We start from the raw sequence: 136129 nt of genomic DNA, 5'->3' as shown, positions 1-136129 counted from the left end.
CCTCACTCACTTGTACTAACTTTAGTAGCTTCTATGTAACATATGGAATAGAAAAAGTGTTATCATACCCATGCAATGAGACTATAGTATCTGGTTTTTCCCCAAATACAGAGGAGAATTATTTATTGAACAATTCTGCCTTACGATTGATAATTCTGCCATTTCCAGCTAGTAATGGACCAATCTCATAGTCAAAATTCTAGTTTCCTAATATATTGAAAGAACTCCTTATTGTCCTTAACTCTGCTGGCCATAGATTTCTCTATGTGTCTCTCTGCTTCTCTTCTCAATTTTCTACAATTCCTAATGTCTGATTTATATTCATTAGTATCAGCTTCCCCTTTCTTCTATGTGTTGGATATTATCTTTTTAATTTTCACAGCTGTCTCCTTCACTTCCATAATTTGGGAGTGAACGGATCCAAACTGGGTGGTTAAGATGAAAACGGGGAATGTTTGAATTTTAAAGATTGCTTTTGGAGTCTTGCTTGCTTGTTTTGGGTGGAAGGGAGTATCGATTGGTAGCTAAGGCCAGGTGTAGGCTTCAATGTTAAATTGCCACAGTTATCTCAGTTAGAGATGTGGAAAAAGCCACACACCTGACTGCCACATCTGTGTGACCTAGCCCCTAGGGTAGCTGTAGTTATGTGAATGGAAAGACGCTATTGTTAATTTCACTTCTGATCTTTGGGCAGGTGATGTTCCTCCACTGCTGGAGCAACGCCATTTGCTGCTGCAGGCTGTACTGACATGATGAGCTGACATAGCCAGGCCTGTATACAGACGTGAAAGTAATCCAGTCCAGTCGGTCCGGCATACCGGCAAGAGTCAGTATGCAGTGCCGGACCGCACCGGCTTCCGCAGCGGGGATTTAAAGGGGAGCCCAGATTAATTATTTTCCAAAGGGACCTGTTCTTTGCCATGGCATTGAGCCTGCTCTTCCTCGACGTTGTGTTCCCCTGGCCAAAGAGTGACAGCTGCTGTCATGGTCTGGCTCAGGGGATCAGAGGATAGTGGGGGATTCCCTTACCCGGTCCTGGCGAACTCCGCAGTCCATTGCATCATCGTGCGGCTCAGCACTTCCTCAGCCTCTGTGTGTGTAGAGTTGGCTCCTGCCAGGGACCACAGAGTTCCGAACTGGTAGGGGAGCTCAGAGCCATGTGGCACCCCTGTCCATTCTGCTGTAGACAATCCACTGGGGCGCTGGTCAAAGCTGTAGGCAAACACGGGATTGCCGGCCTCTGTTTCTCGCCTAGCCACCTCGGCTACTGGGCACACAACGATGTAGTCACCAACAATTTGTTCCATGGCCCATCGATACTGTGCCTCGCCCTGCTTCTCCCCCTCCTGGCTGTACCACCGAGCCACAGCCTGGACGGCCTCTTCTGGTGCCCCTGGCACCATCAGCTTCAACACCTGCAGCAGCTCCTCCATACCGACGTTGCTGGCGTTCTGCAGCTGTAAGGTGGGGGCAGGAAAGAGTAGCAGGTAGGAGCCTTCGTTGGCAGTGAAACCAGCTGCGATGGGTATAGGCTGGCTCTGCTTAGCCTGCAGGAGTCTTGATGGTGAATCAGGCAGGAAATCCCCATCTGTTGTTGGAACAAAGGGCAGCCCCAGCAGCTCCCTGTGGCGCAAGACGGAGAACTCGTGGTTGGGGAACTCCCCTGCTTCCTTCCCCTGCAGGCAGCCCACCAAGGCCGTGTCATCGCTATCGGTGCAGCCCAGCAGCTGGCCCAGCCTCTGGCCTCTCTCCTTGGCCTCCTCAAGCGAACTCGAACCCAAGGGTCCTGTGGGGGATCCGCTCTGCAGCACGGCGCGGGTGAAGAGGGGCCGGCTCCCCGGGGAGAGGAGGTGGAAGCCGACTGACGCAGCCCCAGAGCCATGGCCGGAAAGCATCACGTGGGCTGGATCCCCACCAAAGGCGGCTGCATTATCCCGCAGCCAGCGCAGTGCCAGGCGCTGGTCCCACAGGCCGGCGTTCCCCGGGGCGGCCGGGGGCAGGGACAGGAAGCCCAGCGCCCCCAGCCGGTAGTTCATGGAGGCCACGATAATTTTCCCGGTTGCAGCTAAAAAGCGCCCATCATAGATCTCAAGGGAGGCTGCCCCGGTGAAGAACCCCCCGCCATGGATCCAGATGAGGATGGGGGCTGGTGCAGGGGGCCGGGGATGGGGCACCCAGACATTGAGGAAGAGACAGTCCTCAGACTGCGGCGTTGTGGGTGTCAATAATTTGGCCTCAGGGTAAGTAGGAAGCGGAGGCTGGTGGCAGACATTGCCGAAGATGGTGGTTTCCAGGATTTGGCTCCAGGGCTGGTGGGGAAGCGGTTTCTGGAAGCGCAAGGCCCCCACGGGGGGCTGGGCATAGGGGATGCCCAGGAAGGCCGTCACTGTGCTGGAGCCAGCCTGGAGGCGCTTGCCCCGGATGGGGCCACTGGTGGTGAGCACCACAGTGCCGTCGTCATCGGAGCCAGAGTTGAAGCCCGGCAGGGAGAGGAGGAGCAGGCAGGGGAGCGCAGGGAGGAGTCCCAGCATTGCAGCAGCTGGAAGGGAAACCCCCCCCCCCAGGAGGGAGTTATAGGAAACGGGATCTGGGGTTTTTCCCTTCTAGAGGGCACTGGCTCCCTTCCAGTCAGAACCACCTAAATCCAGACAGCAGGAGGTAGCTCCCTACATCAGCTTAGATCCCCGTTAAGAAATACAGCCCCCTGCTCTTTTCTGTTCATGCTCCAGCTCCCTGCTGAGCTCCCTGATCAGCATCAACCATAAGAACATAAGAACAGCCACACTAGGTCAGACCAAAGGTCCATCTGGCCCAGTGTCCTGTCTTCCCACAGTGGCCAATGCCAGGTGCCCCAGAGGGAATGAACAGAACAGGTGATCATCAAGTGATCTATCCCCTGTCGCCCACTCCCAGATTCTAGCAAACAGAGCCTAGGGACACCGTCCCTGCCCATCCTGGCTAATAGTCATTGGTGGATCTGTCTTCCATGAACTTATCTAGTTCTTTTTTGATCCTTGTTATAGTGTTGGCCTTCACAACGTCCTCTGGCAAAGAGTTCCACCAGCTGACACTATCTCTAAGAGGGCAGTGGGGTCTAGTGGACTAGAGCGGGGGAGTAGAGGGGGGCTGGGAGTCTGTACTCCTGGTTTCCCTCCCCAGCTGTAAGAGTGGGGTCTGTGGAAATGGTAGTAGATGGGTAATGATTTAGATTGATCCCAATTCCCGCTGTTCTTCCACTTCATTCACTCTCTGGACCCCTCTGTCCCTAGCTCTGAGGCAGTGGGGCCCTGGGTAGCACAGACTCACCTGCCCTTCTCCTGGGCACACTCACAGTCGTGTCTCTCGGTTCAGCACGAAGGTGAACGGGGGATGCTGGAGCAAACGGGAAGCCTCCAATGCTAAGAATAACAGCCAGGGAGCAACCACTGGGGCTTATTTATCCTCAAATCTGTGTCCTCATGAGGCTGTGCACACACAGGGGTAGGGGGATCTGGGCCGGCCGGGTGGGACTGTTGGGGAGGAGCCAAGGTGTTTGGAAACAGACACCCAGTTGGGTAAACAGCATAAGAGCTTTAGGGACAGAACGGGCGTGATTGCTCAACTGCAGCCACCTCTGGGGTGGGGCAGGTGGGTACCAGGAAGTGAATCAGGAATCCTGTGTCCAAAGAAAATATAAGTGGATTTTAGATGATGGGGCAGAATGGAATAACTGAAGAGAGTGTTTGCCCAGGTGACTCGGGAAACATACCCCAGTGATGAGAGAAAGTGCTTGGGGATGTTTAGTGAGAAGCAGAGCCAATGAGTTGGTTGTTTCTAATGTGAAATCCAGGATCCATTGCAGCACAGCACTGTGCTGGGGCATTTGGGTCAGCCCCGACTCCAAGGGGTACTCCTGGGGAATTCTGTGCCACTGTAACATGCAGAATTCATGTGCCACGCAGAATTTTTTTCCCCACAGAAAATACATTCTGCTGGGGTATTTGGGTCAGCATTGACTGCAAGGGGACTGTGCCCTCTAGTAAGTTCCCACCTTGCTCCTTGTAGCTCAGCGCTCCCCAACACCATGGTAGAGCAGCACCACTCCTTCTGCACAGCACCCCTTAGTGCCACACTGGGACATTGGGGACAGCACTGACTGTATGGGAAAAGCATCCCTCCTTAACCCCTGTAGCATCTGCAGAATTTTGGTAGTTGCTTTTTGAAATCCTGCCCATGCTGCAGCCCTCTTAGCTTGTGAGAGCCACTCCAGGTGAGATCCTGGTTCTGACAACATATGGTTGGGTCATGAACATTATTGACACTCGGGGCATGTTTGTTCCTCCTGAAATTGCCTATGGTCCCTGGGTTGCTTCTCACAGTCACTTACCAATGGGCCTTTTGTTGTTTCTAGTTGCCAGCATTGGTCACAGGTTGGTCACTATTTACCTAAGTTGGGTGAGTGACTGCAGAACACTGAGCGCCTATTACTTAGGCGTGTCAGAACTCAATGTTTATGCTTTATAATTTTGATGGATATGTAGGGCGGTTCGGCTGGAGCTCGTACCCCTCCGGGGTGGCGGGGAGCCAGACCGCGTCGCTACTTTGGTCAGGGGTGTCGGGGAATTAGCCTGGCTTGTGGCGAACGGTCAGTAGCTCAGGCCCTCAGGGAGGAGTTCAGCAAACAGGTTAAGTATTAGCAGGCCCAGGCCCTGGGTCAGGGCAGGTCAGCAAACAGTGAGTGGCTCAGGCCCTCAGGCAGGAGATGAGCAAACAGGTTCAATATTAGCAGGCCCAGGCCCTGGGTCAGGGCGGGGCAACAAACAGTCAGTAGCTCAGGCCCTCAGGCAGGGGCTTAGCAAACGGTTGAACAGCAAACCCCAGGTTCCTGGCTCTGAGCAGCCGAGGAGACGGGGAGACTGCCAGCTGCCAGGTGGGTGGCAGGGGGACACAGGCCCACCCACTCCATTGCGTCCCAGCCCGGGGCCCTAGCAGTGGCAGAAGGCCCGCTGCTGTGTCAGTGGGGATCCTGACTGCCCCCGGGCTACTTCCTACCTCCCTCTTTAGAGGTACTTGGATCCGGATGGCATCCTACACGGAGTCACACACCATGGGCTCCTCGGGGTAGCTGGCGAGCGGTTGGTTTGGCAGCGTCTATGGGCTCGGGGCAGCATCACGCGTTGGCTGGTCTGGCCAGTCCTCGGGTTGCCCGCCGATCGCCGTGGTCTCCCCACTGGGAGCTACGCCACAGACATCTGGTCTCTCCGGTGGCAGAGTTTCAAGTGAGCTCTGGGTTCGGGCTTTTATACTTCCTGTCCTGCGCCTTGACCTCTGAGGGGTGGGTGCAGGGTTTGCTGGCTCTGTCCACTTTGGTGTCCAGAGAGGCTCATCCCCTCTGGGGGTGGCGGGGAGCCATACCCCCCTTAAGTCTGGCTTCCTCTCCTCGTGGCTGGACTCTTCCATACCTCCCAGGAATGACAGGAAGTCAGCATTAGCGTGGTCCTTGCCTGCCCTATGGTGAATTGTAAAGGCATAGAGCTGGAATGCCAGGTACCATTGCTGTATTCTCATATTATTGTCTTTCATTTTATTCATCCACTGAAGTGGGGCGTGGTCTGTGACTAGGGTGAACGGGGCTCCAAGCACGTAGTAATGTAGGGCATCACAAGCCCATTTCACTGCCAGGGCCGCCTTCTCCATCACCGCGTAGTTCTTCTCCTGCGGAAACAATTTCCAGCTAATATATAAAACCGGATGGTCTTCCCCATCTATCTCTTGGGACAGGACGGCGCCCAGTCCTATCTCTGAGGCGTCCGTTCGGAGGACGAAGTCCCAGTTGAAATTTGGGCTTTAGAGGACCAGTTCACAGCAGAGCCTTGTTTTGAGTTCCTGAAAGGCGTCTTCGCATTCCTGGGTCCAAATCACACATCGAGGGCTGTCCTTGGTTAAAAGGCTGGTCAAGGGCGCGGCGACAGACGCGAAATGGTGAATAAAATGCCAATAATAGCCGGCGAGCCCCAAGTATTGTCGCACCTGATGCTTTGTGGTGGGAGGGGGGCAGGCTGCCAGGGCCTGGACCTTTCCCACGACGGGCTTCACTTGTCCGTTCCCTATAGTGTAGCCCAGATAAGTAGCCTCTTGCCATCCAATGCGGCATTTTTTTGGGGTGGGCTGTCAACCCGTCCACCCGCAGGGATCTCAGGACTGCAGCTACCCGTACCAAATGATCCTCCCAGTGGCGGCTGTAGACGATCATATTGTCCAAGTAGGCAGCCGCATAGTCTCGCTGGGGTTGGAGGACACGGTCCATCAGCCGCTGAAACCTGGAAGAGGCTCCATGGAGGCCGAAGGGCCTCCGGGTGAATTGGTTCAGACCTCTTGGGGTGGCAAACGTGGTCTTCTCCATCCAAGCGGGGTCAAGGGGGATCTGCCAGTAGCCCTTGCTGAGGTCAAGTGTGGTGAGGAAGCGAGCTTCCCCTAGTCGGACAAGCAGATCATCTACGCGCGGCATAGGATATGCGTCAAATTCGGAAATGGCGTTGACGCGTCGGAAGTCCATTCGGGCTTGGGTACTAGCACTGTCGGACTACGCCATTCACTCTGTGAAGATTCAATTATGCCCAGCTCTAGCATGGCTTGTACCTCTTCCTCAACGACCTACTGCATGCGGTCCGGCAAGGGTCTGGTCGTTTCTCGGATCACTACCCCAAGTACTGTCTGAATGGAATGATAGACCAGGGTTGTGTAGCCTGGCTGGCCGGTGAAGGTTCACGGGAACACCTGCAGGAGGCACCAGGTTTACTTGAGTTGTTCGTCCCTGAGGGTCTCCGCAAGCACGGGCCCCTCGGTGTTCTGGGTCAGGGTGGCATGGGGGCCCAGTTCTGGCTCCGGCGGGTAGGGGTTAATTCATAAGCCCTCACGCTCCCATCAGGGCTTCAGGAGGTTGACATGGTACCACTGGGTTTTCTTATGTCGGTCCGGTTGGTTGACATCATAGGTGACGGGCCCCACCTTCCGGACCACGTCGTAGGGGCCCTGCCAGCGGGACAGTAGCTTGGACCCGCTCGAGGGCAGGAGAAGCAGGACCCATTCCCCAGTGTTAGTCGTGGCTCTGCCTGTCTCGGTTATAGGTTGGGGCTTGAGCCCTGATCCATGAAAATCTCCCGGGGCAGGCCTACACGAGCAAACACATACTGAAATCGCACGGTGCTTTTCAGGAGGGGCCCCACCAGGTCCATGGTCACGTGTTCGAAGGGCGTTTCGACGATGGGCATGGGAACCAACAGGGCCTTGGGTGTCCGCGGGGGTGCGGCTAGCTGGCACTCTGAGCAGGAGTTACAATAGTTCCTTACTTCCTGATGCACGCTGGGCCAGAAGAAGCGTGTCAGTATCCGGGCGAGAGTCTTCTCGTGGCCCAAGTGCCCAGCAGCCAGGATGTCGTGGGCAAGATTCATTACTGCCCGCCGGTGACCTGAGTAGTTGGCTCTGGGGTTCTCCAGTGTGCGGGTCCCGTTCTACCCGATAGAACCGATCCTGTCGCAGTTCGAAGTGTGGCCACTGCTTCGCCCGGTGCGGGTCAATGTCGGCCCCATCGACCGTGGCTAGTCGCTCGTAAGTGTGACTGAGGCTGGGATCTGCCCTTTGGTTACGACAAAAGTCAGTGTGAAGCAGGGGTTCAGCAGCAGCTTCTGGAGGGGAGTCCTCTGGTTCTTCTTCCGGTCTGTTGGGGTCTGGTGCCTCCTCCCCCTCTGACTGGGTCTCAGGGAGGCTCCCTTCCAGTACTGGGGTAGTTGCGGACCTCTCGTCGGCATTGGAGCGGAGGATTTCCAGGAAAATTGGCCAGTCCCACCCCAGGATCACCGGGTAGGCGAGCCAAGGAACCAGGTCGACCATCAATCGTGTGACCCCATCCACGGTCAGTCGGACTTGCGCACTGGGGTAGGGTCGTAGGTTGCCATGAATGCATTGTAGACGGATCGCCCCCAGGCGTGGGTCAGCCTGGAGGCCTAGGCTTTGGCAAACCAGTGTCTGGCCACAGCCTGAGTCAATTAGGGCCACTGTTAGGCAATCCTCGACAACCACTTGCACAGTAATCTTGGCGCCTTGTGAGAGTCGGGCGCGGGCTTCTCCCGTGCAGAACTGTCTGAAGATAACAAGGAGTCTGGTGCCACCTTAAAGACTAACAGATTTAGTGTGCCACCAGACTCCTTGTTGTTTTTGTAGATACAGACTAACATGGCTACCCCCTGATACTTGTCCAAAGATACAATCCATCTCGGTGCAGTCTTGCTGCAAATGGCCATATTTCCCACAGGAAAAACAGGGTCCGATATCCGAGAGCCCAGGCCGGGACACTGTTCCCGCCTGGCCCCTGGGGGGGCTTCGGTTGGTCCCTCGGGCATCTGGTTGAGGTGCCGGGGCTTGTCAAACCTGGACCTCGGCAGGTCGGAGTTGGGGCTCTGGGCCCCGTGACGGATTTCATGGTTTGCTCCTGGTGGCCCCCCTTTTCTTTGGGTTAGGGCGCTCTGGTCCTGGCAGGGCAGCTCGAGTGATTGGTCCCACTGGTGCTTCGGTGGCGAGGAAATCCTCCGTCAGTGTGGTGGCAGCAGTTAAGGTCGTAGGCCGATGGCGGAGGACCCAGGCCCTTCCTCACAATGGGAGTATATGGACAAATTGCTCCAGAATAATTTGTTCAATGAGCTCATCCAGGGTTCGCCCTTCAAGTTGTAGCCACCACTTCCAGGCTTCCCTCAACTCTTGGGCTGCCATCCAGGGTCGGGCCCTGTAGGGTAGACCAAGCTCCGGAACCACTGTTGGAAGGTCTCTGGGTTAACGTCCAGGGCATCTAAGATTGCCGCCTTTACCCAAGTGTAATCCCATGCCACGTCCGTAGACATGCCCCGATATACGGTTTGGGCGGTTCTGGTCAGATATGGGGCCAAAATGTAGCCCATTGGTCTTTGGCCCAGCCTGCGACGAACGCCACCCTTTCAAAAGTTACCAGAAAATCTTGTGGGTCGTCGTTGGGGCCCATCTTTGTCAACCGGATGGGAGGGGCCAGGCTGGGGGGTCCAGTGGCACCCGCAGGCTGGGGCTCCGCAGGATGGGGCAGCAAGGTCACCAACTGCTGCAGGCATTGCTGCTGGTGGTCTCAGTTCAGGCGTCCCAGCTCCAAAATCAGCTGTTGCTGTTGGGTCCCGAGCTGCTGGACCAGCTGCTGCTGCTGCTGCTGGAGCTGGGCGGCCTGCTGCTGTTGTTGGCTTTCCGCTAAAAACTTAATAAGCTTGACCATATCCATGGTTGCTCGGGCACATTCCACCGCAGATCCCTTCTCACAAGGATCAGGGGATTGCTGCCCACAATCTCCACCACGTGTAGGGCGGTTCGGCCGGGGCTTCTCCCTCTCCGGGGCGGTGGGGAGCCAGACAGCCTCGCTACTGTAAGCAGAGTCAGGATGAGCTCTACCCTGACATCTGGTGGTGAATTGTGGCGAGTTGTGGAAAAGAACTTCAGGGGCTGATCTTGTTTGCATGGGCACACCCACCCCACCTAGCATGAGCCCACAGCAGCCCAAATGGTCACTTTGGCTGCTGTGGGATTCCCAGTTTCTCTGTTATTGGGGCAGGAAGAATAAAGTGTTGTTACCCTGATTATGTGAATCAAGGACAATGAAACTGTTTTATTGCAGAGGGACTCGCCATCAACTAAGTAGCACTCTCTAGACAAAGGACATGGGTTCCAAAACCTAGTGAATTGTGTGTGTGTGTGTGTGTGTGTGTGGGGACAGGTATTTGTATGTGATGGACCTGAAATACCAAGTGCACCTTCTTCTCTCTCTACTGTGGAATATCAGTAGGAGTCTAGTTACAGCCTGCTGAGCTGAATTCATATTGGGCCAATGGTGTACTAGCACTGAGGCTCCCCTACTATAAGTTGAATTCACTAAGAGCTGAAATTACTGAGTGTTGTGGGGGGTCCTGAAGCTATATTACTGAGCGGTTGGAGGAGTGGAGCAGTTTGCGGGATGACTGGAACGGCTCAAGGGACAGGTGGTGGAGCGGATCAGTTCATGGAACGGCTCGAGCGGCTCGCGGGATGGCTGGTGGAGGGGAGCGGCTGGTGGAGTGGCTTGTGGTGAAGGCTGCAGCAGAAGGCCATGGAGAGACGGGGCAGTCGGCCTTGGATGACGTAAGGTGCCCCTTAACACCGCTATATCCCCCCCCCCCCCCCGGGCTGGGAGGTAAAACTCTGCAGATAAACTTTTGAACTCTGGGGCTGCACTGACCAGGGACAGAGACTTTTGGGTTGTTGGACTTTTGGGTGATCTTTTGGGTTGCTGGACTTAAGACCCTGAGGGGAAAAGGACACTGCCAAACTTCCTTGGGGGTGGGTCTTTTGCTCATGGTTTGTGTTAGGAATCCTGTTTCTGGTGTTTCCCCAACATAATGCCGCATTGTTTCCCTCCTTCATTAAAAGGATTTTGCTACACTCAGACTCCGTGCTTGTAAGAGGGGAAGTATTGCCTCTTAGATGCACCCGGCGGGTGGTATGTAATTGTCCCACTGGGTGGGGGCTCGAGCCGCTGTTGCATTGTGTTATTGAAATGGAACCCCTAGTTACTGAACTCGGCCCTCGTTGCTGCCAACTCAGACTGGCAGAAGGGTTACACTACTTTGGTCAGTTGTGTCAGGGAACTAGCTTGGCTGGGCGGCAAACAGTCAGCAGCTCTGGCCCTCTGGCGGGGGCTGAGCAAACAGGTTCAATATTAGCAGGCCCAGGCCCTGGGTCAGGGCGGGTCAACAAACAGTCAGTAGCTCAGGCCCTCAGGCAGGGGCTGAGCAAACAGTTGAACAGCAAACCCTAGGCTCCTGGGGAGAGGGGGAGACTGCCACCTACCAGGTGGGTGGCATGGGGGACGCAGGCCCACCCACTCTACTGTGTCCCAGCTTGGGGCCCTAGCAGCACCAGAAGACCCGCCGCTGTGTCAGTGGGGATCCTGACCGCAGCACACTGACATAGGCTCTGGCAGTGTTGCAGCCAGACTAGGGTCGGCTGCCCCCGGGCTACTTCCTACCTCCCGCTCTAGAGGTATCTGGGTCTGGACGGTGTCCTCCATGGGGTCACACACCAAGGGCGGTAGCTGGGAGCGGTTGGTTTGGCAGATCCTCGGGGTAACTGGCAAACGGCAGGCCTGGCAGTTCCTCAGGTTAATGGGCGAGCGATAGGAATGGCAGCGTCTCTGGGCTCGTGCTAGCATCAGGCGTTGGCTGGTCTGGCCAGTCCTTGGGTCGGCCGTCGATCGCCGTGGTCTCCCCACTGGGAGCAACGCCACAGGAGTGTGATCTCTCCAGTGGCTGAGTTTCAAGTGAGCTCTGGGGTCGGGCTTTTATACTTCCTGTCCTGCGCCTTGACCTCTGAGGGGCGGGTGCAGGGTTTGCTGGCGCTGCCCACTTTGGTGTTCAGAGAGGCTCGTCCTCCTCCGGGGCGTTGGGAGACAGACCACATCACTACAGGATAATATCGATGTTTAGTTTGAAGCCTTTTTCCAATTTTTATTAATTTCAACTTTCAGGAAATTGTGGGGCAGGGTCAGACAATTATTTAAGGACAGTTTAGACTGAAAAAGATAGCATTGAGCTGTGGTTCAGGAGTGAGTAAGGACATAAGAAGATAAGAACAGCCATACTGGGTCAGACCAAAGGTCCAACTAGCCCAGAATCCTGTCTTCCAACAGAGGCCAATACCAAGTGCCCCAGAGGGAATGAACAGAACAGGGAATCATCAAGTGATCCATCCCATCGCCCGCTCCCAGCTTTTGGCAAACAGAAGCTAGGGACTCCATCCCTGCCCATCCTGGCTAATAGCCATTGATGGACCTACCCTCCTTGAATTTATCTAGTGCTTTTTTGAACCCTGTTATAGTCTTGGCCTTCACAATATCCCCTGGAAAAGAATTCCACAGGTTTACTGTGCGTTGTGTGAAGCAATACATCCTTTTCTTTGTTTTAAACCTGCTGCCTATTAATTTCATTGGGTGACCCAAGATAAGTAGATGTCAGCTGAGGTTTTCCCTGTGGCTAATTTCATTTATCCCCATCTTCTTTGTTCTCCTGTTGATAGGGTGACCAGATGGGATGAAGAAAATATCGGGACACATGGGGCGGGGAGTTCCGCCGGCAGAGCAAAAAGAAAAACAGAGGAGTCCCAGTCGGGATGCAGGACAAACGCCTAAATATCTTGACAGTCCTGATTTTATCGGGACATCTGGTCACCCTACCTGTTGATCCAAACAAGCTGCTGGCGCTTTCCTTATTGACCGTGGAAAAGTTTGAATGAGCCAGAGTGGCATTTTAACCAATAAAATTGGTGCAAAACCCAGCATCTACTGATAGAGACACTCCTGAAGAATAGTTGACAAATGAGAACAGACGTATAACATGCTGTCCGTGACCCGTTCTGGGCCAGAACCATTTTAACTCCAAAAAGACCCAGAGCACTTGGTTCTGAAGCCGCTCAGGAGATCAAAATGACACACACAGCACAACTAACTGAGAACAACGCTACGCTACAGAAAACCTCTTCTAAACACCTTCACTTGCTGACGCCAGGCTATAAATAGCTTTATTGATAATACCGACATGGATACTAGGTTCCGAAAAGGCTCCAGTGACTAAAATGATGGGCATGATACAACTATCTGAGAAGAACTCTATACTACAAAAAACTCTGCAGAATTCACCTTCAGGTGCCTGCTCCAGTCAGTAAATAGCCTTATTAATAAAAGCACCTCAATGCTTGGTTCTGAAGCTTTATTTATAAAGCTGTTCTAGGTCTAATATGGGCACTTGTAGGTGGATTTGGAAGTGATTTTCTGTAGGATTGTGTCATTCTTAATTAGTGTGTTATGTGTATCATTTTTATCCTCTGTACCACTTCAGAACAGAGTGCCCTTGGCGATTTTATCAATAAAGCTGTTTATTGACGAGGCTGGCAATTGATGGTAGGTTTCGAAGCAGTTTTCTATGGCATAGAGTTATTCTCAGTTTGTTGTATTATGTGAATCATTTTGGTCCCCTGTGCCTGTTTGGAACCGAGCATTCTGTGCCCTTCTATCAACAAAGGTGCTTATTGCCCAGAACGGGAACTTGAAGTTGGGTTTGGAAGCGATTTTCTGTGGCATAGTGTTATTCTATGTTGGTTGTCTTATGTGGATCCTTGAGGTCCCCAGTACGTCTTTGGAACCGATTGTTCTGGGTCCTTATTGGTGTTAATAATGGTTCTGGTCCAGAATGGGTTAATCATAGACTTATAGAAATGTGAGGCTGGAAGGGACCTTGAGAAGTCATCAAGTGCAGGCCCCTGCACTGTGGCAGGACCAAGTGAACCTAGACCATCCCTGACTGGGGTTTGTCCAACTTGTTTTTAAAAGCTTCCAATGATGGGGACTCCATGACCTCACTTGGAAGCTTAACTACTCCTAGAGTTGGAAAGTTTTTCCTAATATCTAACCTAAATCACTCTTGCTGAAGATTAATCCCATTACTGCTTGTCCTACCTTCAGTGGGCATGGAGAATAATTGGTCACTGTCCTCTTTATAACAGCCCTGAACATATTGGAAGACGGTTATCAGGTCCCCCCTTGGTCTTCACTTCTGAAGACTAAACATTTTTTTAACCTTTCCTCATAGGTCAAGTTTTCTAAACCTTTTATCATCTTTGTTGCTGTCCTCTGGCCTCTCTCCAGTTTGTGCACATCTTTCCTAAAGTGCAGACCCCAGAACTGGACAGAGTACTCCAGCGGGGGCCTCACCAGTGCTGAGTGGAGCAGTACGATTGTCTCCTGTGTCTTACATTCAGCTCTCCTGTCAATACGCCCCAGAATCATATTATTCTTGTTTGCAGCTGCATCACATTGACGACTCATATTCAGTTCGTGGTCCGCTATAACCCCCAGATTCTTTTCGACCATACTATCACCTAGCCAGTTATTCCCCATTTTGTAGTTGTGCGTTTGACTTTTCCTTTCTAAGTGAAATCCTCTGCACTTGTCTTTATTTAATTTCGTCTTGTTGCATTCAGACCAGTTCTCCAGTTTGTCAAGGTCATTTTGAATTTTAAACCTGTCCTCTAAAGTGCTTGCAACCCCTCCCAGCTTGGTGTTATCTGTAAAGTTTACAAGCATACTCTCTACTCCATTACGCCATAAATGAAAATATTGAATAACGCCAGATCCGGGACTGACTCTTGCAGGACCCCACTAGATACATCCTGCTAATATGACAGCAAGCCATTGTTAACTACTCTTTGAATATGGTCTTTCAACCAATTGTTTTGCCACCTTATAATAATTTCATCTAGACCACATTTCCCTAGTTTTCTTACAGAATGTCATGCAGAACTGTGTCAAAGCCTTACTAAAATTGAGGTATATCACTTCTACTGCTTCCCCCACCCCATCCACAAAGTCAGTAACCCTATCAAAGAAGAAAATTAAGTTGGTTTGTCATGATTTGTTCTTGACAAATTAATGGTGGCTATTCCTTATAACCTTTTTATCCTCCAGGTGCTTACAAATTGATTGTTTAATGATGTGTTCCAGTATCTTTCCAGATGTTGAAGTTAGGCTGATGGGTCTGTAATTCCCCAGGTCCCCCTTCCCCTTTTGAAAGATATGTTCTATGTTTGCCCACCTCCAGTGTTCTGGGACCTCCTCCAAGAGTTCTCAAAGATAATTGCTAACTGCTCAGATATTGCTTCAGCTAGGTTCTTAAGTACTTTTGCCAACTTGAATACATCTTTTAAAATATTCTTTAACCTGTTCTTTCCCTATTTTGGCTTGCACTCCTTTCCCTGGTTGTTAATATTAATTGTGTCCAGTATCTGGTCATCATTAACCTTTTTAGTGAAGACTGAAGCAAAATAGGCATTAAACACCTCAGCCTTCTTGGTATCTTCGGTTATTGGTTCTCCTTCCCCGTTAAGTAGAGGACCTACATGTTCCTTTGTCTTTCTTTTGCTCCTAATATATTTAAAGAACCTCTTCTTATTGCCTTGGATGTCACTTGCTAAGTGTAACTCATTTTGTCCCTTAGCCTTTCTGATTTTATCCCTACATGCTTGTGTTGTTCTTGTGTAGTCCCCCTTAGCAATTCATCCATGTTTTCACTTTTCGTAGGTTTCCCTTTTGATTTTCAGGTCATTAACGAGTTCCTGATTGAGCCAAATTGGCCTCCTAGTATTCTTCCTCTCCTTTTCATCAGAATAGTTTGCAGTTGTGCCATTAATGTTGTCTCCTTGAGGAGCTGCCAGCTCTCCTGGACTCCTTTTTCCCTGGTTGTTGTTAATAACCGCACGTTATAGGTCTGTTCTCCTTAGTAAGTCATTGTTCTTGAGCGTCTCTAACAGACTTCATGGGGTTTTGCAACAATTTTATTGATCAAAGGCTGTTGCCAGGGCCGACTTTAAGCCGATTCGGCTGATTTCCCGGAATGGGGCCCCGCGCCTAAGAGGGCCCCGCAACGTCCAGGGCTGCCGGCGGAGCGGGAAAAAAAAACAACGAATCCTGCTTCTCCCCCCTCCCTCCAGCGCTTGCGCCGCCATACAGCTGATCAGCGCAAACCTGGGAGGGAAGGGGGAGGGGACATTGCTATCATCTGCCAAAATTATAAAGAAATCACTAGTGAGTTCTGTCAAGCCTAACTAATATGCGCTCGGCGTTCTGCTGTAACTCTCCCAACGTAGGTCAATTGTGATCAACTTGTGACCAATGCAGGCAACTAGAAATAACAAAACCTGTATTGGCAAGTGAGTATGAGAAGTAACCCGGGGAACTTAGGGCAATTTCAAGGCCACCCCCCCAGGAGGAACAAACATGCCCAGAGGTGTCAATAATGATCTTGGCCCGACCACATGTTCTGAGAGCCAGGATCTCCCCTGGAGCGGTTCTCACAAGCGCAGCTGGTTCCAGCAAGGGCAGGATGTCTAAATGAGACCTCAGAAAGTCAGCAGATGCTTCAGGGAGCAGGGTAGGGGGGATCACTCCTGACAGTCAGTGCTGATCCAATGAGGAACAAGGGGCCGCTCTGATGCAGGGAGCAGGTGGGAAGTTCAGTAGAGGGTGCTCTTCCCTGGCTGTGAGTGTTGGCTCCAATGCCCCAGTGTGGCGCTAGAGGGTGCTGTGATGTGGGAAGGGAGGTGGGAGTACAATAGGGGGATCTCCGTCTCAATCAGGGCTGACCCCAATACCCCAGCACGGCGCTGTGCTGCAGTGAGTGCCGGCTTGCATATGAGAAATAGCCAAATCACTGGCTCTGCTCTGAAATCCCTTAGCACTTTCTCCCCTAGTTGGGGTTTGAACCCTGGTTTCCTGGCTGAATATCTCCTTTAGATGTTCCATTCATTTCCTGGTACCCAGCTGCCCCACCCCAAAGGTGGCTGCCTCTCAGTGCGGGGCAAATGAATCGGAACGGCCAGTATATGGTTGTTATCGGCTGCCCCACGCCAGATGTTCAACGACTGCAGCCCTTCTGTTCCCAGACATCTCAGGCTATTTACCTAACTGATGTCTGTTTCCAAAGCCCTTGGCTCCTATCCAACAGTCCCACCTGTGTGGTCCAGATCCCCCTCCACCTGTGTGTGCAGAGCCCCGTGAGGTCACAGATTTGAGGATAAATAAGCCCCCGGTGGCTGCTCCCTGGCTGTTATTCTCAGCATCTGAGGCATCCACCTCGACTCCCGCAACAACTGGTCCCTGTTATGAGGCACAGCGAGACCCACAAAGCTGCAAGTGTGCCAAGGCGAAGGGCAGGTGAGTCTGGGCTACCCGAGGCCCCACTGGCTCCGAGACTTGGACAGAGGGGGGCGGAAGGGAGAGAAGGAAGTGGAATAACAATTAGAATTGGAATCACTCTTGGTAATTACCCACTTAATACCCTCTCCACAGATCCCATTCTCAGAGCTGGGCATAGAATCCAGGAGTCCTGTTCCCTGTCCCCTGCTCTAACCCACTAGACCCCACTCCCCTTCCAGAGTTGGGGATCAAACCCAAGAGTCCTGGTCCCCGGCCCCCCTGCTCTAACCCACTAGATCCCTCTCCTGTCCCAGAGCCAGGGACAGCAAGGGAAGGAGCATTTGATCTACCTTCTCTACCTGCGGTTGTTTCCTCCTGGCTATGCTGTGGATTCTCACTACTGAGCTCATTGCCTGCCTCTTCCCAGCACCCAACAGGCCCAAACCGACAGGGATCCCCGAGAGAGTATCTGCCCAAGGAGATCCCGGGGTCACAGCTGCTGGGCTCAGAGATACAATTCTGGCAGATGCTGTGAAAGGCAACCTCAAGCACTAGGACACCTGGGTTCTATTCCCAGCTCTGGGAGGGGAGTGGGGTCCAGTGGTTAGAGTGGTGGGTACTGGGAGTCAGGACTCCTGGGCTCTATCCCTGGTTCTTGGAGGAGCGCGGGATCTAGTGGGTTAGAACAAAGGGAGTCAGGACATTGGGCTTCCCTCTAGCTCTAGGATGGGAGTGGGTGGTTAGAGCAGTTGGGACTGGGAGACAGGATTTCCAGGTTAGAGCGGGGTGGGAGCTGGCTTCTATCCCCAGTTGTGGGAAAGGATGTTATGGTCACCCCACAACCTCTTCCACTCCGTTCCCCAAGAACTCAGTTCCACTCCAGCCTGGTTGCTCTGGTCCCTGTATTTGGCACACAGCAAAGCTACGCTCAGTTGATCAGACTCAAGCGTAGAGGGCAGGTGGAGGGCGTACCCCACACCCACAGTTACACAGCAAACCTCTTCCTTTGTAGACATTTACATGTTACATTCATTACACATTGCATCACCCGTTTTGGGATTGGCTTGGTTGCTTCGTAGGAACCAATCCCTGTACAGCATGCTCAATCCATGCACTGTTATTGGATGACTTACTCTTTACCTCATCTTATGATCCAGGCATCTCTTACCCATCGTTATTGTGTCCATTGTAGATGGTTCCCTGGGGGTTCCCCCTTATTTTAGCTCAGACAGACATTCTGCTTCCAGCCTGCTGATTTATTTACCTCCCTAATCCTGTCTCCCAAGAGATGAGGCTTCACCCATGTCCAATTATTCATGACAAGCCAGGCCTACAGGGGAGTGGCGTCTAGCAGTTAGAGCAAGGGGCTGGGAGGCAGGACTCCTGGGTTTTATCCCCAGCTCTGGGAGGGGAGTGAGGCCTAGTGGGTTAGAGCAGGAGGCCTGGGAGTCAGGGCTGACACAGATCTGGGACTGAGAGGACAGGGGGTGACTGACCCGATGCTGTATTTTCTAAAGGGGATCAAGGCTGATATAGGGAGCTCCCACCTGCTGTCTGGATTTAGGTGGCTGGGACTGAATGGGAGCCAGCGCCCCCTAGAGGGGAAAGACCCCGTATCCCGTTCCCTGTAACTCCCTCTGAGGGGGTTTCCCTTCCAGCTGCCGTGATGCTGGGACTCCTCCCCGCGCTCCCCTGCCTGCTCCTCCTCTCCCTGCCGGGCTTCAGCTCTGGCTCCGATGATGACGGTACTGAGGTGCTCACCACCAGTGGCCCCATCTGGGGCAAGCGCCTCCCAGCCGGCTCCAGCACAGTGACGGCCTTCCTGGGCATCCCCTAGGCCGAGCCCCCCGTGGGGGCCTTGCGCTTCCAGAAACCGCTTCCCCACCAGCCCTGGAGCCACGTCCTGGAGACCACCAGCTTTGGCAACACCTGCCACCAGCCTCCACTTCCTAGTTACCCTGATGCCTATGTAACCCTTCTGCCCATCTAAGTTGGCAGCAACAAGGGCCGGGTTCTGTATCTAGGGGTTCCGTTTCAATAACGCAATGCAAAACCGGCTCGAGCCCCCACCCAGTGACCTGGGACAATTACATACCACCCCCTGGGCGCCTCTAAGAGGCAATACTTCCCCTCTCGCAAGCACGGAGTCTGAGTGTAGCAGAAAATGTTTAATAACATGAGGTAAACAACGTCAGCATTAAATTGGAAAAACACCACAAACAGGATTCATAACAAACCATGAGCAAAAAAACCCACCCCAGCAAATTGGGCTGTGTCCTTTCCCTTTGATTCTTGAATCCAGCAACCCAAAAATCACCCAGAGTCCCCAAAGTCCAACACACCCCAAAGTCTCTTGGGACCAGCAACCACCCAAAGTCCCAAAAGTCCAACAACCCCCAAAGTCTCTGTCCCTGGTCAGTGCAGCCCCAGAGTAAAAGGGGGGCACACAGGGTGTCAAGGGGCACCTTACGTGATCTGAGGCCAGCCGTCTCTCCATGGGGTTCCGCCGCAGCCTTCACTACGAAGCTGCTCCGCTCTGTGACCTGCTCCAGCCGTCCCCACAAACAGCTCTGCTCGCCATTCCTTGGGCTGCTCGCTGCTCCTCCAGCCGTCCCCACAAACAGCTCTGCTCGCCATTCCTTGGGCCGCTCGCTGCTCCTCCAGCCATCCCCACAAACAGCTCTGCTCGCCATTCCTTGGGCCGCTCGCTGCTCCTCCAGCCGTCCCCACAAACAGCTCTGCTCGCCATTCCTTGGGCTGCTCGCTGCTCCTCCAGTTGTCCCCACAAATTGCTCCGCCAGCTGCTTAGCTTCAGGCTTCCCCACTAGTTAACACAGCACTTAATAACTTTAACTCTTTTGTGATTTCAGCTCAGAGTAGGGGAGCCCCAGTGCTGGTGCACCATTGGCCCACAATGAATTCAACTCAGCAACCTGTAACTAGAGTCCTAATAGGATCAAAGTTAGCTCTGACATTCAACAGTGGAGAGAGAAGATAGTGCAATTGGTGTTTCACACCCTCATAGGGCACCCATACCATCAAACACAAATACTTACCCCCATCCTCTCTCAATTCACTGGGTTTTGTAACCCATGCCCCTTGTCAAGCAACGGGTAATGGTGAAGGACTCACTCAGTCCTTCTGTCATACAACAGTTCCACTGACCTTGATTCACAGAATCAGGGTAACAAAACTTTATTCTTCCTGCCCCAATAACAGAGAAACTGGGGATCCCACACCAGCCAAAGTAACCACTTTGAGTTGCTGTTGTCTCATGCCAGGTGAGTGGGTGTGCCTATGCAAACAAGATCAGCCCGTGGAGTTCTTTTCCACACTCGCCATAATTCACCACCAGATGTCAGGGTAGAGCTCATCCTGACTCTGCTTACATCTATATGTGGAAATCCAAAATACCACAGTCCGAGAACTGCCTCTTCCTCTACGTTTGGGTGCCCCATCCCCGGCCCCGTGAGCCGGCCGCCATTCTCGTCTGGATCCATGGCATGGTTTTTGTCTCTGGTTCAGCCTCCCTTGATGTCTATGATGGGCGCTTCTTAGCCGCCACTGAGAATGTGATCGTGGCCTCCATGAACTACCGGCTGGGGGCGCTGGGCTTACTGTCCCTGCCCCCGGCCGCCCAGGGGAACGCTGGCCTGTGGGACCAGCGCCTGGCGCTGCACTGGCTGCGGGACAACATGGCCGCCTTCGGTGGGGACCCAGCTCGTTTGATGCTCTTCGGCCAGATCGCCGGCGGTTCCTCAGTCGGCTTCCACCTCCTCTCCCCAGGGAGCCGGCCCCTCTTCACCCGCGCCGCACTGCAAAGCGGAGCCCCGACAGCACTGTGGGTTTGGAGTTCCCTCGAGGAGGCCCAGGAGAGAGGCCGGAGGCTGGGCCAGCTGCTGGGCTGCACCAATAGCGATGACACGGCCCTGGTGGGCTGCCTGCAGGGGAAGGAACCCGGGGAGTTCCACAAACACAAGTTCTCCGTCTTGCGCCACAAGAAGCAGCTGGGGTTTCCCTTTGTGCCGACACCAGATGAGGATTTTCTCCCTGATACACCACCAAGACTCCTGCAGGCTAAGCAGAGCCAGCTATGCCCGTCCTGATCGGCATCAACGCCAACAAAGGCTCCTACATATTATACTTTGCTGCCTCTAGCCTCAACCTGGAGAATGCCAGCTCCATCGGCTGGGAGCAGCTGCTGCAGGTGGTGAGGCTGATAGTGCCAGAGGCACTGGAAGAGTCTGTCTTGGCCGTGGAGGGGCAGGGGCAGGGTGAAGCGCGGTACCGATGGGCCATGGATCAAATCCTTGGTGACTACTTCGTTGTGTGTCCGGTAGCTGAGATGGCTGGGCGAGAGGTGGAGACCGGCAGTCCTGTGTATGCCTACGACTTCACCCACCGCAGCAGCGGCTTGTCTATGCCCGAATGGACGGGGGTGCCGCACGGCTCTGAGCTGCCCTACCTGTTCGGGACCCTGGCATCTGTGGGAGGAGCCAACTACACGCACACGGAGGCCGAGGCGGGGCTGAGCCGCAGGGTGATGCGGTACTGGGCGGAGTTCATAGATTCATAGATTCATAGATTATAGGACTGGAAGGGACCTCGAGAGGTCATTGAGTCCAGTCCCCTGCCCGCATGGCAGGACCAAATACTGCCTAGACCATCCCTAATAGACATTTATCTAACCTACTCTTAAATATCTCCAGAGACGGAGATTCCACAACCTCCCTAGGCAATTTGTTCCAGTGTTTAACCACCCTGACAGTTAGGAACTTTTTCCTAATGTCCAATCTAGACCTCCCTTGCTGCAGTTTAAACCCATTGTTTCTGGTTCTATCCTTAGAGGCTAAGGTGAACAAGTTCTCTCCCTCCTCCTTATGACACCCTTTTATATACCTGAAAACTGCTATCATGTCCCCTCTCAGTCTTCTCTTTTCCAAACTAAACAAACCCAATTCTTTCAGCCTTCCTTCATAGGTCATGTTCTCAAGACCTTTAATCATTCTTGTTGCTCTTCTTTGGACCCTTTCCAGTTTCTCCACATCTTTTTTAAAATGCGGCGCCCAGAACTGGACACAATACTCCAGCTGAGGCCTAACCAGAGCAGAGTAGAGCGGAAGAATGACTTCTCGTGTCTTGCTCACAACACACCTGTTAATGCATCCCAGAATCATGTTTGCTTTTTTTGCAACAGCATCACACTGTTGACTCATATTTAGCTTGTGGTCCACTATAACCCCTAGATCCCTTTCTGCCGTACTCCTTCCTAGACAGTCTTTTCCCATTCTGTATGTGTGAAATTGATTTTTCCTTCCTAAGTGGAGCACTTTGCATTTGTCTTTGTTAAACTTCATCCTGTTTAACTCAGACCATTTCTCCAATTTGTCCAGATCATTTTGAATTATGACCCTGTTCTCCAAAGTAGTTGCAATCCCTCCCAGTTTGGTATCATCCGCAAACTTAATAAGCGTACTTTCTATGCCAATATCTAAGTCGTTGATGAAGATATTGAACAGAGCCGGTCCCAAAACAGACCCCTGCGGTACCCCACTCGTTACGCCTTTCCAGCAGGATTGGGAACCATTAATAACAACTCTCTGAGTACGATTATCCAGCCAGTTCACCAGAAGCGGGTAAGGGAATCCCCCAGAATCCTCTTGTGCCCCTGAGCCAGACCATGAGAGCAGCTGTAAGTCTTTGGCCAGGTGTCCACAACATGCAGGAAGACCTGGCTCAATGCCATGGCGAAGGAAGGTCCCTTTGAAAAATAGATAATCTCTTTGGTTGAAGCCCCTGACCTAGAGCTGAGTTTACTTCAGGGAGGTAAAATCTGAGCCCCTTGGTTCTAGGTTAGGGATAATTCCCTTCTTCCCTCACCAGGATGTCGGTGATCCCATGAACACACCCATCCTCATTCAAGGAAACATGTTTTTTAGCTAGTAGCCAATAATCTCAAAGCTCTGCCTGCCCTTGCCCGGTCACACAAACTCAGGGGATGTCTGTGCTACAAACACTGTACAGGCCTGGCTACGTCAGCTCATCATATCAGTACAGCCTGCAGCAGCAAAAGGGGTTGCTCCATCACCTGCCCAAAAATCAGGAGCTACGTTGACAAAAAGCATCTTTCCATCAACATAACTACAGCTACCCTAGGGGTTAGATCAGATCAGCAATGGCAGTCAGGTGTGTGGTTTTTTCACATCTCTGACTGAGATAACTGCGGCACTGTAACTTTTAAGCATACACCGTGGGATAGATAAGAAGACATACTCCCTTGCACTAAAAATAAGCGAGCAAAACCTCAAACAAATGTCTTCAACGTTCCCCATTGTAGTCCTAACTATGCCGCTTGGAACCATTGATTCTCAGATTAGGGAAGTGAAGGCAGTTGGGAACATTTAAAAAATAATATCCAATACATGGCAAAAAGGGAAGGTTGATAGTAATGAATATAAATCAGACATGAGGAATTGTAAAAATCTGATAAGGGAAGCAAAGAGACACATGGAGAAATCTATGGCCAGCAGAGTTGGGGACAATAAGGAGTTATTTGAATATATTAGGAACAAAAAGAATCCAGACAATGGGATTGGTCCATTCATTATTAGGTGGAAACAGCAGAATTATCAATAGTAATATAGAAAAGGTAGACGTGTTCAATAAATAATTCTGTTCTGTATTTGGGGAAAAAACAGATGATATAATCTTATTGCATGGGGATGATAACACTCTTTCTATTCCACTAGAGTCTTGGGAGGATGTTAAACAGAGGCCACTAAACTTAGACATTTCTAAATCAGCAGGGCCAGATAACTTACACCCAAGTGTGTTAAAAGAGCTGGTGAGGAGCTTGCTGGCCTGTCTACGTTGATTTTCAGTACATCTTGGAGCAGCGGGAAAGTTCCAGAAGATTGGATGATAGCAAATGTTGGGCCCATTTATAAAAAGGGTAAATGGGATGAACTGGGTAAGCATAGGGCTGTAGTAAAATGGCAGCCAACTCAGGGCAGCTTGTGGCAACAATTTCATTGAGCGCAGTGGGAGATGGTGGCCATTTTTGGTTAGGGCAGCATGTGACATCATCCTATTTAAAAGGACAAGTGAGAGGAGCCATCTTAAGTGAGGGCAAATGGTGGCTTCAGACTGCTTTCCAGTTTAGACCCTCCTATCTGTGCTCCCATGATCACTAACATGCCGTGTCCTTCTCTGTCACCCTGACCCATATTTTTCAAATCACCACACTGTCCCTTCCTATGTCTGTCAGCCCATGTTCCCTGAGGGAAACCTGGTTTCAGTCCTGTTGGAAACAGTGGGAAACAGTGGCCGTCTTTCCTAGGGGCAGTCTTTCTTTAGAAAGGGCTGTAGGCCAATGGCAGCCATCATGACTCCTGGCAGCCTGTGGCTTCAATGTCATCAAGATCAATGGGAGGTAGCCGCCATCTTTATAAAGGGCAACCTGTAGCGTCACCCCATATAAGGAGAACAAGTGGAAGCAACCATCTTAACTGAGGGCAGCCTCTGGCTTCACTCTCATTGGGAACAATAGGGGACGGCAGCCATTTTGGAAAGGGGCCAAACTTTGCAAATTGGCTCCTAATGACCCCTGCCTACAGGAGACAGACTCTGGCCAGAGCACATTCCCGTCCCTGCCAAGCCCGGGTACCAACTGTGTGTGCTCCATTGAATTTCTCCCTAGGATCCCCACAGGGGTGGGGAGCAAGAGAGAGCAGTGGCCCCTCTACAACCCCATAAAACAGAACTTCTTCCGCATCGGACTAGAGTCATCTGAGGTTGCGGAGATGCCCCCCAAGCAACGCTGCAGCATCTTGGCATCACTGCTGGCAGAGAAGCCGAGCCCCACAGATGAGCATCAGTGGGGTGAGAGACAGCAACCCTAGAGTGGAAAGGCCCCATGTCCCCTTCCCTCTGAGCCAGGCAATCCCCCCACCCCTGGGCTGGATAGGAGCTGGGGGTACCACTAGGACCCCGGAACACATTCCCATCTCCATGGGATTTTCTGGCCTCCTAGAGATGCCCCATTTTCCTGCCTGGGGTAGATCTCTCATCCCCTGGGAACTCCAGAACCCATCTGCTGTGGGAAGCCACAGGTTCTGACCCATCTTCACTTGCTCGGCCCCTGCGGGAGGACAATGTCACCAGTGTTTCCTGTATCAGCCCAACCCCATGTGTCCCCGTTCCAGGGGAGAAGGCTTGAGCTCAGAGGGGGATTCCCAGCAGGGTGAGTGGTGGTGGAGGGATGGATCCAATGACAAAGGGGGCTGAGGGCAGGTGGACCGTAATGGCATGGAAGAGAAAGGCAGCAATGAAGCAGAGAAACACAGCTGGCTCTGGGGAGGGGTGTGGCCGCTGTGTAACTGTGTAGCACAGGGAGTGAAGGAGAATCCAATATCCACTGGGACTCCTGTGTGCCAGGGGCCTCTTCTGGGAGGCAGAACAGACCCTTGCACATTGGACACCGGGGTTCACAGTTGCTGGGAGACACGGGAACTCCACAGCATCCCCTACTGCTACAATGTAGCACTGGGGGGGGGAGCACTGACTGTGTGGGGACAGCCCCCTTCTGAGCCCCCCATGCCACTCTCTGCAGCATAGCGCTCCTAGGGCAGGGGGATTAGCACTGACTGTAGGGGGTGAGTGTCCCATACAGAGCCCATGCAGCACCTCTCCCCTCCCATTTGCAAGTAGACCAAACCCTGCATAGTCTGAGCTCATCCCCGCGGCTGTTAACCCCACTCACTGTGTGTCCTGCAGGAGCAGACCCAGGACGTGCCCAGCCCAGGGGGCTGTGAATTCAGAGCTGAGCAATTACAATCCCCTGACGGGGGGAACCCTCCTTGCAGACAAGAGCATCCAGTTCCTGTTAACGCCTGTCGATTCATTAACGAGGATCCGGCTAATAACCCACCTGGGAACCCACGGATTGACCCTCCCTCAGCAACTCCTCCACCTCCAGTGCATTAAAGCATATTCAGGGGATGGCTCACTTGCTGATTCCCTGTTCTGTTTATTCCCTCTGGGGCACCTGGCATTGGCCAGTGTCAGAAGACAGGACACTGGGCTAGATGGACCTTTGGTCTGACCCAGTGTGGCCGTTCTTCTGTTCTTATGTTTAATCTGGAGACAGAACCTGGTGTGTGAGGTTGATTAGCTGCTCCTGAGCAGGGACGACAGTGTGTGTGTATGTGTGTAAGAGCTCTGTGTGTGCTTTGTATATATATGCAGGGGCGGAAGTTGTGAAGCTTTGTGCTGGGGAACTCACCCACGAGGCTCTATCCCTGGGACCTGAGGCAGAGATCCCCTCCCTCTGCCCCATCCTGGGAGTTAACAGGGACCTGTGCAATGCAGGTGCTGTTAACGTGTGGTACTCCTTGCTGCAAGATATTGCCCTTAAGGCTCATGCTCCTGCCCTCTCACACACGCTGTGGCTGATTCATGCTTTCCACCCAGCTCCCCTCTGCCACTAATTCTCTCCCCCACCGCACTCCCAGGTGAGCCCCCAGTCCCACTCTGTGCCCTTGGTTGGCCTGGCCTGCTCCCAGCTGTTCCTGGCTTTGCTGAGGGTAGTGCTGCTGAATGGGATGTACTGAGGCTGAGGGAGGGCATCTGGAATGTACTTGCCCCAGGCAAGGGGATGGGAGAGATCTGGGGTACTATCCCCTCCAGGGCACCGCTGACCCCAATGGCACCAGGGGGCGCTGTGCTGCAGGGAGTGGGGTGGGAGGCTCAGTAGGGGGCACTCTCCCATTGCAGTCAGTACTGACCCCAATGGCACCAGGGGGCGCTGTGCTGCAGGGACTCAGTAGGGGGCACTCTCTCATTGCAGTTTGTACTGACCCCAATGGCACCAGGGGGCGCTGTGCTGCAGGGACTCAGTAGGGGGCACTCTCCCATTGCAGTTTGTACTGACCCCAATGCCACAAGGGGGCGCTGGGATGCAGGGAGCGCTACAGTAAACATCACCAAGAAGCAATGGCCAGATTCAAGCCCCCTGAGGGCCTTTATTCAGCACAGAGAGGCGAGCAGTTGATGGGTGGACTGATCCCCTCCCCTCTTAGGGTGTGGAGACCTGAACCTCCTTCTTGTGGGGGTCGTACCACACCAGCAGGATCGGGTGGGTGTTTCCCATCCTGAACTCCACCCAGCACCCGTCGCTCTGCAAGATAAGCCTGCCGCCCTGCCACATCCAGACACTCTGACCGCTCTCCAGCAGCTCCATGGCCCGGCTGAAGCAGGCAGCCAGCCCCTCCGTCACCAGCCCCTTCTCCTCCAGCTGGTTCTTCTTCCTCAGCACATCGGTCTGGCTCAGGCCTTCGCTGCATTCAACCACGTCTTCCATGGGGCGCTCTCCCCGGGGGCTGCGGCGTCTCGGGCGGGGGCCGTGCGTCCTCTGCTGAGTTCGGCTCTGGTGATCAATTTGCTCCCAGGTTCTGGGGCCAGATCAGCTGTTTGATCCCCTCCCCCTAGGTGACAAGGTGGGAAATATATGGGTTTTGGCTCCCATAGGCCCATCTAGCCCGGTATCCTGCCTCCCACATCATACCCATTAGCCCATCTAGCCCGGTATTCCCCCACCTCCTTTTTGCCCCGATCAGAACCAGGGGGACATCCACCCCCACCCCCCTCACACCACCCTGATATCCTCCCCCATCACCATCCTGGGTCAGATCCATAGGCCCATCTAGCCCGGTATCCCGCCTCCCTAGATCAGCCCAATTGACCCATCTAGCAAGCGACGGAAAGCCAAGCTCCCAAGAGAGCCGATGCCTGCTAGCCAGAGGGTGATGCTAGACGTGCAGGGCCAGTTTGCTGCCTTGTGTACATTGCCGCCTCCCTCTGCAGCCTCAGGGGCGGGTCCCTCGCAGGTTTAAACTAGGGTTACCATACGTCCGGATTTTCCCGGACATGTCCGGCTTTTGGGGGCTCAAATCCCCGTCCGGGGGGAAATCCCCAAAAGCCGGGCATGTCCGGGAAAATCGGGAGGCTCGGCCGGGGCCTCTTTGTGCGGGGCCGGGGGCATGGTGCCCGGCCGGGAGCCGGGCCGGGGGCCAGGCCGGGCCAGGGTCGCAGTGCCGGGCCGGTCCGGGCCCACGGGGCCGGGCCCGGGGGGCTGGGAGCCGGGAGCCGGGCCCGCGGGGCTGGGAGCCGGGAGCCGGGCCGGGGTCGGGGAGCCGGGAGCCGGGCCGGGGTCGGGGAGCCGGGCCGCGGGGCTGGGAGCCGGGCCGGGGTCGGGGAGCCGGGAGCCGGGCCGCGGGGCTGGGAGCCGGGCCGGGGTTGGGGAGCCGGGCCGGGAGCCGGGAGCCGGGCCGGGGTCGGGGAGCCGGGCCGCGGGGCTGGGAGCCGGGCCGGGGTCGGGGAGCCGGGCCGGGGTCGGGGAGCCGGGCCCGCGGGGCTGGGAGCCGGGCCGGGGTCGGGGAGCCGGGCCCGCGGGGCTGGGAGCCGGGAGCCGGGCCGGGGTCGGGGAGCCGGGCCGCGGGGCTGGGAGCCGGGAGCCGGGAGCCGGGTCGGGGAGCCGGGAGCCGGGCCGCGGGGCTGGGAGCCGGGAGCCGGGCCGCGGGACTGGGAGCCGGGAGCCGGGCCGGGGTCGGGGAGCCGGGAGCCGGGCCGGGGTCGGGGAGCCGGGCCGCGGGGCTGGGAGCCGGGCCGGGGTCGGGGAGCCGGGAGCCGGGCCGCGGGGCTGGGAGCCGGGCCGGGGTTGGGGAGCCGGGCCGGGAGCCGGGAGCCGGGCCGGGGTCGGGGAGCCGGGCCGCGGGGCTGGGAGCCGGGCCGGGGTCGGGGAGCCGGGCCGGGGTCGGGGAGCCGGGCCCGCGGGGCTGGGAGCCGGGCCGGGGTCGGGGAGCCGGGCCCGCGGGGCTGGGAGCCGGGAGCCGGGCCGGGGTCGGGGAGCCGGGAGCCGGGCCGGGGTCGGGGAGCCGGGCCGCGGGGCTGGGAGCCGGGAGCCGGGAGCCGGGTCGGGGAGCCGGGAGCCGGGCCGCGGGGCTGGGAGCCGGGAGCCGGGCCGCGGGACTGGGAGCCGGGAGCCGGGCCGGGGTCGGGGAGCCGGGAGCCGGGCCGCGGGGCTGGGAGCCGGGCCGGGGTCGGGGAGCCGGGCCGGGGCTGGGAGCTGGGAGCCGGGCCGCGGGGCTGGGAGCCGGGGGGTGCGCCGGGGGTGGTCGGCCAGGGCCCGAGCCGACCCAGGCTGGAGCCGCCGGGGGCCAGCCTGGGCCGCGCCGCGCCTCCTTCTCCCTCCCCCGCCCCTTACCTTACCTTACCTGCTTCAGGCTTCAAGCAGGGGAGGGGGCGGAGACTTTGGGAGGGGGCGGAGTTGGGGCGGGGGCGTGGGCGGGGCTGGGGGCGGGGCCGGCCCCCCCGGGAGTGTCCTCCATTAGGAGGCACAAAATATGGTAACCCTATTTAAACCCGTGTCAGTGGTGGATTCTCTGCCACTTGAAGCCTGTCAGTCATGATTTGAGGATGCCAGGAACTGAGCCAAAGATTAGAGTCTATCACAGGAGTGGGTGGGGGAGGTTCTGTGGCCTGCGACGGGCAGGCGGTCCGACTAGATGATCAGGACCCAGGCTGTGGCCCCGCCCCTGCTCCATGCTTGGGCCTGTGTCCTGGAGTTTGGGCCGGTGCTCAGACTGGCCTGTAGCCCGGGGGTCAGAGCGGCTGGGGCCTCAGGTGGAAGGGACAGGGACAGGGCCTAGCCTCCCCAAAATGGGGGTTCACATGCCGCCCGTGCCTTCTGACCTTAAAGTCTATGAGTCCAAGGTCAGTGGGTCCGGGGCAATTTACTCCCATGGGGGATCTGTCCCGTAGCCTTTACGCGGTCGGTGATAGAGAAATTGAGAGGAGTCAGGCGGGAGGCAGCTGAAGAGGTGCAAAGTCAGATGATGCGTCCCATTCCCCCAACAGCTCTGGTCCCTCTGTGACGCTCAGCAGGGCTCCTCGCCCGTGGATGCCAGCTCCTCCCCCCATACCCTAGTCCAGTCTCCCCAAGGCTGGGACGCCAGCTTATCTGCCTCACGTACACAGCTCCCAGCTACTATTAACTTTCAGCTCCCAAGGACTTTGTCCTTGGCTCCAGCGCAAGCAGGATGGAGCAACACCCCCTCCACACACACACACACACACACACATATATCTTTAGTATCAGAGGGGTAGCCATGTTAGTCTGGATCTGTAAAAAGCAACAGAGGGTCCTGTGGCACCTTTAAGACTAACCAATACATCTGTTAGTCTTAAAGGTTGCTTTACACAGGTCTGTGTCGCTTTCCCTTGAAACTGTCAACTGAGCATGAGAAACTGTGTTTCTCTCTCTCTCTCTCTCTCTCACACACACACACACAGTGGATAAACAGGATTGTTTCCATGCTCCAGAAGGGGAAACTGAGGCACAGAGCAGGGAGAAGAACCCTGTACCCCTCCCAGAGCTGGGGCTAGAACCCAGGAGTCCTAGCTCTCAACCCCCACTGCTCTAACCCACTCGCCTTCCAGAGCTGGAGACAGAACCCAGGAGTCCTGGCTTCCAGTCCCCTCCCGCTCTAACCACTAGACCCCACTCCCCTCCCAGAGCTGGGCACAGAAGGCAGGAGTCCTGGTTCCCAGCCCTCACTAGTCCAACCCAGGAGAGAATATTTACTCCTTCTCATTATTTACTCCTTCTCCTAACACAAGAACATGGGGTCACCCAATGAAATTAATAGGCAGCAGGCTTAAAACAAACAAAAGGCAGTATTTCTTCGCACAACGCACAGTCAACCTGTGGAACTCCTTGCCAGGGGATGTTGTGAAGGACAAGACTATAACAGGGTTCAAAAAAGAGCAAGATAAATTCATGGAGGATAGATCCATCAATGGCTATTAGCCAGGATGGGCAGGGATGGTGTCCCTAGCCTCTGTTTGCCAGAAGCTGGGAATGGGCGACGGGATGGATCACTGGATGATTCCCTGTTCTGTTCATTCCCTCGGGGGCACCTGGCATTGGCCACTGTTGGAAGACAGGATACTGGGCTAGATGGACCTTTGGTCTAACCCAGTCTTGCTGTTCTTATCTTCTTATGTTCTTCCTCACTCCTGAACCACAGCTCAATGCTATCCCAGTGCTAACATCCCCCCACTCTCCACAGCTCTATTAATGCTGTTCTATCCTGATCAACAGCCCACTGCTATCCCTGCCCTGGGCTCCCCACACAGCTCTTCTGGTGCTAATTAATAAATAACTTTTATGGTTAAGCTGGTTGCTTCCCTCTCTCTCTCTTGCTGAACTTTACTCTTTTGTGTTTTTAGCTTCCCCATTTACTCTGTTGCAACGCTTCTTTTACCTAAGCTAAAGATCCCTGCAGCACCCAAAAATACTGTGGGGTTTGCTCATCGAGTGGGTTAATACCAGTCCAATTGGGCTGTGAGAGTGGGGATAGGGACGTGCTGAACCTGTGGCATATGAGAGTGGCAGCTTGAAAGTGCTGCTTGGCCCAACCCACTGAGTCCAGGGGCATATATGGGAGCGGGGGCGGCTTGACAGTGCTGATTGACCCGGTGCACTCAGACTTGCTCTGTTTTGTGTGTGTGTGTGTGTGTGTCTGTCTCATCTGATTCTGGGGCTGGAGGAACCCAGCCCTGGGGAATGTAGGTCCTGCAGGATAGCTCTATTGGGACGGGACTTGCAGAAGGGAGAAGTAGAGCTCCATATGAACACACAAGTCTCACAAGCAGTACATTGATAGAATTCCGTGCTTTAACTAACCAGTATCCTCTGCTTCCCCGGCTCTCTCCTCACCTGGGATTTCTGGTTTTTAATGTCTGGGATGGTTTCCCCTCCCTCCAGGATTGCTGTGGCACAAATTTCAGAGGCACCTATCGGCTGCAACCAATATCAGCACGAGATGATCCCTGCCCTGAAAACCCTACAGTCTAAATGGACGCAGGCAGGTTCATTCTCCCCATTTTACAGACACATACCGACTTGGGCAAGGTCACCCCAGTGGTGGATTACTGCATGGGCCCACGGGGCCGCAGCCAATTCGGGGCCCCGGGAAAAATCTCTCCCCTAGCCGGCCCGTGGCTGGAGGAGCTCATTCCGCACTGCGGCCCCAGGGCCATGGTGGGGGCACAGAGCTTCTTCAGTGTGGAAGCTGCGAGGGGGCACGGGGGGGACGGCGGAAAGGAGCGAGTGGAAGAGGGAAGAGGCAGAATGGGGTGTGGCCATGGACGGGGCCACAGGTGGAAGGAGCAGAATGGGGTGGGCCCTGCAGGTAGAAGGGGCAAGACTGTGGGTGGGGCTGCAAGCAGAAGGAACGGAATAGGGGCGTGACCACAGGTGGAAGGGAAGGAGCCATACTTCTGGCCTTCTGCCGCAGGGCCGCCCTCCAAGTGCGTCTCTGCAGTGGAGCCTGATTCTTCGCCCTGGGAGGGGAAGGTAGCGGATCTGAAATGCTCGGCAGAACAAGGAGAAAGGAGCGAGATCTGGGTTGCAGGGTGTTTATTCTGCCATGGTGCTAGGAGGCGCAGGTCAGAAGCCTCAGCGCGAGGCTCCCATGCGGTGTTTCCGCACAGTGCTGGTGTGGGGGTCATACCAGACCAGCATTGTCTGCTTGATCTGGCCAGCGCGGAGCTCCAGCCACTTCCCGTCACTCTGCAGGATGAGCCGGATGTTGGTCCAGGGCTCCACAGGCCGCTTCTGTACCATTTCCATCGTCTGGCTGAAGCAGGCGGCCAGCCCCTCTGTCATGTGCCATAGCCTCTCGGCCTTGTTCTTCAGTTGCAGCAGCTCCAGCGCGTTCAGGCCCTTGGTGCACACCCTGGCCACTGTGCCGCTCCCCTCTGGGAGAGCTTCCTCGTGCTGCATGAGTGGGTGTGGTGGGGGCAGCGCCTCCTGCAGGGAGAGAGCGTGAAGAGCAGGAGCTGAGGACATGCCGAGGGTCTGACCCCCACCCAGCATGGGATCAACCACACATGACCTGGCCTCTGTGATTGCACACAGCGCCCCCAGCTGGTGCTCCTCACTCTGCGCCTGCAATGGATTTGCCCTCCAGGGGGCAGAGGTGAGTTTAGTCTCCAGGGTCTGTCCAGTCCCAAATCCCGCCCCACCTGCACTGGGCTCCCATGAATGGTGGCTCCACTCCTGGCAGCATCTGGGGCTGTTCTCCCCGGGGATCAGGTCACCGTGTTGTTCTCCAGTACACGAACCAGAGAGAGAAAGAGAGATGCAGAAACAGAGAATGTACCAGAGACCCCGTCCCCTATGCCCCCCTGCCAGACCTGGGGATTGCCCCCAAGAGTCCTGACTTCCAACCTCTCTCCCGCAATTTTAAGTACTAGACCCCACTCCTCTCCCAGAGCTGGGGCTAGAACCCAGGTGTCCTGGCTCCCAGCCCCTCCCCCCTGCTCTGACCTCTAGCCTCCAGTCCTAGGGGCACCCACCTGCAGCACTCAGCTAACTTGGGGTTGGCTCATGCATGTGGATGCCAGCTCCTTCCCCAGGGCCTGGGGAGAGCCCACATCGGTCACCCTACCCCAGCCCCCAGGGGCTGGAACACCAATGTATCTAGCTCAATTTCATCCAGCTCGGACACCTCTCCCCAGCTGCGGTTGACGTGGGACTCACAGCTGGCTGACTCTGGGGCCTTCAGCTGAGCAGAGTAGGGGAGATGGTTACAAGGTTCTGTGACTCAGTTTTGTTTAAGGGAAGGGAAAGGCGCGGCTGTCTCTGTAAACAGAAGTTGGGGCTGGAGCTGTGGGGAGAGGTCAGAAGGTCACTCCTCTAATCTAAGGGTTGGCCCTAGTGGTTGGCTTATGAGGCTGGGAGTCCAGACTCCTGGGTTGTATCCCTAGCTCTGGGAGGGAAGTGGGGTCTAGTGGGTTAAAGCGGTGGAGCTAAGAGCCAGAACTCCTGGGTTCTATCCCTAGCTCTGGGGGGGAAAGTGGGGTATAGTGGGTTAAAGAGGTGGAGCTAAGAGCCAGAACTCCTGGGTTCTATCCCTAGCTCTGGGAGGGAAGTGGGGTCTAGGGGGTTAAAGCGGTGGCGCTAAGAGCCAGAACTCCTGGGTTCTATCCCTAGCTCTGGGAGGGAAGTGGGGTCTAGTGGGTTAAAGCGGGGGGTTAAACCATTGCTATTGGTTCTTTCACAATAGCACATTTCCTCTCACACCCATTTTTCTTCGCAGCACGCGCGCCTCTCTTCCAATCTCTCCCCTTCCTTACTGCCCCTCCCTGCCTCCCATCTCAAGCGGTAATGGAAAAGCTAGAAGCTGATTGGATGACTGGGAACCAATGGGATCCCCCTTTTCGGGCTGCTCAAGCACCCAGGCCCGCATATGACATCTCAAATATCACCTAAAGCTTGGGAATGGAGACCTCACTCAGGCTCTGTGGAACTGTCCACGACAAGAGGACATCTGCTCCAAGTAGGAAATGGGGCTTCCTCGGGGGGCTGGTCCCAGACTGTGGAACGGGCTCTCCCAGGAAGTAAGGTCCATCCCAAACCACACCCCCTTCTGCGCCAGGGGCCAGGTGCCTTTCTTTGACCTGTCTTCTCTGCAAGATGTGTATTTAAAGGGAGTGTGCGCCCCTCTTAGTCAGTGATGACTCCAATGCCCCAAGGCACTGCTGGGGCACTGTGCTGCAGGGAATGGGGTGGGATGCGCAGTAAGGGGCACTTGCGCCTCAAAGTCAGTGCTAACCCCAATTCCCTAGAACAGTGCTGGGGGCACTGAGCTGCAGGTGGTAGGAGGCTCAGTAGGGGGCACTCTCCCCTCACACTCAGTGCTGACCACAAAACCCTAGAACAGTGCTAGGGGATGGTGGGCTGCGTGGAGAAGGGGCCCTCTCCCCTTGTGACAGACTGTACCCCTGTATTCACCCCATGCACACTATTATAATAATCTTTGTACAAAGTATGCTTTGTGAGGTATCATTTGAAAACTCATAATTTGCTGGACATTATTGTTGTGGTAAAATAGACGTGGCAACACCATATAAGAACCTAAGAATGGCATACTGGGTCAGACTAACGGTCCATCTAGCCCAGTATCCTGTCTTCCAACAGTGGCCAATGCCAGGTGCCCCAGAGGGAATGAACAGAACAGAGAATCATCCAGTGATCCATCCACTATCTCCCATTCCCAGCTTCTGGCAAACAGAGGCTAGGGACACCATCCCTGCCCATCCTGGCTAATAGCGATTGATGGACTCATCCTCCATGAACTTATCTAGTTCTTTTTTGAACTCTGTTATAGTCTTGTCCTTCACAACATCCTCTGGCAAAGAGTTCCACAGGTTGACTGTGCATTGTGTGAAAAAAATACTTCCTTTTGTTTGTTTTAAACTTGCTACCTATTCATTTCATTTGGTGACTCCTGGTTCTTTTGTTATGAGGAGTAAATAACACTTCCTAATTTACTTCCTCTACACCAGTCCTGATTTTATAGACCCCAATCATATCCCCCCTTAGTCGTCTCTTATATATGAAATTATAAGACGCCCCTGTATGGTTTTGTTAACACATGTTCCAAACCATGGCCCTGCCAAGACAGAAGTTGGAAAACAGGTCTGCCCTAAACAAAGGGAGGTGTGAGCTGCTTAATTTGCATTTAAACAGCAAACAGAGTTATGAAGCAGGAATGGGTAGAAAAGGAACCACAAGCAGATGAGAAAGAACAGCAGAAAACATCCTTTCTTGGTCACTCTCTGTCTCCTATATCTCACCTGGAAATGTTTTCTAAGAGGGGGCCGACGCTATGAAAATGAGGGACAAACACCCCAAGGCGCCCCTCCTCCTTCCTCTCTCTCTCTCTCTCTCTCTCTCTCTCTGTCCATTGATTCACTACACCGGAAGGAACAAAGGAAGCACCCATAGAACATAGACCTAAGAAGTTTGGCCAATAAGACTGTTGAGAGCAGGTGGTGAGAAAAACTTTGCTTCAAATTTAACAACGTTTGTTAAGTGAGGCATTTAGTTGAGTTTTAGCTGCATTTTTCTTGTAACCCTTTCTGACTTCTATGCCTCATGACTTCTACTCACTTAAAATCTCTCTCTTTGTAGTTAATAAACTTGTTGTATTGTTTTATCTAATCCAGCTTGGTGGAATTCATGGACTTTATGTAAACTTGTATTGTCCAGGAGAGAGCTGGGAAGTACCGGACATACATTTCTGGGGGGAAATCTAAGGCTAAGGGTGTGTTGGGGTCACCCTGCAGTACAACCCAGGCTGGTCAGAGCCACAATGTAACCCGAGTGTGTCTGGCAGGCTGCAGTTACACACACACATTCAGGGTGTGGCTTGTTTGTGAGCAGCCTAGGTGGGAGCTCCTTCTGTAAGGCATTGTACGGCACCCAAGGGTTCAGAGCAAGGGTGCCACAGCTGCTCATTAGTCTGGATTGTACCCTGGGTATGTCACACCCATCACTGTCGATGCTGACTCCAGGGGGGCTAGGGGGCGCTGTGCTGCAGGGAGCCCTACAATAAATACCACCCAGAAGCCGATTCCAGTTGGGAGGTGCCACAGGCATTTATTTAGGGCCAGCAAGGAGAGGGACCATCCAGCGTGATTGCTTCCCAACCTAGGACGGGAAGGAGACTTCAACCTCCTTTTTGTGCCGGTTGTACCACACCAACAGGTGCTGGCTGGCGTCTCCTGTGCGGAACTCCAGCCAGCGCCCGTCTCCCTGGACGATGACCCTGGCGTCATTCCAGAGCCAGTACTTCTTGGGGTCCTGCTGGGCCACCAGATCTATAGCTTGGCTGAGGCAGGCAGCTAAACCCTCTGTCATTAGCCCCTTCTCCTCCAGCTCATTCTTCTTCCTGAGGACGTCTAGGGGGGTCACTTCCTCTCCACATTCAACGGTGAATTCCATGTTGAGGTCAAAGGTTCCTTTACAGCCGGCACAGATATTCCCCGACCGCCCGGTTGGAGGCTGCCAAGAACTGAAATAAACCGATGCATTGTGTGTGGGGAAATCACCATGGATTAAGGGTGGGGGTGGGGGTGGAGTCCTACTTTGCTTTAGCATCTCAGCTTTCATGCAAAAGAAAAAAGTTCGTTTCTAGCCTTCGCGGCAGCCAAGAAAACATCCCAAACGTGGAGTCGGTGTAACTGACGCAGTGATGCCTGAGTCTGCAGACAGCCTGGGTCAGTCGCTCCGAGAGGCTGCCGCCTTCACCACGGTGGAATGTTGACTCTAAACCCTAGTGACCACCCTTCAAACGTCAGCTTTGCCGGTGGTGATCAAAGCATGTAAGAACAGAGAGGAACTAGCGTTGTCTGACGATCCACACTTCCCTCTGCAAGCAGCAGTTTGTGCTGGTGTTGTGCGTGGGTGGGGTTTTGGTTGTGGGTGGAGCCTGGGAAATACCACTATCCATTTGTGGGGAGAAAGGGTGTGAAGGGACAGCACTTTGATAAGGAATCCTATTATCCTCCTATTTCTTGTATTCTCTATACCTGCAACACTGCCTACAGACCCCATCCCACTTATTTGACTAAGCACTGTACATGCATAGAGTGTATATCTCTAACTATTAGAACCCAATCCAGTCCCTGAGCTGGAGATAGAACCCAGGAATCCGGACTCCCAGCTCCCACCCCCCACGCTCTAACCAATGGATACCACTCCCCTCCCAGAGCTGGGGATAAAACCCAGGAGTCCTGACTCCCAGTCCCCCCTGCTTTAACCAATAGACCTCACTCCCCTCCCAGAGCCAGGAAGAAAACACACACACACACACACACACACACACACACACACACACACACAACCTTTCCCCAGCCTCACAGCTCAGTGTTGCCTGGTGTTATCTGTACCCAGTTACTGGGGCGGGAAGCAGGGTGACTCTTGGAAATCCCACAGTTGGGGTGGGAAGATCGTACAGCAGAGGAAGAGAGAAAGGCTGTGGGGTGGAGGGCAGACAGGGGATGGGAGCGTGGAAATTCTCACATTTGGGGGTGAAGGAGGAAAGGTAACTTTCTCAGGGGAGTTGGGAGGGGGCCGGAGAGATGCGGGATGGGGGGAGGGACAGGGTACAAGCCCCACCTACCAGCTCCTTCGCTGCCGGGAAACCTCCGCACGAAGCCACGAAGAAATGGCGTCTGTTGCTCTGTCTGCTTAGCCTGTGGTTTTCTGCCAGTGACGCAGCACCTGTGACAGGCCGGGGCAGGCCCTGGAACATGTGGATGGGGTGATGTTTAGCCAGACGCCATTGAGTAACTGGGCAGGGTGCGGAGCCAGACGATAAGGGTACAACTGATCTGGGCGTGAGCCCGAACTTTTCTCGGGGCCCCCAGAAATGAAAGGCCAGCCCAGCCCCCTGTTGTCCGCTCCATGTGCCAGGGGCATTCGTTGACCTGCCTTCTCTAATAATAGCACAGTGCAATATGTAGATCAGTGGGAAGGGGGTGTGTGCTCCTGGAGCTCCATTCCTCCACCGTCCCCCAACTCTATCTATTTCCCTGCTGCTCACCAGATCTTCCCCCAGTGTCACCCTTGTCATAACTATAGAGGGAAGGGTAACAGCTGTCCTGTGTACAGTACTATAAAATCCCTCCTGGCCAGAGACTCCAAAATCCTTTTACCTGTAAAGGGTTAAGAAGCTCAGGTAACCTGGCTGACACCTGACCCAAAGGACCAATAAGGGGACAAGATACTTTCAAATCTTGGAGGGGGGGAGGGTTTTGTTTGTGCTCTTTGTTTGGGAGTTCGTTCGCTCTCGGGACTGAGAGGGACCAGACATCAATCCAGGTTCTCCACATCTTTCTAAACAAGTCTCTCCTATTTCAACCTTGTAAGTAAACAGCCAGGCAAAGCGTGTTAGTTTTCCTTTGTTTTCTCAACATGTAAATGTACCTTTTACTAGAGTGTTTATCTTTGTTTGCTGTACTTTGAACCTGAGACTAGAGGGGGGTCCTCTAAGCTCTTTAAGTTTGATTACCCTGTAAAGTTATTTTCCATACTGATTTTACAGAGATGATTTTTACCTTTTTCTTTAATTAAAAGCCTTCTTTTTAAGAACCTGATTGATTTTTCCTTGTTTTTAGATCCAAGGGGGTTGGATCTGTATTCACCAGGGAATTGGTGAAAGGTTTCTCAAGGCTTCCCAGGGAAGGGAATCCATTTGGGAATGGTGGCAGCGGACCAGAACTAAGCTGGTAGTTAAGCTTAGAAGTTTTCATGCAGGCCCCCACATTTGTACCCTAAAGTTCAAAGTGGGGATACAGCCTTGACAACCTTTATTCCCCCCTCCCTGTTTTCCAGCATCCCCCCTGCTCACCCCAATGCTAGGGGCTCATTGTTCCCCATCCCCCCTCGCGCCCCATGCCACAGGCTCCGTCTGCCCCCATCCCCCCTCACCTCCATGCCACGGGGTCTGTGTGCCCTGCCATCGCCCCTCCCCCCAATGCCCAGGGATCTGTCTGCCCTGCATGCTTCATACCAGAGTCCCCCATTTTCCCCCCACCAGGGGTGCTGTGTACTGCACTCCCCCTCATCCCATAGCAGGGTACCCCATTATCCCCTGCATGCCAGAGGCTGAGTGACCTCCTGCTTTGCTGCCACACCCATGATTTGTCTGGATGATAAATCATTCAGGGTGCCAACATGTTTATCTCCACTGGGAGGCTGGGCAAGGGTGTGTTTAAGCTGGACGGCGTCGGCTGTTTGCTCTGGCACAGGTGCGTGATGCTGGGGCTGTGTTAAACCCGGGCGTGGCAGAATTCGATGTTTCATTTTTACATTTTTGAATTTTGATAGGGAAAGAAAAAGGGTTTTATTTTTTAACCCACTCTTCCCAATTTTGATGGATTTTAATTTAAGTTCCTGCAGGGAGTCAGTGGCCAGGACAACCCCTCCCCCAAACGCGGGGGAGGCCACCCCGCTGCTGAGTTGCCCCCCTCCTCGCAGGCCTGGCCCGGGGGGGGTGGGGGTGGCACTCTGTACCTCAAAGCAGCACCCTGGAACCCCCATATTCACTCCTGTCATAGAATTCTGTCCTATTTCATACAAAGCATGTCATGTAAGATAGTGATTCTCAACCAGGGGCTCTTCCAGGGGTTACAGCAACTCATCTGGATATTTGCTGAGTTTTACAAGCGGCTAAATATAACGCACCGGCAAAGTCAGTACAAATGAACATTTCGGACAGACCATGACTTGTTTATACGGCTCTATATGCTACACACTGAAAGGGGAGTACAATATTTACCTTCCAATTGCAGGATTTTATAAATATATGGGAACAATGAGAAGCTCAGGTAACCTGGCTGACACCAGGGCCAGTGGGAAGGATGCTGGGAATGACCCTGGGGCTGGAGCAGGGAGAGTCCTGCAGTGGGGGAAGAGAGACAGAAGGGGGCACAGGAAGAGGAGACAGGGACAGAGGGGGCAGGATCCAGACCGGGGAGGAGGTGGGACAGGGGAAATCCCCACATCTGGGGGAGAAGGAGGAAAGGTATTTTTCTTAGTGGGAGGAGAGTATAGGAGAGAAGCAGGATGGTGGGGGGGGGTTAGGGGGTACGAACTCCCAGACCTACCAGCTCCGCCGCTGCTCCTGGGTCCCTGCTCTGCAGCCTAGCAGCAAGGAGAGAAGAGGTTGGCTTTTCCCTCTGCTTAGCTTTCGATTTCCTTTCCTCCTTGTGACATGCCGCCCAAATGGGAAAGGGAGGGGCAGAGATGCAGCCAGACTTTCTAAGCATGACAAACCAATTAGCCAGGGTGAGTCAGACCCCCTTAGGAGACTCACCTCCTCTTCTAAAGGGACTCCTGGGTTCTCTCCCCAGCTCTGGGAGGGGAGTGGTGTGGGTCTGGTGTTTAGAAGCAGGGGAGGGCTGGGATTCAGGACTCCTGGGTTCTATCCCCAGAGCTGGGAAAGGAGTGGGGTCTAGTGATTAGAGCGGAGGGGAGCCAGGACTCCTGGGTTCTATTCCTATTTCTGGGAGGCTGTTTATCCCACACTGGGGGAGGATGTGTTGGGGATGGGGACCAGATCTGAATGGGTGGGGGGGGGGTGTGAGTGTGACTCAGTGGCTGGGTTGACACTGGGTTTGTGGGGTGTGTGGCCCCAGTTGTTAATTGGGTAGCTGCATCTCCCTCCGGCACTGCCCAGCCCCCTGGGTTGGTGGTTGAGAGCAGACCTGGCCCCAGAGCCCCAGCTCCCTTCGGACCCCTAGAGGGGATCCCTGCAGGTGCAAGGCTGAAGTCCATGTGTGTATGAGCCTGTGTGTCTAGGGTCAGCCCCCAGTGTGGGGGCAGCTGGGCAAGTTCCTCTTGGCCAAACAGCGCCCACTGCTGGTACGCCTCAGCCCTGCACCTGCAGCAACTCCCCGGCCTACCGTCAGACCTCCCCTTACTGTGAGAGTGGGGCCCACAACTGGCTCTTAAAAAGAATCAGTCTCTAGCGAAATGTGGTGGGAGCCAAATCTTAACAACTGCCTCTGCATCTCAGTTTGGGATGTGACCCCCCCTCTCTCCCCCCACACTGTTTCTGTCCCATGGGTCTCTTCTCCGCATGTCTTAGCAGACAGCACAGTTAGACAAGCAAACAACTCACCGTTCCTAACAACTACTTTATTATTAAAGAAATGAAAAATATATGAAACAAAACCCAAACAGTAAACAACAGTCCCGATCTCCGCTCTCCGATTCTCCCCGGGGGAGCGTTTTCAACAGATTGCGTAACCTGGAGACACTCCGAAAAAAACAAATCCAAAACCACATTTCAAATGGATTAGCTGAACCTCATTAAATCCCTGTGTGGACGCTCTTATTCAGAATTAAAGTGAATCTTAATCCACTTCGGAAGCGAATTAAACTAATCTGAAGTAATTGAAATGAGATGAACGTGAGGGCAGGGATCACTAGCAGGAGGGTCTCTGCCGATTGAAGTTACTAAAACACAGGATTGGGGACTTCAATGGCAGAGTCCTGGGAAGGGTTTTGTGGCCTGCAGCATGCAGGGGGTCAGACCAGATGATCATAATGGTCCCTTCTGACCTTAAAGTCTATGAGTCTATGACAAGGTTTGGACCAACTCCTGCAGAAGAGTTCTGTGTGGTTTTAAAGCGTGTCTCTTTCACCAACAGAAGTTGGTCCAATAAAAGATATCCCCTCCCCCACCTGGTCTCTCTAACATCCTAGGACCCACACGGCTACAACAACCTTGCAAAGGATGAAACAAATGTCTCATTCCACCCCTATATTTTATACTATGATCCACATGCCTACTGCATTATTTCCCATGTATTTGTTGTTAACGTTTTCCTGAAGACTTAAGAGGGGGAAAAAAATTCAACCTCATTTTGGAAAAAATCCCACGCTTTTAAATACTGTTTGCCCAGCACTGTCGACCCTAAAAAGACAATAATTACAGGGGGAGTTTTTAAAAACCAATGTAGCAAATGCAGAAATATAATTTTAATGACGAATTGATAGCACAATGGTTCATTGTCCCTGGCGTTCCATTTTGGAGCTAAGAAATATTAATATAAATATTTCTGTACTCAATTGGCGTCTCGTATTAGTAACCAGTAACAACCTAATGCCCTGGCTAGAGTTGTACATAAAATGTCTCCCTAGTCACATAACAAGGGTGTCAGGCAGCTACCAGATGAGGGTAGCTTTGATTTGAGATCCAAACATTTTAAAATGTACATCTCAAAAGGAGTTTATACCATTTTAAGCATTTGATGGTCTGGGCATTAGTTCATAGCTCTGATCCTACATCTTGAGCTCAGGGCTGGATTAACCTTGGGTGGGCGTGGTGCCCTGTCCGTGGCTCCGCCTCCTGCTCCACCCACATTCTGCCCCGAGGCCACGCCCCCACTCGGCCTCTTCCCCCTGAGGCCTGCCCACCGCTCGCACAAGTGGGAGGGGGCGCAGAGGAGCAAGTGGCAGGTGGGGCCTCAGGAGGAAGAAGCCAAATGGGTGCAGGGCCTCGGGGTGGAGTGTGGGTGGAACAGGATGCGGGGCCACAGTCTGGGTGCCGGGGCCCCTTCTGAGTATGGGCCTGGCGCCATTGTAAAGCCGGTACTGCTAGAGCGTCCCTCTTCTTTGGAATATCCCAAATAAAGATAACCTCAAAATCCTGTCTACACTCAACTGGTGTCTTCTTTGAGAAAATTCTCTTCCTGGTTGTTGGCCTTGTGACCAAATGGTCCCTGGAGTTACAACTAGGGTGACCAGATGTCCTGATTTTATAGGGACAGTCCCGATTTTTGGGTCTTTTTCTTATATAGGCTCCTATTACCTCCCACCCCCGTCCCAATTTTTCACATTTGCTGTCTGGTCACCCTAGTTACAACCTACCATGCGCTGTGCATTTACAATGTGCAATTGGAGACCCCTCTCAAATATTCTATCCAAAGCATGAATCACAATCACGGTCACATATAGACATCTTTCAAAACATAGCCTCAAAGAAAACAGTATGGAAGGTTAAAACAAAAGAGAAGTTACAAAGATGGTGGAATTGATTATGGGATGAAGAAAATTGCACGGCTGGAACTTGACCCCTAAACTCCTAGAAATCCGTTGGCGAGTCATTTCTATCCCCCAACACATTGCGAAAACTTCCCAGCAGGCACTGCACCGGACCATAGGCGCCAACTTCTCCTGGCGCTGGTGGGTGCTGGTGCCTCCCCGCCCCGGCCCTGCCCCCATTCCAACCCCTTCCCCAAAGTCCCCGCCCCAACTCCGCCCCCTCCCTGCCCGATTGGACGCCTTCCCCAAATCCCCGCCCCAGCCCCTCCTCTTCCCCTGAGCGTGCCACATTCCCGCTCCTCTCCCCCCCCACAGCTTGTTACGCCACGAAACAGCTGTTTCACGGTGGCAAGCGCTGGGAGGAGAAGCGGGGATGGTGCGCTCAGGGGAGGAGGCAGAGGGCAGAGGCGAGCTAGGGCGGGGGGCCGGGCTGGGGAGCTGCTGGTGGGGGCAGAGAACGCACCAATTTTCCCCTGAGCACCCCGCATTCCCCCTCCTGCCCCCCGGCTGCTGCTGTGCTGGGGAAGTTGCTTCGGCCCCCGCCGCGGTGGAGAGCGGCGGGAGCCAGGAAAGTTGGAGCCCGGGGAGGAGGCGGCTGCGCGCTCGGATGCCGCCCGCCGTCTCTGTGCCCCTGCAGCTCGGGGGAGTTGTTAGTTTTGCTGCAGCCACTCCACTCGCACTCGGGGTCCCCCGAGCGTCTTTTGCCTGAGTGCGAGTGGAGTGGCTACAGCAAAACTAACAACTCCCCCGATCTGCAGGGGCACAGAGGCGGCGGGCGGCATCTGAGTGTACAGCCGCCTCCTCCCCGGGCTCCAGCTGCCGCAGCGCTGGAGAAGTTGCTTCGGCCCCAGCACCCGGTGGAGAGCGGCGGGAGCCGGGAAAGTTGGAGCCTGGGGAGGAGGCGGTCCCCTTACCATGCCTCCCTATTTTCCCGGCCATGTCCGGCTTTTTGGAAATTCCTCCAGGACGGGGATTTGAGGACCAAAAAGCCGGACATGTCCGGGAAAATCCGGATGTATGGTAACCCTACATTTATCACACTCCCTTCTAGAACTGGGACTAGAACACAACGGGGGTGGCAGAAACTTCCTAAAGGTGTGAGGGGGCCACTGGTGGTGCCCGAACCATGGCCCTGCCTCCGCCCCTTCCCCTTGAGGCCCTGCCCCTTCCCCCTGAGGCCCCACCCCGGGATACCCCTTCTCCCTGAGGTCCCGCCCACACACCACCCCTTCCCATGAGGCCTCCCCACACCACCCCTTATCCCTGACCCCCCCAGCCTCGCATCACCCCTTCCTCCGAGGCCCTGCTCCCATCCCCCTTCTTGCCCCCCAAAACCCTGCCCCCTGCTCACTCTGCCCCTCCCCGGACGGTAAAAAGTGGGAGGGCCATGGCCCCCTGTTCTGGTGCCCCTGGAACCCAGGTGTCCTGCTACCAGAGCTCTAGCTGCTGGAGCATGCTGCCCCCTAGTGGTACACACACCACATGCGGACACTCACATCCCACGCCGCTGAGCCAGGGAGCTGAGTTAAGGAAGTTCTTCCAACTTGGATGCATACAGTGGTGGTCCGATTAGTGCAACCAGATAGCAAAGTGTGAAAAATCAGGACACTTTTTTCCCCCCAAGGGATGGGGTACAGGTGCATATATAAGACAAAGCCCCGAATATCAGGATGTCTGGTTACCCTAGATCCGATTGTGTTACAGTTTATTCATATGACACCAATACAGCAGCTGCTACTTATTAAAAGAAATCAATAGAATCCCCCATAAACAAACCTCAGTAGACAGATTTCCACCCTCCCCGTATACACCCATTGTTTTAAAACCCTTACAACTAGAGCCCATTGCTGCTCAGGGACCCCCCCACCCCTCAGCAGAAATCCAGCTCTTCAGAGTGGCTGGAGAAAGCACAGACCAGTGGAGAGAGACAGACTGGGATCCAGTGTAGACAGAATTACAGGCGGTGGGGAGTCTATGACCTCACTTCTAACGGCTGGGGTTCTGGGCACACGATGGAATATTGTAGGACCAACCTGTGCTGGATGAACCCACAGCCTCTGCCCCAAGGAGCTCACAGTCTAAACAGACAAAGGGAGAGAGGGGAAACTGAGGCATAGGGCAGTGTACGTGTCTTGTCCGGGTCTCCTGATTTACAGGCCAGTCCCTGACGTGCTAGGCCGCACCGTTCTCTAATAGGCAACAATTCAAATGCCCAGAGAAAGCGGAGTTCAGTGATCCAATTGCTAGTGGGACCGGATAGGGCAGTGTTAACCCCTTCTCTGCCAGCCCAGCTGAGGCTTTTATCCCCCTGGGCATGTTTGTGGGACTGAATGGGACACAGACAGTCTCTGACATCCCTACCCAGGACAGGTGACCAGCTGTGTTCAGTGACGGGACCCAGCCTGGATTCGGGTCCCACTAAGGGGCGTCATCTCCCCCCCACTTTAAACGCTGTTATAGTCCTAGCTTTCACAACCTCCTGAGGCAAGGAGTTCCACAGGTTGACTGTGCACTGCGTGAAGAAGAACTTCCTTTTATTTGTTTTAAACCTGCTGCCTATTAATTTCATTTGGTGACCCCTAGTTCTTCTATTATGGGAATAAGTCAATAACTTTTCTTTATCTACTTTCTCCACATCACTCATGATTTTATATACCTCTAGCATATCCCCCCTTAGTCTCCTCTTTTCTAAGCTGAAGAGTCCTAGCCTCTTTAATCTCGCCTCATATGGGACCCGTTCCAAACCCCTAATCATTTTAGTTGCCCTTCTCCGAACCTTTTCTAGTGCCAGTGTATCTTTTTTGGGATGAGGAGACCCCATCTGTACGCGGTATTCCAGTATTCCATGGGGACAGAGCCAGACTCAAAGCTTTAAATCAAGAGGTAGCAGCTACTCATGCTTTTAACTCTGGCTGTCTCTGGTTCAAACCCAGCATTTCGACCAGCTCCCGCCTCCCTCCTCCTGCCCCCTTTCCTCCTGACTGCAGCAGGAACCATTAAAGGGATCAGGGTCTCGCTTCCTTCTCCCCATTTCAGCCTCTTGTCTCCCAGACTCGACTCCCAACGTCGGCACCGGTGAAAATCCTGGATCCTGCTTTGAAACGTGCCCTGACACAGCAGGTCTAAGAATCGCTCAGCTAATGGGGAACGTGTTCTGGCTAACAGGGAATGGTATAAACGCGACACTCCGGCTAATGGGGGACGATGTAAATGTGGCACCAAGGCCCGAATGCTCCTGGGACTTCGAGCCCTTTGCCTGTGAGCCCTTGCAGGAAGCCATCCCGAAATGCGCCCTTATCCTGCAGCAGTGAGTCCCACAGGTCCGTTCTGCCTCCCATTTCCAGGGTTCTCCATTTCAACCTTTGCAGCCTGGTCTCCTCTCCTCCGGAGAGCCTGAGTGCTGGGTGCTGCCTGCTGAGAAGCGGCACCTCTGCCTTTCCCCACCTTCTGTCCAGTGCCTCCTTTGAAACAACCACTGGGTCATGGATTGTTCTGTGCGACAAGTTTCTCTCTCGAGCCTTTATTTCATCCACGGACGAGCGGGAGGCGGCCCTGACACCTGCCCGGTGGAGGGGAGATAGAGACAGGGGAGAGGGCCTGCGTGAGGGTGGACGTCAGGGGTCGATGTGGGGTAGGGAAAGTGACAGCACATCCCCTGTCTCCCTCCCTCCCCCTGCTGCTGCCCATCCAACTCGGATGAGAGGAGGAGATCCCGCTTCATGGCGTGCCGGCCGCCAGGGGGTCGCTGATAAGCGGCAGGGGGCAGCCGAACACGTGTGATGGAGGAGTGTTATCCCCGGTTAGCGCGTGGATTGGATCTCTTAGCCCTAATACGGATTGAATTCAAAGGGGTTCCTCTCCTAGGCGGACTCCTTGTTATCTCGTCCCTGGCAGACACCTTCCCCCTTAGTTGCACCTTTGGCAGGAGGGTTCCTGGGGTTGGTTTCCCTGTTGTCTCATTAGGGTCCCTTCCTGGTGGTCGTGTTCCCCCTTACTCAGCCCCTTGGGAGGAGGGTTTCTCTCCGGGGTGGTTCCTCTGATGCCGGTAGAGATGGGAGCTACGGCCAAAGCATTTCCCACAGTCGGCGCACTGGAAAGGCTTTTCACCGGTGTGGACGCGCCGGTGCCGCTCCCAGTGGGAGCTCCAGGCGAAGCCCTTCCCACAGTCAGCACAGCGGAAGGGTTTCCCCCCAGCGGCGTGGAGCCGCCGGTGCCTGGCCAGCGCCGGTGCCTGGCTGAAGCTTTTCCCACAGTCCCCGCACCGGTAGGGTTTCTCCGCCGCATGGGAAGGCTGGTGCCGGTCGAGGTCTGTGATGCAGCTGAAACTTTTCCCGCAGTCGCCGCAGCGGTGGGAGGCGTCCTCTTTGCCGGCCCGGTGCTTGGCCGGCGCCGAGCTGTCCCCAAAGCTCTTCCGCTGGCCTGCGTGCACCCGCCTGTGTTTCACCAGGTGGGCGCTCTGGCTGAAGGCCTCCCCGCACTCCCCGCAGGTGTGGGGCCGCTCGCCGGTGTGCACGTGCCGGTGCCGCTCCAGGTGCGAGCTCCAGGTGAAGGCTTTCCCGCAGTCGCCGCACCGGAAGGGTCTGTCGCCCCGGCGATGCTTGGCCAGCGCTGCGCTCTGTGGGCACCGGTGGGGCTGACCCGCCGTGTGGAGGAGGCGCCGGTGTCTGTCCAGCTGGGAGGCTCGAGGGAAGTTTTTCCCGCAGTCGGGGCAGGGATGGGAGGAGTTCTCCCTCAGGGGGCTCGTCTGGGCTGAGCTCTCCCCACCACTGGGTTGCCTCTCCGTGTGGCTTTTCCGGTGCCTCACCAGCGCCGCGCTCCGAGCAAAACTTTTCCCGCAGTCGCCGCACCGATGGGGTCTCTCTGCCGCCGGGCGTTTCACAGCCAGGCGGCGTCTCCCCCCGCTGGCATGGCACCCCCGGTGTTTGGCCAGCGCCGAGCTGTCCCCAAAGCTCTTCCCGCAGTCCGGGCACCCATAGGGCCTCTCGCCTGTGTGCACCCGCTTGTGTTTCACCAGGTGGGCACTTTGGCTGAAAGCCTCCCCGCACTCCCCGCAGGTGTGGGGCCGCTCGCCGGTGTGGACGCGCCGGTGCCGCTCCAGGTGGGAGCTCCAGGCAAAGCCTTTCCCGCAGTCCCCGCACCGGAAGGGTTTGTCGCCCCGGTGGCTCCGGCGGTGCCGGGCCAGAGCAGCGCTGCGGGGGAAGCTCTCCCCACACTCGGGGCAGCGGTGGGGCTGGCGGGGGGCGGCGTGGGCCCGCTGGTGCTTGTGGAAGAAGGCGCTGCTGTTGAAGGCCTTGCCGCAGTCCGGGCACTCCAGGGGCTTCCCGCCGGCGTGGGCCCGCTGGTGCCGGTAGAGGTGGGAGCTGCGCCCGAAACATTTACCACAGTCGGCGCACTGGAAGGGCCGCTCGCCGGTGTGCAGCCGCCGGTGCCGAGCGTAGTGCGAGCCCCAGTCGAAGCCCTTCCCACAGTCGGCGCATTGGAAGGGCTTGATCCCAGTGTGGAGGCGCAGGTGGGTGGCCAGGTGGGAGCTCACCCGGAAGCGCTCCCCGCACTCCGAGCAGCGGTAACGCTTCCCGCCGGGGGCCTGGGGCCGGCGTCGCGGGCCGGGCTCCTGCCCCTGCCCCGCGTGGGACTGCTGGTGCGTAAGGAGGGCGGAGCTCTCGATGAAGCTCTCCCCACACTCCGGGCACGGGTAGGAGCCCTGCCCCGTGTGGGATCTCTGGTGGGTAAGGAGGGCGGAGCTCTCCGTAAAGCTCTCCCCACACTCTGGGCACAGGGAGGGCTCCTCTCCCGCAGGACGTTGCCTGCTACCGTCCACGCTGAGCCTGGCTTCGGGGCTCTCCCCCGATCGGCCTCTCCGCGGGGCTGCCCCATCCCGGACTTTCTTGAAGCCTCCGTTGCACGGAGCTTCTCTGCCCCGTCTCTTCCCCGGCGGCTTTCCCTGCTGGCCTCCGGACCTGCCAGCTTTGCCCCCTTTGGGATTGCGGGCCACCTTCCCCCGGCTGCTTTCCGATGATGCCGTCTCGGGGCCTCCTGGCCGCGGAGCCTCCCTCTCGGTCTCGCTCGCGGTCCCTGGGATAAGGAGAGAGTCCAGACGTAAGCCATGCTGTGTGCCGGGGGAAAGAGGCGGGCAAGTGGACACTGGGGTGAACCAAACCCACAGAGGGCCCGGGCTGGACGTCTCTGGCCTGGGCTACGCGGGAGGCCAGACGAGAGGGTCAGGATGGTCCCTTCTGAACTCCCCTCTGCCCTGCCCACCGAGCCCTTCCCCAGGGAGGAGAGAAGAGGGGACCCTTCGTGCTTCTCTCTCCTGCCTGAGCCGCCAGAGGGCAGGCAGAGGGAGGGGGCGGCCAGGCAGGAGCGGCCCCGTCCTCCAGGAGGAGACGACTGGAGGGTCGCAGGCTTTGCTGCTCCTGTCGGCCGGGCTCCCTGCACGCCCAAGGGGCTCCTGGCCTCTCTCTACCTCCATTGCAGGGACTCCCCATCCCCTGTCCTCACTCCTCCCTTTCCCCCATACTCCGTTTCCACTATGCCAGAGATTGGCAAACTACCGCCTGCGGGACCCTCCTGCCCGGCCCCTGAGCTCCTGGTGCAGTAGGGCTAGCCCCCGGCCCCTCCCCTGCTGTTCCCCTTCCCCGCAGCCTCGGCTTGCTCGCCCCGCCACCGGCGCAACGCTCTGGGTGGCACGGCTGTGAGCTCCTGGGGCAGCACAGCTGCAGAGCCCGGCCTGATCCGGTCTCTGTGCTGCGTGGCTGGCTCCAGCCGGGCGGCACGGCTGTAGCACCGCCAGCCACCGATGCTCCAGGCAGTGCGGTAAGGGGGCAGGGAGAAGGGGGGGTTGGATAGAGGGCAGAGGAGTTCGGAGTGGTGGTCAGGGGGCCGGGGCGTGGATAGGGGTCGGAGGGGGAACAGGGGGTCGAATGGGGGCAGGGATCCCGGGGGGGGGGGGCACTCAGGAAGGAGAGGGGGTCTTGGATGGGGCAGCAGGGGGCAGTCAGGGGCAGGTTCCCAGCAGGGGAATCCGGGCAGGGGTCCCGGGGAGGCTGCCAGTGAACGGGGGAGTTGGATGGGGCAGGAGTCCCGGGGTGGGGGGCAGAAAGAAGGTTAGGGGCCGGGCCATGACCCCCTCCCCTAACCAGCCCTCCATTCGATTTATGAAACCCGATGCGGCCCTCAGGTCAAAAAGTTTGCCCGCCCCTGCACTATGCCAAGGGCTCTGTGTGCACCCCCAATCTCGCTGTGCCCCCTTTTCTAGGGGCTGTGAATGCCCCTCTCCTTTCTGTCTGGGAAAGAAGTCATCCTGGGGGCCACTGGGAGGATGGGCAGAGAGGAGACCAGGCAGTAAGTTAGGCTAGAAAGTGCCCACGGCACCATCAACCAGCGGCTTGATCTACAGACAACTGCAGAGGTGCTGGAATCTGTGGCTGGGCTCCACAGCTGGCAGGGGCTCCGTGTGCGTGCCCTTTCCCCCTCCCCCCCCCGGTGCTCCCCCCATTTTCGGTTGTCTGATTTTCCCCAAAGTCGATCGAGTTCTGACCGCTCGTGCCGAGAACATGCCCTGAAACTTTGGAATTGAGCGGACGTGGCGTCCCAAAGTTGTTGCAAACGCCATCGTGTTGAGTGGAAGGGCCCCAAAAAGCTTGGCCCTCAAGCCAAGGTGCTGAGCCGGAACTGGGAGAGCTCCCGGGGGGCTTCCTCAGGAAAGCCAGCTCCTGACTTTGCTCCCAGATGGTTTCTGAAGTGGTCCAACGGGTTTCCTCACCTGGGCTGGCGCCTCTTGGGAGGTCCCTTCCCCCAGAGCCCTGGAGATCCGGGGAGACCCACGGCTCTTCCCCTTGCTCCAGCCGGGAGATCACATCCGGTTTAGGGATGGGATATTCTGCGCACGGGTAGGGGGATAAAAGAGGGAAGAGATTAGGGTTTGTCAAGCCATTGGCCTGGCAGCCTCCTCTCACCCAGCGTGGGCTTTCCCAGTCCCACCCCACCCCTGGCCTGTCTCTCCTGCCTTCTCACCAGCTGGGCCTGGGGCAGTGTGTGAGCATGTCTCCCCCTATTGGCTGGCCCCGGTACTACTACTGGGTTGATCGCTCGGGATTTCCTGAGGCAAGCTGTGTTCCTTAGATGGGTGAGCAGGGCACCTATGGCCCCTGCCGCACGCAGCTGCCCTATCTGTGAAGCACGCTGGGTATGGCTCCATGGCCCATATGCAGCACCCCGGGGTCAGCCAGCGTTAAGGAGGGGGGAATCCTGAGCGCAGGGCTTTAAGGACACAAGTTGTCCAGTTAATATGAAGGGGTGAATTGTCCTCGGTACTCAGGAGGCACAGGGCAAATCACCTGCTGGTGGCCGCATTTGAAGATGGCAGAGTTCAAGATGCTCAGCAGTTCTGCTATATAGCACCTGTTACTATTATGTGTGTTACAGGGCCCCGTTGTGCCGGCCGCTGCACAGACACGGAGAGAGACAGTCCCTGTCCCAGCTGAGATCAGAGCCCCATTGTGCCGGGCGCTGCACAGACACTGAGGGAGAGACAGTCCCTGCCCCAGCTGAGATCAGGGCCCTGTTGGGCCGGGCGCTGCACAGACACCGAGAGAGACAGTCCCTGTCCCAGCTAAGATCAGGACCCCGCTGTGCCGGGCGCTGCACAGACACACAGCGAGAGACAGTCCCTGCCCAAGCTGAGATCAGGGCCCCGTTGTGCCAGGCGCTGCACAGACACAAACCGAGTCAGTTACTTCCCACAAGAGTTTACAAACTAAATAGACAAGCAAGGATCATTATACCTGTTTTACAGACAGGAAAATGGAGGCCCAGAGAGATGCAGTGACTTGGCCATGGTCACACAGGAAGGTGGTGGCAGAGTTGGAAATGAACCCAACACTCTTAAATCCCAACCCATAGCCCTAGCCACCAATTCACCCCCTTTCTCTAATTGGTGAGCTCTATTTGCAGTTCTGTGCAAGCCGGCTGAGCCGGGCAGCCTTGGTAATCGAACCTGCTTCTCCTTAAAACCAAACCACAACCTCGGAAATGACACGAAAACAAAAAACTTTGTGAATCCAGCACTAAAGCTGCGCCATGACGCGCTCACAAGCCAGGCCGGGGCAGAGCCGCGGTTTTGCTTTATTCTATTCAAGGCTTTATGGAACCTCCATGGCCCTGGTGCTTGAGCGCCCGGTTGAAGCCAGCCCTTAACTCCACCCCTTTGTGCCCATGAATGAAGCTACAAGTCTTGAATGAACTGAGCTGGTCGAAACATTTTCATTGGAAAAGGGGTTCTGTCAAAATTGACATTTTCCCCATTGGATTTCAATGGAATTTTTCCAAAATGTCCTACGAGGTAGAGCTGGATTCTGATCTGTTACCCCCGAGGTGACACAAAAGCAAATATTATTACTAATTAATCCTTGCAGTATTCACCCAACATAAGCATGGCCAAACCGGGGCACTGCAATGGTCCATCTAGCCCATATCTATCTCGGACGGTGGCCAGTACCAGAGTTGCAGGGGGACAAGACAAAACTCCTACTGATTTCAAAGGTGCTTTGTGAGAACTGTGGGACTCCGGTCACTAGGGCCAGGGCCGGCTTCAGGCCGATTCAGCCGATTCGGCTGAATTGGGCCCCGCGCTAAGAGGGCCCCGTGCCACAGCTCTCCACCCCACCCCCAGCTCACTTCCCCGTCCTCCCATCCCCTGAACGCTCCGCCCCCTGCTCCTCCCCCGCCCCTGCTTCCCGCAAATCAGAGGTTCGCGGGAAGTCTGAAAAGAAGCAGGGGTGGGCAGGCAGCACCTGGTAAGCGGAGTCAGGGGTGTGGGACGGGGACGTGAGAAGCGCTCCGGGGAGGCGCGGCCCAGTCCGGCCCTGGTCGAACACCTCCGGCCCCGGGGCGCCGGCCCCAGTTCTGGCCAAGCGCACCGGCCCGGCCCGCTTGGCTCGGCTCCGGCCTGGCCCCCCAGCCTGGCCCGGCTCGGGTCCGGCCCCCCGGCCCGGCTTGGGTCTGGTCCGGCTCAGGTTCGGCTCGGGCCCGGCCCCCCGGCTCAGCTCCAGCCCGGCCCCAGCTGAGCGGCTCCAGGCCAGACCCAAGCCCCACGACCCCGGCTGGAGCTCCGGCCGGAGCGCAGCCTGATTCCCGGGGGCGGGGCTTGCAGCAAGCCACGCCCCCAGGAATCGGGCCCCGCTCTTGCTAAAGCCGGCCCTTACTAGGGCAGAGCTGTGCTTTGCATCCCAGGAGCACAGAGGTCCATGAGAAGCAAAGAGTAACTTAGAGCCGCCTAGGAGCTGCTCTTCCTCACGCTGACCAGCACTGTGCACAGCCCCAGGGTATGGGCAACTTCCCATAACCGAAGGCAGACAGTTCCTTACTGAGGGACATCAGGGTCTCGTAGCTCTCCTGCATGACATCTCTGTACAGGGCCCTCTGCCGAGGATCTAGGAAGAGCCACTTCTCCATCGGGAACACGCAGCCGGCTCCTTTAAAGCACCTGAAAGAACAAGAGAGCCCCGCTCAGCACCTGCTGTTCCTGGGGCGATCCCAGCCTTCCCCAAAACCCCCTACGCCGTTCCCAGGAGTGCTGATTGCAGGCCTCTTGTGTCCCAGGTTAGACTCCCCCTCCTGAACGGAACTGGGTGCTTTGGGGAGCTGCTCCCCCGTGCCACAGATGCGGAAATTTCCGCCTCCTCCAGTTTTTGTCTCTTCCTGATAATAAGGTCTCAGATGAGCCGAGTCCCAGAAAGTTTGTACCCAAAAGAGTGGGAGGAGCGGGGTGACTGGAGAGCAGAACTGGTTTAAGTCCATGTCACACCCCGATCTCTTCCCTGCCCCCCAACCCCCGCTCTCTCCCTGCGAACAGATGGACTGGGCCAGGCTGGGAAAACGCAGGGTTGCTTTATCCCAGCGCAGACCCGGCCCCTCCCAACAGCACTAAACCCACCCAGTGACAGAGTCTCGGAACCAAATGCTAGCAAAGAGCAGAGTCAATGGGGCCGCTTTGGGGGACACCCCCACACACACACACTGTCCCCCAGGACTCAGGCGAGACAGGACCTGGCTTTTCCTCTCCTGGCTCCGCACCTGGGTGGGTCCCAGGAAAGTCAGCTCTGCCCAGGGATGGATTTGGCCAAGGCTGGGAGCCCGGAACCTCCTTCCCCACTTATTGCTCCTGTTGCCCCTCCCGCTCTCCCCCACCCCTTTTCTGTCTCCTTCCCCCTCTGCCTGGGAGACTGTCCTGTTCCCGGGGGGGTTCGCTCTCCAAGCGCTGGATCAGCTGCTGAGAGCCGGGGGGAGGCTTCAGGGACGGCAGCAGCTCTGGGACTCGCAGACCCCCGCCCCTCCGGGAGCCGAGCTGGGGCGAGCAGGGGCCCTGGGTGCAGAGTCACTTTCCTGCCCGGCCCCGACCCTTTCCCCCGGGTCCCCCCCATCACCTGCAGGCTCCGGCTCGGGGGCTGGGGCGGGCAGAGCCCGGGGCTGGTTGCAGCCGCCGCAGACGGTCCCCACCCGGGCTGGGCTCAGCGCTACGGAAGCAGCAGCCGCTAACCTGGGAAGTTCAGCCCCCTGATCTGCTGATCACAGGAAACACACGGCCGGGGGAGGGGGAGAGCGCTGCCGCCTCCCGTCCCTGAGCCATACCCAGAGCCCTCTAGCGGGGACAGCGCCGAGCACCCCCTTCCCAAGCTCCCATCGGTGCTGGACTAGGGGGCGGCTGCCGCCTCCCCCCGCTTGAAGCGGTTCCCAGCATCTGCAGGGTTTGCAGTTTGGTTCAATGGCTCTCAGCCCCCCCCCCCCATCCCATGCAAACTGTTCCTGCTCCCCTGTAGGACTGAAAGTCTCTATCCAGGGAAAATAGGGCCCGGCTGGGGCCAACCCTCGGCCCAGCAACCCCATGGGGAGGAGAGACACCCCCCGCACCCCATGCTCTGTCACAAGTTGCTACCCTGCCTCCAGCTGCTTGACCCCCCCCTTCCCCGGCCAGTCAACTTCCGCCCCCTGGCCACTCGCCTCCTCCACTTTGCCCCCTTTTAGCCCCTGTAAAAAGCGGTCCGAAGAATCTGATGCCAAGTAAGGGCAGGGTGAGGGCAGCGGCTTCAGCAGATGTTACTGAGCATGCGCAGTTCGTGTGAGCATGCTCAGTACACACCCTAAGTAGCAAATGATGTCAGATAGCAATTTGGGACACTACATCCCGAGTAGCTAATTCTCTTTTCGACCGAGCGCCGGCCAGGCTGGGGCTTAGGTCGGTTTAACGACGTCGCTCAGGGGAGTGGATTTTTCACACCCCTAAGTTATATCGACCAATTTCCTAGCGTAGATCAGCCCTATGTCTACCCTCCACATTAACCCCAGGCTCTGACCCAGGGTTAAGTCCAAGCCCCCTTTTCTGTCCACACACAAATTAGTCTGACTCGGCTTAGCAAGCACTCTGGACCCAGGTCCTAGGACCTCGCTGTGGGGGTGGGTGAGAGCCGAAGTACCACTGTGACGCAGCTCCAAGCTCTGTCATTTTGCAGTGTGGACGCGGCTCAAGCCGCAAATCTGAGTCAGAAGGCCTGCGTGTTGCCATTAGCAGGGCAGGGAGACCCGGGTCTGGCAATTGTAAGGCCAGGTTTACAATGCAGTGCGGACGCTCCAAGCCTGGGTGCCACCAGTCCACAAGCAAGTCCATAAACACCAAGTCCACAAGCCCAGGCTTAATGCGCCGTGTAGACGTAACCCAGCCTACTGCTGTCAACACCGGGGGCTAGGTCAGGAGAACTGCGTTGCTCAGGGAGGTGGATTTTTCACACCCTTGAGCGAAGTATCTGGGTCAACCAGGCCTAAAGCTAATGAGCGGCAAAGGGTTACACTGAGACTGAGCATGTGCAGACAGAGGAGCCTACAGGACGTAGGAGTTTTAATTGCAGCTGCAAGAGGGTTTCAAGTGTAGACAAGCCCTAGGTGTCCCCAAAATCCATGTGCCTACCCAGATTGTCCTGCAATTTGCTGTGCCTTCTGGGGGCCCCTGGAGAGGGTTGGTGACTCAAATTTCAGGTCATTTGAGCATGAGATTACTGAGATACTGCCCCCCCCAATCAAAACAAATCCACTTTTCTTCAAGGTCACAGATTCTACCAACACACCTGTGCATACCTGGCTTCTTGAACTGCTACTGGCTTAATGGGACAGGAAGTGGAGGGTGAGCTGGAAATGGAGGCAGAGGGGGCTATATGTTGTGGGGGGAAAGGGGAGGAGAAAGACGCAGCACAGCACTCTTCACTCACATGCTTAGTGATCAGTGACAGGAGCGGCGGAAGTGCCCTAAAAATGGGGGGCCACATGCATCCGAACCATGGCCCCATGTGCTTCACCGTCCCCCCCTGAGGCCCCACCCCCGCACTGCCTCTTCTCCCTGGTCCCCAACCCTCACATGGCCCATTCCTCTCCCAGGCCCCCTGCCTTTGCACCACCCCTTCTGCCCCAGACCATGCCCCTGCACTGCCTCTTCCCCTGAGGCGCCCCCACGTCACTCGCCCTTATGGACAGTAAAAAGTGGGAGGGCCATGGCCTCCTAGCCCCCCACCCCCCGTTCCAGTGCCCTGGTTAGTGATCCAAATGTGGGGTCATTTGAGCAAGAGATTGAGGTGGGCTTGGAAGGATTAGAGGTTCGTCTGTAAATATCAGTGAATGTCGATTTCACGGCCCATGCACAAACTAGGGTGACCAGATGTCCCGATTTTATAGGGACAGTCCTGATTTTTGGGTCTTTTTCTTATATAGGCTCCTCTTATCCCCCACCCCCGTGCCGATTTTTCACATTTGCTGTCTGGTCACCCTAGCACAAACCCATGAACCAACCTTCCCATGGATAACAACCGAAACGTACCGCAAGGCAAAGTAAGAAACATGCCGCTTGGCAGCTTAGTCGAGTTTGATTTAGGGTCATTTATTTGGCATATTACAACGTGGGATGGTGACGGCTGGTCCTAAAACTTGAACTTTTTGAATCTTGGTGTCATTCCACAATGAAAACCTGCCCCCTCTCCATTGTCTGATCCTCTGCAACCGTGAAAATTTAAAGAGAGGAAACTGCTTAAAAATAAACACGGGGAATTATCCGTTGAAATTGTAAACCAATAAAAACCCAGTGCTGCCAAGCCTGGATTAAGAAGTGTGGTGCACTTCCGTGCTGAATAATTACACAGCACCCAGATCTGTCTATTGGTCCACTGATCCCCTAGACGAGTCTAGCCCCGCATGCAGGCCCGGCTCCAGGCACCAGCTTACCAAGAGAGAGGTGGTACGTCCAGCTGTTCGGTGGCAATTCGGTGGACGGTCCCTCACTCCTGCTCGGAGCGAAGGACCTTCCGCCGAATTGCCGCCGCAGATCACGATCGCGGCTTTTTTTGTTTTTTTTTTGTTTGGCTGATGGGGGCGGCCAAAACCCTGGAGCCGGCCCTGCCCGCATGTCCCCAGCCATCCATTGCCACTCATATATACCTGAGCTAATTATAACGCTGCCTGATCATTACCTATCTCCCTGTGCGCCCGCTGTCCCTCTCATGTAGGCCAGCGGGTCTCAAACTTCATTGCACCGTGACCCCACTGCTGACAACAAAAATTACTACATGAACCCAGGAGGGGGGATCAAAGCCCGAGCCCATCCCAGCCCCGCTGCGCCGGCTGGCGGGAGTGGGGGGGGCAAAGCTGAAGTCTGCCCTGGGGGATGGGGCTCAGGCTTTGGCCCTAGGCCCTAACAAGTCTAACACCAGCCTTGGCGACCTCATTTAAAGGGTCTTTTAATGTTTGAGAGCCCCTGATCTAGGCCAATGTGACGCTCTGCGTAGCTCCCCAGCCGGGACGCAGGGCTCTGGGTAAGCTGGGAAGCCTGTCTCTCTCCCCAACAGCAGGTGGTCCAGCCAAAGCTCTCTCCTCCCGCACCTGGGCTACCATCCAGCCATGGCATCTCTAGGGCCCACCCAAGGGGGAGGTCCCTGGGGGTGCTTTCCCGACAGACAGAGCCGCTGGCTTTGCCCCTGTTGGCGGCGATCTTGGGGCGAGGTTTCCGCAGCTGTCCCCACTAGAGGGCTCTGGTGAATGGCTCAGGGCTGGGAGCCTCTCTCGGTCTCTCTCTCTCCCCGGGTTTCCTGTGAGCTGCGGCGGAACTTCCCGGGCTAGAAGGGAGCTGCGGGAGCCGGAGAAACCCCTCCGCAAAGCCCGGGTGGGGACTCTCCCTGCAGGGGATTGAGACGGGAGAGACGCTGGAAGTGGCAGCGGGAGCAAGCAGTGGGGAGGGAGGTTCCCAGCTCCCAGCCCTGCCCGGATCCCCATCGCTGCAGCGTCCCTGGGCAGACTGACTCTCCTGGGCTCAAGGTAAGGAGCAGAGAGAGGAGAAGCCAGTTGCTGCCCCTGCTACTGAGTCCCCGGGGAGTCTGGGGGGCAGGGGACAATGTCAGGGGGCTTCCCCCATAGGCGCTGGAAATAGGGGTGCTGCTGCCGCACCCCCTGACTTGAAGGGGTTCCCATCATCTGAAGGTTTGGTGTTTGCTTCAATGACTTTCAGCTCCCCCCCTCCCCCCCCACACACACTGTACAAATTGGTCCCGCACCCCTGTAGGGCTGAAAGTCGCTATCCAGGGAAAATAGGGCCCAGCTGGGGCCAGCCCTTGGCCCAGCAACCCCATGTGGAGGAGAGACACCCCTTGCCCCCCATACTCGGGGGCACAAGGCTGCAGGCCACATGAGCGGCAGGTAGGGGCCACCTAGTTGCCAGCCTCTTGGGGAGGTGGAATTATTATACGGACATGGGATTACCACCTTTGAAATGCCCCCCCCCCAAAGAATCCAGCACGCAGCCCCCACGAGGCAACTCCACAACCCCCACCCCCCTTCAACGGTCACTTATGTGACTCATGCCTCGGGCCCTACCAAATTCATGGTCCATTTTGGTCAATTTCACGGTCATAGGGTTTTGAACATCGTAAATGTAGTGATTTCAGCTATTTCAATCTGAAATTTCACGGTGGTGGAATTGTAGGGGTCCTGACCCAAAAAGGAGCTGTATGTGTGTGGGGGGGGTGTCACAAGGTTATTGGAGGGGGGGTGTGGTACTGCTACCCTTACTTTGGGGCAGCTGCTGGCAGGGTGCTGCCTTAAGAGCTAGGTGCCCAGCCAGCAGCCGCCGCTTCCTGGCCACCCAGCTCTGAAAGCAGCAGTGCAAAAGTAAGTGTGGCAATACCGCAACCCCCCTAAAATAACCTTGCGACACCCCTCCCCCCCCCCGCAACTCCCTTTTGGGTCAGGACCCCCAGTTTGAAAAATGCCGATCTCCGCCGTGAAATCTGTATCGTATAGGGTAAAAGCACACAAGAGACCAGATTTCACAGTTTGTGATGCGTTTTTCATGGCCGTGAATTTAGTAGGGCCCTACTCATACCCTCTCGCACACACCTCTGCGGTGCGCTTGTGTATGGATGGGCAGACACCTGCTGTATTTTCCACAGTTTGGATCTGTTATTGCTTAAACTGCGGAAAATACAGATGGGAACATTGCAGCACCTTTGGGCTAGCCACTGTGAAAAGTTTCTGTGTCCTGCTAGTGTATTGTGAGACTAAAATGAAAATCTTTAGCCCCATGTAAAAAAAACCCCAAACCTGGCAGATTAAATTATTTTTTTGGCAACTATCAAATCCATAAAAAAACTGGCCAGGCCAGTCAAAATTGAGCCTGGTGATAACTCTATACCAACAGAAGAGTTCTCTCTCCCGTCGGCACAGAGTGCCTTCACCGGACTAGCCCTCCGAGAACTTTCTACAGCTGCAGTTGGACTTTCTCTGCCCTATGCTGGCTGGCTGGCTGTTTGCTCCAATCCTCCCACTTCCCTCCCGCCTGATCTACACTTAAAAAATGTCACTCCCTCTGCACCATAGTGAGGTTGACCTAACTCCCGGTGCGGACGCGGCTAGGTCGACGGAAGGATTCATCTGCCGACCTAGCTACCGCCTCTCGGAGAGATGGAGGGACGACAGTGATGGGGAAAAAAACAAAACAAAAACAATGTTCCAGCAATGTAGGAAGCGGCAGCCTAGCTACAATGCCATAGCTGGATGCAGTGTAGCCGTACTAGGGACGTAAATATTGGTTTAAAAAGTTAACCAGTTAAACTATTAAAATTATATCATTTAACCGGTTAACCGTTAACTGAGGTAGCTCTGGGGGGAGGCCTAGCATGGGGGGGGCTGGGGGCTCGCTCCGACCTGGCCGGGGCTGGGGTCCTGCCAGTGCGACTGGGGCTGGGGCCCCGCCAGTGCGGCCGATGCCGGGGCTGCTCCAGCCAGCGCGGCCGGGGCTGTGATCCCTCCCGCCAGCCTGGCGTGGGGCCGCCGGGGTTAACGGTGAAGGTTGGTTAACCGGTAAGCCTAATGCTTACTGGTTAACCTTTTATATACCCAAGCCATGCACACAGTCTCTTCATCTCCGCATCGCTCCACGTCTCTCTATTCCTCGCCACCTCCCCTCCCCTTCCCTTTCCATTGAGACGATCCCCGTCTAACTGACCCCTCCTCTGCAAAAAAAAAAAACCCAGCAACCCACCATGGCACTAGCGTTCAATTTGCCACCACCACGTTGTTCGCTCCGCTTGTGTGTTGTACCCCTTCTGCACACTGTGTCTGTCTGGTCTTTTTAGACAGGAAGGTTTATGGGGTAGTGAGTAGCTTTTGGTTCTGTGGTTGGACAGCACCTAACACGGGGGTCGGGGGGGCGGTCCATGTCTGGAGTTCCCAGGTGCTATGATAATAATAATAAATAACAGGTGGATTTATTTCAGAGCATTTGAAGCTAAACCTCTTGGCCTTTGTTTTGAGCAGGGACTGTGGAGATGGGGAGAACCACTTTTGCCATTTTAAAAATGTTGTCAGAGTTTGATCAATTCAAATTTTACATTTGACAGAGAGAATTTTTAGGTCAGGCGCTTTCCTCTTCGTCGTCTGGTGAAAATCTGTTTGGACGCAGATTTGTTATGAGAGTTAAGTGAATGTCTCTTGTGCGGGAACACAGATTATTTCCCCCTTTGATAAGGTTTGTTTCCTCGCGGAAGAGCTGAGCCCGGTAATGCGCACACATTTGTTTGGGACTATGTGAACGGTCCCATTAATGTTTAATTTAATGAGAGAGTTTGAAAATATCGTAGTCCTGGTGTGGGAGCGGCGTTGTGCTGGAATAAAAAGACAAAGGCCGGGATGTTTAAATTCGGGAGCCTAAATTTAGGCTCCTGAATCCATATTCAGGCACCTGGGTAAGTGGCCTATTATCAAAAGTTCTGGGCACTCAGAACTGAAATCCAGCAACGCCCGCTCGGGACCTGTAAAAACCAGGATTCTTATTCAGGATATGACTTGAGGAGGCGAACTTTAGGATGGTATTTTTAAAAATCACGTCTTGCGCGTTACATCCGAGTCTTGAGGTTCCGCCTGGAGGGAGCGCGCAAAGGGGAAATCGGTGCAAAATGGACTACAGCTGCTGCTGAAATGTCCCCATTTGCGCTTCTCGCCTGACAGGCTGCAGGATAACGTCCGTGTTTTGCTCCAGGTTGTTCCATTCTCCCAGAGGGCAGGAAAAGGGAATGGCTGCAGCAAAGGCAGTGACCTTCGAGGAGGTGGCTGTGTATTTCACCGCGGAAGAGTGGGCTCTGCTGGACCCCGCTCAGAGAGCCCTCTACAGGGACGTCATGCGGGAGAATTATGAGAATGTGACCTGGCTGGGTAAGTCACCATGGGCATTTCCCATCTACTGCAGGTCCTCGCTGGCGAACATAGGGCTGGGATCTTCCCAGCATCCTCTGTGTAACGAGGAAACCGGGAATCCGTAACCAGCCCTGATCTCTCCTGTTCTCTCTTCCCCGGGGCAGGATTTCCCATCCCTAAACCTGACCTGATCTCCCACATGGAGCGAGGGGAACAGCTGTGGATGCACCAAGCAGGTATTCCTCCCTTCCCCCATCCTCTGTACTGTGGTATCGATGCTGAAGCTCGCGAGTTTCCAGCTGTGGGGAGGAGTTTGGGGAAGATTCAGCTACTGACTGTTCAGATGATGCAAAAGCTTCTGCCTGTGTGACAAACCCAGCGCAGGGAGTGACTCATGCTGGGTTCTCTCCTTCCCCCAGCAGGTGATGGGACGGCCAGTGAGAACGAGGAGGAGAATCCCCAGCAGAGAGGCCCTGAGTTGGCAGAACCACACGGGATGTTCTCAGGAAGGTCCCAGGGGAACGTTTGCCAGGGAGAGGCTAGCGAGCGTCAGGGCAGGTCGGAGGAGCAGTGGGGAAACCTGCCCGTGCAGAGAGAGGGTAAATCCTCTCCTGAAGAGGGATGTTTCAAGAAACTCAAACAGCTCCTGGACCTTAAGGGGAAGCAGAACAGAGGGACGGGAAATGCAGGCGCTGAATGTGGGCAGGGCTCACGGGAGATGCTCTGTGCGGGAACCCCCCGGGAAGACGCATGCCACAGATGTGGGGGAAGCCTCCAGCAGAGCTCGGTGCCTCCAGAACATCCGAGCAGGACCGCCCATCGATGTCTCCACTGTGGGAAAAGCTTCCGCTGGAGATCACATCTTCTGAGACATCAGACGGTGCACAAGGGTGGGAAAAGCTCCAGCCCCAGCGCAGCCCGCGCCATCCAGCAGAGAATCCTCTCGGGGCAGAAACCCTGCCAGTGCCCCAACTGCGGGAGACGCTTTGAGCGGAGGTCGACCCTCATGGCACATCAGAGGCTCCACACAGGAGAGAGACCCTACAAATGCCCCGAATGCGGGAAAGGCTTCATGCAGCAGTCACATCTGACGCGGCACCGGGGGATCCACGCTGGGGTCAAGCCCTGTGTCTGTGCTGACTGCGGGAAGAGCTTCGTCAAGACCTGGAACCTGACCAAACACCAGCCCTGCCACTTGGGGCAGAGACCCCGTCAAAGTGTTGAGGGTAGGGGAAGCGTCCGTCTGCGCTCACACCTGTCTCACCAGGAGGGAGCTGACGGCACAGCCCTGCTAGAGCACGTCACAGCAGAGAGACCCTACCGCTGCCTCGACTGCGGCAGGATGTTTAGCCAGAGCACGGACCTGCTGGTCCACCAGAGTAACCACATGGGTGAGCAACCCTACCTGTGTCCCGACTGCGGGAAGGGCTTCAGCCGGCGCTCCAGCCTCACGGCTCACCGGAGAGTCCACACGGGCGAGCGTCCCTACCCGTGTCCTGACTGCGGGAAGGGCTTCAGACGGCGCTCCAGCCTCACGGCTCACCGGAGAGTCCACACGGGCGAGCGTCCCTACCCGTGTCCCGACTGCGGGAAGGGCTTCACAACCAAAACGGCCCTGAGCACTCACCACCGGAGCCACACGGGCGAGAGACCCTACAAATGCGCCGAGTGTGGGAAGAGCTTCAGCCAGAAGGTGCATCTGGTGCAGCATGAGAGGACCCACCTGCAAGGCAGACCCTACAAATGCACTAAGTGTGGGAAAAACTTCAGCCAGAATGCCTACCTGGCCAAGCACAGCCGGATCCACTGCGGGGAACGGCCCTGCGTCTGCATGTACTGCGGGAAGGACTTCGGCGATGCCTCTGCCCTGCTCCAACACCAGCGCACGCACACGGGGGAGAGGCCCTACCAGTGCACCGAGTGCGGGAAAAGCTTCAGACGGCGGGCGCACCTGATTCAGCACCAGAGGACGCACTCTGGGGAAAAGCCCTACGTCTGTGCTGACTGCGGGAGACGATTCACAGAGAGCTCCACCTTGATCAAGCACCGGCGGATCCACACCGGGGAGAGACCCTACAAATGCGAGGCGTGTGGGAAAAGCTTCCGCCAGCACTCCAATCTGGCCCAGCATGCCTGGGTCCACTCAGGAGAGAGACCCAGCCTAGACCACAGGGGCAGCCTTATGGATGGCATGGCCCCGCTGGAGTGCCACGCAGCAGAGAGACCCTACCGCTGCCTTGACTGTGGAAGGACTTTCAGCCGGAGCACGGACCTGCTGGCCCACCAGAGTAACCAAACGGGTGAGCAGCCTTACAAGTGCCCGGTCTGCGGGAAGGGCTTCTGTGTTCGCTTCAACCTGATGGTGCACCGGAGAGTCCACACGGGCGAGCGACCCTACACATGCCCCGACTGCGGGAAGGGCTTCAGCCAGAACTCCAGCCTCACGGCTCACCAGAGAGTCCACACGGGCGAGCGACCCTACCCATGTCCTGACTGCGGGAAGCGCTTCAGCTGGAGCTCCCACCTCAAATCGCACCGGAGAGTCCACACGGGCAAGCGACCCTACCCATGTCCCGACTGCGGGAAGGGCTTCAGCCGGAGCTCCCACCTCAAATCGCACCGGAGAGTCCACACGGGCGAGCGACCCTACCCGTGTCCCGACTGCGGGAAGGGCTTCAGCCGGAGGTCCAATCTCACAGCTCACCAGAGAGTCCACACTGGGCCAGCTGATTAAGGGCTGGGCAATACCCTTGGATACAGGTGAGACAATTACGGCGACGACCTATGAAATCCCGGACAAACCTTCCTGAATTTCGGTTTAACACCTCCGGGGTTCATGCAAATGGAGTTAAAAATGCAAATGTTTCTGTGCTACAGTGGATTGTTTGGAATCCATTGTCAAGGAGACAGGATTAATACAACTGCTGGGACGTACGCGGCACTTGGAAGGAACTTTTTGCAATGGGTGTAAAGTGGATTTTCTAGGAAATCCCTGTGGGTGAGGGGAATGCACGCCACCCTTTGGATGGTAAGCCCTGGGGAGAGAAACCAGTTGTCTGCTAATTACCTGCACCTGGAAACTCCCGCTCAGCAACCCCTGGACTGCATAAAGGGTGAGCTAAACATGTCAGAAGGGAGCTGAAGCTATGATGAGCTTGAAGGCACGAGACCCCTTTGGTGGGGCTCTGAAGGCCTTCTCCTACCAGAGCCCACATGAGGGTCGGGGTCAAATCTGGAGAGCTTATTCGCAAGCGTGTAGGCTCTGTGATTGGTTTGACTGTTTCCTCTGCAGTGGAATAAAATAGGCTTACACAGGAAGTGCTGTGTGGTACCTTTATAACTGGGCAATTCCATTGGGTACAATCCCGGAGGGGGAAAGCAAGCGGGCCCGTTTAGGCAACATGGGTGGCGGGTGGAGCCCCCCTCTGCTCCTTCCGCCCACGGCCCGAGTGTTCCCACCCCCCCGCCTGGAGGAGCCAAGTCCCCTCCCTGCTCAGAGGAGCCCCGGGCCAGCCAGAGCCCCCGCAGCTGCGCCGCACCTCCCTGGACCCCAAGCTGCCCTGTGGGAAAAGCTCTTGTCTCTTCTCTTCTGGAAGAAGAACCTGAGCTTTTGATATGCGCCATGTAGGTTCCTGGGGCAGCTGAGGCGGTATGTGTTACTCAGCTTCTGGGGTTCATCAGTAATCTCTCTTGAGTCAGGGAGATGACTGATGAATCCAGGAAGCTGAATAGCACATACCTGCGCCTCCTTGGGCCACCCCATAACCTGCATGGGGCATAATAATAAGCAAAACCTTCCCCTGCCAAAGCCTGTACCTGGTGTTCGGCGGCAGCAGCCTCCCCTGACGTATTATACGCACTGCCCATGTTAGGCCATCTGTCTATTCTGGGAATTACACAGTGAAGGCAGGGAAGTGTTTGGCCTGGGAACCCAGGCTCGGACTTTTGGTTTTGCCGGTGAGTGCTTCTCTCTGCCACTCCCAGCCCGTGTGAGCAGTGGGCGGGGCCTGCAGGGGAAGAGGCTGAGCGGGGCGGGGCCTCAGGGGAAGGGATGGGGCAGGGCAGGACCTTGGGACGGAGCCTCGGGGGAAGGGGCAGAGCAGGGGCGGGGCCTCAGGAGAAGGGGGCAGAACAGGGGCGGAGCGCCAGGGCCCACAAAAGATTAATCCGGCCCTGTGGGTGCTGAGGCACCCCCTATTTTTTTTTGGGGGGGGGGGTGCTTGAGTCTTGGAGCACCCACAGAGTCAGCACCTATGCCTGGGAACATCCCAGTCAGAAGGGAGAGAGACGCGGACCCAACACAGGTGCTGGCCACAGAGGGGATGGGGGCGGAAGGTTGAAAGCGGGTGCCCTCGCCAAACTGCTAAGGGGCAAGAGAGGTGCAGTTCATAGAATATCAGGGTCGGAAGGGACCTCAGGAGGTCATCTAGTCCAATCCCCTGCTCAAAGCAGAACCAATCCCCAGACAGATTTTTACCCCAGTTCTCTAAATGGCCCTCTCAAGGATTGAACTCACAATCCTGGGTTTAGCAGGCCAATGCTCAAACCACTGAGCTATCCCTACCCCTGAGCTGTGACCACTGGCTCTTTGACTGCTGTCCCTTTGGGAGTGGGGGCTGTTTGTGCCTGTACAGCACCTAGCGCACTAGGGTGCTACTCCATCAGAGGGGCTCCTCGGTGCTCTAATTAACTTCTCTGGGAGGTGGCGGGCGGCAGTAAGGATCAGGGAGGGGATGGATAACCAAGCGGGGAAGATGGGACATCACACTGAGGACTAAGCAGCAGGGTCCGGCGGTCAGGGCGTTGGGTTGGGCCCAGGACAGCTGGGCTCTGTTCCTGTTCTGTTGCTGACCTCCATGATGTCCAGGTGGGCCATTAATTAGCTGAGCACAGCGTGGTCTAACGTTTGACTGGATGGCATTTGTCTGTCTATGGGAATGGCAGGGGGGTGGGGAGCTACAGAGACCCGGGATAGGGGGGTGTATACAGATTTCCTGGCACGGGGGAATGAGGGTACACAAACCACTGAGCATGAGGAGGATGGGAGCTCATGGGGGAGCTTGGAGCTATGCAAGGAGCCTGCAGTGGGTGCTTTTCACTTGGCCTAGAGGAGCAACGAAACATGCAACCAAATGGATCCCTAGTGCCGACCCCCCTTCCGTCTACACACACATATCTGGGGCTCAGACCTTGGGTCCTAGGGCCCTGCAGGGCTGGAAGGGCCAAACCCAGCCAGGATCCAGGGTTCAAGACTCCGATCCCAGAGAGACTTTCCCAGAGGCCCTGTTTCAGCCCAATCCGGGCCCATTGGGGTGACCCCTCTTCCTTCAGGGCACACGACTCCGGGAGTGTGAGGACCCCAATGACCCATCGCCCCCCGCAACTCGCAGCCCAGAGCCCGGCCTGTTTCAGGCAGAACCAAGCCCATGGGGCCACCCCAGCCACCCGCCATTCTAAGAGGATGGAAAAGCATGGCCCCACGGGGGAGGTGGGAGACACTGCGACCCCACTACTCAAGGAAATCCCGGGATCAGAGTTTAGCGGGAGTTAATAAATCAGCTGTTGTGGTTACAGGGTGTCATCATGTTAACCCCTTCTCTGCTAGGGTGAACAGATGTCCCGATTTTATAGGGACAGTCCCTATATTTGGGGCTTTTTTTTATATGGGCTCCTATTACCCCCTACCCCCATCCCGATTTGTCACACTTGCTGTCTGGTCACCCTATTCTCTGCTGGCAGCCGCTCCCCCAGGAAAAGGCTGGTTTCTGCAGGGTCGGGGCTGATCCCAGCTGAGACTAATTATCCTCTGGGGGGGGGGGTGCATGGTGGAGGGGGGCAGTCTGTCATCCCCATGCAGGGCAAGGCAGGTAAGGGGATGTCCAGTGGGGTGACAGCGTCCTCTTCACACTCTGGCTTCAGTGCTGCTGTCTGGGGCGGGACATCTGGATTCCCAGCCCTTCGGGTGGGACTTGTCTCATGCAGGTTCCTTCCTGGGTATGGTTAGTTGAGGGGGCCGATTCAAATGTAACTGTGCAGTCAATCCAACCCATCCCACCCAGGAGCGAGCCGGGTGAGGTTCCACCTCGTGACACACAAGCCCGGGTAGTCCCCATCCCTGCTGGGCTAGGCCCCTGCTTACGGTGGCTGTATCAGTCAGTGGAACCCCCTGGGGGGGTCATTGGCAACCAGCCCCCTGAATTTCTCCCTGGAGGGGAGAAAATTCTCTTAATTGTGCTTGGTCTCCTGCCACCCCTCGCAAGTGTGGGAAAGTTCCCAGGGTTGATCTGCAAAGCTTCCGGCTCGCCCTGGCTCACGCCTCTCCTCTGCCGTGGTGGAGACAGGTGAATGCAGCCTTGCAGCTGTGAGCTCTGCTGAGGACCGTGCACATCCCATTAGATTTCCCCACCTCCCATCCAACCTGGTTTGCCTCATCCATCTGTTACCCCTTGTCTTTGACCTGTAAGCTCTTTGACTGTCAGCCACTAAGGACCTCAAGATACAGATTGTGGCGCATCAAGGACTGCGTTGGGAGGGCAAGCTAGCACTTCAGGTGGGGTGGGGGCTCTAGGGAAGCTTGCAGTCAGAGTCAGGCCAGAGAAAGCCAGCTTAGCGCAAGGGTGAGTTGTTCCTCGCTGTCTCAGAGAGCAGCCTGCTTTGTCTCTCTCTGGTTTTGGTTTGTTGTGTGTGAGCCATACTGAATTCTTCGAAATGAAGTTGTGTTACATGGCAACCTTCCACTGAGAGGATTTATGCTTTTATTGAACGTCTCGGCGTGTATGCCCAGAATATAACACAGAGAAGTGCCTAAGTCCCATTGAAATCAAGAGGGGAGACCGTGGTGTATCATGGGCGAGGCAGGCTGACCAGGGAGACAGGCCTAGAAAGGAGAATGGGAGCATGATGAGGCACCGCAGCAAAGATTTCCATTGTTGGCCAAAATGTTTTGGCATTAGAAATTTCCCTGAAAAGTTAAAAGTTTCCATGGAGGGGGAAAAAACCCCCAAAAGAAAACCCCATTTTCCAACCTGCTCTTCTGAAGACTGATTGACGTGGAGTCTCCAGTGCACCACGAGGTCAGTTCTCTGGTTGAAGCCGCTGCCTCAGTTGGGGCATGTATTGCGTCCAGGGCCGGCTCTAGGCACCAGCCCTCCAAGCACGTGCTTGGGGCGGCACTTTCTAAGAGGCGGCATTCCGGCCTCCCTTTTTTATTTTTATTTTTTTTGCTTGGGGCGGCATTGCTGGGAGCTGGCCCTGGCCCAGCCACTCGCCCTGCCAGCGGGAGCTGGGATCCGCGCCCCCTGCCCAGCCCGGCGGCGCCCTGTACAGCGCTGCCCTGGGGAGACTCGGCGCGGCAGCAGGACCCCATCTCCCTCCCTGCATCCCGGGCGCCGCTTCCCTTCCTCCCCCCCGACTCCGGGAGCCCCTCTCTCAGCTGCTGCAGCCCGGGCTGCGGCGGTGGCTAGAGGGGCTCCCGGAGTGTGTGAGGAGCGCGGAGGGAGAGAAGCGGCGCCCCCTGGAGCCGAGCCCGGGCTGCGGTGGAGGCGAGAGGGGCTCCCAGAGTCAGGGCCGCCGGGGGGGGGGGGCACGTGGGGCAATTTGCCCCAGGCCCCGGGTATGTCCAAGGCTTCCCCCGCCTCCGTCTTCCCCCATCCCCCGGCATCTCAGCCAGTAAGTGGGCGGGGCTGCAAGCTGCGGCCGAGCGGCGGGAACTCAGGCCCCGCTGGAGACACTAGGCGGCTGCAGCGATGTTTGGGAGAGGGGTAAGGGGCCGGGGCACCCTCGACCCCATCCCCCACAGCCCTGACCCCCAGCGCCGAGCCCAGCCTCTCTGAGCCGGTCACCCCCCGACCCCATCTCCCCACAGCTCTGAGCCCAGCCCCTGTGAGCCGGGTCCCCCCAACCCAGAGCCCAGCTCCCCCCGCAGCCCTGGGCAACAGCAGCACCACCCCCAGGCAGCGACAGCCCATTGGCACCACCCATCACCATCACCCAGCAACAGCCCATTATGTAATTGCAAATGAATACATCCCATTAAAGCATTTCATGTTTTCAAATGCTGGATTTAGCGTATTTTCAAATTATTACAAATTAATTTTTGAATCTATTTCACTGGTTATTTTTTACATTTCCAAATACATGTTACTATAGTATTGCAACTTTTTTTTATGGAAAGGGCCCCCGAAATTGCTTTGCCCCAGGCCCCCTGAATTCTCTGGGCAGCCCTGCCCAGAGTGTGTGAGGAGCCGGGGAGGGAGGGAAGTGGGGTCCCCTGGAGCCGAGCCCGGGCTGTCGTGGCGGTGAGAGGGGCTCCTGGAGTGTGTGAAGAGGTGAGTGGCCGCTGGGCTCGTCGGTGCTGAGCAGGTAGCCCCCCATCCGGAGATCCTCGCCTTCCCGCCTGCCGGGGCTGGGCCAGGGCGCGGTGAGGCTGAAGAGCAGCAGGTCCGGGGGGCTCTCCAGGTCCTCGGCTGCCAGCATGTCAGGGGTGAGGGCGGTGAGCACAAACTGATCCACCTTGGCCACCAGCAGCGCCGCAAAGCCCAGGGAGGGGCCGTGTTCTCCGCGCCGCCCGGCAGCCGCACTGCCACCTGGAAGTACTCCCACTCCATGCCGCCTACAGCTCCACCCGCATGGGGACAGAGTCATGGCTGGGCCAGGGCTTGGCCGCCGTGTGCTGGTAGCGGATCCCACGTTTGGCGGGGAGCCCAGTGCTGGGGTGGCAGGAGGTGCAGGGGGGGAAGAGAGAGCCCAGTGCTGGGGCGGCAGGGGGTGTGGGTGGGGGGGGCCACTGGTGGGCTGGGGGGGCAGCCAAAAATTTTTTTGCTTGGGGCAGCAAAAAACCTAGAGCCGGCCCTGATTGCGTCGCTTGCCAGCATGGACTCTCCTATGCATCGCAAGGTTGAAACGTAGGCTGAAGCTCTTCCCGCAGTACGAGCACCCGTAGGGCTGCTCGTCCATGTGGCCACACTGGTGGGAGAGCAGGTTGGCGCGTCTGCTGAAGGTCCTGCCGCAGTCGAGGCAGCGGTAGGGTCTCTCTGCCGCCCGGTGTTTTGGCAGGGCTGTGCCTTTGCAGCGCGGCCCCTCCTCTGGGGCCGGAGAGCGCTGGGCCAGGTCGGAGTGTTTCCCGCCCTTGTGGTGTTTGTCGGGCCTCTCTCCCGTGTGGCCCCTCTGGTGCTCGATCAGGGCCAAGGCGTCGCTGAATCTTTTCCCAGAGCTGGTGCAGACACGCGGCTTTTCCCCGCAATGGGCTCTCCCGGGCTGCTCCAGGGGTGCCTGCCAGCCGAAGCTTTTCCCGCAGTCGGGTCGCTCCCCCTCATGGGCCCTCTGATGCACAGTGAGTTTGGCTCTCCGGTTGAAGCCCATTCCACAGTCAGGACACAAAAAGGGGCGCTTGCCCGTGTGGACCCTCCGGTGCAATGCAAGGTTAAAACGTAGGCTGAATCCTTTCCCGCAGTCCGGGCACGCATAGGGACTCTCTCCCGGGTGGAATTGCCGGTGCTTCGTCCGGGCCGAGCTCTCGGCAAAGCGTTTCCTGGATTCTGGACGCGGGAAAGGTTTCCTCTGCAGGTCAGGGCATTTGTAGGGCCTCTCTCCCGTGTGGAGCCTCTGATGTGCCATGGGGGTCGACCTCCGAACAAAGCTTCTCCTGCAGTCGGGGCACTGGCAGGGTTTCTGCTCTGAGCGGATTCTCTGCTGGATGGTGAGGGCTGCGCTCTGATGTTGTGGAGGCACCGAGTTCTGCTGGGGGCTTTCCCCGCATCTATGGGATGCCTCTTCCAGGTGGGTTCCCAGACGGAGCATCTCTCCTGAGCCCTGCCCACATTCAGCGCCTGCTTTTCCCGTCCCTCTCTTCTGCTTCCCCTTAAGGTCCAGGAGCTGTTTGAGTTTCTTGAAACATCCCTCTTCAGGAGAGGATTTACCCTCTCTCTGCACGGGCAGGTTTCCCCACTGCTCCTCCGACCTGCCCTGACGCTCGCTAGCCTCTCCCTGGCAAACGTTCCCCTGGGACCTTCCTGAGAACGTCCAGTGTGGTTCTGCCAACTCAGGGCCCCCCTGCTGAGGATTCTCCTCCTCGTTCTCACTGGCCGTCCCATCACCTGCTGGGGGAAGGAGAGAACCCAGCATGAGTCACTCCCTGCGCTGGGTTTGTCACACAGGCAGAAGCTTTTGCATCATCTGAACAGTCAGTAGCTGAATCTTCCCCAAACTCCTCCCCACAGCTGGAAACTCGTGAGCTTCAGCATCGATACCACAGTACAGAGGATGGGGGAAGGGAGGGAATACCTGCTTGGTGCATCCACAGCTGTTCCCCTCGCTCCATGTGGGAGATCAGGTCAGGTTTAGGGATGGGAAATCCTGCCCCGGGGAAGAGAGAACAGGAGAGATCAGGGCTGGTTACGGATTCCCGGTTTCCTTGTTACACAGAGGATGCTGGGAAGATCCCAGCCCTATGTTCGCCAGCGAGGACCTGCGACCCGAGTAGATGGGAAATGCCCATGGTGACTTACCCAGCCAGGTCACATTCTCATAATTCTCCCGCATGACGTCCCTGTAGAGGGCTCTCTGAGCGGGGTCCAGCAGAGCCCACTCTTCCGCGGTGAAATACACAGCCACCTCCTCGAAGGTCACTGCCTTTGCTGCAGCCGTTCCCTTTTCCTGCCCTCTGGGAGGACGGAACAACCTGGAGCAAAACACGGACGTTCTCCTGCAGCCTGTCAGGCGAAAAGTGCAAATGGGGATGTTTCAGCAGCAGCTCTAGTCCATTTTGCACCGATTTCCCCTTTGTGCGCTCCCTCCAGGCAGAACCTCAAGACTCCTTTGTTTGGATGTAATGCACGAGACGTGATTTTTTAAAATACCATCCTAAAGTTTACCTCCTTGAGCCATATCCTGAATAAGAATCCTGGTTTGTACAAGTCCCGAGCGGGCGTCGCTGGATTTCAGTTCTGAGTGCCCAGAACTTTTGATAATAGGCCACTTACCCAGGTGCCTGAATATGGATTCAGGAGCCTAAATTTAGGCTCCCGAATTTAAACATCCCGGCCTTTGTCTTTTTATTCCAGCACAACGCCGCTTCCACACCAGGACTGCGATATTTTCAAACTCTCTCATTAAATTAAACATTAATGGGACCGTTCACACAGTCCCAAACAAATGTGTGCGCGTTACCGGGCTCAGCTCCTCCGCGAGGAAACAAACCTTATCAAAGGGGGAAATAATCCGTGTTCCCGCACAAGAGACATTCACTCAACTCTCATAACAAATCTGCGTCCAAACAGATTTTCACCAGACGACGAAGAGGAAAGCGCCTGACCTAGGAATTCTCTCTCCGTCAAATGTAAAATTTCCAGCCCCAAAGGTGCTGGAATTGGTCAAACTCTGACAACACTTTTTAAATGGCAAAACGTGATTCTCCCCATCTCCACGGCCCCTGCTCAAAACAAAGGCCAAGAGGTTTCGCCTGCATGTGGGACCCTTGACACGCTTAGAATCAGTCTGTATGTGAGTGTTCACGGAACTGACCCCTAAGTAAGGAAACAATTCTGATCAAAGGGGGAAAAAATTTCAGTGTGTCTGCCCAACAATCTTTTATTCAGTTCTGACAGCAAAGCTACAGCAGAACAGGTGTTTATGAGCCTACAAAGAGAAGGTGTCTGACTTGGTAATTCTCTTCCTGCCAACCGTAAAATTTTTTGTCCCAAGGTGACGGAAGTGTTGAAAAACTGACACAGGTTATAACTTGACCCGCCACCCCGGCCGCTTCTCAGGAAAAGGCTCAGAGGTTTTATCCTCAAACTTTGCCAAACTAAATTCACCCCCTGGGCAGAGACTTTCAGCCCGAAACATGAACCTAAGCAGTAGCACTGTGTGGGGCGTAAAACAGTGGCTCTCAACCTTTCCAGACGACTGTCCCCCTTTCAGGAGTCTGATTTGCCTTGTGCACCCTAAGTTTCACCTCACTGAAAAATGACTTGCTTACAAAATCAGACATAAAAATACAAATGTGTCAGCATGCTAGTACTGAAAACAATGCTTTCTCATTTCTACCATGTCATTATAAAATGAATTGATTGGAATATAAATATTGTTCTTACATTTCAGTGTATAGTCTATAGAGCAGGATAAACAAGTACATTGTCTGTCGGCAATTTTAGTTTGCACTGACTTTGCTAGTGCTTTTGATGTAGCCTGTTGTAAAACTAGGCAAATCTCTAGAGGAGTTGATGTCCCCCCTGGAAGATCTGAGTACCCCCACGGCAGGGGAGGCACGTACCCCGGTTGAGAGCCACTGTTGTAAGCAACTGGACAATTGGCTTCACAATTTCAGCCCAACCCTACCTGTCGGTGCCGCTGTGCACTCCAGCTAACGCAGATTCCAAGGAGTGGCTGTGGAGGAATTCCTTTCCCTGAGACCCGTCTGTGACTAATGAGAGGCAGAACTGGTTTGTCCTCTCTCTGCACCGACACCTTGTCCCCAGGAAAGCCAATCAGGCCAGGGATGACGCAGGGAGCAGATCTGGGCGGGCCGGGCAGCTGGGAACCACGCTCTCCACTTATTTATTACTTCTGCTGCCAGGTCCGCTCTCTCTCCCTTTCCCCTCTGGCTGGGAGATATGATCCCTGGCTTATGCCCATGGGGCGTTTGCTCTCCTGTAGCCAAGACCCAGAGTGGGTCAGGGAGGGCAGCAGCTCTGGGACTTGCAGAGGGGGGAGCAGAGATGGGGCTGTTGGTGCAGAGTCACTTTCCTGCCTGGCCCCAGCCCTTCCCCCCGGGTCTCCCTCTCACCTGCAGGAGTTGTTCCAGGGCTGCCCTAGGAGGCCAATTCCCCACTCTTGGCTGGGCCCGGAGGTAGCGCTCCTTCAGCCTCTCCCTAGCTGTACCAGCCCTGTCCAACCCAGGAAGTTCCGTCATCTCTTGATCAGATCACAGCAGGAAACTCGTGGCCAAGGGAGAGAGAGAGGAAGTAGCCCAGCCTTGCTTTGAGCTGTAACCCAGAGCCCTCTAGTGGGGGCAGATCTGGAAACCCTCTTCCCTGGCTCCTCCTAGGGGTGACCAGATGTCCTGGTTTTATAGGGAAAGTCCCAATCATAGGCGTGCGCAGCACATTTCATTAGGGTGTGCACCCAGGGAGTCCTGCCCTAGCCCCGCCTCCATCCATTCCCTCCTACTTCCCACCCCCTGACTGCCCCCCTCAGAGCCCCCAACCCCCCCTGCTCCTTGTCCCCTGACAACCACCTCCTGGGACCCCTGCCCCCCAGAACCCCACCCCCTATGTAAGCCTCCCTGTTCCTTGTCCCCTGACTGCCCCCTAGGATCCTACCCCCTACCTGTCCCCTGACTGCCCCGACCCTTATCCACACTCCTGCCCCCAGACAGGCCCCCGGGACTCCCATGCTTATCCAACCGCTCCCTGCCCCCTGACAGGACCCCCAGAACTCCCAACCCATACAACCCCCCGCGCTCCCTGCCTGCCCCAATCCATCTCCACACCCCTGCCTCCTGACAGCCCCCCCAGAACTCCTGACTCATCCAACCCTCCTCCCAGCTCCTTGTCCCCTGACCACCTCATCCAGAGACACCCCCCCCCCCAGGACCCTCCTTGCTCCCTGCCCGCCCTGACCCCTATCCATCCCCCACCCCGACAGACCCCGGGACTCCCATGCCCCATCCAACCCCCCCTGCTCCCTGACTGCCCTCTCCAGAGACCGCCCACTCCTAACCACCACCACCCCGGGATCCCACCCCCTATCCAACCCACCCTGCTCCCTGTCCCCTGACTGCCCCCACCCCTTATCCAACCAGGGCCGGCTCCAGGTTTTCTGCCGCCCCAAGCGGCAAAAAAAAAAAAAAGCCACGGCGGCATAATTGCGCCGCTCCACTCTTCAGTGGCAATTCGGCAGCAGGTCCTTCGCTCCGAGAGGGACTTGCTGCCGAATTGCCACTGAAGACCCAGACATGCCACCCCAATAGCGGCCGGAGTGCCGCCCCTTAGTATCTGCCCCCTACCTGCCTAAGGCTCTGGGATGGAGTTTGGGTGGGGGAGGGGGTCTGAGGTGCAGGCTCTGGGATGGAGTTTGGGTGCTGGGTGCAGGCTCTGGGCTGGGGCAGGAGATCGGTGTGCAGGAGGGGGTGAGGGCTGCAGGCTCTGGGCTGGGGGTGGAGGCGTAGGAGGGGGTGAGGGGTGCAGGCTCTGGGACGGAGTTTGGGTGCAGGTTCTGGGCTAGGGGTGGAGGCGTAGGAGGGGGTGAGGGGTGCAGGCTCTGGGAGGGAGTTTGAAAGTGGGAGGGGTGCAGAGGGAGGGGGTGCAGGCTCTGGGAGGGAGTTTGGGGGGCAAGAGGGGGTGTGTGGGAAGGGGGAGGGGGTGCATGCTCTGGGAGGGAGTTTGGGGGATGCAGGGGTGAGGGCTGTGGTGCTGAGGATGAGGGGTTCATGATGCAGGAGGGGGGCTCAGGGCTGGGACAGAGGATTAGGGTGCATGAGGGCTGGGGCTGGGGTTGAGGGGTTTGGGGCGTTGGAGAGGCTCAGGGCTAAGGCGGATGGGCAGGGTAAGGGCAGCCTGTCCTGCCACTGGGAATGGGGGGCACTAGGACCCTGGGCCTGTCCTGCCATTGGGAATGGGGGGCACTAGGACCCTGGGGCAGTTGAGCAGGAATGTGCTACACCAGTAGCACAGGCAGGCACTGGAGAGGCCTCACACTGCTTTCTTTCAGGCAGGGACGCTCAGGGGTTTGGGAGGGAGACCCGTGGGGGGGAGAGGGGGGGGGGCAGCCGGGGGCCGGCGGCTTGCTGCTGCAGGGAGAGTGGAGCCATTTGCCCACCCCTGCGTTAGGGTGTGCCCAGGGCTGCCCAGAGGATTCAGGAGGCCTGGGGCAAAGCAATTTCGGGGGCCCCTTCCATAAAAAAAAGTTGCAATACTATAGAATTCTATATTCTCGTGGGGGCCCTGTGGGGCCTGGGGCAAACTGCCCCACTTGCCCCCCCCCCACAGGTGGCCCTGGGTGTTCCTGTGCACACCCAGCACTTCCCGTGCGCACGCCCATGGTCCCAATATTTGGGGCTTTGTCTTATACAGGTGCCTATTACCCCACCCCGTCCCCATTTTTCACACTTGCTATCTGCTCACCCCATCCCCTCCCCGGGACAGACCCACGACCCAGAAGGGATCCGTCCATGAGCATTAACAGCTCCGTGCCCCCGGTGTTGAAAGTTGACTTCCTTTCAACACAGATGTGGTCCCAGCCCCTGCCCCGGAGCCAGCCTGCAGGTGCAAACTCTCAGATTGCTGCAACTCCTGACTCGGGGAGGCCCATGTGGTGCAGGTGTCGTCACCCACCTGTTCCATTCGCAAATCATCTCCTGGGTTAGTGCGTTCACCCTGTTAACACCCACGGAGCCACCGCCGTAGCCTCCTGCAAAACCCTCCTTAAGCCTCTCATGTGCCCTGGGACCTGCGAAATGCTTGACAGCAATGAGGCTGCAGGTGTGCGGAGACCACAGCCTATCGTGCTAAGCAGCGGCATTCCCGTGGGCTCCCTGGTCTGCCTGTCACGGATACGGATACAGAGATCAAGAGTAGCCAGTGTTAGGATGGTTCTGGCTAAGAAATAGGGTGACCATATTTTCCCAAAGGGAAAACTGGACACCCCCTGGGGTCTGTCCGAGGGCCCTCTCCCCCCTGTGTGCAGGGCTGGTCTGAGCACCCTGTCAACCCCTGCATGTGGGGCTGGCCCGAGGCCCCCTCTCCCTCTCCCCACGTGCAGGGCCAGCCTGAGACCCCCCTGTCGCCTGCCAGCACGTGGGGCCATCCCATCTCAAGCCGCTTTCCTTAGCCCTCCCTGCCACATGAGGGTGGTGCTGCCGCTTGCCCCCCCCCCCCCGCCATGTTCCTCCGCACCCCGCTAGGGCTTGCACCCCATTTTTTTTGGCCAAACTGTGCATTTGTCCCGTTCGTTCTTGTCAACTGATGACAAGTGCCAAGTTTTGCCCCCCCAAAAGTGTCAAGATGGCTGGGACAGGGCCTCTATTAGAGACCGAGCTGACAGGCAATGGAAAAGAGCAGTTTATTCTTGGTATTACCTCACATCTGCTACTGCAGGTTTCTGAGTCCTTCCTCTGACCCATCTGGGACCGGCCACTAGCAGAGACTGAACTAGGACCTCAAGGCTGAGCCCATCTGGCGATGCCTGTGCCCCTCATAGAAAAAGCATCACCTGTTGGCTCATACTGGCCGTGTCATTCAGAGGTGGCTTCAATACAGTCCCTACTTCCACAGCATTAGGGTTTTTTTGTCTGCAGCTCCAAAGCTGTCCCCACCAGAGGGCTCTGGCTGTGCTAAGGGCAGGCGGCTCCCTCGCTCCTTGTCTCTCTTTCTCCTCGGTTCAGCACAAGTTTCCTGGCTGAGACGGATGCAGCTGCGGCTGAGTAGCTGCTGCCCCCTCAGTGGGGTGTGGACCAGGGGGAGACCTTCATCCAAGCCCCCTCTGTGCCCACCCCAGGTGGGGACTTTCTCCGGTGGCTGGAACCAGCCCCCTGGGGCTCCCTGGACTCTGCCGACACCAGCTTCTGAGCCGGCGCCTGCAGGTGATGGGGAGACCTGGGGGAAAGGGCCGGGGCTGGGCAGGAAAGTGATGCCCCATCTCACCCCCCCCCCATTTCTGCTTTCCATGTCTCTGCCAGTCCCAGAGCTACGGCCGTCACCGACAGACATTCCCGGTCCCGCCAGCGAAGAGCCATAGGAATGGGTCAGCTGGTGCTTAATTTGTGCCAGGGCTGAGCCCTGGCACCTCTGGGCCTGGCAGTTCAGAGCCCCGACACCTCCAGTCCTGGCAGTTCAGAGCCCTGACACGGCACCTCCGGGCCTGGCAGTTCAGAGCCCTGACACCTCTGGGCCTGGCAGTTCAGAGCCCCGACACCTCCAGTCCTGGCAGTTCAGAGCCCTGACATGGCACCTCTGGGCCTGGTGGTTCAGAGCCCCGGCACCTCTGGGCCTGGCAGTTCAGAGCGCCGGCACCTCTGGGCCTGGCAGTTCAGAGCCCCGACACCTCCAGTCCTGGCAGTTCAGAGCCCTGACACGGCACCTCCGGGCCTGGCAGTTCAGAGCCCTGACACCTCTGGGCCTGGCAGTTCAGAGCCCCGACACCTCCAGTCCTGGCAGTTCAGAGCCCTGACACGGCACCTCTGGGCCTGGCAGTTCAGAGCGCCGGCACCTCTGGGCAGGGCCGGCTTTAGGCCAATTCCACCAATTCCCCCGAATCGGGCCCCGCGCTTAAGAGGGCCCCGCATCCAGTGGCAGGGCCGCCCAGAGTGGGGGGCAAGTGGCAGAGAATCCCTTCCCTGGCTAGAGGCACCTTTTTAATTTTTACTCACCCGGCGGCGCTCCAGGTCTTTGGCAGCGGGTCCTTCACTCGCTCCGTGTCTTTGGCGGCGGGTCCTTCAGTGCCGCCGAAGACTCGGAGCGAGTGAAGGACCCGCCGCCAAAGACTAGGAGCGCGGCCCGGTGAGTACAAGCCCCATGTGTTTTTTTTACGTGTTTGTTTTTTTTTTTTTTTTTTAGTCATCCCCGTTGGGGCCCCATCGAAACTGTTCGAATCGGGCCCCGCACTTCCTAAAGCTGGCCCTGCCTCTGGGCCTGGCAGTTCACAGCCCTGACACGGCATCTCTGGGCCTGGCAGTTCAGAGCCCCGGTACCTCTGGGCCTGGCAGTTCAGAGCGCCGGCACCTCTGGGCCTGGCAGTTCAGAGCCCTGACACGGCATCTCTGGGCCTGGCAGTTCAGAGCCCCGACACCTCCAGTCCTGGCAGTTCAGAGCCCCGGCACCTCTGGGCCTGGCAGTTCAGAGCCCCGGCGCCTCTGGGCCTGGCAGTTCATAGCCCCGACACCTCCAGTCCTGGCAGTTCAGAGCCCCGGCGCCTCTGGGCCTGGCAGTTCAGAGCCCCGGCACCTCTGGGCTTGCCACGGCAGTTATGCATGTAAAAAAATTGTTTGAGCCCCGACACCTCTTTCATTACAAATTAGCCTCTCAGGCCAAGGGGGAGGAGAGACCAGAGCAGAGCCATAAATGGGGAGAGAGGTTCCCAACTCCTAGATCCATTCACTTGGTTCTTTCTCTTTCTCTAAATCCTTATTGATCCATGATGCCGGATCCATCGCTCTAATTATTTTCCATAGATTCTAGTCCACTAATTTATCAATGTACCATCCCTCTAGAGCAGTGGATCTCAACCTGTTTACCATTGTGGGCTGCATATACAGCTGTCTGTATGTTACGTTAAGTGGGCCCCATCCACACAATAGATATACTACCTGTATGGCCCTGAGGATGGCACATGGGCCAAAGCTGTGTGCTGATTGGCTGCCAGCAGCCCACAGGTTGAGACCCACTGCTCTTGAGGGATTATCTCCTCAGTGTCTAAGCACTGCACATCAGGTGACCAGCTAGAAAGTGTGAAGAATTGGGACGGGAATGTGTGGGTAATAGATGCCTGTATAAGAGAAAAAAAAAACCCAAATTGGGACTGTCCCTATAAAATCGGGACATCTGGTTACCCTACCTGCACAGATGCATAAAGCATCAATGAGAAAATGTGTCCTTTTTTTCTCTCCTCCTAATGCCCAGTGGCGAGGGAGATAGTAAGCCACTGTCTGAATTATTTGTGCTACAGTAAATAAGGTTCTGTTGTGGGAGGCACTGCACAAACTCCAACCGTACTCCCGCGAAGACTCTAGCCCCAGCATCTGTTAACTCAGGCGAGGTGTGAGCATTGAAATCTATGGAAATCTGCTGAGTTTATTTACACGAGTCTTTCCAGGATCAGGGCCAGAGTTTGTACAGTGCCTGGCGTACGGGCCCCTCCGATGTTGTGTGGCGCAAATCGTTGCCCCAGTGAGTTTGCAATCGGAGAGGAAGGCAGGCAGGAGACAGATGAATGGAGGCCGTGGAGCAGGCCGGGTCACAGGTACAGGCAGAGAGTTGTGTCACATGTGGCTAGATGGTTTTGTCAAAGAGATGATTTTTCAAAGAGCTCTAAAATCCACACGGGTGCTCAGGCTGTCTTGAAAATTGCTGTGCATCATGAGGGCTGAGGGTAGGGTTAGCGGTGAGAATTTGGGGACATTTGATCCAGCGGTTCCTGAGATTAGGGGGAGCAGAGAGAGGAGGAGAATTAGGACACAAGAGGAAGGGTGGCCCAGTGGTTACAGCACCAGTTTGGGGCTCAGGAGTTCCCTGCTCCGTCATAGGCTGCATGTGACTTTGGGAATTAGATGGTAAATTCCTTTACAAATCTTGCCCACCTCCCAGGGATGTAGCAATGATAAATACACAGGGCTTAAATTCTCCCTGAGTATTTCCCAGAGCCCCAGGGCTTCGGCTCCATGGAAGGTACTGGGACTCCCATGGGTTTGAAAATAATTACCAGAGCTCTGTTCCAGTCAGCTCCAGCTGAATTTAAGTCCTGACAATGCATTAACAGTTGTGAAGTGCTTATATACTAGGCTCATGGGACACTATTAATAGCTAAGAGTCACTCCGAATGCTGGGGGAAGAAGGGAAGTTGCAGAGGAGTGGAATCAAATCACTATAACTTTTGTGCAGCCCCTGATTTTTCAACCTGATTTCTCCAAACTTTTCCTCAGATGCAGGGATCAATTCTGCGTCGCCACTGATAGAAAAGAAGGGGGGGATAGATACATGGCCAGGTGGCAACTTGTACTAGGAATGCACCTGCCTTGGAACATCATCTTGTCATTGCAGGTGTTGTCCTTTGAGGGTTCTTGTCAAGAAAACTCTTGGTCCAATGCATGATCTGGAGAGATCCCTCAGCAGGGAGTACCCTGCCCCAAGCTCCCCTAAGCTTGTCTTAGGGCACGGTTAGAACATGATCTTGGACTATTTTGTAGTCAGTGCAGACAGGGACAAGATGTGATCAGTATCAGGTCAGCAGGCTGTGGTTAAGGGTTTGTCTACATGAGGAATTTGACCAGAATAAATACCCCAGAATAGCTTCCTGTGTGGACATGCTTATCCTGGAAGAATTAGCTGGTATACTTCTTCCAGTGTAGACTAGGCCTACGTATAAGACGAGAGACAGACGAACACAAGGAAACAATGAGGCAAAAGCAGTCAGCATGATAGGTGGTGTTCTCAGCACACCAGCAGCCTAAACCATGTCAAGTTTGTAGCCTGGGAAGTGCCCATAAGGGACAGCCTTTACAACCATGTTAATAATGTTGTGCTAATTAGCAATCAATTAACTAACTAATATAGACAAGTCCTTTACACAGGTTGGGCCTGTGTAGCAGTAGGGGCCTGATTCTGATCTCAACTGCACTGATGTAAATTGGGGATATGTCTAGACTACGTCGTCGTAGCTACCCAGGCATAACCCTGTAGCGTAGACGCAGCTTGTAACAACGGAAGGGGGTTTTCTGTCAGTGTAGGAACCCCCCACCTGATGCATTCTTCCAATGATAGCTGTGTCTACACAGGGCCTTAGGTTGGCATGGGTTTTTTTTTCCACACCCCTGACCGGCATAGCTACACCAAACTAACTCTTAAGTGTAGCCCAGACCTTGGAGTGGTTCCATTGAAGTTGGCGTAAAGAGAGAAGCAAATCGTGGCATTCGAGTATTGGGGGTGGGGGGCAAATCCTTTTTAATAACCTGAGGCAATGTCTCCAATGCAAAAGAGTTGTGTTCTTAATTTGGATTCACTCCTAATTTCACATGACCTTGAAAATTCAGTTAGAACCCAACCACCTCTCTCTGTCTGTGATACTTTTGGGTTAACTGGGTAGCTATATGCTGTTCTACACTTCGAGAACACAAAAGGGAAACCAGTTTTCCAGCATGACCCTAATCAAACATAGCTTGTTTACCATTCCTAGGGGTAACAGCAACGGAGAACATCCTGTTCCTAAAGCCTGGGGTGCAACTTGAACTGCTAACCACAGTCAAAAGCCGAGTTGCTGTGTTTGCACTGCTGTTTTAACCTGAGTTAAGAACACATCTCCTGCTTTGTTCTGAGGACACACCCAGGGAGAGCAGTAGGCCAGGCTTCTAGGGCTCTCTGGTCAGTCTCAGGGGGGTTAGAAATGGCCAAGAGATTTAATCCTTGTGCTAGGCTGAATCACTAACTCCCGACTGTGTGTGGAGATCGCTGAATCCCTTACATGGACCATTGCACATCAGCTTCCACATGCTGGGCTTTGCGAAAGGGCATCTCCATGGGTGTTTCCTATTTGCTTCATGTTACATATCCTCTCTGGCAAACATAGGGGCAAGGTTTAAAATCCCAGCACCTGTGTAACAGGGACTCCAGGAATCTGTAACCAACCCTGATCTCGCCTGTTCTCTCTCCCCTGAGCAGGATTCCCCATCCTTAAACCTGACCTGCATGGCGTCAGGGGAAGAGCTGTGGGCACTGGATCTCCAGGGGAGGCACCAGCCCAGGTGAAGAACCAGTTAAACCAGCTCAGAGACCATCTGGGAGAGAAGCCCAGCGCTGGGATTCGCATTGAGCCCTTGTGAGCTTTTCCAGGTCTGCCCTTCTCAGGTAGCTCATCACCGAACTGGAAGGGACCTCGAGAGGTCATCTAGTCCAATCCCCTGCACTCACAGCAGGACTAAGTATTATCTAGACCATCCCTGAGAGGTGTTGCGAACACCTGTCCTAGTTTCAGGGCAAATGTTGCCTGGGGCTTTTTACCCTTTCTGCCTGAAAGCAGCTACCAACCCTCGCTCTGCCTATTGAGATAGGAAGGGAAGCAAAGCAGGATGGGTCCCCTCTGGTGAAGGACTGGGGGATGGTTTTGTCCAGGTTCCCCACTACATTATCTTGGTATAATAGATTCTAAAGCCAGAAGGGATCATCTAACCTGACCTGCATAGCACGGGGCAGAGAATTCCACATAGGAATTGTTTTTTTTTCGCCCTCTTCCTCCCCTGGTTGGGGGGGGAATGTCTTATGTGTGGATTTTCTCCATAAACCAGGGATGGCAACATGTGCGAATGAGAAGGCAAATCTACCGTGGGGAAGCCCTGAGTCCGCAGAAGCCGAGAAAGCAGAGGGGCACATTTGCCCAAGAGAAGCCAGTGAGAGTCAGGGTGGGTGGGAGAAAGAGGAGGAAGGAAATCTTCCAGGGGGGAGAGAGGATAAATCTTTTCCCCAAGGAGGAGACGTAAGGCAACTCTGGGTGCAGCAGAGAGAAGGGGAAGGTGATGGGTCCAGGGAAGGATTCACGGAGAGTGCCCAACCTGATGCCCAGTGGAGCACCCACAAGGGAGAGAAATGCCACCAGTGCCCTGACTGTGGGAAAAGCTTCAACCGCAGCTCGACCCTTAGTGCCCACCAGAGGATCCACACCGGGGAGCGTCCCTACATATGCCCGGACTGTGGGAGAGGCTTCACGCAACTGGCTCACCTGACCCAGCATCGGGGGACACACTCGGGAGAGGAACCCTATCGCTGCGCCGACTGTGGGAAGGGCTTTGGGGTCAGCTCCCGCCTGGTGGCGCATCAGAGGAGCCACACGGGCGAGCGCCCCTACAAATGTCCCGAATGCGGGAAGAGCTTCCGGGTCAGCTCAGTCCTGGTGGTGCATCAGCGGATCCACTCCGGCGAGAGACCCTATAAATGCACTGATTGCGGGAAGAGCTTTAATGTCAGCTCCAACCTCATTAAACATCGGAGGATCCACACGGGGCAGAAGCCCTACAAATGCACCGAGTGCGAGAGGAGCTTCAATGAGAGCTCAGCCCTGATTGCCCACCAGCGGCTGCACAAAGGGGAGCGACCCTACAAATGCCCTGACTGCGGGAAGAGCTTCAACGTCAGCTCCAACCTCCTGGAGCATCAGGGCACCCACAGGGGCCAGAAACCCTACAAATGCCCCGACTGTGGGAAAGGATTTGCCCGCAGCGCCCACCTCTCACAGCACAGCCGGACTCACACGGGTGAGCGACCCTACAAATGCGCCGAATGTGGGAAAGGATTTGCTGTGAGGTCCCATCTGGCCCAGCACTGCCGGGTCCACACTGGGGAGAGACCCTACAAGTGTGCTGACTGCGGGAAGGGCTTCACGGCCCGTTCGTCCCTGACCACCCATTCCCGGACTCATACAGGAGAGCGACCCTATAAATGCCCTGAGTGTGGGAAAAGCTTCAATCAGAACTCGCACTTGGCTCAGCACTGGAGAACCCACTCAGGAGAACGACCCTATCACTGCCCTGACTGCGGGAGAAGCTTTGGGGACAGCTCTGCCCTCATTAAACATCAGAGAATCCACCTGCAAAAGAAACCTTGTTAATGCCACCCCGCAGTTACTGGAAGAGCTTTGCTTGGAACTCAGCGCTTATTACTAGAACGGGGCAGGTAAGGGCTTTTTCAGGGAGCTGGGAATTCAAAAAGAAAAAAAAAAAAATCATGTTGAGTTGATCCCAAGAAGTGTTCCAACATTTGTTGGGGGGGATGGAAAAGTTGAAAATAAAAAGCATTTCAAGTTGAACTCTTGTGCTACATGAAACATTTCATTAGGATTTTGAGTGGCTTTACCATCTCTTTTAAAATTAAATTGAAACATTTCAAACCCCAAAATAATTGATTTGAAAAGGTTGAATATTCTGGCTTTCAGATTTTTTTTTTTTTTTGACAGGAGCAGCTGAAACAATTCAATGAAACAAACATTTGCAAAACATTTTGAAGTTAGTGGAGCTGCATTTTTCCCCCACACAGAAAAGAAGTTTCCAACACAATTTTTTGCTCAGGTCAGCTTATTCCACTTCAGAGCATCCATACGGGGATAACCCGGACTGAGGGGAGTAATATCGGTGACATTCAGCTCCTCCCACTGGGAGCAGACCACCTCTAGCTGATCCGTGACTCTGGTCTGGCCGCTGAGACCTTGCTGCAGGCCTGTAGGCTGAGCATAGGACAGGGAAGAGGAAACACCTGCAACCTTGGTTGTTCCCTCCTCTGGGACTCAAGATCCCTCTCCTCCCCAGGCGAGATTCATTCCCTGGGCTGCCCACACTGGTATCAGAGAGATGGGTAAGAAATTAGGTCCAATTCCATCCCCAGCACTGCCTCCCCACTGCAGAAATTTCCAGGTCTCATTCTTCCTTCAGGCAACCTTAAAACTGAAGGTGCCCTAGGCTCCCTCCCTTAGCAGGAGCCATTTCTTGGGGTGAGGGACTCACCTGCTTTACTAATCGCACCCACCATCACCACCAGCTAGCCCTAGCTCTTCCCCCATCCCGGGTCTTCTCAGGGCACGTCTACACAGCCGCTAAACACCCAACTCAGGCTCATGGGACTGGTTCACTGCTGTGTAGCCTCCTGGGCTCAGGCTGGGGTGTGAGCTCTGGGACCCTCCCACTCATCAGGGTCCTAGAGCCCAGGCTCCATCCTGGGCCCAGAAGTCTACACAGCAATGAAACAGCCCCGCAGTCCAAACCAGCTGGCACAGGCCAGCCATGGGTGTTAAGCTGCTGTGTAGAAGTACCCGCAGAAGTCTGGACCTCTAGTTTGACCTGTCACTTTGCTGCATGGGGGGGCGGGGTGCGAAATGGTGAAGGGGGGGCTGGCTAATACAGAGTGTAGCATGATTAATTTGTGATTGGCCTCAGCAGTAGAAATACAGAACTGGGGTTTCCACCTGTCCAGAATCTTTTGCTGGGGGAAAGGACAAGTGAAATGAAGTGGAAGGCACTCTACTCCTACATTTATGATACAAGAACCTGAATAGGGGTACATCTACACTACAGTGGGGAGTCGATTTAAGATACGCAAATTCAGCTACGTGAATAGCGTAGCTGAATTCGACGTATTGCAGCCGACTTACCCCGTTGTGAGGACGGCGGCAAAATCGACTTCTGCCGCTTTTTGTCGGCGGCGCTTACTACCACCTCCGCTGGTGGAGTTAGAGCGCCGATTCGGGGATCGATTGTCGCGTCCCATAAATTGATCCCCGAGAGGTCGATTTCTACCCGCCGATTCAGGCGGGTAGTATAGACCAGACCTTTGATAGAATTGAAAGCCAGAATTTGACAGAGATTGAAGATTGGGATGGCTCAGTGTATGGCTTTTCTACAGCTGGAGTTATTCCAGAACAGCTATGCTTGAATTACTTCGTGTGTGGACATGCTGAATCTGGAATAAGAGCACCTTGTTCTGGTTTAGTTTAATCCACTTTCAAGGGGGATTTGAATTAGCTTAATCCATGTTGGAAGTAGATTAAACTAAACCCAAAAAAGGTACTCGTCTTCTGGAATAAGTGTCCACACAGAGCTATTCGGGATCAGCTATTACATTTTAAAATCCACTTACCTTATGCCAGAGTAACTATCACATGTAGACAAAATCTTCGGGTAGGTCTATACTTACCTCCGGGTCTGGCGGTAAGCAATCGATCTTCTGGTATCGATTCATCACGTCTTGTCTAGACACGATAAATCGATCCCAGAAGTGCTCGCCGTCGACGCCGGTACTCCTGCTCTGCGAGAGGAGTACGCGGAGTCGACGGGGGAGCCTGCCTGCCGCGTCTGGACCCACGGTAAGTTCGAATTAAGGTACTTCGACTTCAACTACGTTATTCACGTAGCTGAAGTTGCGTATCTTAGTTCGAAGTGGGGGGGTTAGTGTGGACCAGGCCTTAGAGGCAAAGAATAAGAGGGAACGTGATAAGAATCTATAGAAATATGACTAAAATAGAGAAGGGAGAGAGCAGGTGAGCAAGGGGACACGGAGGGCAGGTCTACATTTAAAACATTGCACGCATGCAGCTGTAGCGTTCAGTGAAGCTGCTCCAACGCCAATAGGAGAGTGAGCTGCTGTTGATATAGTTAACTCACCTCCCTAAGAGGTGGTAGCTATGTGAATGGGAGACGCTCTTCCATCGATAATAGCACTGTCCATACACGGGGTTAGGTCAGTATAACTATGTTACTCAGCATGGATTTTTCATACCCCTGAGCAATGTCGTTGTACTGATATAGGTCTGTAGAGTAGACTAGATGTCAGGGCTGGTCTACATGAACCAGTTAATTCACAGTCAGGGGTGTGTATGAATGTACCCCACACTAACCTGCTAGGAACTCTCTCCATGTAGACCTTGCTGATGTGCATTAAGTTTGTTAATGGATTTTCAACTAGTCCTCTTTGAAACAGGACTAATCAAAGCCCATTAACTACTAATTTACATCAGCAGGGTCCACATAGACACAGTCCATGGCAGGTTAGCATGGGGTAGATTCACACACACCCCTTACTGTGCACTAAATATTAATGCTCTCAGTAAAATTAAAATGTAGGAAATCCAAAACTGATCAAAGGAAATACTTCTAATCATATGTGAAAAACTGTGGAACTCATTGTCACAGGAAGTAATTCAGGCCAAAACTTAGCAAGAGTCCCATCTCATCCTTTAGGTTAGGGGTCAGCATACATTGCCTGTGAATTACAGCCAAGAGCTTTCGTTCCAGTGTCCCTATTCCCATATTACAGAACGGGGGTGACTTGTCCAAGGTTATGCAGCAAGTCACTGGAAGACCTGGCTCTGCCAGTCCTGGATCATATCTACTGGACAATTCTGTTTTCATGAAGCTTCTTAACTCTTCACTGGCTACACACAAAAAATTATGCACCAGGGCTCAGTGCTTAGACTACAGAACTTAAAAAAAAAAAAAAAAAACACGCAGTTTTCAGCAGTTATGTTTAGCTGGACTTTTTGCCTTTAGGGTTTGTCTGGACAGGAAGTTACACTGGTATCACTGCCAGTATGGACACTTATTCTGGTATAACAGTGTCCACACAGGGATTTATACCAATTTAACTATACTGGTTTAAATTCACACCTTACCTTATAGTGCCATAGCTTCCCAAGCAAGCAAATCTTGAGTGTCACATACCCCAACTGATGCCACGACTACATTTACCCAGACTCTCCCCCGTCAGTGGCAGTGGGGTTACCTCCTGTTTATAGGAATTGCAGAACAGCAGGGGCTGTTGCACCCCAAGAATCTACTTTGCTTGCTATGAAGCACAAGAGAGAAATCACAAATGACTCAATTCCCCCCCTAATCAGCTGAACGTTTACTAAGGTGCAGTGAACATGATCATAGTCCAATTTAGTTATGCAAATGTAAAACAAAGACCACTTTCTGTCCAAAAGCATCAGAACAGCAGAAAGGGAATAAATACATTCAGATAAATAGAAGAGTGCAGACTTTCCTGCCAGGCAACCCTCCTCCTCCCTCCCCTCAGACCCACCCATCCCAAACTTTCTCTTGGAGAAACCAGAGACTTGGGGCTTCTCTGAAACAAGCCTTTTTTTTTTTTTATAAAAACAGGTGTTCTTAAGACACTGGGGCAGATCTTCAGCTAGTACAGGCTATCAGAGCTACATTAAGCCATGAAAATTTACACCAGCTGATCTGTACCACTAGACCTCATTAAATATGGTTTACTAATAAAGCAATCAATTTATCTCATACATTTTATTGTTCTAAATTCATCACCTACTTCTATCCCTGGCCTAATATCAATGGACGAGCAGGTTTTACAAATTCCCAAAACATCAGTTATTGGCCAAGGAATTTTAAGTAGTATTTGACCTGCTATAAACAGTTCAGGTTACCAGGAGCAGAGTAGGTATTAGTGGAAATACAGACTAAAACATGTAGTAGCAGTGAAATTCAGTGTTACACTGGTGTATGCCAAAACTGCTTGAACTGATTTATTGTCAAACAAAAAGAAAGAATCCATCCTTCCAATCCAGAATAGTTGAATATTCCAACTCCATAAGCATTTCAGGTGCATCTACATTCCACGCCTGAATGCTAAAAAACTGAACAGAGCCCCAAATCAAATTAAGATTAACGGCCAATGCTGTCTTTTCAGTTATGCATCTGTAGAGATCTTTACGCGAATATGAAAGTGGTGGATAGAACTGGAATGTGCACAAATCCCTAGTGTTATTTGTTCTTAATAGGAGACTAAAAGTTTCCTTTATTATAAATACAACCACAATCTGCAGAAGTTCATGAGACGATAAATATATTTGTTCCTTTAATGCAGCCCATTGTTTCTTCACTGCGCATCAGGATATTTAGACAGAAGCAGCATTCCAAGAGACCAGATCAGTTGATGCCAATGTGAGGGGGAAGAATAATCTACCCAGTTAGGGAATGGTTTTGTTTTGGGGACAACAAGCTTTGTTAGGGAACCCATCAATAGCTTGGCAACTAGGGAAAAGGAGACGCGACTGACTCCGAAGCACTACAACTTAGAGGCTTCCAAGTCTACCAATGCAGAGAATGGAGATTTCAGCATTTCTGAGACCTGCACATGGCTTAAAAAGGAACCGATTAATCTGTTAAGGTAAGTGCTTTTGCAAAATCATTACATCTTAGCTGCCTCACTCCCATAAGAACTAAATGGGAGTTGGATGGTTAACTTCTCTAGATGTTTCACAAAATCTCAACCCTCACACACAGATTGAAAAGTCCATAAAGAACTATGATACCCCAGATCAATGGCCATGGGGGCTGCAGTGAAATGTGGAACAGGGCAGTTAGTTTTGTACCTGACCCGGGGCAAGTCAGGAGCGCCTTCAAGTCCACTTGTCTTCACCCAATTCATTTAGCTCTTGGGTGAATCTAGTGATCAGCCCCATCTCTTGCTCTATATTACGGATCCTCTGCTCCACAGCGCCCATGCTTTGCACCAGCTCAGCCATCAGCGACCTCATTGCCTCCTGGTTTTTCACAATAGTTTCTAAACAAAAAAGAAGAACACTCCTATCGAATAGAACACAAGTTTCCCCTTCGCTAAAGAAAATAACAGTAACATATTGTACTCTCAGCGAAAGAAACACATACACCTTGTAGAGCTCATTGGAAAATAGGCTCCTCCCTCCTTCAAAATGTTGACAAATACAGTCAAGAACCAAACTATTTTGATTTAGAAATGCTGCTAGTGCCTCACGGGAGTTGAACTTCAGTTTCCTCATATCCCCATTCTCCTTTATCAGCCAAGCTAATTTTCCCATTATGCACTACAGCACGGGACTCCTATGATGGAAGACTAGTGCATCATGGGGAAAAAGTAGTTTGGCCAGAGATCCTGGCCCACGCTGATCATAATCCTCTCAGCTGGTAGTCACTTATTTCCATTCCTTTTTGCCCCACCACCAATCGTATCTTCTACTTAATTTGAAAGCACCTAGAGGCAGGAACCATCTTTTTGTTGTTTGTATAGCAACTAGCAAATAATCGTAGGGTCATAATCAGTGCCTCTAGTCTAGGGACTACAGACAGAGAGTGAGTTCTCACTTTGCTTTCAGCAGACAGGAGTAGCTGCACTTCCTCTCCCTCCTTCCATTAACCTGAACCCCTTTAAACAGCGCAAATTCAGTTTTTGTGCAGCTCACCTAGTGCCAACATGCCCATCTCTTGGTTCATGTCCTGCTGGATGGTAGAGGGAGCCTCCAACGCAAACACCTCCTCCCATTGCTGGGGTGCAGGAGTGGTTGCTTGGGTAAGTTCCTCTTGGGACTTGCTTTTATCATCTTCCTGTTTAGCAGATCTGTGGGCTGCAAGGACACCCAAGCAGAGACACTTGTTAGAGAATCCACAGCAGTCAAAACAAGATTCCTACAGCAGCCAAAACTGTTTTTTGAAGGAGCAACTACTACAGAGCAAATCACATACTGAAGAGTATTGTACCTTTGAGTGCCCCAGACTCTCCATTGTTAAGATGCTGAGCTGTTAATTCCTCCCAGTTCTCCCGGGCTGCAACATAAACTCAGATTTTTCTCCCACACAAAAAATTCTATATTCTATCTAGGTAGGATCCCTCATGGACCATTTTAATCAAAAGTGCAACTTCCAGCACTATATGCTTCTAGTACAAACAGAAACCTCTGCAAAGCAAAAATAGGAGACAGAAATAAGGTACTAAACTCCTAAGCACCAGCCATACCAAGCCACAGAGCTGGAACAGCTCTTGTTCCCCAATCTCCATCCCACAGCTCAGAACCTACAGTCCCCGATTGTCTACCTCAGTGGTTCTTAAACTTTGGGTCATGACTCCATTTTAAGGGGGGTCACCAGAGCTGACTTAGGCTTGCTGGGGCACAGGGGCAAAGCCCAATCCCCACCACTAGGGTTGCCAATTTTGGTTGGATATATTCCTGGAGATTTCATCACATGACAATCTTTAATTAAAGATTCATCTTTAATTCCTGGAGACTCCAGGCCAATCCTAGTGGATTAGCAACCCTACCCACTGCCCCAGGCCAAAGCAGAAGCCTGAGGGTTTCAGCCCTAGGCAGTAGGGTTCAGTTTATAGGCACCCTGGGGCTGAAGCCCTGGGACTTTGTCCCATCCCCCACGGCAGCAGAGCTCAGGTGGGCTCAGGCTTCAGTCCCCTCTCTTGGGGGGGTCACAGAAATGTTTGTTGTCAGAAAAGGGTTGTGGTGCAATGAAGTTCAAGAACCCCTGGTCTACCATCAATACGTTTGTATTTAGTACCTGGAAAGTACTATAATGAAATCCCACCTAGGCCATAAATCCCTAGGAACAGAAAGATTAGGATTTTTCTTTACAAAACAATGTTAAAGAACAGAAAAAAAACTTTTCTAGTAAAAAAAAAAAGTAAACCAAGAGAAACAGAATTAAGATCATTGGTGTCTGGTGAAGGGCAGATCCTAACTGCAAACAAATAAAAGGCCAGAAAGAACCAAAGAAAGATTAAAGAAGCTAAACCTGAGAGGACAATCTATTTAGAGTTGTATTGAAGAGCAGAATAAAGAGGACGCCTTTTACATGCAGGAAGTAGTAACGCTTACCAAACTACGTTTTCTTTAAGACTCCCATAGCAATCTAGACAGCCCTACCCTACTAAACTACCTCGATTGCGGACTTCATTGTACCTTAATCCCCAGGAGAAAAGAACCGTAATTTATCCCGACCCCCTTTAAGTACCTGGGCACCGCTCTGCACCCCCACTCCTCAGCGGTTTCAGCCTGAGCTCACCCAGCCTAACCAATAGGGACGAGCTCGCCCCAATCTTCTCCGGCTGCAGCGCCTGGTCGCCTTCGGGCTCTGCCGTTAATTCTTCCTGCAACGCGGCTCGCAGCTCGACACCCGCAGCCACCGCGCTGCGGGCAATAGCCGCCAGCCACTCCCCTACCGCGGCCAAGCGACCCCGCTGCTCCCCGCTCATCCTAATTACTGCGCTCACTACCCCCGCCACCGGGGCTTTATATAAAGCGGAGCCGGACGCCACCGAATCAACCTGCTCTTCGCCAGACCTCAGCGGAGCAGTTTTCACACAGGTCCGCTCCAACTAACATTCTAACCTCCCCATGTTAATAGCAGCGTCTAGTCCACCTTCATCAGTTCTGTTCTCATCCACCTGTTTCCCCCCCAGTGCGTTTTTAGCCTAGCCGGATTAGTTCCCTTTTCAGTCACGTCATCTGCTCACAAACTTCTCTAGCTCTGCTCCCAGACCAAACAAACCTGGGCCTCTTCAGTTTCCCCTTGCCACCCAGCAAACCCCCTGGAAATTCAGGTAACCTTATTTGCTGCTTTTACAGATCCAGACTAACAGGGCTACCCCTCTGATACTTATTTGCGGAGTGGCTTCATGTTTATTGGGGGTATTGGTAGGAAAGAAATGTGAGCTACCCAAAATTAATCCCCTAAATTATTCTACCAAATATGCTTTAGGAATTATTCTAGAAGAATACTCTGGCCTATGGTATACAGGATGTCAGATTGGATTGTCACAATGGTCCCTTCTGGCCAGAGAAGCTATGGATCTGTATTTATTTGTAGGGGAATACACACAGGTATAGCTTTGCACACCTCACATCTGTACTTGATGTCATAGTTTGATACCCTACGATGGCATCTTATTCTCATCCGGAATCAAAAATCTGAGCTAACATCAAGTTAAAGTTGTTCCATGTTAAAAAAAAACCTCGGCAGCCAATTAAAACCCTAGAGATTTAAAACAATGGCATGGAAGGATGAAAAGAAAAGCAGCTAAACAATGAAATATCCAAATGGCTCAGAGTCACTCAAATCAAATATCGCATATTGGATGTTGAAACTAGGAAGCCACCTTAACCCTGACCTCAGCAGGAGAAAAATTGACTCTGATCTTAGTAATTCAAAGGGGAGAAAAGAAAAACAATCTTAGCTCTGGCCTCAGAATGTCCAAGAGGAGATAAAAAACAGAACCTTTACTCAAATGAGTTAAGGATTTGTTTTTCCTTATGAAACTTTTCTCATTCTCTAATTGAAATCAAATGAATACTATCATTGATTATTTATATTATTCTAGTGCCTGTGAACCTCAGTCACAGACCATGACCAGCTGTGCCAGGCACCATACAAAACACAGACCAGACAATGCCTGCCTCAAGGAGTTTACAATCTAAGTCTGAAGTCTTGACTTTTTGGGAGACTCCTACACCCCATCTAAGGCCCATTGTGACTTGTGTTTTTTCAGAACAGAGGACTCCGGACTCTGGGAATGTTGGAAACTTAAGCGCTACTTTATTACAGCTAGTGAAAAGCAAGGAACAAAATGAAAGAACCCTTCTGCCCACCCCGAATGCACTGATCCCAATCCAGGCGGCTGCATTTACAGGGGAAAGATATCAGAGTCCATGGCTGATTCTAGGTCCCGTCACGCCAAACAATAAAGAATCTTAAATTACAAGCAAACAGAACAATGAATCCAGTTCTAAAAGTAAATGACCCAGCCCCAGGAAATTCCAGGATCGGGGTTTAATGGGAGGTAAGGAATCAGTTGTTACAGGATATTGTAATGTTAACTCCTTCTCTGCTGGCAGCCGATCTCCCAGGCAGGGGACGGGTTCCAGCAGGGCCTCTGTCTCCAATTCCAGTTCTGTCCCCTTGGTGCTAGTGTACCTGTGGGGGTGAGTGTGAGTGGACAACAGCTGGGCTGTCAGGCCTTTCTGCCTGTGGCTTGAGTGGAGGGGATTGGCCTGGATTCTGATGCGACCTGGACTATTATCTCTCCCGGCTTCCTTCTCAGGTCAGATTCGCCCTCTTGAGGAACTGGGGGGAGACACCCCCCTTTACTCCTTCTGCAGCGTCATTTGTAGCCACAGAGATCAGCACCTGCCGCCCCAGATATTTCTGGCTTCTCACCCATGCAGCGAGTTCTCAGACACGGCTTCCCAAGACCAAACCCGGCCGTGTCCCAAATCCAGCCTCTCCCTCTCTCCTCCTTTCACTCCTATCTCATGTTGCTAATGGGATCGGGGTCTCACTTCCTTCCCCCGTGTGGGTCTCTGCCTCCCATGCTCGATTGTCAGTGTTGGTGTCGGCAAAAATCCTGGAGTCTCCTGTGAAACCTCCCTGAATCAGAAATGTGAATAATCATCTGCCTAACAGTGCAAATGTGACACCACCGGGGGCTATTGGGGAACAGTATAATGTACCATTCAGGCTGGGAGGCTGTTGGGGAATCATATAAAAGTGGCACTCAGGTTGGGGGCGGGGGCGGGCTGGTTGATGGGAATGGTATAAGTGTGACACCCAGAGGAGCTATATGAATGTGATGCTCAACTGAGTGTGGAGATGAGATTCTTCCTTCCCACAATGCTCAGTCAGAGGCCGACTCTTCTCAGCCCTGCCAGCACCCCGATCGCCTGCACACCCCCTGCACCCATCAACCATCCCCACCCAGTTCCCCAAACACAAGTCCCCACCTCTGCCAGCCCCCCAAATAGGTTGGTCACCTTTCTAATGGCTGGTAACCGGAGTCCTGAATCCCCATCCCTCTGCTTCTTCCTCAAGGCCCTTCCCCCTTCTCCGCCTCTTCCCCCGAGGCCCCGCCCCTTCTCCGCCTCTTCCCCCAAGGCCCTGCCCCTTCTCCACCTCTTCCCCTGAGGCCCCGCCCCCTTCTCTACCTCTTCCCTTGAGGCCTTGCCCCTTCACCTCTTTCCTTGAGGTCCCACACCCCTGCTCTGCCTCTTCCCTGTTCCCCCCCATTAAAAAAAATGGACATCAGGGCTTGTCAAATGGCACCCGGACACAGAAGCCAAAACCCAGACTGTCTGGGTGAAAACCACATGGGTGGCAACCCTACCCCCCAAGCACTCAATCCTGCCCCCTCCCAGCACCTCGTCCTCACCTCCTCCTTTGTGCTCCAGGTGCTTAATTCGCCCCCCTCCCCTGCTAATTCTCATCCCCCCCACACCTCCCCGATACTCAAGTGACCTCCTCCCCTCTGGTTCCCATCCCCCTCAGGCGTGAGATCTGGGGGTGAGCCTGGTGCTCTCGGGGGTGACACATCCTCAGGCCAGTGGTGGCCGCGGGACAGGGCACGGGTGGGTGCGTGCGTGGCGGGAGACCACCTCTCGTTGGTCAGACCGTATCCCTGCCCTGTGGGGCGGCTGGGTTAGCGCCCGACAGCTGCCAGGAGCACCCACTGTCTGTCCTAGAGAGGCGGGCCTGCTGCCTGTCCCCTGTTCTGGGAAGGGGGCGGGGGGCCACTGGCCCCAGTAAACAGCTCCGGAGAAGGACGGGAGGCTGGTTAGGAAGTAGGCGGCAGCTGGGGCCAGGCCTCCTGGGGCAGGGCGGACACCCAGCCTGAGCTACCGTCCCCCAGCCGCCACGGGGTGGGAGCCACGTCCGGGGCAGGGAAGGCTTTCATGCCCCATCCCCGCAGCCCCCCGGCAGTGTGGGGGAAGGGCACGGCTGCCGCTGTGGCGTCCTCCGCCCAGGCCGGGGGCTGGCTGCTCCTCCTCTCCCCTTCCCCCCACCAGGTTGGCAGGAGGGAGAGGGCAGCCTCGGCGGCGGCGGCAGGGCCTCTCTGTGGTTTGGCCGGGCCAGAGGGGGCGGAGTCTTTCTCCGCCTCAGCCCCGCCCCCTCCCTTAAAGGGCCGGTGTTGGGAGGCGGCAGCGTGGGCGCGCTGGTGGCGGTTGCGGTGGGAGCTGCGGCTGAAGGCCTTGCCACAGTCGGGACACTTGTACGGCTTCTCGCCCGTGTGGACGCGCCGGTGCCGCTCCAGGTGGGAGATGAAGCCGAAGCTCTTGCCGCAGACGCCGCAGGGGTAGGGTTTTTCGCCCCGGTGGGCCCGCTGGTGGGCCAGCAGCTGGGCCCCCGCCGCGAACCGCTTCCCGCAGTCTTTGCAGCGGTGGGGCCGGCCGCCAGAGTGGACCCGCTGGTGCTGGGCCAGGGTGGAACTGACGGCAAAGGCCTTGCCGCACTCGTCGCATTTGTAGGGCCGCTCGCCGGTGTGGACGCGCCGGTGCCGCTCCAGGTGGGAGCTGACGCTGAAGCCTTTCCCACAGTCCCCGCACTCGTAGGGCCGCTCGCCGGTGTGGATGCGCCGGTGCCGCTCCAGGTGGGAGCTCCAAGCGAAGCCCTTCCCGCAGTCCCCGCACTGGAAGGGCTTTCCGGCGGCATGGGATTTCTGGTGCTTGGCCAGCGCCGCCGGCTCACCGTAGCCCTTCCCGCACTCGGGGCAGCGGTGCGGCTTGTCGCCTGCATGGACGCGCTGGTGCCGGTCCAGGTGGGAGCTGACGCTGAAGGCCTTCCCGCAGTCGCCGCAGCGGTACGGCCGCTCCCCGGTGTGGATGCGCCGGTGCTTGATGAGGGCCGAGCACCAGCCAAAGCATTTGCCGCACTCGCCGCACTGGAAGGGCCGCTCGCCGGTATGAATCCGCTGGTGCTTCACCAACGAAGAGCTCTGTCCGAAGCCCTTCCCGCACTCAGGGCACTTGTGGGGTTTATCCGTGCAGCCCGAAGGCGCCGGAGCAGGCTCCGGTACGGCGGCCGGCGGCAGAACGCGCCGGCGCCCGCAGTCGGCACACTTGGTGGGATCCCTCCCGCTGCCAGCAGGCACGGCCTGGAGCTGGGCAACGGTGGCGGCACTGAGATGGTAGCTCTTCCCGCAGTCGGCGCATTTCCGCGGCTTCTCCCCGGTGTGGACGCGCCGGTGCCGGTAGAGGTGGGAGCTGCGGCTGAAGCTCTTCCCGCAGTCGTCGCACTGGAAGGGCCGCTCCCCGGTGTGGACGCGCCGGTGCCGCTCCAGGTGGGAGGTGAAGCCAAAGGCTTTGCCACACTCAGGGCATTGGAAAGGTTTTTCCCCCCGGTGCTTCCGCTGGTGGGCCAGGAGGGCAGCGCCCAGCCCGAAAGCTTTGCCGCAGTCCTGGCACCGGTGGGGCTTGTCGGCGGCGTGGACCCGGCGGTGCTGGGTCAGGGTGGAGCTGACGGTGAAGCGCTTGCCGCACTCCTCGCATTTGTAGGGCCGCTCGCCAGTGTGGACGCGCCGGTGCCGCTCCAGGTGGGAGCTGACGCTGAAGCCTTTCCCGCAGTCCCCGCACTCGTAGGGCCGCTCGCCGGTGTGGATGCGCCGGTGCCGCTCCAGGTGGGAGCTCCAGTTGAAGCCCTTCCCGCAGTCCCCGCACTGGAAGGGCTTCCCAGCTGCGTGGGACTTCTGGTGCCGGGCCAGCGCCGCCGGCTCGCCGAAGCTCTTCTCGCACTCGGAGCACTTGTGGGGCTTGTCGGTGGCGTGGAGGCGCTGGTGCCGGATCAGGTTGGACCGCTGGCTGAAGGTCTTCCCGCATTCGGCGCAGCGGAATGCCTTGTCCACCCCCGTGGGCGCTGGCGGCTGCTTGAGGACTCCTGTCTGGCCGGCAGGTTTGTCCTGATTCTTCCCCTCCAAGTTCTGCAGTTTCCCATCCGGCCCTGGGCTGGGATTCTTCACCTCCTCTTTGTCCGATGATGTCTCCTGCAGCTCTGTTTTCCCAGGAGATCCTGGTGGCTGCTCCTCCTCTTCCTCTTCCTCCTCTTCTTCCTCCTCCTCCTCCTCCTCTTCACTCCCTGATCCTTCACCTGCAGGGAAAGAGAATCCAGATGTGAGTCACGAGGGAGGAGGGTCTCCCCACTGCAGCACGTTGTACCAGGGGGTGAAATGATGCTAACCCTAAGGGTGTGAAAGGAATCATCGTCATTCCCTGTACTGGGGGGTGCAGTGTGGTAGAACCTAGAGAAACTGAGAGAGATCAGGGCCCCGTTGTGCCAGGCGCTGCACAGACACACAGCGAGAGACAGTCCCTGCCCCTAAAAGCTCACAGTCTAAATATTTCACTTATATATGGCTTTCTCCTGGGCTTTACTCCTGCTCACCTGGACTGCTGCTTCTTGGGATCTCCCTGTCCTCAGAGGCCTGGAGATCTGGGACCCACGGTTCTTCCCCTCGTTCCATCCAAGAGAGCAGGTCAGGCTTAGAAATTGGAAATCCCGCTGGCAGGAGGAGAGAAGAGGACAGATTAAGTGTTGATGGGATACTAATCAGTCTGGGTGGATTGTTTTACAGTAGCACATAGAGGCTCTAACTGAGATCATCAGGGCCCCATTATGCTGGACGCTGCACAGACACACAGGGAGAGACAGTCCCTGCCCCAGCTGAGATCAGGGCCCCGTTGTGCCGGACGCTGCACAGACACACAGGGAGAGACAGTCCCTGCCCCAGCTGAGATCAGGGTCCAGTGGTGCCGGGCGCTGCACAGACACACAGGGAGAGACAGTCCCTGCCCCAGCTGAGATCAGGGCCCCATTGTGCCGGGCGCTGCATAGACACACAGGGAGAGACAGTTCCTGTCCCCAGGTGAGATCAGGGCCCCGTTGTGCCGGACGCTGCACAGACACACAGGGAGAGACAGTCCCTGCCCCAGCTGAGATCAGGGTCCAGTGGTGCCGGGCGCTGCACAGACACACAGGGAGAGACAGTCCCTGCCCCAGCTGAGATCAGTGCCCCGTTGTGCCGGGCGCTGCACAGACACACAGGGAGAGACAGTTCCTGTCCCCAGCTGAGATCAGGGCCCCGTCATGCCGGGCGCTGCACAGACACACCGGGAGAGACAGTCCCTGCCCCAGCTGAGATCAGGGCTCTGTTGCGCCAGGTGCTGCACAGACACACAGGGAGAGACAGTCCCTGCCCCAGCTGAGATCAGGGCCCCGTTGTGCTGGGCGCTGCACAGACACACAGGGAGAGACAGTCCCTGCCCCAGCTGAGATCAGGGCCCCGTTGCGCCGGGCGCTGCACAGACACACAGGGAGAGACATGAATTGACTCCAGCACATGGTCCGTGATTAAGAAAGGGGCTGGACCATCTCCACGACATGCATTTGACACCCTGACCTAGGTAGACGGATCGGAAAGACACGAAGGGAAAATGCTACAAACTCAGTATCTTTCCCCTAACTCCCTTTCAAAGCCCTAGGTGGTGGATTATCATTGTGGGCCCAAATCCTGTGGGATCTGGACACAGGAATCCGTCAGGGTTTTTGGAAATTCCAGCCTGAATTATTTAGCTGGGCGAAAGCCTTCCCCATGGAAGCCCTTCAGCCAACAGATCCAGAACAAAATCCCCTTGGCTTCAAATAGCAAGAGCCACTGGTCATTCTATTTCTGAGACAACCACAACCTGGCATCCCTTAAAGGGACCTGGGTGGGCACAGGGCGGCTGGTGAATAACAGATGTTTTGGTTCACGGCATGTTCCAAAGAAATTGAGGGGGAGCGGGGGGGACATTGTTTTGAGTGGAACCAAAAATGATTTCCTTTTTTTTTTTTTGAAATTTTGGGGAAACCAAAAATGTAAAAAACCCCAGACGCAACATTTCCTTTTGACAAAACGCCAACCGTTGTGTTTGGATTTTCACCGTTCTGGAACAGTTTTTCCTGGCTCGTCGGTTCCCTTAAAGAAAAGGAGACGTTTGAAACAAAATGTCCTCTCGAAGCGGAAAATTGGACTGTTTCTTTTGAGAAAAGGTCAAAACGCTTCAATTTTCCAGAATTTTTTTTTAGAGTTTTATTCGACCGCAACAGGCACCATTTCGCACAACGCTTCGGGGTCGCTGCAACTGTAGTTTTCGTCCACAAAAAGGTTCCTCCAAAACATTTAATCCACCTCTGCTCGGGGCTTCCAGGCCTTGAGAGGTGGCTCAAATAGGGCCCCCCCCCCTCCTGAGTCACTCACGGCTTTTGCAAATCTCTCGTCGCCTCCAACTCGCAGGGACTTACCCGACACCAGCTCCCTGCGGTGGGATTCGGCCATCGCGGTGATCCGCGGCATGCTGATGGCCATCTCTTCTGCTAACAAGAAACGGATGAGACGGCGATTAGATGCACCGCAGGCTGGGACGGTCTTGCCTGGGACAACCACCAGCCCAGCTCCCCTTCCCTTAGCAAAAGCAGCGCAAGGCGAAAGAAGACAGATCAAGAGTGCAAGATCTGCTCCATAACCGTTGACTTTCCATTGACTTCAGATCTCTCTTACGGGGCTCCCTATTGCCACAGTATCTGAGTTCCTTTCAGTGTCTAATTAGGCTTTGGGAGAATTCAATTTTTGTTTCGGTATCATTTGGACGGAGACCATCCATGTTTATTTTTAAGCATTTTTGAAAATTATCATCAATTTCAGTGCTCACCGTTGTGGGAAATTATGGGGGGCGACCCTTGATAATAATTCTCTAATGACGGTAGACGTTGCGATTCAGAAAGTTAAAGCTTTATAATGGTTAACACACAACTGGTCAACCTCACATCAGATCTTGCTCTAGGAATTATTTCGGGGAAGTTCTCTGGCCTGTATTAGACAGGAGGTCAGACAAAATGGATACAATGGTCCCGTCTGGCCTAGGAATTTTACAAAGTAAATTGCCTTAAATCAAACTCTACTAAGTTCTCCAGCAGCATTTTCCTTGCTTTGTCCAGCCATGAATTTTGACAATTATCACTGGAAATAATCTGTTTGCCGGAAGTTGGAAATAGGCAACAGGGGATGGCTCGCTTGATGATTCCCTGTTCTGTTCATTCCCTCTGGGGCACCTGGCATTGGCCACTGTCGGAAGACAGGATACTGGGCTAGATGGACCTTTGGTCTGACCCAGTATGGCCATTCTTATGTTCTTATGAAATAGTTTTTCCTTGCTTTGTGCATGTGCGATGAAATTGATGTTTCCCGCCATTCACCAATAGCAGTCGAATCCTGTCTGTAACATATTGTCCTCCATACAGGTAGAGCCCTGCCAAATTCACGGTCCATTTTCATTCATTTCACGGCCATAGCATTTTTAAAATCTTGAATGTCACGGTTTCAGATATTTAAATCTTAAATTTCACGGTGCTGTAACAAAACATGAATAGGTATTTAAAAACGGCAAAATATAAACACGCAAAGCCCTTAACACTCAGCGTTTCTCAAACTCAGGGTCCCAACCCAAAAGGGGGTCGGATAGCTATTGTAGGGGGGTTACGGTATTGCCACCCTTACTTCTGTGCTGCTTTCAGAGCTGGGCGGCCGGAGAGCAGCGGCTGCTGGCCGGGTGCCCAGCTCTGAAGGCAGCGCTGCCGCCAGCAGCAGCGCAGAAGTAAGGGTGGCAATACCGTGACACCCCTACAATAGCTTTTCGACCCCCTTTTGGGTTGGGACCCCCAGTTTGAGAAACGTTGTGTACTTTTGTATACTTTTACCCTATAGGATAGAGTAAAAGCACACAAAAGGCCAGATGTCATGGTCCGTGACACGTTTTTCATGGCCGTGAATTTGGTAGGGCCCTAAATATAGGGCAGAGCTGTTACCCCCATGTTACAGACCAGAATCTGAGGCCCAGAAACACTAAGGGTGCGTCTACACAGCAAGCGGCAGTCTGCGGCACTGAGTCCCAGAGCCCGGGCTGACAGACTCTGCTCCGGCGCTGAAAATAGCCATGTAGACGTTCAGGTCGGAGCTCGGGCTCTGAAGCTAAGGGATGGGGGCGGGCTGTCATTGGCTGTGTAGATGTTCCCTAAGTGACTTACCCAAGATCACGCACACACAGTCCGTGGCAGAGCAGGGAATCGAAGGCTGGTCTCCCCCACCCGACGCAAAGACCCTCACCACTGCACCAGGCTTGCTCAAACAGCAAGAGCTCATGGCATGTCTACATTACACCATCAATCTGGACCCTGGCTTGTGAACAGGGTGTTTCCAAGTCCGTGCTTGAGCATCTGCACTGCATTGTAAATCTGGGCTTTTAACTGCTAGCCCCGGGTCTCACAGCCAGGGCTACGCGTCCACACTGCACTCGGGTTTGCAGCTTGAGCTGTGTCCACACTGCAAAACGACAGGGCTTGGACTTGAGCCACAGCGGGACTCGGCCTCTCACCCATCTAAGTCCTGAGTGCTCGCCGACCCGAGTCAGAATGATTTGTGGGCAGACAGAAGAGGGGCTTGGGCTGAAACCAGAGTCAGAGCCCAGGCTTAATGAGCAGTGTAGACACACCCTAAAAGAACTCCGCAGGGGAAAGATCTCTGGCTTGGATTCTCCAGGTGCAGAGACAAGGGGAAATCTGTAAGGAGGCAGGGCTGGGAAAAACTGAGCAGATACTTGCTAGCCAGAGGTGCAAACCTGCTAGCCACTGTGAAGGAGAAGTATCTACAGCCCTTCTGCCCCCACTGAAGTCTCTAGGGAGGTTAGCAACTTGGCTGTTTCTGAATGTCCCTCGGGGAGAAGACGGGTGTGTGGTGTGGAAAACGGTCTCTCTCTCTGTCTCTCATGAGATCTCTAGGGGCTGATCTTCTCCCTGCAAAAATCCAAGGCGCTCACGTTCCTTCAGGCCTATCAGACAAACCACTAAGCGAGGGAGAGTGAATCCTTACCCAGAGATATCAGCGTCTCATAATTCTCCTGCATGGCGTCCCTGCGGAGGGCTCTCCGCCAGTCCGCTGCACCCTGCAGAGAGGCGCAGACTCCTCATGGAAAGCCACCAGCTCCTGGGGAAAAAAATAAGCATCCCTCACTCAGTGCCAGCTGCTCCCTGGAAAATCCCACCAGCTCAGGGTGCAGGCTGGCTGCTGTGCTCTGGAATCCGGCGGCGGTTCCTGAAATCAGCAATTCCCCAGTTTTGGGGGGGACTAGGGCTCCGTCCCCACTCAAGCCAGGTGGCCACCAGAATTTCCGTTTCAAGAGAAATCCTGGGATTTTGAAATTGGCTTTCATTCCGCAAGGAGAAAAATGTCCAAATGGCCTGTTAAAAAACACCAACAAAAATCGCCCTCTGTCGGGGCAACCAAAATGTTTTATTTCAATAAAACTGCAATGTTTCATTTTGATGTGGGCTTTTTAAAATGGTACATTCTATTGTACTTTATAATAGAACAGAAAACAAAATAAACTTGGGGAAAAATTCAGTCCTTTTGAAATGAAATTTTTGCAGAAATCGACACGTTCCTGCAGAATGGTTTGACGTTGAAGAAATGGCGTTTTCTGGTGGGAAAACGTTCTCTTGGAAATTTTTTTGGAACTACTCTGTTCCCATCCTCCGACTCTGGGATGTCTAGCCCAGGAGAACATGAGGTGGGGTTTCTGTCTCCCTCTAGTGACTGCACTGTGCAACAGCCAATGCCTTAAACAGTATATATTGCAGGCTAACTACAGGTGATTTTGCTCCATCCCCCTTACTAGCTTCACCGTGTCCACCACAGATTATGAGCTACAGAAACTGGGTCTTTCGGTTTACGCCGTCAGATCCAGTTGTCCAGACTTCAATCCTTGTAATATTATATGCACATTTTTATACAGTGTGGAAGGATGACCGACATAAGCCGATGGTTGGGAAGGGATCGAACTCTGAATCCTTCGGGACATACACTAACCCCTGGCTAAGAGGGTTAGGGAGGGATCTGAATCCACCATTGTCTGCTAGGCCAGTAGTTTTCAGCTGGTAGTCCGGAGATCCCTGGGACTTCGCAGACTATGTTTAAGGAGTCCGCGAAAGGTTGTCGTTACCATAGGCCACTGGTTCTCAACCTGTGCTCCGCAGACCCCCTGGGGTCCGCAGGTCTAAGATTTCCAAAGGGATCCACGCCTGCATTCGAAATTTTGTAAAGATCCTCAAATGAAGAAAAGGGTCGAGAACCCACTGCGCTAGGCCGCCAGAAAGGCCCCTGCTCAGCCTGGCAATTCCTTGTCTGTTCCTTGCTGGATGTTTTCAAGACCCCCCCCCCCCCATGGAGGGATAGTTCAGTGGCTTGCACATTGGCCTGCTAAACCCAGGGTTGTGAGTTCAATCCTTGAGGGGGCCATTTAGGGAACTGGGGTAAAAAGCTGTCTGCGGATTGGTCCTGCTTTGAGCAGGGGGTTGGACTAGATGACCTCCTGAGGTCCTTCCAACCCTGATATTCTCTGATTCTGACAACACTGGGTATCTTTCTTCCAGTGCAGATCTGGCCCCTCCCAACAGGACTAAACCCACCGGGACCCCGTGCCAAGCAACAGTGTCTCCGAGCCAAATGCTAGGAAAGGGGCTGTTTGGGGGGGATTTTCCCTGACACTGTCCCTTCCCCCCAGATTGGGCAGGAACTGGCTTTTCCTCTCTCAGCTCCACAGCTTGTCCCCAGGAAAGTCAAGTCTCCCTGGGGTGATGCCAATGGATCGGGGCAGATTTGGTGGGTGGGGGCTGAGAGCCTCTTGCCCCCTTTCTGACTCCGACCCCCCTTTTCTGCCCCCCCCCCCACGTTTTCTGTCTCCATCCCCCCCTGCCTGGGAGACTTGGCCTCTGATTCCTGGGCGGGTTTGCTCCCTCCCCTTTCCTGCCCGGCCCCAGCGCTTCCCCCGGGTCTCCCCATCACCTGCAAGCTCCGGCTCAGGGGCTGGTGTTGGCAGAGCCCGGGGCTGGTTCCAGCCCCCGGAGAAAGTCCCCCGCCAGGGCTGGGCGCGGAGGGGGCTCGGATCCAGGTCTCTCCCCCGGTCAGCAGCGGCTCAACCCCCGGCTGGCTCCCGGAACTGCAGCTGCATCCGTCTCGCCCAGGAAACTCAACCCCCGGAGGTAGCAGCGAGTGCAAGGAAGAAACGCAGCAGCCCGTGCAATAAGCAGGGCCCTCTAGTGGGGACAGCCAAGGGGGACCCCCCCCCCCGACCCCATCCCCAGGCTCCCCAACCCCGGGGACAGAGCTGCCAGCCAGGCACGAGCCCAGTGCCTGGAGCTTTCACCACACGACGTGATCTTTCATGAGCCACGAATCTTTAAATCCTGGAGACTCCAGGGCCATCCTGGAAGGGTTGGGGCATCCCACACCGCAGCCTCCCCCGGGGCCCCGTCGCCCCCCGGCCGCAGAGAGCAACTGGGGGAAAGGGCAGTCGCTCCCCCTGGGGTCCCGGCCACAGCCAGGGCGAAGAGAGGTCCAAGCGCTGCGTCACGCCGGCAAATCTTCGGGCCCACTTTGGGGCCTCGTTCGAGGGCTTCTCCGCCCGCCCAGAGGTTCCTGCCTCCGGAGACGCCCGCCAGGGCTCGCTCGGCGCTTATAGCGTCAGAGAAACGCAGGGCCGGGAGACCGGGAGACGTCAGCCCTTAATACGCTGGAACAGTGGTTCTCAACCAGGGGCCCGGGGCCTGCTTGGGGGGCTGTGAGCAGGTTTCCAGGGGGCCACCAAGCAGGGCTGGCATTAGATTCGCTGGGGCCCAGGGCAGAGAGCTGAAACCCCACCGCCTGGGGCCAGTACCGGGTTTACAATGGCACCAGTGGTGCCATGGAGCCAGGCCCATGCTCAGAAGGGGTCCCAGGCCTGCTCTGCTTGCACTGGGCCGAGACCCTGCCAGCCCGCTTGCTCCCTCCCCCACCCCCACTTACTCCTCTCGACTGGCCAGCCAAGGGCTCCTCTCTGCTCCCTGGCCGGACCCCAGCGCATCTCCGGCTCTGGGCAGTCTCTGCTTCCCACCACCTGTGCGGCCCCACCTGTCTCCCTGGAGCTGAGCCACCTGGGACTGGTGCAGAAGCCTGGTCAGGCTCGGTCAGTTGGAGGGGGGCAGTGTGGGGGGCTTGGCTGGGCTGCTGCAGGCAAGTGGGTCCTGAGGGAGCCTGGCCGGGGCAGGCCCTGGCCTGGCTGATCGCACCACTCCCAAGGGGCCGGAGCGATTCCCGGCCCCAGGACCAGCACTGGCTGCACTGCCCACAGACACAGCCACCTCCCAGCAGGGCCGGTGAGTGCGGCCGGGAGGCAAGGCGTGGGGGAGGGGGTCTCTGTGGGGCCTGTGTGTGGGGGTGCTGGGGTGTGAGGGAGGGGGGAAGATCTGTGTGTGGGGGGGCACTAGGGAGTGGGGGTTCTGTGGAGGGTGCTGGGCAGTTGTGGTGAGGCAGTGGGCAGAGGGGCACTGGGCAGGGGTGGTGTAGTGCAGGGTGCTGTGAATTTGTGAGAGGGTCTGAGGGCGATGCTGGGCATAGTGGGTCTGGGGGGGCTCTGGCCATAGGGAGTTGCAGGGCCGCTGTTGGGCAGGGGTGGGGGCTGTGTGGCATAGCATGGGCCCACCTCCAAGGGCAAGGGGCGCGCTGGTAGCACAGGGCCGGGTGGGCCACTGTGCATCTGGCAACTGCCAGTTTGTCCTCACACTGGGCTGGGCAGAGCGGGGAGGCCCACACCATGCCATGCCCCATTGCTACCGGCCGGCCCCTCATTCTGGGGACCGACCTGTCTGCGCCAGCTCCATTGTCCCCAAGGGAGACCACAAATATATTTGGCGCTGGGCCCACAAAAGGTGAATCTGGCCCCGCCTCGGGGCTGAAACTCGGGGCCCTGAGCCCCGCCACCTGGGCTGAAGCCGAAGCCAGAAAGAAAAAGGTTGAGAACCCCTGCACTGGAAGGCTGTAAACACGCCCAGGTTTTTTTTAACCTTTCCTTCTAGGGCAGGTTTTCTAAACCTCTGATGCTGTTTGTTGCTCTCTTCTGGATCCTCTCCAATTTGTCCACATCTTTCTTAAAGCACGGTGCCCAGAACTGGACACCGGATTCCAGCGGAGGCCTCCCCAATGCGGAGCAGAGCAGGACAACGACCTCCCATGTCTTACGTACGACACTCCGGTTAATACACCCCAGAAGGATATTAGCCTTCCTCAAAGCTGCCGTCACATTGTTTTCGGATCATATTGAATTTGCGATCCACTAGAACCCCCAGCTCCTTTTCAGCAGTACGGCTGCCTAGCCAGCTAGTCCCCCACTTTGTAGCTGTGCATTTGATTTTTCCTTCCTAAGCGTAGCATTTTGCACTTGTCTTTATTGAATTTAATCTTGCTGATTTCAGGCCAATTCTCCCCTTTGTCAAGGTCCTGTGATTTAAAACAGGTTTATAACAAACAAAAGGCAGTATTTCTTCACACAATGCACTGTCAACCTGTGGAACTCTTTGCCAGAGGATGTTGTGAAGGCCAAGACTATAACAGGGTTCAAAAAAGAACTAGATTAGTTCATGGAGGATAGGTCCATCAATGGCTATTAGCCGGGATGGGCAGGGATGGTGTCTCTAGTCTCTGTTTGCCAGAAGCTAGGAATGGGCAACAGGGGATGGATCACTTGATGATTCCCTGTTCTGTTCATTCCCTCTGGGGCATCTGGCATTGGCCACAGTCGGAAGACAGGATACTGGGCTAGATGGACCTTTGGTCTGACCCAGTGTGGCCGTTCTTATGTTAATATAATATAATATAATATAATATAATTAATATATAATATAAATGAACAGAATGTTTTTATTGGCCTGAAACAATTTTTCCATTCGGCAGGAAATGTTGAAATGTTTTTGTTTGTTTTCATTTCAGAACAGAAACAAATGTCAAAATCGCGGCATTTCCCCTGGAATGGAAAATTGGGTTCCCACCCAGCTTTATTCAACAGCCAGCCCCTTCTATTGCATTATGCATTGCAGCCACTAGGGGGTGTCGCTTTCACATGTATTCACCAGTGTATCACAGAGATGAACGAATTTGGGGAGAAATTGGGACGGAAATCCCCCACCAACCACGGCCCAAGTTGGGCTCTGGGTTTGGGTTAGTTCGGATGAGCTCTGATCAGCATATGAGAGATTCCTTTTATAAGAAATCCCACAGCATGGGTTATCAACGTTGTTTGAACCTACGATCATTAGCAATGCGGCACTGACCTCTGCCAGTCCAGCTAAAGGCTGGGCTCCGTTAGGCGGCAGTAGTAATATGCCATTATCCTGTATGTGTAGCCATCACTAGCGGAGGGCGATGCAGCACAAGTGTGTTTTTGACAATGTCTTACACTGGAAATTCTGTCTGGTGTCCCCACCGCCCCCGTTTCTCCCTCCTCCACCTACAGAACCGTTCGGAAGTATGTCAGAACAATTGGCCTGGCATTGAACCGTTACTCTGACAGGAATGGCGAGGCCCGGTACCTGGTGAATAACGTCTGGGCCAGGGTCAGCGAAGTGGAGAGGAACCCGGATGTTCTGGGCCATCCTGTGCGACTCTCAGAGCGAGGGAAATCCTCCGTGGAGCTGTTCTACGAGGCTCTGAGAGATGCGAGGCCTTCGCCCCGTTATACAACACAGTGCTGCCCCATTCTCCGGGTCTCTGATGTACTCCCTTTTCCTGCTATCTGAGCACCCCTGGGAGGTCGGGCAGTGCCATTATCCAGAAGTGAAACAGAGAGGCTTAAGTGACTTGCCCAAGGTCATCTGTGGCGGAGCAGGAATTGAACCCTCATCCCCAGACGTAACTGTAAACGGAATGATCATTGCACGGGGGTATTTCCAATGAGGTCCTGCTGGGATTGGTTCTTGGGCCTACTATAATTTAAGACTTTTATCAACGACCTGGAAGAAAACATAAAATCATCATGGATCAGGTTTACAGATGACACAAACATTGGGGGGGTGGTAAATAATGAAGAGAGGTCACTGACACGGAGCGATTTGGTAGACTGGGCCCAAGCAAACAATATCTATTTTAATACAGCTAAATGTAGACATCTAGAAACAGGGATGCAGGCCGTACTTACAGGGTGGGGGACTCTAACCCGGGAAGCATGGACTGAAAAAGATGAAGGGGTCGTGGTGGATAACCAGTTGAACACAAGTTCCCGGTGCGACGCTATGGCGAAAAGGGGTAATGTGATCCTAGGATACGTAAACAGGGAAATCTTGAGGAGAGTTCTATCTCCAGTGCTGGGAGGGGGGTGGGATCTACTGGTTGGTGCAGGGGTCAGGGGCAGGGCTGGGAGCCAGGACTCCTCAGCTCTCTATCTAGCTCTGGGAGGGGAGGGGAGTCTAATGGGTTAGAGCAGGGGTGGGGTGGGGTGGGAGGGGCTAGGAGGCAGGACTCCTGGGTCATACTCCCAAAGCTGTCATTCAATTAACATCTCAGCTTCCCCATCCTGAGCCCTTTCCTCCCTGGTAGGGCTGCACCGTGCTAATTGGCTTAATGAGCATTTGTAAAACTATGGGCGATCCCAAGATCAAAAGGTCCCATAGCAGCGCAAGGTGTTATTATTATTAATCAGCATAATTGCTCCCTGAACCGCATGAGCGTCGGGTGTGGGACACCTGGCAGCCCGGGAGGCGAAGACAGGATGGACGTGCAGTCCCGAGCCGGAGACACGGCCCTGTGACCGCCGCCAGGGCCATCCCGGTCTGTTGGGCCCATCTTTCTGGTTCCTCTAGGGCTCCATTGATTTCCTCTGGACCCTTACGGAAGATGGCGCTGGGCGGGGAAGGAGGCTGAAGAGAATAAAAACCACCTGATGCTTAAGTGGGAACGAGGCCAGATGGCCCCAGGCCTGCTATTGTTAGAAGGAGACTTGGGGTAATTTACGTACCTTCAGTGTTTAGGGTCCAGTGCGTGGATAGTTCATTATTTTTTGTCGAGGTCCAAATTTTTTTGATCAAGGTACAGGCAAGGGCCAGGCTCCAGAGAAAATAATACAAAAACAACAACAAAAATGGTACTAATGGTAAATAAAAAGATTTTGCCATCCGTTCTAAAGCATCTGACGGTCTGGATTTGGCCCACAGTCTGCCAACTTACTACCCCTGGTCTAGTGTTATGTGTGTTACAGTAGCGCTTAGACCGGGCTATACGTGGGGAGTGGGGTCTAGTGGTTGGGGGGCTGGGAGTCAGGACTGGGGGTTCTATCCTCAGGGCACTGCACGGACCCTGACCGAGATCAGGGCCCCCGTTGGGCTTGGCACTGCACAGACCTTGGCTGAAACCAGCAGCCCCCAAACCTTTTGTTTTCATCACACACAAAAACAAACAAATTAACCCCCCCAAAAAAAACAACTTCAACAAAAACCCTCAACTTTTTAGTCCCCCTAAAATTTTTTTGTAGCTGCTGAAAAACTAAACAACGGTCTGCATTTGGGTTTTCAATTTAGACGTTTCGATGAAATCAGACATTGCCCTCTTGTGTGGCAAACTGCCCCCCTTTGCCCCACCCCCCCGTTTTCGACTCACTCTGCAGCAGACATGCAGGGCCGCCCAGAGGATTCAGGGGGCCTGGGGCAAAGCAATTTTGGGGGCCCCTTCCATAAAAAAAAAGGTGCAATACCATAGAATACTATATTCTCGTGGGAGCCCCTGTGGGGCCCGGGGCCTGGGGCAAATTGCCCCACTTGCCTCCCCCCTCTGGGCGGCCCTGCAGACATGACCCTTCTGGAGCGGGGAGATAGCCAGAGGGCCTTGGTCTTGGGGCGGGGTCTGATTTGTCACTCTACTACTTTACTGAGATGGGCTCAGTCTTCGGGTAGCTCCGTGATGCAAACTGGGTGTAAAGCCGCAGATGGCAGGGGCAGGGGGGGGAGCAGACCAGATAGCAAATGTGACAAATCGGGACACTTTTGGGGGGTGGAGGGAGGGGAAGTTGTGTATATAAGACAAAGCCCCTAATATCGGGGCAGTCCTAATAATATCGGGATGTCAGGTCACGGGGAGGCGGGGGGAATCTCCCCAGAGCAGGGTAAAGGTCCCAGGCAGGGGTCCCCTCCAAACTGGTTGGCGAGGGCTGGTCACGTCTGAAAGCCGCTTGTGTGTGTCGGTCGGTCGGAAGAATTCAAGGAACGCATGGGGTGCTGTCGGGATGGAATGTCCTGAACCAGACGCCCTCGCGACCTTCGTCACCCTCCGGGACTGATTACGAAATCGGCCCTGGTACCGCCTAGCATGTTACAACATCCCCGCTGGATGCCTGGCGCTGGGTGCTGCTAATGAGGAAAGACAGGGTTGGGTCGAGGGGGGCGGCTTTCCCCTCTAGGGGACGCTGGCTCTGTTCTGGCCCCAGGGCAGGGCGACTGGCTGGCAGGGGGAGTGAGGGAGATGGGATGGGGGTCTTTCCCCTCTAGGGAGCGCTGGCTCTGTTCTGGCCCTAGGGCAGGGCGACTGGCTGGCAGGGGGAGTGAGGGAGACGGGATGGGGGTCTTTCCCCTCTAGGGGGCGCTGGCTCTGTTCTGGCCCCAGGGCAGGGCGACTGGCTGGCAGGGGGAGTGAGGGAGATGGGATGGGGGTCTTTCCCCTCTAGGGAGCGCTGGCTCTATCTGTATCAGCAAATGTGTGTGTGTTGCTGTCTCGCACGCTCATGTGCACACACTGACACAATCACTGCAGGTGTCTCTGTGTATTGTGGTCGCTGTGTGTGTCATTGTGTCTGTGCCAGCATGTCTATGTGTAGTGGCAGATCCCTGCCCAGTGTGTGTGGCTAGTGCGCTCTGTCTCTTTGTGGGAATGTGTGTTTATGTGTGCACCAGCGTGGCTGCGTATTGCCATCTCAGTGCCAATGTGTGTTGTTATTTGTGTGTGTGTGTCAGTGTGTGCGTTGCTGTGTGTGTGTGTCAGTGTGTGCATTGCTGTGTGTGTATTGCTCTGTGTGTCAGTGGGTGCATTCCTGTGTGTGTCAGTATGTGTGTGTCAGTGTGTGCGTTACTCTGTGTGTGTTAGTGTGTGTCAGTTTGCGCATTGCTCTCTGTGTGTCATTGTGTGTGTCTCAGTATATGCGTTGCTGTGTGTGTCAGTGTGTGTGTTGCTCTGTGTGTGTGTCAGTGTGTGTATCAGTGTGTGAGTTTTTGTGTGTCAGTCAGTATGTGCATTGCTCTGTGTGTGTGTCAGTGTGTGCATTGCTCTGTGTGTGTCAGTGTGTGTCAGTGTGTGCACTGCTGTGTGTGTATTGCTCTGTGTCAGTGTGTACGTTGCTCTGTATGTCAGTGTGTGTGTCAGTGTGTGCATTGCTGTGTGTGTATTGCTCTGTCAGTGTGCGTGTTGCTGTGTGTGTCAGTTTGTGCATTGCTGTGTGTGTCAGTGTGTTCACTGCTCTGTGTGGCTGTCAGTGTGGGTGTCAGTGTGTGCATTGCTGTGTGCACTGCTCTGTGTGTGTGTCAGTGTGTGCACTGCTCTGTGTGCGTCAGTGTGTGCGTTGCTCTGTGTGTGTGTCAGTGTATGTGTGTGCCAGTGTATGCGTTGCTCTGTGTGTGTGTGAGCATTGCCACCTCTGTGCGTTGCTGTCTCAGTGTGTGTCTTGTTGCCTGTGTGTGGCAGCGACACCGGGTGTGTTGCCATCCCTCTGCCAGCGTCTGCGCATGCGCTGCTCTGGCTCTGGCGCGGCGCACGTATTACTCTGCCTGTGTTTGCATCCAACTCCCCCTTCCTCACCGCGCCCCCCCTGCCCCCTTCCCGCTGGAGTCCGGGTCTCCGCGCAGCCACTTCAACAAAATAAAAACCTGCTCTCTCCTTCGAGCCGGAATCGAACCAGCGACCTAAGGATGACTCTGTCAGCGTTCTACAGTCCTCCGCTCTACCAGCTGAGCTATCGAAGGGAGTTGCTTGGGGCCCTGAGTCACGCCTCTTAGTGGCGATGCCTGGCAGGGCTGGGCAGGAGAGGCTGTGTCTGGGTCCTAGGTCTGCAGGTGTAAGAGAGCCCCAGCCTGTCACTCCCTTCTGCTTAGCAAACCACCGGTCAGAAGGGGTGTCTGGGCGTGTGTGTCACCATCTGTTTCTCTCTCTCATCCGGTCTGTCTCCTTCGCTCTATTTCCTCTGCCCTTCGCTCTCTAGGGTGACCAGAGAGCAAGTGTGAAAAATCAGGACACTTTTTTTCTGTGTGTGTGTGTGGGGGGGGGGGTATAGTTGCAAATATAAGACAAAGCCCCTGATATGGGCACGTCTGGGCACCCTACTCTCGTTCTGCCTGTTTCAATCTCTCTTTCACCAGCTTCCACCTGCTGAGGGACCGGACACCTTTTCGACCTCGCTTTGTAATCTGGCTGCATTGGGTGCATCTGTCAGGAGGTGGAGTTGTGGGGACTGGATGCGGTGCGCCCAGTGCATTTCTCTGTCGAGTTCATCCTTTCGGTGGGAGCGTTTTCCATTGCAGACCCCTCAATCGTTTCGAATAAAGGGGCGGGGACCCCTTTGGAAATCTTAGACACCGTCCACAGGCGGCAGATTGAAAACCACAGTTCTATGGTCATGACAACCGTCCGCAGACCCCTTAGACATTACTGGGGTCCCCTTAGACATGACCAGGGTCCGCGGACGACAGGTTGAAAATGGATCATGTCTAAATTGTGCCACTGGGTGTGTGTTAAACGGGATTCAATGGGGAAGGACGGTGTTTGTTTGCCACATCTTGTTCTGGGAAAGATGTTCTTTTTATACAATCATAGGACAACGGGAAGGGACCTCGAGAGGTCATCTAGTCCAGTCCCCTGCACTCAAGGCAGGACTAAGTATTATCTAGACCATACCTGGCAGGTGTTTGTCTAACGTGCTCTTAAAAATCTCCATTGATGGAGATTCCGCAACCTCCCTAGGCAATTTATTCCAGTGCTTAACCACCCTGACAGTTAGGAAGTTTTTCCTAATGTCCAACCTAAACTGCCCTTGCTGCAATTTAAGCCCATTGCTTCTTGTCTTATACTCAGAGGTTAAGGAGAACAATTTACCTCCCTCCTCCTTGTAACAACCATGTATGTACTTGAAAACTATGATCATTTTCTTTCTTTCTCTCTGCCTCCTTCCATCTTCCCTGCCTGCACCCTGCCGCTCCAGTATCTAGCGTCACACCCTCTGTAGCTCGGTGGGTGTTTCTCTTTCGCCAGCCTTCTCTGTCTGCCTTTATGTCTCGCGAGGGATGGACGGAAGAAAGAGAGACAGATGAGGAGGAAGAGGAGCAGGATCTGAGCAAAAAGCCAGGCAGAGAAAAGAGGTTAGTACCAAGGTAGACAGGCAGACACCACTAAGAAGAGCGACATAAGCAACCATGCCTATTCCTTCGATAGCTCAGCTGGTAGAGCGGAGGACTGTAGAATACTAACAGAGTCATCCTTAGGTCGCTGGTTCGATTCCGGCTCGAAGGACAGGACTTTTTCCTGCCTGTTTTGAATATGATATCATCTAAGAGTGTCGGGATCAAGGGAGGGCAATAGCCCCTCTGTCAAAGGATGGATGTGTTTCTCTTCCCATATCTCCCTGCTTTCTGGACGCCTCCCAAGTCACTCCCTCAACTTCAGGTGCTCGCGTTAGATGGGAAGATCTTTGCTGTCTGGGCAGCGCCCGGCACAATGGGGCCCTGATCTCAGCTGGGGCAGGGACTGTCTCTCCCTTTGTGTCTGTGCAGCGCCCAGCACAACGGGCCCTGATCTCACCTGAAATAGCAGCTGGCCCTAATAGGGACAAAATTTAGGGTAATAACCTATCTCTCTGTGCATGTGCATCTTTAAAATTTGTCTCCCAAGACTGGATTATGAAGAACAGACAATGGTTGGAGCAAGGGGGCAGGGGCTGGATGTCAGGGCAGCTGGGTTTTATTCCCAGCTCTGGCAGGAGAGTGAGGAAAGGTCTCATGACTAGAGCTGGTGGGGGGTTGGGTGTCAGGACTCCTGGGTTCTATCCTCAGTTCTAGCAGGGGCAAGCTGGTCTAGTGCTTAGAGCATGGTGGCAAATGGGCGTCAGGACTCTTGGGTTCTACTTACCCTCCTCACTGTTTAACCAGCAGCTAGACATCCGTGACTCAGTTTCTCCTTCGGTACAGTGGGGCAAATGCTTCCCTCCCTCTTGGGGAATGTCATTAACAAGCGTCTGCCGAGAGCAGGTGCCTTTCACAAGCTCTGCCTCGCTGTCAAGCTTTGATCTGTCTCTTCCTCTCCAGAGTTGGCTGGAGCTTGCTGGATTCTCCCCAGCTCTTTGCCCGGCATGGCATTTCCTGGCCTGGAGGCTCGGCCCTTTCACTAGTTACAGTGGTGACCTCTGGGCTCTTTGTCCTGCCTGTGCCCCTGACAGCCATTGTACATTGGGGCCAGGCCTAGCCCGTCCCCAAGATCAGAGCAGCGCCTCTCCGCTGCGCGGGGCAGCATCATGGTAAGCCTCTTTTCACTGGGGAAACTGAGGCACCGGACCTTGCCTAAAGTCACACAGGGAGTTAGCGGCACAGCCAAAGATAGACCCCGGGAGTCCTGACTCCCAACCCCCTGCCAGTTCTATCCCACTAGATCGCACTCCCTTCTCAGGGCTAGGCACAGAACCCAGGAGTCCTGACTCCCAGCCTCCCCTGCTCTAACCCACTAGACCCCACTCCCCTCCCCGAGTCGGGGAGTAAACCCAAGAATCCTGGCTCCCAACCCCCCCGAGATCACAACACCTTTGCAGAACCAGTCAAACCCACACGCTGCCTGTGCCGCATTCCTGCCAGGGAGAGAAGCTGGCAGAGTGGAAGAACCAGACAGTTACGCAAGGGGATGTTTACCTGGAGCCTCTCCAGCCCCTAGGGGATGCTCCTCCCTCTCCGCCCACACCCTGCATAAAGGGGAAGGAGTTGCCCGAGCAAAGAGAAAGGAGCCATGGAAGGCCGGGGACCGGTGGCAGAGTTGCAGCGCTCCATCATCTGCCCTATCTGCAGGGGTCCCTTCAAGGACCCGGTGCTGCTGGACTGTGACCACAGCTACTGCCGAGCCTGCATCACGGGCCAGTGGGAGCGGGAGGGGGCGGGGGTGCTGTCCTGCCCCCAATGCCAGCAGGTCTTCGAGCGGCGCAGCCTGCGCACCCATGTCAAACTGGCCGTGGAGGTCAAGATCGCCCAGAACCTCAACGCCAAGACGGCCCAGGAGGCCAAGCCCCGTCGGCGGCGCGGCGGTTGGATCCCAGTGTCAGTCATGCCAGAGGGGCAGGTAGGTGGCTGGTTAACCCGTGGGATGCCCTGCTGCAGGATTCTAATCTGTGCACGGGAGGGTGGCCCGGGAGACAAAGCACCAGGCTGGGCCACAGGACCCCTGGGCTCTTTTTCTGGCTCTGCCAGTGGCTTTGGGCACTTCAGTCTCCCGAGCCTCAGTTTCCCCAGCTCTAAAATGGAACTAATGATCCTGACCTCCTTTGTGAAGCGCTTTGAACTCTGAAGATGAAAAGCACACGCGCAAGGGGTTATTATAATATAGGCTCCAGCGCAGCTCTCATTGCTGGGGAGCGGAGCGCCTACCCATCGTGCATGACACAACGCACTGACACATCTGTCACCAGGTGTTCATTCTCCCAGCCACTCCACCACAGGGGAGACGCTTGTGCAGGGGAGTGTCTTGTTTTGGTAGGGTTGCTTTGTTGTTTTCTTGAATAATACAGGCTTGGAGAGACTGGGGGACCCAGGGATGGAGGGTATGAGGGGTCCACAGAGACGCTGCTGTGGAGGGTAGGGGGAGAATGGGAGACTCTGGCTTGGGGGAGGGGGAAGGGGGGACACGCAGAACTCCTGGTGTGGGCGGGGGGGAGACGTGATTCATTGATTCCAAGGTCAGAAGGAGTCATTGTGATCATCTGGTCTGAGCTTCTGTAGAGTGCAGGCCGGAGAACTGTCCCCCAATAATTCCTGGGGGGCAGGGAGGGGGAATGGGGGGGCACACAGCACCCTTGCCATGGGGGGGGAGAAGGAAAGTGGAGGGAGAATTGGAAGCCCTTGGAATGGGGGGCAGGCAATACCTTTGCCATGGGGGCAGGGAGAAAGGGGTGCCAAGAACTTCTGTTTGGGGGGGAGATGGGAAGCATCTGGTATGGGGACACACACAGCTCCTATCATGTGGGGAGAAATGGAGGCATAAAAAGCCCTTGCCATGGGGGTGGGAAATGGGGGAACAGATGCCCCCAGAGCCACCGATATGCGGGGGACACAACTGGAAACCTTGCTATGGGGAAAGGGATCCTAAAGCTCCCCTCCATGGGGTTACTGGTATGGAAGAGGAGGAGGCACCCAGAGACCCTGGGAGGGGGAACACAGAGAATTTGAGGTGAGAAGCTAAGAGCCCCTGCCTGGGGCCTGATCCGGGTGCAACGAGCCAATGCTGGGGATTGAACCGAGAACCTTCGGGGCTAAAGATAGGAGCTGCGTCCCCTGCCAGGGCTGTAACAGTTACCAGCCCAACCCCTGGTTTGGACAGCAAGGAGACACCCTCCCATGCTGAGCAGTGGGGCTGGGTTTTAAGCCATCCTGGCTCCAGCTCGTGACCCTCCTCCAGTTCCACCCATCCCCGCCCCCATGCTGTGGTTCTGCCTGGAGGTCTCACACCTCCCCCCCCCCCCCCCGCATCGTGCCGGGCGCTGCACAAAGCAAATAGCAGCTCCCAGGTTCCCCAGGGGCTGGTCTTGCACTGTGTGTGTGTGGGGGGGATTTCGACAGCTCCCTCTGAGGCACCCACCACACGGCCGCTAACAGACGCTGAATGGGCCCCGTTGGTCTGATGTGGATGACAGGGAGCCGGGATACCGAGCTAGATGGGCTGATTCCCATGCAGGGTGTCCATTATGTGGCGGGCAGACTGGAAAGGTTACGGGTCTGTTATTTCAGTGCTGCCTACTCACAGGACCCCTTTAACTGCCTCCTACGGTAACCCAGCAACCACCCCGGTCCCTATTTTACTGGTGGGGAAACAGAAATATAGTCGGGGGGGGGCGGGGGCTGACTCATCCAAAATCCTGACTGCCCCGCCCGACCCCCTTCATTTCTAACCCAGCGGCTCTCAACCAGGGGTACGCCGAGGTCTTCCAGGGGGGACATCAGCTCCTCCAGACATAAGCCTAGTTTTACAACAGGCTGCATAAAAAACATTAGAGACATCAGGCCAAACTAAAGTTTCAGACAGACCGTGACTAGTTTATCCTGCTCTATAGACTATGCACTGAAATGGAAGTACAGGATTTCTATTCCCCTTGATTTCATTTAGAATGATCTGGTAACAAGGAGAACATCAGCATTCACAGGGGCTGTGACACTTGTCGTTTTAGGTCTGATTTTGTGAGCATGTTGTTTTGAAGTGAGGGGAGACTTGGGGGTACACCAGACAAATCAGCCTCCTGAAAGGGGGACAGTAGCCTGGAAAGGTTGAGAGCCACTGGGCTAGTGCAAAAGGCTCTAGTTGTGGTTTCCATTTGGGTACTGGGGCTCCTCCCACCAAGCCATCTAGCCTTAAAGGTCATGGTGGAAAGTGCCAGCCAATCACAATGGGACAGTGCCACCATTAGACCCCACTGCCTACCCAGAGCTGGGGATAGAACCCAGGAGTCCTGGCTCCCAGCCCCCACTCATTTCAACCTGCTAACCCCCGCTCCTCTCCCAGAGCTGGGGCTAGAACCCAGGAGTCCTGGCTCGCAGCCTTCCCCTGCTGCAAGTACTTGACTGCACATGCAGCTGGGCTTGGTGCCCACGTGCTGTTTACCTGGTGGTGGCAGCGGGCCAGGCCAAGGTGCGGAATGTAAACACAGGCCGCGCCCTGGGGCCCTGTCCTCGTGAATTAGTCAGCAGCCCCCCGGGCACGTGGGAATCCTGTCACCAGCCACCGCGACCCGCCCGCGGAACCGTCCCGGCTTGTCCCACTGCATCCTTCCCCGGCTCATCACAGACCTTGGCTCACCGCACGCACGAGCCGTTCCAGCCCCACTCACCCTCTTGGAATTTACGAGCCGGCCACGTCAATATCTCCTCCTGGCACCAGCCAACCTGGGCACGCCAGCTTCAACCACGTGCCGTGGGCAGCTTGGGCCGGGCCCAGCAAAGCCAGCACCTCTTGCTCAGCCAAGCTTTCTCCTCGCCCCCTTCCCCTGCGGGCTCATTTCCCCTCCATCTTCTTCCTGATCCTGTTCCGGGGCACGGAGCCTGATTGGACCCAGCACCACACACTGTTACCGCCTGGGTCTATGGTGTCCAGATAGCAAGTGTGAAAAATCAGGACAGGGGTAGGGGGTAATGGGCACCTATAGAAGACAAAGCCCCCATGGGCAGCACGTGAACCTCCCCTTTGGGGCGGTTAGCCCTCCAGCCCCTCCCCTTCCACCTCAGACCTCACCCCTTCCACCCAAGGCCCCACCCCTACCCCACCGCTTCTGGCCCCCCTTGACTACTGGATCCCCCCTCCACTACGGCCAGAGGAGCCTGCCCCGAGCCCTGGGCCAGCTGCTCCGAACCCTGGCTGGCCTGCCCGCCTCTAGTCCCAGGCCGCTGGCCGGTCTGACCCCTGGCCCAAATCCCTGGCCGGTGGCTGGTCCGAGCCACTGGCAAGCCAAGTACCGAGCTTTAAGTGTCCGACCCGAGCTGAGACCCCACCAGCTTCAGGAGAGAGCAGCCATTTTAGCACTTTTGAAAAGTTAAAAAAAATTGTTCCAGGTTGGGTGGAAACCGAAAGTTTTTGAAATGTTCAGTGAAGCGAAAAGTGTGTGTGTGTGTGGGGGGGGGAATCATTTTGAGGCGAGCAAAACATTGTGTTTCAATTATGACCCTTTTAAAACTATTTTCGAATGTTATTAAAAATAAAAGGAAAGACACTTAAGAAGTGAAAAGTTGTTTCCTACCAAAAAAAGTGAAACATTTTGGGTTTTTTTGGGGGGGGGTGGGGGGATTTTTTTTCTAAAATAAATAGTTCAGCGAAACTGACACAAATTTTGTGGGGGAAAACGCTTGTTTTTCTTTCAAAACAAACAATTCAGCGAAATTGACATGAATTTTGACTTTAGTTTCCAAAATGAAGAATTTGGCAAAACAGATGCAAATCCACGACACAGTAGTTTGCCAAATCTGCATTTTTTTTTTACTCAAAAAAGTTTCTACCGAAAAATATCCCCCAGCTCTGTCCAACAGCTCCTGTCCCGTGGCCGATGGCCAACTCTACCCTGAGTCTAATGACGTCTCTCTCTGTCTTCTCTCCACCAGGGTGTCGGGAAAATCTGCAGATAGTGAGCGCCCCTTTCTTCTGCATGGTGTAAGTTGGTGGGCACAGGGCCTGGCACGGATGGCACTATCACCTGCCCCCAAGGCCCCAATCTATGATTTTCCCCAGGTGTGAGCATGGCAGGGAGGAATGGCCACAATCCAAGTGCAACCTCCATGGGGGGACGTCCGGCCTTTGAGAATAGGGCGTGGAGCTTAATAGGGGAGGCGGCACCAACAGCTGATGGTCCCAGGGTCAGTGATGGAGCGTGGCGAGAGTGGCACAAGAAATGCCTGTGCTGCGGGGAGTGGGACAGAAGTGCAGTAGGGGGCGCTTTCCTCTCCCACTCAGTGCAGACCCCAATTCCCCAGTGCGGCACTAGGGGGCGCCTGATGCCGTTCGGCCATAAAGTCGCTCAGGGTTATTAAAATTGCTTTCCCCTCAAAGCCGGGCCACTGATACTGAATTCCAGCCCGTTTAATTCCACCGCCATAAATTCTCCCAGCTGTTGCCGTTACATCCTTCTGCGCTCCCTGTCCTAAATTGCTGCGCCGCTCTTAACCAGCGGCAGCGCCCCCACCCCAGAAGTAGCTGCATCTCAGCTCTGGGTGAGTGATCCCTGTGGAGTGTCATGGTGCAGCTACCGCCCACCCCAGAGATGGCTGCATCTCCATGCTGGTGAATGACCCCAAGGAAGCATTTCGGTGCGGCTGTTCTCACCCACCGACCCACCCAGGGGTGGCTGCATCTCAGCCCTGGGTGAACGATTCCTTGCTGTGGGGCTGTTCCCCAACTGCCCCACCCCAGAGGTGGCTGCATCTCAGCGCTGGGCTAGTGTCCCTAGCATAACAAGCCTATAGATCCCTTGGGGGTGATTATCATCCATACCCTCCCTCTCTCTCTGCAGCTAACGTGATGCCGGACCCTCCCCAAACCGTCCACTCTGACCTGAGCCTCTCGGACAATATCAGGACCGTCCACCTGGGCTTTGGAGACCAGCCCTGGCTCCCAGACAACCCCTGAGAGATTCAATGTGCTCCCAAGCCATGCCAGGCAGCCAGGGTGTCTCCTCCAGCCACATGCAGCAGAGCTCAGGCGCGGCACATACAGTGACCCCCTGCGGATAGGCCTCAGCCTCGTGCCCACAGGGGTCCCCCCTCCGGGGGACAGGGACAAGCTGAATGTCGATGGACCAGCCCTGGGGACAGATGCAGAAATGTCTCCCCCTAAGAACAAAAGTGGGACCCACTGGCCCATCTTATGGAGCACAGCTGGGAAGAACCATCTGGGGCTAATGATCAAAGCTGGCGCCCCCTAGTAGGGAAAGGCCCCGTGTCCCATTTTCCCCCCACCCCCCGAGCCAGCTGGTCTCCCTGTCCTGGACCAGATTGGATCCTGGGACAAGAGTAGAGCCAATGCCCCATAGAGGGGAAAGGTTCCATGTCCCATTCCCTGCCCCCCGAGCCAGCCAGCCCCCCAACCCTGGGCCAGATCAGAGCCATAGACGGGAAAGGCCCTGTATCCCAATCCCCGAACCAGCCAGTCCCCCCAGCTTGGGGCCAGATGAGGTCGGCCTGTATCCCATTCCCCTACCCCACTGATTATTTTCATGCCGTCCGCTCTCTCGTCTCACCAAAGTTTTCCCTGCCGCTCTCCGCTGCAGCTGTGTTGTATTCTTGTGTGGCTGCCCCTGGAGTTTGTATTTAGTCCAGTGCAGGCCTCTATTGTGATGATTTTTTTTTTTTTTGAGCACAAGAGGAAAAAATAAACTCCTCTGGGAAACATGGGCCAGCCAGTCCTTCGCTCTTCGGTTTTCTTTTGAAGACCAACCCCTCTATGCCTGCGGGCAAGAGAATTTCCTCACCTGGCACGTGCCATCTGGCTCACCCAAGATATCCTGGGAGGTGTTAAATGAAAGCACGGGTCACACTGGTCATTAATAGCGGCGTGAGGTATTGGCACAGATACTGGCTGAGACATTTCCGATGACTGCTGAAAGTCTGTCCCAACCGGTAGCCAGGCAGAGCTCAAAAAACAAGTTTCTGCCAGCCAATGCCTGCAAACTCACCTCTCTCTGCAGTCAGCCAACACAATGAGCGCTCCTTTTACATCCAAAGGCCACAGGGAGAGGTGGCACTGGAGAATGGACTAGGGGCCGACAATGAACTTTGGGGGATATTAGAGGATGCCACCCCCTTACCATGCACCTGGGAAATAATTGAGCAGTGAGATTAGTCATGAAAAAACAGAATCATCCTGAAACTTGGGCAAAAGCCCTTTGCGGCAAGGGAAGCGTGACGGGTCGGTTTCGTTTAGTCCCTAGACAGCACGTTACGATTTTGTTTACTATATAGTTGGGCAGATTCATTTGCTGTATTCACTGGCTCTTGGATCTCACACAACTAGGGTGACCAGATGTCCCGATTTTATAGGGACAGTCCCGATTTTTGGGTCTTTTTCTTATATAGGCTCCTATTACCCCCCACCCCCATCCCAATTTTTTACATTTGCTGTCTGGTCACCCTACACACAACTGGCTGTTTTCACTATCAACATCCCTCAGTGCCGCGGTACGGAGTTGAGTGCTGGAGTTGAATCAGACAAGCTGGTGCGTGTGCCATCCCCAGACGAAGACAGCGGGCCTGGGATTGCTGCAAGCGGTTAAGGGCTGCAGGGGAACATTGCAACGGGCATGGGGGGTTGAGTGCCCCCCCCATTGGCCTGCCAGGGGTGAGGAGGGAGAGGGGCTCTGTCCTTCTCTCCCTGCACCTCTCCCCCGGCACGATCGGCCACGCTCTCTGGAAGCCCGACGGGGAACGGGACGGAGCTGCTTCTGCCTGAGAGAGCCTGGCTGGGAGGTAGCTGGGGCCCGTTCCCTGCCCTGGCTGGGCTCCTGGGGACAGGGTGGTTTTGTCCATGTGGCTCTGAGGTTAAACCTCTTTGTGCATCAGTGGGGATACCAGACAGCCAGCTAAGCTTGTCGCGTGTTTGGAGGTTCACAAGCCTTTAGCCCTCCCGCTAGCAGCTTTCCGTCAGGGCCGGCGCCTCAGCGGTGTTCAGGCCCCTAACTCTCATTGGGTTCAGTGGGAGAGAGGGGCCCAAAACTCTTTAGGCTCTGGACCTAAGTATTTACAGTTACGGGTGAGTCACTCACGAGAGAGCCAGCTGAGGCTGAGAGAGAGGAAATGACTAACTAAATGGAACCCAGGCATCCTGGCTCCCAGCCCCACCCCTGCTCTAATCCATTAGACCCCACTCCCCTCCCAGAGCCAGGAATAGAAACTAGGTGTCCTGGCTCCCAGCCCCCCCGCTCTAACCCACTACACCCTACTCCCCTCCCCGAGCAAGAGAACCCAGGAGTCCTGCCTCTCTCTGACCTCCCCAACCGCTTGGCAAATCAAACTCTTGGAGAAGAATTCCTCCATAAAAGGCAATTCTTTGCTGTACGCACAGAATCCTGTCCTTGGGGGCTGGCTCATGCCAGGATAATGACAGCTTTCCTCTTCCAGACTGTTTTTCCTGGGAGTTCCCCTCAGCCCGGCTGCAGGAAGATGGGCAGCCCCGCCTGGCTTGTTCCCATTATCCCAGCCTTGGGCCTGTACCAGCAGGAGCTGAGATGAGAGGGGCTGGGACGAAGCCAGGTCTGGGGCAGGGCTCCAGCTCCTTCCAGCTAGCGTTGGGAGTCCTCTCCGGGTCCCAGGTGCGGAACAACGATCCAGGAGCCCCTGCTGCTCCAGGAGGAAAGCGGCCGCTCCTTCGCACTCCCCCCAGCGCCCAAGCCGCTGACCCAGCCCCAAGAAGCTGGCGTACGGGGCAGGCACTAGAGGGCGACAAAGTCAACGTGGTGGAGAATGACCCCTGCCCCAGTGCATTGTGGGAGCCTGCCTCAGTTATCCCCGTCCGTGCCATGGCTGGACACAATGGCTCTCAGAGCCAGTGGGCACCTGACAGCTCCAGTCCTGGGGCAGCATCTCCCTCTGCACCTTACCACTTCCCAAACAAGGAGTCAGTTCCCGGGAGCACAGTCTCCCCAGGTGGGGCCCAGCAGGCCTTGCTCGGCTACCCACCGGCCATACAGAGGGGACTGCCAAGGGGGTGGAGTGGGGACACCCAGACCCGCGCTGCCCTTGTCTTTCTGGAATCGCCAGTGGGTCAGGTCTGGCCGTCCCTGTGCGCCGGCTGCCGGCTCAGCTTTCAGCATCAGGCTCTGATACTTAGCCCGGTCTGCTTTAACCCACTAGACACCACTCCCCTCCTGGAGCTGAGGATAGAACCCAGGAGTCCTGCCTCCCGGTCCCCCCTCTCTCACCCACTAGAGTCCACCCCCCTCCACAGTAGAACCCAGGAGTCCTGACTCCCAGCCCTCCACCCAGCCACTGAATAAAGAGCAGACGGAAACACTCCTGTTCAGCACTGCCCCTAACCCCCACTCTGCCTGGAGAGGGCGCTGTTCTGCTTCAGGCTGTAGTTATTTAATGAAGAGAAACCGCAGCCCTTAGTGCCTATGACAAAAGTCCCACAGCTGCTGCTCACGCGTCAGGGCCTCGGCCCACGGCATCTGTCTCTCTGAAGAGTCCTCGTGGTTGCAGAGAGGCTGTGTGAGCCAGCTGCTGTGCCCCCACCCCAGAGGCAGCTGCCTTTCAGGGCAGGGTGAGCAACTCCTCTGGCATACTGCTGCCTGGTTGTCACCCAGCTGCCATCCCCCACCCCAGAGGTGGCTGCATTTCCGCATTGCCCATCGACCACTGCACCGAGTTGCCGTTACAGAGCGGCTTTGCTCCACGTCAGAGGTGGCTGCATTTCCACTGCAGATGTATGATCTGCTGGAGGCCTTTGGATTGAGAATAGAGGACTATTAGCAGCGACATCCTGACTTTCGGGGACACCGTGTCTAACCATCAGAGCTAGCAGAAAGTTCAAGTAGAGGCAGCCCCGAACACAGCTGCTCATCAGGGAAAGAAGAGATACAGAGATGGGAGGGTTAAGTGAGGCATTTACGAGTTCGAAAAGGGCTAAATGAAAACATGCTGCTCTGACTCCGAGACGCACTCCCCTCCCAGAACTGGCTAAAGAACCCAGGAGTTCTAGCTCCCAGCCTCCACCCCCTGTGCCCTCTAGATCTCACTCCCCTCCCAGAACTGGGAAAAGAACCCAGGAGTCCTAGATCCCAACTTCCATGCTCTAACCACAAGACCTCACTCCCGGCTCTGGGAGAGTACACCCAGAGCCACTGCACACGTGACAGCAGCCTCTAAGGAAAGGAAATACCACCACATACGAGACACAGTGGAGCTGCGGAACTCATTGCTGCAGGACTATTTCACTGGGACAGATATTTATTGAAGGTAAACCACAGAGCGTGGGTATGTAGAAATCAAGCGTCAAGTTCATGCCCATAACGAGGTATACAGAAAGCTTTCGAGGTGAGGGGTTTAGTTGGACTGGAACGGGGGGGACCGATGATATTTTCTAAATTAATAAGAAAAATTAACAGGATGTCCACATCTTGTCTTTCCGGTTTTGCTGGAGGTTACCTCGAAGGAACCAGGAGGCAGATCAGGAGAGGTCGCAAGGGAAGGGGATTTAGGAACAGGGACTCTTTCACAAAGACCGTTTTTCTCCCAGCTGTTTTGGGGGTGTTTGAGATAAAGGCGAAGAAAGAGCGTTCGATTGAACACAAATCAACGGCACGCGTTTGTCTTCCGGGGTATCCGCCATGCTGTAAGCACACCAGTTCTTTAGTCACCTAGAGAGACTTCCAGGGCAGACGACACCTAGATTTCTAGCGTTAAGAAGAAATCAAGCAGGAAAAAAACAACACCTTTTCCAGGTAAAATCCGACAAGCCTCCTTTATACATCAGGAAGAAGCGTGGAAGAAAACAAGGCCACAGCCAGAGATTGTTTGTCCTCTTACCAGGACACTGTAAACGTTTTATGATCAACACCATTTGCGGCTATGAAAGGGAAAACAAGGGTGATTAAAGCTTCTATTTCAGGGCCTTGGCAGAGCTGTGTGTGTGATGGGGGCGGACGGATAGTAGTAGGTGAGGACTGAGGGGCACTGGCAGAGCTGTGGGGGAGGGAGGGAGAAGCCAAGGGCTGAGGTAGCAGGGGGCTGTGGGTCGGGAGTGAGGGGCACCGGCAGGGCTGGGGGAGGGAGGGGCTGTGCTGGCAGGGAGCTGTAGGTTGGGAGTGAGGGGCACCGGTGGGGGGAGGGGTTGGGCTGGCAGGGGGCTATGGGTCAGGAGTGAGGGGCACCGGTGGGGCGGGGGGGGGGGAGGGGATGGGCTGCCAGGGGGCTACAGGTCAGGAGTGAGGGGCATTAGTGGGGCTGGGGGGAGGAGGGGCTGGACTGTCAGGGGGCTGCAGGTCGGGAGTGAGGGGCACCGGCAGGGCTGTGGGAGGGAGGGGCTGTGCTGGCAGGGGGCTGTGGGTCAGGAGTGAGGGGCACCGGTGGGGGGAGGGGATGGGCTGCCAGGGGGCTACAGGTCAGGAGTGAGGGGCACCAGGAGATCTGGGGGGAGGGGCTGGACTGGCAGGGGGCTACGGGTCAGGAGTGAGGGACACTGGTGAGGCTGGGGGGAGGGAGGAGGGGCTGGGCTGGCAGGGGCTACAGGTCGGGAGTGAGGGGCACCGGCACGGCTGGGGGCGCTGTGCTGGCAAGGGGCTGCGGTTCGGGAGCGAGTGGCTGTGCTGGCAGGGGGGTGCGGTTCAGGAGTGAGGGACACTGGCAGAGCTGAGGGGAGAAGCCCAGGGCTGGGCTAGCAGGGGGCAGCACGTCAGGAGCAGGGGGCACCGGCAGAGCCGCGCCCCCCCCAGCGCAGAAAGCAGCAGGCCGCGGCCGCTCGTGGTCACTGACACAGACGTTTAATGGAGAAGCACAGAGACGCAGCCGGCCCGTCGCTTGGTACATTCCACGCCGGGGCACCGGGCGGGACCGACGGACGACAGCAGCTCGCAGGCCACGAGGCTCACGGACAGACGGACACGCCCGCGTCCCCGGGTCAGTCCGGCGGGGTGGGGGGGCTCAGTGCTGCATGGCTGCAGCGTGGTCCTGGCCCGGCGGCTCGGCCTTGCGGGGGCTGCCCCTGCCCCCCCCGGAGCCGCCGCCCCCTCGGCCCCCGTGCTCCCCCTTCCTGTGGCCCCGGATGCAGTGGGCGTTGCCGCAGCCCTCGTCCTCCTCGTCCTCGCTCTCCGTGGAGCTCTCGCCAAAGGCCCGCGGCTTCTCGTAGATGCAGCAGCCTGGGCGGGGCGGTTACATGGAGATGGGGGGGTGATAGGGGGAGGGGAAGTTAGAGGGGCCACAGTGGAGGAATAAAGGGGTGGGGGAGCGAGGGGCATGATGCCGGGGCAGGAGGGGGAGGGTGGAGAGAGACAGAGGGAGTCAGAAGCCCCCCAGCTGTCAGCCTGCACCCAGCCCTGTGGCCTGGCCGAGGGGGGAGGCCTCTCAGAGCTGAGGCCGGAATACCTGGGGGGTCCTTCACTGACCTCTCCCGCGCACCCCCGTTAAGCCCCAAGTGGCCATGTCCCTCTGCAAAACAGCTGAGCCCAGCGAGTCGCCGGCTCCGTGCCTGCCTCAGGGAGGGGAAGTCGTCACCCCGGGTCCTGCTAACGGAGTAAGTCTGGCGGGGGGGGAGGAAGAGGGGAGGGATCAGCCAGAATGGGGCACCGGGCCTTTCTCTTCCCATCGGGCCCCAGGGTGGGGGACTGGCTGGCTCGGGGGCGGGGTGAGGAGTGGGACACAGGGCCTTTCCCCTCCAGGGGGTGCTGGTTCCGATTCGGCCCCAGGGCAGGGGACTGGCTGGCTCAGGGGGTGGGATCCAGCAGCACTGCTGAGGTGAAGAGGTTTGTGTTGAGCATGTGGAAGCAGGAAGGGGAGGGATGGAGAACCCAGGAGTCCTGACTCCCAGCCTCCCCCTCTCTAACCACCAGCCCCCACTGCCCTCCCCATTCGAAGTGATGTGGCTAAAGGCCCTGTACCCGGATGCGGGGAGTCTCGGAAGGGGGGAGCCGTGGCTACTCACATTTGGACGACCTACGGCCCAAGTGCTCGTTGTCCACCGTGTCGCTCGACCATTCCACCTTCTTATCCGGCTTTCGCTTCCTCAGCTTGATGGTCAGGCTGCGGTTCTCCTACCAGGGGGACAGGGTGCGGGGTGGAGAGAGAGCGGGGGGATCAGACCATGGCCGGTCACAGATGACCCACGGAGAAAGACCTTGGCTGGATTAGTAGGGAGAGACCTGAGATGGCAGGGGGCACCATGCTGCAGGGAGTGGGGTGGGGAGCTCAGTAGGGGGCACTCTGCCCTGGCAGGCAGGGCAGGCCCCAGTGCGGCACTAGGGGGCGCTGTGCTGCAGGGAGTGGGGCGGGGGGCTCAGTAGGGGGTGCTCTACCCTGGCAGGCAGGGCAGGCCCCAGGGCAGCACTAGGGGGTGCCGAGTTGCAGGGAGCAGGACAGGGGCCCAGTAGGGGGCACTCTTCTATGACAGTGAGGCAAACCCTCTCACAAGGCCCCTGGGAGTCCGACTGTTGCCTGGCTCCACGGCATGTCCCTTCCACCACCGCCTTCGGAACCACGCCGGACTTCCTGGGGACCACACCCTGCGGTTGCCGGGGCTCCCACGCCCTGCTGTTTCCATGGCTACTGTGCCCTGTTCCGGCTGTGGCGGTCACCAGGGTTACCACATTCCGTGGCTGCCAGGGTTCCCTGTGTCCCTCGCCCTGGGCTAACTGATGTGCACCACAAGAGCCACACCCTGCTGCCGCTGCCATAGCTACAACAGACAATCGTCACCGTGATGGCCACCATGAGCGTCGCCATGGGTACCACACCCCATTCCTACTGGGATAGTTGCCCCACTCCCACTTCCTGCAGTCGCCATAACAATTGCCGTGTCACCGTGGGCACCATGCCCTCCTGTCACTGGGATGGTTGCTGTGGCAACCGCCGCCCCCCCTTTCACAGCAACGGTTGCTGTGACTCCCACAGCCTGCGGTTACCGTGGCTTCCCTGGCATCACGGTCGCTGTGACAACCAATGCCGTGGCGCCCACGATGGGTACAGCGCTCACGGAAGCGCCCAACGGGGGCACATGCAGGTGGGGCAGGGGGCCAGTTTGGGGGCCTCTGAATGAATTTTTTAAACTAACACGCCCCACTGCTAGTTAATACTCGGCATCTAAAAGAGAACTGGGGCTGTTTAATCAAAACCGGATTTGATTTTAATGCTGAAAATCCAAGCCACCCGAAAATGAGTGGTTTCCCCTCAAATCCTCATTTCCCCCCCACAATCCCCCTCCCCCCACGATCCCACAGACTTGCAAAGTCTCCAAGCCCAAATCCCCATGATTTTATATTAATTCTCCCCATGTTCCTGTGACTTTATATTTAAACCCCCCAAACAAACAAAATACAAAAAAAAACCCACCCCACATCCCTCTGATTCTACATTTAAAAACCCCCTTAAATTAAAAACCCAATTTCCCATGATTTTAACCCCACAAAATAAGCCCCCATATCCATGTGATTTTATATTAAATCCCCAAAGCTAAAAAAAAAGCCACTAATCCCCATGATTTTATACTAAGCACCCCCAGTTTTAAATAAAACTTACACATCCCCGCCCCCAATTTATAAAACCTCTAAAGCCCCGTGATTTTCTATTAGCCCCACACATTTTTAATCTCTCAAATTCCTGTGATTTTACAATCACCCCCATCCCCAAATTAAAACAGACCGACAGGCAACCACCGCTTTTCAAACCTGCAGGATTTTATTTTATTTTTTGTTTTAAAACCCAATTCCTGCGGTTGTGAATGTTATTCCCCCCGCCCCCATTTACAAAACCCACAAACCCTGAGTTTATGTTAAACGCATCAAAAATATTTATAAACCCCCAAATACTTGGGATTATGTATTAAATCCTCCTCAAAATGTACAACCCCCCCAAATCCCTGAAATTTTATATTAACCCCTAAAATTACAAAAAACAAACACCCCCCAAATCCAGGGATTTTATATTTTTTAAAAACCCAAATTTACAAAAAAACCCAAATCCCTGAGATTTGATATTTACCCTCCTGCAATGTTATAAACCCGCCCAAAGCCCCCAGAATTTTAAATTAACCCCCCAAATCTATACACCCCCCACACACACATTCCTGGGATTTTACATTCCTCCCCCCACGATTTTTTTTTATAATCTGCCCCAAATCCCTGGGATTTTATAATAACTTCTGCAAAATTTAAAACCCCAAATCCTTGGATTTTACAATAACCCCCCCAACTATCCCCCCCCCATCCGGGGATTTTATCTCGACACCCCCCGGGCCGGATCCCGGTATTTTCCCGCCCCCCCCCGGGCCCCGATCCCGCTCACCGGCTCAATGGTGACGGTCTCGGTCACAGTGGCGCTGGCTGCCCTCCCACCGGCCGTCGCTGTCGCAGTCGCCGTCGCCTCCGCCATGGCGCTGCCCGGCCCCCGCCCTCCGCGGCGCCGGTTGCCGGGGGGAAGAGTCTGCGCCGCGCACCGCCCTGCCTCGCTCCCCCTGCGGCTGCCCCGGCTCTCCCAACAGCCCGCGGCGAGCGACCGCCCGGCTCCCACCACCGGCCGCACGCCACTTCCGGTCACCAGCCCACTACTTCCCGCTTCCGGGTGCGAGTACCGGAACACAGTCCCCCACCCCCTGCTCCTCTGGAAGGGAGGGAATTCTCGGCGCGGCACTTCCGCCGTACGGGGGCGCGGCGCGCATGCGCGGCCAGAAAAAGAGGGCGGGAGAGAATTCTAGTCCGAGTCACGTCCAAGGCAGGGAGGGGCTGGTGGGAGGCCCCCCCGGGGCGGCAGCCTGAGCTGTCACGTGATGGGTCTCACGGCGGGGGGCGGCATACTCTGAGGGTCATTAAGGGGAAGTCAGTAGGACCATGGGGGGCATGTGGGGGTTACAGGGGAAGGAGGGTGAAGTGGGGGGGCTCAGTAGGACTATGGGGGTGCAATGGGACTATGGGGGTACAGGGGAAGGGGGTGCAATGGGGGGCTCAGTAGGACTATGGGGGTGCAGTGGGACTATGGGGGTACAGGGGAAGGGGGTGCAGTGGGGGCTCAGTAGGACTATGGGGTGCAGTGAGACTATGGGGTACAGGGGAAGGGGGTGCAGTGGGGGCTCAGTGGGACTATGGGGGTACAGGGGAAGGGGGATGTAGTGAGGGGCTCAGTGGGACTATGGGGGTACAGGGGAAGGGGGATGTAGTAGGGGGCTCAGTGGGTCTGTGTGGTATAGTGGAAGGGAAACACTGCTGGGGTCAGTGGCACTATGGGGGCACAGGTGGAAGGCACAGGGGAAGTGGGGGGCTCAGTGGGAACATCAGGTGCACATGGGGAGAAGAGGGATACCGGGGGGGGGGTCAGTGGGCCCAATGGGGGGACCAGTGCTGAGTGGGGGAACATATGGGGAAAGGAGGGCTCAGTGGGGGGTAAAGACTGAGAAGGGCACAGGAGGAAGGGGTTTGCAGTTAGAGTGAGGAGGCCATGGTGGATCACAAAGGGGAGGGGGGCTCAATGGAGCAAGGCCTCTGTGGGGGGCATGTGGGGAAAGGGGGGCTTAGTGGGGGGAATCAAGCCTGAGGGGGGCTAGGGCATACAGCTGGGGGGGGCAGGAACTGAGTGGAGTGGCCATAGGGGAAGCTAGGGAGGAAAGAGGCACAGTGGGGAGAGCAAAAAGGGTGGGGCTCAATAGGGGTTGTGAGGGGACAATGACTGAGGGGCATAGGGGGAAGCATAAATACAGTTGGGGGCAGGGCTTGAAAGGCCCTGGGGGTCTCAGTGGGGCAGCCAGGGGCAGGGCCAGGCTCTGCCAGCTTCAGCACTAGAGACAGTAGCGGGTCAGGGGCTGGCAGGAAGGTGCAGTCAGTGTTTTAACAGGGAACTCAGGACACCTGGGTTCAATTCATGCCTCTGCCCCTGACTCCATGTGGGACCTTAGGCAAGTCCTTTCACTTCCCTGTGCCTGTTCCCCCTCCCACCAATTGGCTGTGATTTGGGGCAGGGACTGTCTCTCACTGTGTGTCTGTGCAGCACCTGGGACTAGGGGGCCCCCCATATCTGTGATTCTAGACCCAGGAGGAGAGAGAGAGATGCGTGGTTCATGTACAAAATAAGATTTTATTTACTTCTCCTAGGAGGATGGGGTTGTAGACTTGCCCAGAAATATGCACCCAGGACTCCCCAGCTAGTCTGTCCTCCACAGCCCACGATCCTGAAAGAGGGGAGCAAACCCCCCCGTCTCCCCCCACAAAGCACAATACACCAACAGGCTCTCCCCTGAGAACGCAGCAGCTGGGGTCCAGCGTGGGAACTGCCAGAGCAGCCTTAAATAGCCTTGAGCTCTCCACAAATGGCTCTACACCCCCTGGGGCTGAGGACTTGAGGTTCCCCTAGGGGATGGGAAAGGGGGATGTGGTATCCCCCATGGTTACACCCTTTGGAGTCACCTCTGCAGGGCCAGAGTTGTGTTCACGCCCCTCCTTTGCTTCACTGGGCTGCAGGCACCAGTGGCGGTGAACGCTGGGTGGGGGTGGCTGTCAGTCCATAGGTCGACCTGAGCCTGAGCCAAGAAAACAATCTCGTTAGGAGGTGAGGCAAGTTGTTCTGGGTAAAGGAGGGGTAGGTGTTACATCTAGTCTTCTCTTGTCCATGGCCCTCTGCCCCTGTGCTGCTCCATTCATGAGTCTTCCTTCTCCTGGAACCTGCGCACAACAAAAGCCAAGCGTCAATCCTTTGCAGAAGCTTTTCCTTTTGTATTTCTTTTCTGATCTGTGGAACTCACTGCTGCAGGATGCTGCTAAAGTCACAGGGAGACCAGAGACACTGCTGTGAGAAAGCTTCCCTCCCCTCCAGTATCCCTAATCTCTCTGGGGATGGAGATCCCCCATAAACTGCTCTTTGGAGGTGACCGGGGGTTCCATTTAAGAGGAGAAAGAGGATGCCAGCCCCACCCCGACCCACTTTACTCCTTTTCTCCACTTAGGTTGATGAGTTACGTCACACTACAGGCAGGGCATGTGGCTAAGAAGGGCAACTCCACGCAGGAAGCCAGGAGAGACTCAAATGAGGGCAGCAGGACTACACAAACTGCCCCACACTGGAAAATTAGATCTACTCGGCTATGTCGCCCAGATACCGCCCCGAGCAGAACAGTTAAGCTGACTTAAGTCCCAGTGTAGACAGCGCTTGACTGATGGATGAATTCTTCCGTTCAACTAGCTACCACCTCTCGGGGAGGTGGATTACCTGCGCCGATGGGAGAACCCCTCCTGCAGCGTAGGCAGTGTCTACACTACATATTTCAAGTGTAGACAAGTCCAAAGACTCTCCCAAGCTCCCAAGGACGGAAAGGCTGCAGGGAGCAGCAGCCACCTAGGAAGGACGAAGGTGAAGGATGTGTCTGCCAGAGGGAAGCCTTAGCCGGGATGGGAGAAGAACCCTGCACAGAGTTGGGATTTAGCTGGGCAGGGCTGTGCGGGGCAGTTCTTGCATTTCCCTGTGCACTTCGTGAATAAATCCAGACCACACAAGAAGCCTCCGTCCAAGTTCTTAGGCCGCTTTGGTTTTTAATTGGTAAATCTTAGGTTGCCCCGTACACACCCAATCCGACGTCAGCCAACGCACAGATGTTAGGTTAGTGTGCACCACGTTATACCAAGGCCTGGCTTAGCGTGAGTGAACAGCACTCTGGGAAAAATCTAAGCTACATCCCACAATACCCTGCAGTAATACCACCCAGATAGGAAAATCAAGATACATGCCTTGTGTGTCTTAGTGCAAGCCAGGGAGGCCCCTTCACAGGCCGGTACCTGGAATGCCAGTATCCACAACAAAGATAAGGAAAGGTACAGAACAAAAGGAACTGGGACAAACAGGTGGGTTGGATTTTACTGAAGAGTTTTGTAACGTATCGAATCATCCTATAAATATGACTAGCTGAAATGCTTGGGAGCACATTGTGTACACCTTGTACAGCAAGAAAGTACAGTTAATGATTTTTTTTCTGGGCATTTCCTTTGGGGTTTTTTTTTTGGGGGGGGGAGGGAGGGGCTGGGCTAACCGTGATGTCTCATTTTAAGGGAACAACCTGGATCGGTTTAGCTGATGAGGAAATACAGCGAGATCTAGGTGACCTGGGGACGGGTCTCCTCCCCTGCGGGCAATAACTCCCCAGTCTTTCTCCTCGCACGAGAGCAGTAGGGAAGGGACAGCGCCTTACTTGCACTGGCCACAGGTATAGAAGACAGTCTGTCCTTCATCCGCTGATCTCATCTGCCGGGTGTGGTAGACCATGCCCTCGTGACCACACTGGGGGCACTTCCTGTCGATCTGAAAGGATCACCAAGGCCGAGTCAAATCCATGGAATGAAGATTCCCTTCCACCCCCCCAAAAAAAATCCTCCACTGGGATAAAAGGGAAATAAGTCAAGGTCAGGTGCTAATGTACCGGTGGGACTTCCCGCTGCAGGATGTTAGGAGACTCTTGATGTGTGTTTTCCTTCCCTCCTGTCCACAGAAATCCCCACTCACCATGGGTCCCTTGACCTCCTGCCCATCGTCCATGATCATCAGAGCCACGGAGCCCAGGTGGTTGAACTCGACACAGGACTGGACCACCTTCCCTTCAAAATCTGTGCAGGGAGAGGAAGAGAGTTATTGAGCGATGTGTGTGTCAGAGAGAGGAACTAATGCACTTTAGAGACTTGCCTCTCAGAGGGCCAGCACTCGACCTCACTCCCTTCCCAGAGCTGGGGATAGAACCCAAGAGTCCTGACTTCTAGCCTGCCCTGCTCTAACACACTGTCGTCCCCCCCCCGAGGGATTTCACTAGTGGACAGAGAGGAATTCAGTTCCCCTAGATAAATGCCAGTACGTGTGTGTGGGGGGGGTGATGCTGCCGCCCTCACCTCGTACATCGATGGAGAAGGAGCAGCGCACGCACGTCACCTTGTCCTGGACGCCTGGCAGAGGCAGGATGGTCCCACACTCTGGGCAGAAATCCAGGTCCGACTGGAAGCAGGAGTTGCCCAGCTCCATGGCTGCCTGCGAGAAAAGCCACTGGATTAGCTGGGCTGCCAGCGGCACCCTGACCAGCGCTGCTCTGAGCTACTGCAGGTCCCAGCCGGGGCCCCCCGCACCGGGACAGGTGGGGGGA

General features: G+C 55.3%; 9 protein-coding genes, 2 non-coding genes and 1 pseudogene across 18 annotated transcripts in view; 4 read left to right on the top strand and 8 right to left on the bottom strand.

Moving 5' to 3' along the window:
- Positions 1 to 1025: 1025 nt before the first annotated feature.
- On the bottom strand, positions 1026 to 2540 carry LOC128847310 (acetylcholinesterase-like). Its single transcript, XM_054046706.1, has one exon. It carries the CDS (start codon positions 2529 to 2531, stop codon positions 1026 to 1028), a length of 1506 nt encoding a protein of 501 aa, XP_053902681.1. The 5' UTR covers positions 2532 to 2540.
- Positions 2541 to 18431: 15891 nt separating this feature from the next.
- On the top strand, positions 18432 to 26175 carry LOC128847308 (acetylcholinesterase-like; annotated as a pseudogene).
- Positions 26176 to 26762: 587 nt separating this feature from the next.
- Positions 26763 to 40470, bottom strand: LOC128848415 (uncharacterized). Of its 4 annotated transcripts, none has more exons than XR_008447028.1 (3): positions 40289 to 40395; positions 37801 to 37923; positions 26763 to 27249 (listed from the first exon to the last, which is right to left on the bottom strand). XR_008447028.1 is itself a non-coding variant. In XM_054048399.1 (3 exons), exons 1-3 carry the CDS (start codon positions 40448 to 40450, stop codon positions 32286 to 32288), a joined length of 639 nt encoding a protein of 212 aa, XP_053904374.1. In that variant the 5' UTR covers positions 40451 to 40470; the 3' UTR covers positions 32232 to 32285. The 4 variants fall into 4 exon arrangements, 2 of the variants coding, with proteins under 2 accessions (XP_053904374.1, XP_053904375.1); XM_054048399.1 differs by lacking the exon at positions 26763 to 27249 and adding an exon at positions 32232 to 32639 and having other exon boundaries at positions 40289 to 40470; XR_008447029.1 differs by lacking the exon at positions 26763 to 27249 and adding an exon at positions 36250 to 36690.
- A 4450-nt stretch (positions 40471 to 44920) lies between these two features.
- On the bottom strand, positions 44921 to 54738 carry LOC128847636 (zinc finger protein 135-like). Its single transcript, XM_054047204.1, has 4 exons — positions 54656 to 54738; positions 53597 to 53715; positions 50995 to 51111; positions 44921 to 49304 (listed from the first exon to the last, which is right to left on the bottom strand). The coding sequence occupies exons 2-4, from the start codon at positions 53682 to 53684 to the stop codon at positions 47224 to 47226; spliced, it is 2286 nt and encodes a 761-aa protein (XP_053903179.1). The 5' UTR covers positions 53685 to 53715; positions 54656 to 54738; the 3' UTR covers positions 44921 to 47223.
- Positions 54739 to 61399: 6661 nt separating this feature from the next.
- On the top strand, positions 61400 to 85451 carry LOC128847635 (zinc finger protein 271-like). 2 transcript variants are annotated; one of them, XM_054047203.1, is made up of 4 exons: positions 61400 to 61967; positions 62114 to 62185; positions 62369 to 64086; positions 84468 to 85451. In XM_054047203.1, the coding sequence occupies exons 1-4, from the start codon at positions 61829 to 61831 to the stop codon at positions 85251 to 85253; spliced, it is 2715 nt and encodes a 904-aa protein (XP_053903178.1). In that variant the 5' UTR covers positions 61400 to 61828; the 3' UTR covers positions 85254 to 85451. The 2 variants fall into 2 exon arrangements, with proteins under 2 accessions (XP_053903178.1, XP_053903177.1); XM_054047202.1 differs by lacking the exon at positions 84468 to 85451 and having other exon boundaries at positions 62372 to 65267.
- A 4203-nt stretch (positions 85452 to 89654) lies between these two features.
- LOC128847658 (uncharacterized) lies at positions 89655 to 93325 on the bottom strand. 3 transcript variants are annotated; one of them, XM_054047245.1, is made up of 4 exons: positions 92929 to 93325; positions 91669 to 91734; positions 91374 to 91535; positions 89655 to 90718 (listed from the first exon to the last, which is right to left on the bottom strand). In XM_054047245.1, the coding sequence occupies exons 1-4, from the start codon at positions 93167 to 93169 to the stop codon at positions 90555 to 90557; spliced, it is 633 nt and encodes a 210-aa protein (XP_053903220.1). In that variant the 5' UTR covers positions 93170 to 93325; the 3' UTR covers positions 89655 to 90554. The 3 variants fall into 3 exon arrangements, with proteins under 3 accessions (XP_053903220.1, XP_053903221.1, XP_053903223.1); XM_054047246.1 differs by lacking the exon at positions 91669 to 91734; XM_054047248.1 differs by lacking the exon at positions 91669 to 91734 and having other exon boundaries at positions 92980 to 93325.
- Positions 93326 to 96194: 2869 nt separating this feature from the next.
- On the bottom strand, positions 96195 to 105768 carry LOC128847634 (zinc finger protein 345-like). Of its 2 annotated transcripts, none has more exons than XM_054047200.1 (5): positions 105611 to 105768; positions 103640 to 103753; positions 101020 to 101091; positions 99121 to 99237; positions 96195 to 98826 (listed from the first exon to the last, which is right to left on the bottom strand). In XM_054047200.1, exons 2-5 carry the CDS (start codon positions 103671 to 103673, stop codon positions 96521 to 96523), a joined length of 2529 nt encoding a protein of 842 aa, XP_053903175.1. In that variant the 5' UTR covers positions 103674 to 103753; positions 105611 to 105768; the 3' UTR covers positions 96195 to 96520. The 2 variants fall into 2 exon arrangements, with proteins under 2 accessions (XP_053903175.1, XP_053903176.1); XM_054047201.1 differs by having other exon boundaries at positions 101020 to 101088.
- A 7718-nt stretch (positions 105769 to 113486) lies between these two features.
- Positions 113487 to 113574, bottom strand: TRNAY-GUA (transfer RNA tyrosine (anticodon GUA)). The gene is given in 2 exon segments: positions 113487 to 113522; positions 113538 to 113574. It is a non-coding gene; the product is annotated as a tRNA-Tyr (tRNA).
- Positions 113575 to 114973: 1399 nt separating this feature from the next.
- On the top strand, positions 114974 to 122934 carry LOC128847667 (RING finger protein 39-like). Its single transcript, XM_054047260.1, has 3 exons — positions 114974 to 116920; positions 120937 to 120985; positions 121842 to 122934. Exons 1-2 carry the CDS (start codon positions 116594 to 116596, stop codon positions 120958 to 120960), a joined length of 351 nt encoding a protein of 116 aa, XP_053903235.1. The 5' UTR covers positions 114974 to 116593; the 3' UTR covers positions 120961 to 120985; positions 121842 to 122934.
- On the top strand, positions 115027 to 115114 carry TRNAY-GUA (transfer RNA tyrosine (anticodon GUA)). The gene is given in 2 exon segments: positions 115027 to 115063; positions 115079 to 115114. It is a non-coding gene; the product is annotated as a tRNA-Tyr (tRNA).
- A 3308-nt stretch (positions 122935 to 126242) lies between the features above and the next one.
- PPP1R11 (protein phosphatase 1 regulatory inhibitor subunit 11) lies at positions 126243 to 131580 on the bottom strand. Its single transcript, XM_054047255.1, has 3 exons — positions 131314 to 131580; positions 128960 to 129068; positions 126243 to 128177 (listed from the first exon to the last, which is right to left on the bottom strand). Exons 1-3 carry the CDS (start codon positions 131398 to 131400, stop codon positions 127963 to 127965), a joined length of 411 nt encoding a protein of 136 aa, XP_053903230.1. The 5' UTR covers positions 131401 to 131580; the 3' UTR covers positions 126243 to 127962.
- Positions 131581 to 133072: 1492 nt separating this feature from the next.
- The window catches only part of POLR1H (RNA polymerase I subunit H), a 3852-nt gene continuing 795 nt past the window's right edge, over positions 133073 to 136129 (bottom strand). Inside the window, exons 2-5 of the mRNA XM_054047257.1 lie at positions 135882 to 136017; positions 135505 to 135605; positions 135194 to 135303; positions 133073 to 133676 (exon numbers count right to left, since the gene is read on the bottom strand). Of these exons, the coding sequence (XP_053903232.1) occupies positions 133652 to 133676; positions 135194 to 135303; positions 135505 to 135605; positions 135882 to 136011 (366 nt within the window). The 5' untranslated portion in view covers positions 136012 to 136017 and the 3' untranslated portion in view covers positions 133073 to 133651. The remainder of the gene's footprint in view (positions 133677 to 135193; positions 135304 to 135504; positions 135606 to 135881; positions 136018 to 136129) is intronic.

The sequence above is a fragment of the Malaclemys terrapin genome, chromosome 13 (genome assembly GCF_027887155.1).
Source record: "Malaclemys terrapin pileata isolate rMalTer1 chromosome 13, rMalTer1.hap1, whole genome shotgun sequence".
Classification (NCBI taxonomy): Eukaryota; Metazoa; Chordata; order Testudines; family Emydidae; genus Malaclemys; species Malaclemys terrapin.
Note: the sequence above shows the minus strand (reverse complement) of the source record. Positions and strands in the feature narration are given on the sequence as shown.

Bases quoted from the DNA above. Each gene is read 5' to 3' on its own strand.
- LOC128847310 (XM_054046706.1), bottom strand. From the start codon at position 2,531: ATGCTGGGACTCCTCCCTGCGCTCCCCTGCCTGCTCCTCCTCTCCCTG.
- LOC128848415 (XM_054048399.1), bottom strand. From the start codon at position 40,450: ATGCTTAGAAAGTCTGGCTGCATCTCTGCCCCTCCCTTTCCCATTTGG. The intron at 37,924-40,288 runs GTAGGTCTGGGA...CACATGTTCCAG, and splicing joins CAGGAGCAGCGGCGGAGCTG to GGCCTGCCCCGGCCTGTCAC. The intron at 32,640-37,800 runs GTAGGTGGGGCT...CTCTCCCTGCAG, and splicing joins TCCCGGCAGCGAAGGAGCTG to GAGGCGCTGCCCCCACCACA.
- LOC128847636 (XM_054047204.1), bottom strand. From the start codon at position 53,684: ATGGAGAAGTGGCTCTTCCTAGATCCTCGGCAGAGGGCCCTGTACAGA. The intron at 51,112-53,596 runs GTAAGGAACTGT...ACCCGTGCGCAG, and splicing joins CGAGACCCTGATGTCCCTCA to AATATCCCATCCCTAAACCG. The intron at 49,305-50,994 runs GTGAGGAAACCC...TCCTTATCCCAG, and splicing joins CCCAAGAGGCGCCAGCCCAG to GGACCGCGAGCGAGACCGAG.
- LOC128847635 (XM_054047203.1), top strand. From the start codon at position 61,829: ATGGCTGCAGCAAAGGCAGTGACCTTCGAGGAGGTGGCTGTGTATTTC. The intron at 61,968-62,113 runs GTAAGTCACCAT...TCCCCGGGGCAG, and splicing joins TGAGAATGTGACCTGGCTGG to GATTTCCCATCCCTAAACCT. The intron at 62,186-62,368 runs GTATTCCTCCCT...TCCTTCCCCCAG, and splicing joins GCTGTGGATGCACCAAGCAG to CAGGTGATGGGACGGCCAGT.
- LOC128847658 (XM_054047245.1), bottom strand. From the start codon at position 93,169: ATGAGCGGGGAGCAGCGGGGTCGCTTGGCCGCGGTAGGGGAGTGGCTG. The intron at 91,536-91,668 runs GTACAATACTCT...GTGTCCTTGCAG, and splicing joins AGAGTCTGGGGCACTCAAAG to CCCACAGATCTGCTAAACAG. The intron at 90,719-91,373 runs GTGAGCTGCACA...TTTTTTGTTTAG, and splicing joins GATGGGCATGTTGGCACTAG to AAACTATTGTGAAAAACCAG.
- LOC128847634 (XM_054047200.1), bottom strand. From the start codon at position 103,673: ATGCAGGAGAATTATGAGACGCTGATATCTCTGG. The intron at 99,238-101,019 runs GTAAGTCCCTGC...TCCTCCTGCCAG, and splicing joins CCGCAGGGAGCTGGTGTCGG to CGGGATTTCCAATTTCTAAG. The intron at 98,827-99,120 runs GTGAGCAGGAGT...CTTTCCCTGCAG, and splicing joins CCCAAGAAGCAGCAGTCCAG to GTGAAGGATCAGGGAGTGAA.
- LOC128847667 (XM_054047260.1), top strand. From the start codon at position 116,594: ATGGAAGGCCGGGGACCGGTGGCAGAGTTGCAGCGCTCCATCATCTGC. The intron at 116,921-120,936 runs GTAGGTGGCTGG...TCTCTCCACCAG, and splicing joins CAGTCATGCCAGAGGGGCAG to GGTGTCGGGAAAATCTGCAG.
- PPP1R11 (XM_054047255.1), bottom strand. From the start codon at position 131,400: ATGGCGGAGGCGACGGCGACTGCGACAGCGACGGCCGGTGGGAGGGCA. The intron at 129,069-131,313 runs GTGAGCGGGATC...TCCCCCTGGTAG, and splicing joins AGACCGTCACCATTGAGCCG to GAGAACCGCAGCCTGACCAT. The intron at 128,178-128,959 runs GTGAGTAGCCAC...CGCCCCGCCCAG, and splicing joins GGGCCGTAGGTCGTCCAAAT to GCTGCTGCATCTACGAGAAG.